General features: G+C 43.2%; 3 protein-coding genes and 2 long non-coding RNA genes across 7 annotated transcripts in view; 2 read left to right on the plus strand and 3 right to left on the minus strand.

Annotated features, from left to right (window-relative positions):
• Positions 1–12,790: 12,790 nt before the first annotated feature.
• Positions 12,791–24,131, minus strand: LOC132890947 (probable polypeptide N-acetylgalactosaminyltransferase 8). Of its 2 annotated transcripts, XR_009655248.1 has the most exons (5): positions 23,973–24,131; positions 23,030–23,142; positions 22,747–22,913; positions 18,830–18,953; positions 12,791–12,858 (listed from the first exon to the last, which is right to left on the minus strand). XR_009655248.1 is itself a non-coding variant. In XM_060928344.1 (4 exons), exons 1-4 carry the CDS (start codon positions 23,981–23,983, stop codon positions 20,521–20,523), a joined length of 378 nt encoding a protein of 125 aa, XP_060784327.1. In that variant the 5' UTR covers positions 23,984–24,131; the 3' UTR covers positions 20,399–20,520. The 2 variants fall into 2 exon arrangements, 1 of the variants encoding a protein (XP_060784327.1); XM_060928344.1 differs by lacking the exons at positions 12,791–12,858; positions 18,830–18,953 and adding an exon at positions 20,399–20,607.
• A 21,604-nt stretch (positions 24,132–45,735) lies between these two features.
• LOC132890946 (probable polypeptide N-acetylgalactosaminyltransferase 8) lies at positions 45,736–118,009 on the minus strand. 2 transcript variants are annotated; one of them, XM_060928343.1, is made up of 13 exons: positions 117,829–118,009; positions 116,809–116,918; positions 88,738–89,008; positions 85,317–85,483; positions 76,204–76,390; positions 68,182–68,379; positions 65,107–65,221; positions 64,838–65,023; positions 55,362–55,503; positions 50,252–50,272; positions 48,502–48,569; positions 48,220–48,387; positions 45,736–46,061 (listed from the first exon to the last, which is right to left on the minus strand). In XM_060928343.1, the coding sequence occupies exons 2-13, from the start codon at positions 116,876–116,878 to the stop codon at positions 45,942–45,944; spliced, it is 1,713 nt and encodes a 570-aa protein (XP_060784326.1). In that variant the 5' UTR covers positions 116,879–116,918; positions 117,829–118,009; the 3' UTR covers positions 45,736–45,941. The 2 variants fall into 2 exon arrangements, with proteins under 2 accessions (XP_060784326.1, XP_060784325.1); XM_060928342.1 differs by lacking the exons at positions 45,736–46,061; positions 50,252–50,272; positions 117,829–118,009 and having other exon boundaries at positions 48,263–48,387; positions 48,502–48,590; positions 55,366–55,503.
• On the plus strand, positions 110,475–111,354 carry LOC132890948 (uncharacterized). The gene is made up of 3 exons (XR_009655249.1): positions 110,475–110,905; positions 111,006–111,077; positions 111,208–111,354. It is a non-coding gene; the product is annotated as an uncharacterized LOC132890948 (long non-coding RNA).
• An 8,653-nt stretch (positions 118,010–126,662) lies between the features above and the next one.
• Positions 126,663–127,716, minus strand: LOC132890265 (uncharacterized). Its single transcript, XR_009655176.1, has 3 exons — positions 127,235–127,716; positions 127,072–127,132; positions 126,663–126,793 (listed from the first exon to the last, which is right to left on the minus strand). It is a non-coding gene; the product is annotated as an uncharacterized LOC132890265 (long non-coding RNA).
• A 15,795-nt stretch (positions 127,717–143,511) lies between these two features.
• LOC132889940 (general transcription factor II-I repeat domain-containing protein 2A-like) overlaps positions 143,512–144,179 on the plus strand; it is a 1,695-nt gene continuing 1,027 nt past the window's right edge. Inside the window, exon 1 of the mRNA XM_060926748.1 lies at positions 143,512–144,179. This exon is cut by the window's right edge and continues 1,027 nt beyond it. Within this exon, the coding sequence (XP_060782731.1) occupies positions 143,512–144,179 (668 nt within the window).

A 144,179-nucleotide genomic window follows, 5' to 3' on the forward strand; every position in this document is an offset into this window, starting at 1 on the left:
GAGAGGGTTTGGTATGAATATAAATTTGGGTGTCATCTGCATAACAGTGAAAGTTAAGCCCATAATGCTGTATTATGTGGCCAAGAGGAAGGATGTATATTACAAATAATAAGGGTCCCAAGACAGAGCCCTGAGGGACACCATGAAGGAGGGGTGATTTCGGGGATCTAAATTCTCCAATTGACACAAACTGTTCTCTCATGGTAAGATAAGATTTAAACCAGGCTAAAGAAGAACCAGTGATACCAAGCAGAGTTTCTAAGCGGCTCAATAAAAGATTGTGACATACAGTGTCAAAAGCTGCTGTAAGGTCGAGGAGAACAAGTATACTGACATGGCCAGTGTCAGCAGCTAACAGCAAATCATTGACAACCTTGACCAGGGCAGTCTCGGTGCTGTGCATGGCCCTAAACCCAGACTGAAACTTCTCCCAAAGATTATATTGAGTTAAATGCTCTTGGAGCTGATTGGCAACAATACGCTCAAGGACTTTTGCAATGAAGGGAAGATTGGAAATGGGGTGATAATTTTTAAAATCATCAATAGCTTCTCCAGGTTTTTTCAAGACAGGAGTGATAGCTGCTGTTTTGAGAGCCTGAGGGACTAATCCAGTTGAAAGGGACGAGTTTATTATCTTAACCAGCAGGGGACAGAGAACTGGCAGGCAAATCTTGACCAAAGAGGTGGGCATAGGGTCGGGGAGGCAGGTGGTAGGCTTGGATTTAGATACTAAGCCAAAGACATACTGCTCATCAACTAATGAAAAAACAGAGAAAGATCCAACTGGTGGTGGACAGGAAAAGGGGACATTAGAGGGAGTGATGGAAGTGGATTTGATCTGCTTGTACATAGAGTTGATTTTATTTTGGAAAAATTCAAGAAATTTACAGCAAAGATCAGTGGAAGGAGTAAGAGGAAAGTTTTTAGCAGGCAAAAGAAGTTTGTTTACAGTAGAAAAAAGCGCTCTGGGGTTTCCTTGGCCTCTAGAAATAATGGTGGTGTAATAGCTGGTCTTGGCATCAATTAGAGACTCTTTATAGGCAGAGACATGGTTACTATATGCTAGTGCATGAACTGTCAGGCCAGTTTTACGACTTAGTCTCTCCAGCTGCCGACCAGCAGCCTTCATTTTACGAAGCTCAGGTGTAAACCATGGAGCAGAGTGAGAGAAAGAGACAGTACGCGTCTTCAGGGGGGCAAGGTGATTGAGAGAGTCAGCAAGGTGAGAGTTATAGAGCATGACTAACTCCTCAGGGGATGAGTTTAATGATTTACTGGTCAGAATAGGATGTAGTGTGTCAAATAAATCAGCTGTAGCTATATTTTTTGTGTTCCTGTATGTGATGGTGCGAAATTCACACCTACGATGGAGAGGCTCAGGGACAGCAATATTAAAAAAAATAGCCAAGTGATCAGAAATCTCTGGAATATAAATTTGATGGTGTAATGCCAGAGGTACAAACAAGATCTAAGATATGACCCTTTGAATGGGTGGGAAAATCTACATGTTGGGTGAAATCAAAACAATCAAGGACAGCCGCAAAGTTTTAGCAAAATCACAGTTATCTGAGTCAACATGAATGTTCAAATCACCAAGCACCAGTACAGATGGACACAGAGCACTGAAAGATGAAAGCAGCTCAGACAATTCATTAATAAAAACAGAGGAAACTCTGGGAGGCCGGTAAATGAGCAAAAGCAGTAGAGGTAGACCACCAGTAAACTTCAGAGCAAGACATTCAAATGATGAAAAATCCAGAATCCAGAATTCATTGTTCCATCAATGATGGCAAGCCGTCCTAGCCCAGATGCAGCAAAACAGGCCCAAACCAGGATACTACCACCACCATGTTTCACAGATGGGATAAGGTTCTTATACTGGAATGCAGTGTTTTCCTTTCTCCAAACATAACACTTCTCATTTAAACCAAAAAGTTCTATTTTGGTCTCATCTGTCCACAAAACATTTTTCCAATAGCCTTCTGGCTTGTCTATGTGATCTTTAGCAAACTGCAGACAAACAGCAATGTTCTTTTTGGAGAGCAGTGGCTTTCTCCTTGCAACCCTGCCATGCACACCATTGTTGTTCAGTGTTCTCTTGATGGTGGACTCATGAACATTAACATTAGCCACTGTGAGAGAGGCCTTCAGTTGCTTAGAAGTTAGCCTGGGGTCCTTTGTGACCTCGCCGACTATTACACACTTTGCTCTTGGAGTGATCTTTGTTGGTCGACTACTCCTGGGGAAGGTAACAATGGTCTTGAATTTCCTCCATTTGTACACAATCTGTCTGACTGTGGATTGGTGGAGTCCAAACTCTTTAGAGATGGTTTTGTAACCTTTTCCAGCCTGATGAGCATCAACAATGCTTTTTCTGAGGTCCTCAGAAATCTCCTTTGTTCATGCCATGATACACTTCCACAAACGTGTTGTGAAGATCAGACTTTGATAGATCCCTGTTCTTTAAATAAAACAGGGTGCCCACTCACACCTGATTGTCATCCCATTGATTGAAAACACCTGACTCTAATTTCTCCTTCAAATTAACTGCTAATCCTAGAGGTTCACATACAGTTAGGTCCATGTATATTTGGACACTGACACAAATTTTGTTTTTTTACTTGTTTACTGAAACATATTCAGGTTATAGTTATATAATGTACATGGACATAAAGTCCAGACTTTCAGCTTTCATTCGAGGGTATCCACATTAAAATTGGATGAAGGGTTTAGGAGTTTCAGCTCCTTAACATGTGCCACCCTGTTTTTAAAGGGACCAAAAGTAATTGGACAATTGATTCAAAGGCTATTTCATGGGCAGTTGTGGGCAATTCCTTCGTTATGTCATTCTCAATTAAGCAGATAAAAGGCCTGGAGTTGATTTGAGGTGTGGTGCTTGCATTTGGAAGATTTTGCTGTGAAGAAAACATGCGGTCAAAGGAGTTCTCCATGCAGGTGAAACAAGCCATCCTTAAGCTGCGAAAACAGAAAAAACCCAGCCGAGAAATTGCTACTATATTAGGAGTGGCAAAATCTACAGTTTGGTACATCCTGAGAAAGAAAGAAAGCACTGGTGAACTCATCAGTGCAAAAAGACCTGGACGCCCATAGAAGACAACAGTGGTGGATGATCACAGAATAATTTCCATGGTGAAGAGAAACCCCTTCACAACAGCCAACCAAGTGAACAACACTTTCCAGGAGGTAGGCCTATCAATATCCAATTCAACCATAAAGAGAAGACTGCATGAAAGTAAATACAGAGGGTTAACTGCACGGTGCAAGCCACTCATAAGCCTCAAGAATAAAAAGGCTAGATTGGACTTTGCTAAAAAACATCTAAAAAAGCCAGCACAGTTCTGGAAGAACATTCTTTGGACAGATGAAACCAAGATCAACCTCTACCAGAATGATGGAAAGTAAGAAGTATGGTGAAGGCGTGGTACAGCTCATAATCCAAAGCATACCACATCATCTGTAAAACACGGCGGAGGCAGTGTGATGGCTTGGGCATGCATGGCTGCCGGTGGCACTGGGTCACTAGTGTTTACTGATGATGTGACACAGGACAGAAGCAGCCGGATGAATTCTGAGGTATTCAGAGACATACTGTGTGCTCAAATCCAGCCAAACTGATTGGTCGGTGTTTCATAATACAGATGGACAATGACCTAAAACATAAAGCCAAAGCAACCCAGGAGTTTATTAAAGCAAAGAAGTGGAATATTCTTGAATGGCCAAGTCAGTCACCTGATCTCAACCCAATTGAGCATGCATTTCACTTGTTAAAGACTAAACTTCAGACAGAAAGGCCCACAAACAAACAGCAACTGAAAACCGCTGCAGTAAAGGCCTGGCAGAGCATTAAAAAGGAGGAAACACAGTGTCTGGTGATGTCCATGAGTTCAAGACTTCAGGCAGTCATTGCCAACAAAGGGTTTTCAACCAAGTATTAGAAATGAACATTTTATTTACAATTATTTAATTTGTCCAATTACTTTTGAGCCCCTGAAATGAAGGGATTGTGTTTAAAAAATGCTTTAGTTCCTCACATTTTTATGCAATCATTTTGTTCAACCCACTGAATTAAAGCTGAGAGTCTGAACTTCAACTGCATCTGAATTGTTTTGTTCAAAATTCATTGTGGTAATGTACAGAACCAAAATTAGAAAAATGTTGTCTCTGTCCAAATATTTATGGACCTAACTGTACTTTTGCCACTCACAGATATGTAATATTGGATCATTTTCCTCAATAAATAAATGACCAAGTATAATATTTTTGTCACATTTGTTAAACTGGGTTCTCTTTATCTACTTTTAGTACTTGTGTGAAACTCTGATGTTTTAAATCATATTTATGCACAAATATAGAAAATTCTAAAGGGTTCACAAACTTTCAAGTACCACTGTATGAAAACAGTAATCTGTGATATCAAATGGACTTTTCATAATTTGAGTCAATTTTTAGGAATAGATTCCGCTCTTAGTCAGCAAAACGAGGGTTATGTATATAACCGCGGTTCTATGAGTTTCGGATGACCGCCAGAGGCGGTGCTTTCAGCACATGGATATCCATCACACGAACGTGCAGGTCGAGTAATAGTAACAACAAAGTCACGTGTGACCTGGGTGACGTCACCCCGTGACCCCGGCACAAAAGAACCCAGGAAGTGACCTCTTGGCAAATCTTCTCGTGTACACTCCGAGTGACTGCCAAGCTCTGGCGGTCATCCGAAACTCATAGAACCATGGTTATATACATAACCCTCATTCTATTTTGTTTCTCCTGACTGCCAGAGGCGGTGCTTTCAGCACATGGATGACTAATACCAACCAGGTCATGAGGAGTGCCTACCCATACTCAGTGCTGCTGCAACGGGCCTGGAATGACGGCCGTCGCCACAGGATTATGTGGGACGACATTAAGATGGTAAAACCTGGTGAAGGTGCAGCTGGACGCCCAGGAGACTGCGCTGCATATATCTGAAAGTGGTACGCCCTTCAGTGATGCCCATGAGGCTGCCACGCCCCGTGCAGAGTGTGCCCTGATAGCCGGAGGAATCGGGGAGCCACTGTGCCTGTAGGCATGTAATATGGCCTTGACTATCCACTTGGATAGCCTCTGTTTAGAGAGCGCCAGACCCCTCCTCGGCCCTGTGTGGCACAGAAACAGGGCGTCACTCCTACGGAAGCCCTCCGTACGGGACACGTACACCCTGAGGGCGCGAACTGGGCACAAAAGTTCCGACCTCTCACCATGGCCTGCCTTGAACGCCGCAACGTTAAGGGGCTGGTTGACGAAGGTAGCAGAGAGGGTCTTCGGGAGGAAAGAGGGGTTAGGCCACAGAGTGACCCCACTGTCGCCGGAGTGCCACTGCAGGCACTCCCCACTGACTGACAGTGCGTGTAATTCCCCGATGCGCCTCGTCGATGTAATGGCCAGAAGAAAAGCAGTCTTCAGGGAGAGCCATGAAATGTCTGCCGTGAGCAGGGGCTCAAACGGTGCGTCGCAGAGAGCCTGCAGCACCAAGTGAAGATCCCATGTGGGTACCCGGCTCCATCGGGGGAGTCTCAACTGGAGAGCACCCTTCAAGAAACATGCCACCAAGGGGTGGGACCCCACGGTCCTTCCCCCAACTCTGGCATGCTGAGCAGAGATGGCAGCTGCATAGACCTTGATGGTGGAAGGAGTAAGACCCTTGTCAAACAGAGACTGGAGGAACAGTAGAATGGTTGGCAGGGGGCAGCATGTAGGCTCCTCCCCCTGAGTCAAGCACCAGTTGGAGAAAAGCCTCCATCTGTTGGCGTAGAGGGCATTGGTGGAGGGTGCCTGAGAGCTTGCAATGGTGTTGACCACTGCCAGCTCACAAAGACCTAGCAGGGGGTCCGGCCCTTCAGTGGCCACACCCAGAGCTGCAGACAGGCTGGATCCGGGTGCCAGATCTGCCCTCCCAGCTGTGATAGCAGGTCCGTCCTCACTGGCAGGCACCAGGGGTCGCCGTTCAAAAGTTGCAGCAACTTGGGAAACCACACTCGGCCCGGCCACCGAGGGGCGACAAGCAGCAGCCCGTGGTGGTCCATCGCAATCCTGTGTAGGGTCGGCACGATCAGCGGCAGAGGGGGGAAGGCATACAGCAGTTGCCTCGGCCAAGCATGCGCCAGCGCGTCCTGGCCCAGGGAGCTGGGGCCGTGGAGGCTGAACCACAGAGGGCAGTGTGTTGACTCCTGGCAGGCAAAGAGGTCCACCTCTGCCCTGCCAAAATGTTCCCAGATGGTGAGAACCACCGCTGGGTTGAGTCTCCATTCCCCGGGATCGGGGTCCTGGTGGGACAGCAGATCCGCTGCCCTGTTGGCAGTGCCTGGCAAGTACATGGCACGCAGGCTCAAGAGATGTCGATGGGCCCACCGCAGAAGTTGGCTGGCCACTTCCAAGCACTGGAGGGACTTGGTGCCTCCCTGGTGGTTGATGTAGTACACTACCGTAGCGTTGTCCGTCCGCACCAGAACGTGTCTGCCGGCCAGGCCTGGGAGGAAGTGCTGTAGGCCGAGGAACACAGCCCGTAGCTCCAGCACATTGATGTGCTGCTGTTGCTGCCCTGGACTCCAGCAGCCTCTGACGGTCCGGCATTGCCAGACTGCACCCCAACCTCCCAGGGAAGCATCCGTGGTGATGACCTCCCTCCGGGAGGGGATAGCTGCCAGCAGAACACCCTGCAGAAGGTAAGCCCTCCTCCTCCATGGACGGAGGAGCCTGCAAAAAGTATCCGTCACCTTCACAAGCCTGTGCCCATGCAGCACCGGGTGGAGGTGGAGACCGTTGAGCCACCTCTGAAGCGGACGTAAGTCCAGGAGCCCCAGCGGGACCAGAGAGGAGGCTGCCGTAAGCATGCCCAGAAGGCGCTGAAAGGTCTTCAGGGCGAGTGACCTGCCCCGTCCGAAGCGGCCAAGCAGCAGGTGGATGTTGTGGATCCTGGTCTGGGAGGGGGTTGCCATCAATGACCTCGAATCCAGGTGCATGCCCAAGAAAATCGTCTCCTGGCTGGGCACCAGCGAGCTCTTCTTGTAATTCACCCTGAGCCCCAGCTCTGCGACATGTGAGAGCACAGTCGCGATGTCGGTGTGGGCCTGAGCTGCTGACCGTGAACAGACGAGCCAGTTGTCCAGGTAAAGCAGGACATGCAAACCCCGTGCCTGAAGTGGTGCCAATGCCGCTGCCACACACCTGGTGAACACATGGGGTGCCAGCAATATCCCAAAGGGCAGAACATTAAACTCAAAAGCCTGGCCCTCGAAGGCAAACCGCAGGAACTGTCTGTGGTGTGGCGTAATGGGAACATGGAAGTAGGCATCTTTCAGGTCAACGGTGGCAAACCAGTCGCCCGCCTGGATGTGGTGTAAGACATCCACTGTATGCAGCATGCGGAATCTCATGGTCTTCAAGTGGGAGTTGAGGGACCTCAGGTCGAGGATCGGGCGGATACTGCCGTCCTTCTTTGGAACCAGAAAATACCTGGAGTAGAACCCACCTTGCTGTCTCTGCCTGTCGACGGGAGAGATTGCTCCTTTCTCCAGGAGGGTGGCGATTTCCTGCCGGAGGACGAGGGACTTCCCCGGATGGCTCACGGTGGTGTGTTTGACCCCATGAAAACATGGCGGTCGGCGGCAGAACTGGATGCGGTAACCCTCGGTGAGGGTCACCAGCACCCAGGGGTCTGGGGTCAATGCTCTCCAGCGTTGGAGCTGTTCGCTGGAAAAGCGGCCGACTGCCGGTGCGCTGATGTCAGCGCCACCCAGACCACCCCCGTCGGTCACCAGGGGGGCGACGAGGAGCGGACTGGGTGTAGGGGGCGGCACCGCGGGTCTGGGAGGTGGTGGGGCGACGAAAGTCATCAACCCGTCTGGTCTCCTGGCAGGTGCGTGGCTGAGACGGAGTTGGTGTGGGCCCCCTGAAGGACTGGGCAGTGTTGCCGTGGTGGTAGACCTGGCGGAGGCCAGCGAACTGCTGTCGCGCCTGGACGACCTGGGCACTCCGGTCCAGGGCTTGTTGAGCGGCCTCGCCAAACAGCTCCCCGGGGACAACAGGGAGAGAGCGCAGCACACGCCGGTCAGGCTCGGCCAGAGGGGACTGCGCCAGCCATATCTGCCGGCGGGCGAGGGTGAGATACGACATCAGCTGGCCCAGTTCCCGCAACGAGTAGGCAAAGGCCTGGAGAGCCGCATCGCACCCTGGGAACCGGCCGGAGAGGTGGAGTCGTGACCGTCAGACCCACCGCAGTCAAAGCTCTCCGACGCCTGGATCGACAGCTCATCCAGGCCGTGTGCATCAACGGCCGGTGGCAGAAGCGGTGGTGATGGCGAACGGTCGGGCTGCCAGGCAGGTGGCTGCAGGAACACTGCTGCCCTGTGGCGGAGGCTGGAGATTCGCCAGCAGGGCCTTCATCTCCTTCAGCTCGGCGGACATCACCTCCACCTTCCGAGCCAAATCGCCCGAGCGCTTCTTTTTCGCCTTGGAAGCGGAGACGCGTGGGGGAGCCCCACGGTGCTTGCTGGGCCCCGCTGCTGCTGCCGGCACCATGTCCTGTCCCCCCAAGGCCCAGGGGATGTCAGACGGAGGATCCATCCGAGCCAGCCTGGCGGTCTGCGCAGCCACGCTCAGGCACATGCAGTCTGCGCAGGCCATGTCCGTCAGCCCCTGCCGCAGGTGATCAATACCCAGGCACGAGGGGCACTCGCGGTGGCCGTCCTCCGGCTTGAGGGGGGCCCGGCAGTTGGCGCAGCAAGAGAATAGGTCCATGACACCTGGCTGGCAGAAGGGAACTTAAAAAATAGGGCGAGAACACCCCAATAATTAGTAAGTAACACAAAATAAACAATCAGGCAGCAACAAAAAACGACCGGGAGAACACACCCGTGGTCGGAAGAAAATGGTGCGAGGGCCTAAGCGGGAGCACCCGGACCTCGCGAACCGCGAGCCTACTGCTGCGGGTTTAAAAGACTGCCGCAACTAAACAGTCACTCACTAGCATGAGAAGACATCATACACCGCTAAAACACACAAGACAGCCAGCCCATGAACAGGCCGGAGGCAAGGCTACACAAAACAAGGCGGTCGATAATACTAACAAAAATAGGCACTGTGCGCCACAGAACTGATAACAAAACAGCGGTGAGAAACACCGCTTTAATTCAAATGAAATGAAAACCACTTACCTGAACGAAAACAAGCTGGCCTCCCGTGGCGAGGACACCGCCTCGGAGGGCTAGTCAGCTAACTCCACCGAGCGAGAGCACTCAGCTAACGGAGTAACAAAACAAGACGAATACAACGACAAGAGAAAAAAAGAATTGATGGACTTAACGCAGTTTCTTGGGGGATGCGTAAGCACAGCCCCAACCCCACGGGTAATGAAACTAACATGGCGCTTTGTCCAAATTCCCAAATTCCAATCCAACTCGCAACCTGCAAAACGCGAGAAGATGCAAGAGGTCACTTCCTGGGTTCACCGGTCTTTTGTGCCGGGGTCACGGGGTGACGTCACCCAGGTCACACGTGACTTTGTTGTTACTATTACTCGACCTGCACGTTCGTGTGATGGATATCCATGTGCTGAAAGCACCGCCTCTGGCGGTCAGGAGAAACGAAATAGAACAAATGTTGTCAAACAGGGCAAGAGACATAATCCCCTGGTTAATTAATTCGGCAAACATGTAATTATTGAAAGTCACAAATTATTGAATTTGTGATATGATCAGAAGTGACTGAAGTTATCTGTGAAGGTGCAGACAATTCAAGGTTTGTTATGCCTTAACTCCAAATATCCAAAGACACCAAAGAATCAGATTTTCAGTCCACATTTCAGGGATCCACAACTAATCCTTAACATGAACAGCAGCAGAAATTCCAACTTCCAGTCCCTAAGGAATCATAATAAACCCCTTTCTATATCAAGATGAGTTTTTTTTCCAATTATTGTGACTATACTCCACAGTTGTGCTAAAGAACAGAGTTGTGCTAAAAGACTTTTGTGCTAAATACAGTGGTGTTTGAAAGTTTGTGAACCCTTTAGAATTTTCTATATTTTTGCATAAATATGACCTAAAACATCATCAGATTTTCACACAAGTCCTAAAAGTAGATAAAGAGAACCCAATTAAACAAATGAGATAAAAATATTATACTTGGTCATTTATTTATTGAGAAAAATGATCCAATATTACATATCTGTGAGTGGCAAAAGTATGTGAACCTCTAGGATTAGCAGTTAATTTGAAGGTGAAATTCAAGTCAGGTGTTTTCAATCAATGGGATGACAATCAGGTGTGAGTGGGCACCCTGTTTTATTTAAAGAACAGGGATCTATCAAAGTCTGATCTTCACAACACATGTTTGGGGAAGTGTATCATGGCACGAACAAAAGAGATTTCTGAGGACCTCAGAAAAAGCGTTGTTGATGCTCATCAGGCTGGAAAAGGTTACAAAACCATCTCTAAAGAGTTTGGACTCCGCCAATCCACAATCAGACAGATTGTGTACAAATGGAGGAAATTCAAGACCATTGTTACCCTCCCCAGGAGTGGTTGACCAACAAAGATCACTCCAAGAGCAAGGCGTGTAATAGTTGGCAAGGTCACAAAGGACCGCATGGTAACTTCTAAGCAACTGAAGGCCTCTCTCACATTGGCTAATGTTAATGTTCATGAGTCCACCATCAGGAAAACACTGAACAACAATGGTGTGCATAGCAGGGTTGCAAGGAGAAATCCAGTGCTCTCCAAAAAGAACATTGCTGCTCATCTGGTTTGCTAAAGATCACATGGACAAGCCAGAAGGCTATTGGAAAAATGTTTTGTGGATGGATGAGACCAAACTATAACTTTTTGGTTTAAATGAGAAACGTTCTGTTTGGAGAAAGGAAAACACTGCATTCCAGCATAAGAACCTTATCCCATCTGTGAAACATGGTGGTTGGAGTATCATGGTTTGGGCCTGTTTTGCTGCATCTGGGCCAGGGCGGCTTACCATCATTGATGGAACAATGAATTCTGAATTATACCAGCGAATTCTAAAGGAAAATGTCAGGACATCTGTCCATGTACTGAATCTCAAGAAAAGGTGGGTCATGCAGCAAGACAATGACCCTAAGCACACAAGTCATTCTACCAAAAATGGTTAAAGAAGAATAAAGGTAATGTTTTGGAATGGCCAAGTCAAAGTCCTGACCTTAATCCAATGGAAATGTTGTGGAAGGACCTGAAGCGAGCAGTTCATGTGAGGAAACCCACCAACATCCCAGAGTTGAAGCTGTTCTGTACGGAGGAATGGGCTAAAATTCCTCCAAGCCGGTGTGCAGGACTGATCAACAGTTACCAGAAATGTGTAGTTGCAATTATTGCTGTACAAGGGGGTCACACCAGATATTGAAAGCAAAGGTTCACATACTTTTGCCACTCACAGATCTGTAATATTGGATCATTTTCCTCAATAAATAAATGACCAAGTATAATATTTTTGTCTCATTTGTTTAACTGGGTTCTCTGTATCTACTTTTAGGACTTGTGTGAAAATCTGATGATGTTTTAGGTCATATTTATGCAGAAATATAGAAAATTCTAAAGGGTTCACAAACTTTCAAGCACCACTGTAACTGGATACCGACTGCAGCAGCGTGTATGTAGGCCTACTCAATAACAATTATAGATGTAGTTTAAAAAAAATCTGAATATATGATATCAAGTTTCACACAAAAACCCATACAAAAATACTTTTGCAAGGACTTATTTCAATTTTTGAACTCAAACAAAATAAGAAGCAGCCTTTATTTGTCACAGACTGTGTACATTACAGCACAGTGAAATCCTTTTCTTCTCAGGGAAATCACATTAATGAGTTCTAACATGATTGCTTCTGTAGTAACAGCTCATTCACTTGTATGACAGACGCTGTACATAATCTCTAAAATAAATATTAAAAACACTTATTTAACAAAGATGGATATAATAATCGATGTGATGACGTTTTCTCTGAAGAGACATTCAGGTAACATTTATGGAAGGAGTCTCCAGTATCAGCAGTTTCAGGAACAATCAGAGCTTTAACTTTAAAAGGTGCTGACTGCAAAGTCATCTGAAATTTAAAAAAAAAAAAATTATTGTACAAAACATTTTCCTCTGTCTCACAAGAACAGGATCATGTGGATGAGATGTAATCATTTTGATGTCCTGAAGGTCGCTTTTCTCCATTTTGGGACAGTTTTCCTACTTCCTGATGTAAATAGTATGGCCCTATGGAAACAGCCGAACACGAGGAGCTTGAACTAATTATCATAACTATGGAACTACACCACACCAAGATGGCGACGTGCAAAAAACATTGTGACTCTGCATCGACCTCGGAGAGTTTTGAGTCGCAGGGATGTAATTTGTGGTTGACATTTGTGAATTGATCCGTGAAATAAAAGATGAATATATCTTTCTCTGTGACTGCTTTTGTGTTATCGTTTCTTTCTTTGTAAGATCAAAACTTTGTGTATAACTCCAGATTCACTACCATGGAGTCGAGCCCATGCATTCTAAGGCTAAGATAGCTAAGCACTAGCGAGAATGATTTAGTTATTGGTCCAGAAAAATGGTAAGTCATCTAACCTTGCTCTATTTTGCAGTTGCACTCACTAAGCAGGCTTTCCTTTTCTTTTCTTCTGGCTTTTAGCTGGAGGGAGAGCGGAATCCACCACGTTTCCCCACGCCGACTTGTTTTGGTTACAAGTAGGTCAAACACGCCCCACAATGGTCACGTGATATTGTTGCTCGCTTGCTTCGGCAATCTCCAGAATCGTAAAATGCGGGACGCTTTTTATCTCTGCAAAACATTTAAACACAGGATACACAGTGTGCGTGTGCAGCAGCAAAACATCTCAAAATTCCAACAGCAACAGAAATAGAACATTTCGCCCAGAATTCAACTTTGCACTCAGAACCTTTCAGTAACTTTAGGTTTTTCTGCCACAGGAATGTCTTCATGATAGATGGCTTTGTGCTTAGCAATTTCTCAATAACATGAAAAACTGGGTTTGTTGTTGTTGTTTTAATCTTAATAATTTTATGTGAAAGAAAGAAAAAAGAGATACTAGTGAAGGAAGTAATGTTTATACTGTAGCTGCTTGAAGAACTGACCTGTTTTGTGGACATTTCAACATTAAATGTAAAATAAAAGGTGATGTTCATTAATAAATAAAAAATTACAATCATAGGCCAGTGTTCGAAATACCCGTCTGCAGTCTGCATTTTGCAGAATGATTTTCAAGATTGCAGAAGAAAAATTAAACAACCTGCAATTTTGCAGAATGAAAAAATCAGGCTCGGGATTCAATGGTTCTCAATTTACCAAACTAGCGGCGTTGTAAATAAACTGAAACCTGTGCCGCGCGAACCTGATGGCGTTTTCCATGTCAAAGTTTAGCAATATTTACGTAATACCGAAGAAAAGCGACAACAACCAAATAAGGGCAGTTGCCATTTTCCGATGTAAGATTTCGTCACTTTTAATATCCGCCGGGAGGACCCGACAAATACCTCGACAGTGTTCGGCAGTTTCCGCCATGCATTTCCCAGAATTCAATGCAGCACAACAAACATGGCTCTCAAGAAGAGGATTGTTTCTTCAGGGCAAGAGTCCGACAAAAACGCCAAGAAAACAAAGACGATTTTGTCGTATCTCGGCAAAACCGGCGGCCAGCGTGGCTCCAACAACAACAGCGACAGATCGCGCGTCCGCGAGGGTGACAAAAATGAAGATGGTCGCTGCTGACTAGTTCTTATCTTGCATATGTAACCGGTATCTTTCGGTAGGTTGTCCTCCTGCAGCCACTGTAGGTCTGCACCTAGTTGACACACTCCCAGGTAGCAGGTCAGTGGCTATTCATTTATGATTAGCATTACATCTATAAAACTGCACTCACCGGCAGGTCACACACAAGCCCTGGTTTTTCACATTTCTGCTTCGGTCCTCGCTGCTTTTATTGGAGGTGATCCGCAGTACACCATCTAACGCTTCCGGGTAGTGTTGAACTACCGAAGGTTTGGTCCAGAGGACGCTGGGAGCACTCTGCCGCTTGTGGTCTTGACAAAAGTTCCGGTAGCACACTGAACATTGTGACTGCTTGGGATGCCTGACGCTATTGTTTGTGTCTGAGTCTGATGCATGGAGGTAAATCAGAATGTTTGTTTACGTCTAGTTCATACCGGTATGTGCTAGGTGTGTGAACATTCTTATTGTTGTGTGACTACTTTTACCTGGGTGATATTAACATTGTGTGACTCTTAACTGTGATTTTTTTAAAATAACATTGTGTGAGCACTCCTAGAAATGTGAACCTTTTTAACTTGTAAGCACACTTGTGACCATGCATCTAACTGTTGCTTGTTCCATCAGAGTGATGCCACTGCTGCTTTGCCTAGCCCAGGGCTTTTCGAAGTGTGGGGCGCGCCTCCCCCGGGGGGCGCCAGAGTTCTTTGGGGGGGTGCAACGTGAGGAAAAATAAACCAGAATAATGGCCATTTTCCACTACCCTTTTTCAGCTCACTTCAGCTCACTTCAGCTCACTTCAGCCCGACACGGCTCGCGTTTCGACTACCTCAGAGCAGCACGACTCAGCTCGCTTCAGCCCTACTCAGCACCCAAAACTCGCACGGTTTTGGAGTGGGGCTGAAGCGAGCCAAACCGAGCCGAGTGGGGCTAGGGGCGTGAGGAGACACTCCCCTGTGCACTGATTGGTGAGGAGGAGTGTCCTCACATGCCCACACACGCCCTGCGAGCACGCTGGGATCTGTAAACACCGTAAACCCGGAAGAAGAAGAATTACGAATTACGAGAATTTCTGAAGCCTTATGTGCCTCGCCTCATCTATACGCTCTTGCCAGTATCTGTTGGCGTTGTTGGTGACAACAAGCCACAGCACCAAGACCAGCAACATTAACGACTCCATGTCCTCCATGTTTATTGTTTACTATCCGGGTCGTGAGACTACCGCTTAAAAGGTCACTGATGTTACTGTTTGCGCCGCCTAACGACATCACATGACGTCCACCCACTTTCGCTAACTCCACCCTATGTGTCCACCCACTTCCAGCCAGCACGGTTCAGCGCAGTTGTAGTCAAAATGCAACTCCAACAGCCCCGCTCAGCTCGACTCAGCACGGCACGGCTCAGCTCGACTCAGCACGGCATGGCTCAGCCCAACTCAGCCGCGTTGGTAGTGGAAAAGCGGCATAAGTTACTATTGCGGACATTTAGCGAACTTCAGCTAGCCTTTGCCAGAGACAAAATGGATCGATTTTTAGTACCTAAAGCTACAGTGAATGAGGAGGCAGAGTCTGGGCCAAGCAAAAAACCAGATCCTCCAGGATGTTGCGATTTGCAACTTCAACACAAATTCAACCAATCCCCGCAAATTCAGGGCGGTGTTGCAATTATATCCAATCACCACAACTTTCCCGCAAATTTGACCAATCGTTGGCGTCGTCTTGAGGTGACATCGACAAACTACCGTGTATATGTTCAAGAGAAGCAGCATGCGCGCAGTGTTGCCAGATTGGGCGGTTTCAAGTGCATTTTGGTGGGCTTTGAACATATTTTGGACTGGAAAATGTCAGCAGTATCTGGCAACATTGCATGATGTGCGAGTCAGTGTTTATATAGGCTTAAATTCTGTTACTGAAAGTGTGTTATGTTTACAGTGAAGGACTGTGTGCACTTTACATTATTTTTTTTACTTAATACAAGAAATTAATGGATGCCAACATTTTTGCCAAAATGGTATTTTATTTTCCATTGTTTAGGCAGCTTCAGCATCATGCTGTGAGATTTTGTTCAAATTGTTTTTTTTTCTTCTATGAAGCCTGAGCCATTTATTTTATTAGTTTATAATTATTGTTTAATTTAGTCTTCAGGAGAGACTGCCTGCACACAGTACTAGTATTAATCGTTTTTTTTTTACATGAAAGCTGAGGCATTTATATTATATTTTAAGGTAACTTCATGTTGTGCTGTGAGGTTCTATGTACTTTAACTTTTGAACCAGCAGGTGCATTTGGATAAGTAAAGCCTATTTTTCTGCATTTTTGTAGTCCTGGTAATCTTTTATATTGGTTAAGATATTTATAGGACCATTTCTCAGTGTCTTTGTTTTTTTTTATCAATAGTTTTTCAGTAATAACTTAATATAACATATCACTCAATTTTATCACAAAAAGAGAAAATCGCAACAATTTCTCGCAACTTTCACTTCCTCCTGCAATGTAATCGTAACAAAAACCTAAAAAACACCACAACTTTCATCGCAATTTTTTGGAACCCCCCCGCAACATCAGACATTTTAGCCTGCAACAATCACAAAAAAGGCCTGCAAAATCCTGGGGGGACTGAAAAAAGAAGGAAGTATGACCACGATTATTTAAAGTTTGGATTTTCATGGACTGGATCTGAAGATGCTCCACTGCCACAGTGTGTTGTCTGCCAAGAGGTGCTAGCTAACGATGCTATGATATGTTTAAAATGTGTAAAACAAGATGTTTTAAAAAGCACAGATGTTTAAAATGTGAAAAAGAAAAAAAGAAAAATGTGTACAACAACCCATTTTTTAAAAATACGAACGGAACATTAAGTATAGCAACAACAAAAATTGTAGGGGGGGTGCTGTTGTTTATTTGCTCTCTGAGGGGGGGCTGACTCTCCCACACTTTGAAAACCCCTGGCCTGGGCCCGCCCATCCTAAGCGTGACGCAACACGAGGGCCTGTTGCAAGCTTATGCCGCTTTTCCACTACCAACGCGGCTGAGTTGGGCTGAGCAGTGCCGTGCTGAGTTGGGCTGAGTCGAGCTGAGCGGGGCTGTTGGAGTTGCATTTCGACTACAACCGCGCTGAACCGTGCTGGCTGGAAGTGGGTGGACACATTGGGTGGAGTTAGCGAAAGTGGGCGGACGTCATGTGATGTCGTTAGGCGGCGCAAACAGTGACATCAGTGACCTTTTAAGCGGTAGTCTCACGACCCGGATAGTAAACAATAAACATGGAGGACATGGAGTCGTTAGTGTTGCTGGTCTTGGTGCTGTGGCTTGTTGTCACCAACAACGCCAACAGATACTGGCAAGAGCGTATAGATGAGGCGAGGTGCATAAGGCTTCAGAAATTCTCGTAATTCGTAATTCTTCTTCTTCCGGGTTTACGGTGTTTACAGATCCCAGCGTGCTCGCGGGGCGTATGTGGGCATGTGAGGACACTCCTCCTCACCAATCAGTGCACAGGGGAGTGTCTCCTCACGCCCCCAGCCCCACTCAGCTCGGTTTGGCTCGCTTCAGCTCCACTCCAAAACCGTGCAAGTTTTGGGGGATGAGCAGGGCTGAAGCGAGCTGAGTCGTGCTGCTCTGAGGTAGTCGACACGCGAGCCGTGTCGGGCTGAAGTGAGCTGAAGTGAGCTGAAAAAGGGTAGTGGAAAAGGGCCATTAGTCTGGCCAGGCAAGCTATCTACAGCTCTTCCAAGATCCCGAAAAATCGGGAATCAGTCAACTTTGAGCATCTCCAATGGCCCTGGGTAGAGGCGTGTTCAAGGCAGTGACGTAGTAGAACTGCGACCGGAAGCCATAGATTGTTTACAGAATCTATGCCGGAACCGCTTCATTCACATCACGAACATGGAGCAGCGGCAAGCCTTTAACACAGCAGTAGATGCTGTATTGAAAGTATTCAACGGGAAGTTCTCATTGAAAACGGAGCAAAGAGCAGCCCTGGAGGTATTTATTGAAAGGAAGGACGCTTTCGCCTTGCTCCCGACCGGCTTCGGTAAGAGTTTAATCTACCAGTTAGCCCCGCAGTTTCCGTCGCGTCACATACGTCAGAGGAAAGAGTGATGTGATTGGTTTAAGCTTCATCACAGCCTTTTCTGGCTTCGACCAGTAGCAAACTGAGGCATTTCAGGGAGGCGGGTCAACCACGGGCTCTGGGAAATGGTTGGGCTTAATATCTTGGCCAGACCAATAGCTCGTAGAGCTTTGAAGTCGCGTTAGCCAGACTAGAAAACCCCTGGCTTAGCCTAACTTTGTGCGTGTGTGAGTTCAGTTATTGCCCTTAGTATTTGACCTTTCTTGTATTACTTTGGATTTTTTTTTATTTTGTGTCTTTCTGACTCCACTCCAGCCTATGCTTAGGTGTGCCTTTTTTGTGTTTGCTGCTGCTGTAGACGTGTTGGTCTAACGCTGTTGGCTGTGGGGGAAGTACTGGCTGCCACCACTAGTAACTGGTCTGGCTATTTTCAGCTGCTGTTTGATTCGAACTGTTGGTTTTACCTTACCCTTCTTGATCTTTCTATAGCCTGGGCAGTTCCATGGGGCAGGTCGCCGGATCTGAGTCATCCTCTTCATGCACCTCACCTATTTGTAGTGGTAACGAGCACCTCACTGTTTGCTGTGATCACCTTTTTGCAGTATCTGTGCTGTGTGTGCGGTTGAGTATCTTCCCATGTGTGTGTAGGTAGGCACAGGAAACCCAGAGCATGTTTGGTGTGTCAGCCTCACCTTTCCAGGATGGGTAACCAACCTTTGAAGCTGCTCTAGTCTATATTGCTAATACATAGTATTGTTAATCCAGGTGGCAGCCCTTACTTTCCCCCTCGTGTGCCATATTTCTTTTCTTTTTTTTTTTACCGTCGTCATAACTTGCCTTGTCTGTTTTATCCAATAAATCAAAGTGCATTTTAATATTGTTTTACTGTTTATTTTTCAATAAATATTGACATTATTTAGACTGAAACCTCACGTCTCTGTATTCACTTACTTACCTGTGTGGGAGAGCCCTCTTGTCTAAAACCTGGTCTGGGGAAATACTGTGGTACAATTATCTCTTGTGGTGCAAGGCCACAGGTGGCGTAGTCAAACACTTTAGCCAAGACCCTTCAATTCACTCTGTGGGGTCACACATACATATATATTGGTAAATTGTATAGGTTTGTATATATTGTATTGTTGAATCATGCAAAATTATACTGATGATATATCCCTTTTGAAGACAGCAACAGTGTTTTACCTTTATTTATAGATACTTTTGAATATTTTGTTTTCTCATACCAAGCTACACTAATACATGTTTTGTGTACATGTTCTATTTTTTTTTATGAGTGCGGTCTTGCCTGTGGTGCAGACTAGCACAAAGTAAAACCGTTGCCCTGTAAGATGAAGCTCATAGGTTCAGTTCTGTAGCTCTCAGTAGTTCTGTAGCTCTCAGTTCTGCCATGATTAGTTTGTACCCAGTTCTCTGTTGTTAGTTTAGAGCAGTGAAGCCCCTGCAGTCATTCTCAGTTCAGTTCATGACCTTGCACTTTAGAAGCCAGGCAAACACCATGAACCCAAACGTCTTTCCATTTGCCAGTTGGGTTTTATTCCATAATGGCATCAATTCTTTGCATCATTGTAAAATGTAACAGAATGTAGAATTGAAACCTTGCTTTCAATTTAAAACTACAGGTTGCAGATGCAAACACTGTGAATGAAGTACATATTGGGTAACAATCTATTGTTCAAGCTAGAAACTTAATCTTGACAAAATGTAACATGAAAATGAATGTTTTGTTTCTTGAAGAATAGTTGTGTTCTATTTTTTATTGTGGTGATACCTTTATTAGTATGTTGTGTGGAAGGATAATGTGTGGGTGTGATAACTAATACATTTATGAATTAGTTGGTATACTTCAAGTTCTAGTAGCCCGTAGTGTCAGGGCGAGGGGGATGAAAGACCTGTGGAGGTATCATGGAATGATAACTTTGCTGCAGAGAAGGATCTGTGAAGACTGAACTTAAAAATAGAGTGAGAGAATAAAGAATTACAGTAATGCTATGAGTTGTAAAGCTAGATATGATGTAAATATAGGCATTATTAGGTTGAGAAGGATGTAGTATAGAGGCTTGTGCATTTGCAGAAAATATTTCCAAATTGCAGAACAAAATTTTGACATTCTGCAATATTGCAGAACACTGGAAAAAAGTATTTCGACCACTGTAGGCAAATTGTTGTTTTATAAAGAAAAATAAAACGCTCCAGGACGTTCTGTTCAAGGAATGTGTGTGTGTGAGTGTTTAGTCTATGTCTATTTCTTATCTAGAGTGTTTATACTGTTTATTTCAGTTATTCTATTTTTATTTATTGCATTGCCTGTTTGCACCGTGGGTCAGAGAGGACTAAAATTTCATCTGTGCTGTATGTTGAGCATGTATAGCATATTTGACAATAAAGTTGACTTGACTTGATAATTATTTATTGTAAATATAAAGGATTTCTTATAAATAATTCATAAAAACATGACAGTAGAATTGTTCATACTGAAGATCCTATGTTTAGAATTCTTGTACGCTTGTAGGGATTTACAGAATTACAACTGAGTTTTACATGAACATTGTGCAGGTAGAGAAACTGACTTGGAATGGAAATAAGATAGGAAAACCATCAAAAGGGTTTGACAATATATTTAATTTCCCATCATTGTCCTGAGCAGTTTTGAAGAACAAGAGCATGATGATCTATTTGCACACATCTGTTTGTGTTTCGGTTGTGCAGTTGACCACCCTGCAATCAACAGAGCAATGATGAGTATAGTCGAGAAAATGCTTACATTTGTAGGCAATTATTTTGTCTCGTTTAATGACCGTTAATTTACCTACAGTTCATTTTAATTTTTCTTTTCTAAAAGTTCTAACAATATGACACCACTAAATACATTAACAACAGACTCAGTAACTGTAATTATATTTTTAAATAGAATTTGGTAATGTTTATAGATATATATATGATACTCATTTACACTTAAATATTTTTAAAATGGTTTCTGTCTGTTTAAAGGTAGACTATTTTTCAAGTGTAAGTCATAAAAAGAATTTTCGCCGACACCCAATTATTTTTGTTTAGTGGACCGAAAGCTACTGAATTTGAATCACAGATTTCCAATGTTTAGGTTTTTAAAAAATAGAACAATTAATGAATTTAGAGCCATGTGGCCTTAAATTCTCCACTATTTTTTCCTGCTTCACCATGACCCAATTCAAGCTAGTACGTCATGCATCACATGGTGGGCTTTCCCCATTCGCACAAGGCATTGTGGGATACAAATTTGAGGCAGGAGAGAAAAATGGAGGACGCGAGTGTATGAATGAAACGTGAAAGACCGACTACAATAATGGAAAGTGAGAAGAAAAGACGTAATGTTATATACGAAGGAAAGGAAATACAGGACCAAACTAATAAATATCGGCGGTCAGCGAGCACCTCGGTGTGATCAGGGTTCGTTTAGTGACAGAATGATGGAACTGTCAGTGCACGGTCAAAGGTAAACATGAAGATGGCAGTAATGCAATGCCAGCTGCCGTAAAACCTAAAAGATGAAGATGATGACGACTAAGGTAAGCGTGCGCATGCGCACACAAACTTCCTCTGTCTGCTTGACTGCATGACGTGAGCGATTATTTGCTCAGGAATCCCCTCAAATTAAATAACTTCCCAGCCACAGAATGGCCTGTTTTTTTTTTTTTGAGATATTACAGAAATACACATCACAATGGCCAAATTTCAGAGGGAACTAAATTTCACCAATTTTATGAAATCGAAAGGCCGTCTACTTTTAACTTTGTATTTGTTACATGTATGATTTATATTACACAAAAGCTAATATTATTCTATCTACATTCACTGGATATGAGCAATCACGTGCTCTGATTGGCTACTCTACTACTAAGATATCAGTTCATATACCGTGAGTAGAGAAAAACAAAATGGTGGAGCACATCAAGTCAGATATATCACTTTATCAAGTATTTAAAAGAAGCAGAAACGGCGAAAGGAATATAGTCCCCCCAATATCTCCTGTTTCACACTCCAGCCAAGTTGGTTGTGGTAAGGCACCCTTAAGTTGGTTTACCAACCACCAAATAACCCTGAAGAAGAAGAAGAAAAAATGGTGGAGCATGTTACTGAACCAACTGAGGACAAAATAAAAACTCTACCTGAACCCCCCCCCCCCCAAAAAAGCAACAAAATATGGAATGAAAGTATTTGATGGTAAGAAGATATTTTTATTTTTCAATAATTATTATTATAGCATTTTTTCACAAATTACTCCCGTCATTTCACCGGTTTGTTTAAATTCTAAGCGGAAATGATTTTGTCAGACATTTCGTATAAAGTTTCTATTTATCGAATTTGCAAAAAAAAAAATGCTCAGTTTCTCAAAATCCAGTGAATGTGGATAGAATAAAACAGTTATTCCACTCAATCTCGTTGTACATGGCTTATAGCTAACTCAGTGCTATGCTCCTCGTCGGCTATCATCTCATATATGACTTGATTTCACGGAATAACTGAAATATTTCTATATTTATTACTGCTAACAAAGTAGGAACCCACATAAAATAATGATGATAAAATTATGATGATGATGAGCCACAAATACGCTTAAAATGACCATCTGCAAAATTTGAAACAAAATGTGTTCTTGTCCCTGGGTTGTTGCCCTTCATGGTACATTTTTTTGGAACTTTCATATGCATTTTTCAATATGAACTCGGGATTACAGTACCTTTAACACCTCTCTAGACTTACATACTAAGATACATGCTAAAGATTTTTTTAAAAAAGTGCATAAAATTCTTGCAGGGTTATTAAATTGCAAAAACATAAGAAGTAGCAAACACTCAGATTAATGATTTACAGCACCTGTTTAAAATCCCAGTAAATGCTCATATTCTTCATCAGTGCCTCTTTGCATGGGTATAAACCAGGCACATTTCCTGTTCCAGGATCCACCAGACACCTGTTGTCATTGTATTTATGAGACTTGATCCCACCTATGTACAATTCGCCGTTTCTCGGTAAAAGGTATTCTGTTAAAACAAACAGAGAGATCCGTGTTTGTATGCCAGTGGGTGTGTGTGTGCAGAGTGACAAATGATGGTTGTTGCACAGTTTGACAGGTGCAGCTATCATGACAGGTACTCACCTAAGGACCATAATAGTTGTAGCAACCCGTATAGATAAGTCGGAAGTCCACTGACGTTGAAGGTATTTTTATTTGTACGTTCGTTACACCTTCGCTTGTAAACGCCGTGAAAACTACAAATACAAAAAAAAGAAACTTAGTTAATCAATCCTTGTAAAGAATAAAATAAACTATCAAAAATACAAGGTAACCTGAGATTCAAAACTAGTCGAGTTGAAAGACTGTAGGTTATATAGTGTAAACAACCAATATAACATTAAAATATAATAGATTCAAAGACTAGTTAGACCATTAAAATGCTACAAGGTTTGAATTACAGACTCTTTTCCTTCTTGTTTTCTCGTATCAGTTGATATGTTTAACCTTGTTACTATCTATCTTTACTAGAACACACAATGTAAACAATAAAATCCTTCCAAATAACTTAGATTTATAGGCATCTATAACTGACTAAGTTATATCAATAAAGTAAAAGCTATGCACCATTTTGAACTATCTACAGTTTGCCTTCATAAACTTAAAATGATATTAAATTTAAATGAAATACAGCACCAAGCTTGTGACTCTGCCTTGTTACTGACAAAAAGGGGCTTGACTATGTATTAAATACAGCACCAAACTTATGACTCCTTGCTTTCGTATTGTCTTGAAATGGCTTGGATATTAACTGAACACAGTGTCAAACGCATAACTCTTTGGCAAGAAAACTGCACTAACTATGCAACCCTTTATACACAATAAATTTTCTGTATAAAACACAGTTTCTGTATCAAAACAACAGAGAGTAGTAGCAACCTATACAAGGACTCTTGGTTTAGATACAGTACACTGTCATAGATTGAGACACACATTGCCCATTTAAACACATAATTCAATGCAAATACACTGTTTTAAGACAATACACAATCTTGGACATATAATCTGCATTCTACTACACACTCACCTTGTGGGCATATCAATATACAGGTGCTAGATTCATCTTTAAGTTAGGAAAACATCTCAAGTTGTGTTCAGTTCTTCTGTTTTGGCGCCAGTTCTTACAGGAAGTGGTGCAAAGCATCATGGGAGAGAATTCAAAATGGCGGCACCGAGTGAGCGATAATGAGGGAAACAAACACTCGGCGACCGCTACAATAGTGGCATCCATAGGCGACAGGAACATGACCTGGTACAGGACCTTGATCCAAGCACAGCTGTGTATCTAAATTTGTCATATTTAGGGTGAAAAATATAAGGATGAATTTAATGAAAAATAGACTTGAAATATTTAAAATATTAAGACTTATTTTGGATGCATTTCGGCCACTGACACATAACTCTTTTAAGCTTAAAAGTGTCATAGTCTGATGCTTCCTCAAGGAAAAAAGCTCCAGTTGTAATTCCTTCCATTGAGTTTGAAATGTTTGTATGGAACTGTGGTGAGGCATCTAAGAGATGCAAGTACATAAGTAACAAGCAATCGGTGAAAATGTGAATTTAATTGCATTTAAAGTGCTGATGACACGAACATGACTCTATGCAATTTCTTAAATAAACTATACAACATGGCAAACATGTTAGATTTCTGTTATAATTACGTGAAAAGAAGCTGTTGTACGCGAATATCCAACTTTTAATTGCACAGCACAAGAAAACTGGGTCCGTGGCTCGCGGCCATGTTGTGACGTCAGCAGAAGAACACGCTGCGGTTCACTGGCTGTTCTACTCAATGGAAATGGCGCATGAAAACGCCGGTGAACTCTCTAGTGCTAGCTCTTCAACAACCAAATACTGGTACTTTAAGCAGTGATCATGATGGCATGATTTTATCTGATTTTAAATAAATGAGATTGATAATAATGTGAATGTTCACAACTAGTACATACAAACTCTGCAGCTTCTGATTCAGCAGCTGCGTCATACTCCGCAAAAACATCAGCAAGAACCTACAATATAAATGGAAATGCAATACACTAAGCTCAAATGACTTTTGGAAAGTATAATTTCTAAATTTTTTCTACATATTCTTGAAGTCGGTCATCGGGGTACTTGCTACCATTCCCTAACAACGCATGGCAAAGGGTAAAGTGTAGTGTTGCTACGAGTACTTGCTAAAGCCTCTGGTGGAAGATCATCGATGTGCTGATAAGACATACAGTTCTATATAACACACAAGTGTCATGATAATCACAAAACAGATGCAAATTGTTAAAATACCTAATTTTTAAGCAATCATGTATTGATCTCTTCCGAATAGAATCTATGATAGCCTACCCTCTTTACCCTTTGCCTCTCGTTGCTAGGCGGCAATTACATGAAAGCCGCAAGCTTTCACAAGCAAATACATGGCTGATATCATGCCGACTTTATGATTATATTTATGATTTTCATGAATGTGTACTCTATGATGTGTACCCTATGAGCGCTCTGGAGCGAGTCACTTCCAAGATGCCTGCGCAGACCACAGTGTTACTATTTTTAGCATCATGTCGGAGCACTCTATAGCTCTACGTACCTTTATCTTATGTCGTTTCTCAACACATGTTCTGACAGGAGGACTGTCTTTGGAGGAGTCGCCTTGTCCCAGGCGACTGCTGGATCCGGCATAGCTACTAGTAGACCCCCTCCGGAATACTGTAGGCACTGCTGATGGTAGCAACACACGTTTGTGCTGAACTGAACACCCAAGAGATTCTTTAAAGCTGGGAAGGGTGTCAAAACAATCCAAATCGAAGTGTTCAGAGCACAGGACGGATGGTGGTGAGGGCTCCCACTTGTCACGAGTGCGCATGACTTGCTTCACCCACTTCGCATGCAGCTCGGGATCTCTGGGAAACTTGAATAAACTTACCCCATCCTTGTGGGTTTTGGAGCAAAAGCCGGCAACACAACGCGAAGGCATAATAACTATATATATATATATATATATATATATATATATATATATATATATATAATGTCTAATAAAAAATACTAATAATGATAAACTGAACACCTGCCGCATCAACAACAAACTGGTAAGTTAGGAGGAAGGTTCTTTCGCTGATGTCATATAGCTCCTCCTCCTCTTTCGTCTCCTGGGTGCTGCAGCCCCGTCAAATTTGCCCAAATAGCCATGTTTTTTATCATAACTTGTAAAATAGGCGCCTTCGTGAATTAATATATGGATCATCGGGAATTACTTTTTATGTTATAAAACATCGCCAAAGATGTCAAAAACGTGTCATCAGCACTTTAATCTAAACCTTAAAGGACACTTAAGTTTAGTAGTGTCTTTAAGTTACCTTTAAAACCAGCTCTTAAATTTTGTAGTGTATTTACAGTTGTGCTCAGAAGTTTACATACAGTGACATAAATGTCATCTTGGATATAAATGTCATGGCAATATTTGGGCTTTTAGTAATTTCTTTGAACTGTTTTTTTTCTGTGGCAGAATGATTGTACAGCATACATCTTTAATGAAAAAAAAACCCACTAGAATTTGGTGCACAAGTTTTAATTTTCTTTGGGTTTTCTGAAATCAATACAGGGTCAAAATTATACATACAAGGTCAAACATTTACATACACTCACATTATTAATTCAGAGGTGCTGAAACTTCCGAAATGTCTCTTATCTTGCCAAGACTGAGGTCTCTTAACTTCCTGTTAGTGATCATGATTGACTACAGCTGGTAGCTTCTCTGTGCCTTCATAAAAAGGGTTTGTTTACAGTACTCATTGAATTGACGAACACACAGTAAAATGGGGAAGTCCAAGGAGCTCAGTGCAGATCTGAGAAAGAGGATCACAGATACACAACTCCGGAATGTCTCTTGGAGCCATGTCTAAACAACTGCAAATTCCAAGATCAGTTCAAACAATTGCATCCAAGTTATTGTGAAGTGCAGTCACTTTGCCAAGCCACTTTGCTTCAAGAAAACCTAAACTGTCACCCTCAGCTGAAAAGAAATTGGTTTGGATGGTCAGGAACAACCTGGAAACCACCATGGCACAGCCCTGCCATGAACTGGAAGATGATGGATCACTGTCTATAGTTCAGATCACCATGGACTAAGAAGCTGCGATCCAAGAAATAACCCCATGCTCCAAAATTGACACTTTCAAGCTTAACTAAAGTTTGAAGCTGACCACACAGACAAAGAAAATGCCTTCTGGAGGAAAGCTGTATGGTCAGATGAGACAAAGATTGAGTTATTTGGCCACAATGACCACCATGTACAGAGGAACACTGTACCAGCTGGTGGTATTGGTAGGATCATCATGCTCTGGGGCTGTTTTGCTGCCAGTGGAGCACAAAGTGGATGGAATAATGAAGAAGGAGGACTACCTCGGAATTTTTCAGCATAAACCATCAGAAACTTGAACATGACTTGGGACTTACAACAGGACAATGAACCCAAACATGTATCAGACCTGGTTGTGGAGGATAAAGCCGGCTAACATTAAACTCAAAACAAGTCCTGACTTCAACCTTATTGAAAATATATGGACCGTGCTTATAAATCGAGTCCATGCCAAGAAAAAAAAATGTAACTGAACTTTACCAATTCTACCATGAAGACTCGTGAAATATCCAACCAGAATTCTGTACAAGCTTGTTGATGGTAAACAAAAATGTTTGGTCAAGATGAATCTTGCGAAGAGACATTTTACCCAAATATTATGTGTGTGACCCTGTATGTATAATTTTGACCCTGTGTTGATTTCAGAAAACCCAAAGAAAATTAAAACTTGTGCACCAAATTCTAGTGTTTTTTTTAATTAAAGATGTATGCTGTACAATCATTCTGCCACAGAAAAAGAACAGTTCAAATAAATTACTGAAAGCCCAAATATTGCCATGACATTCATATCCAAGATGGCATTCATGTCACTGTATGTAAACTTCTGACCACAACTGTAAGTTACCTTTAAGACCAACCCTTAAATTTATTTTAAAGATATCTTTAAATCTGTCAATTATATGCAGATATTCTTAGATTTTAAAATGATTCATGGGAGAGTAAAATTGAAACAGGAAGTGCAGTATAACTTGATTAAAGACAATTAACATCAAAATGCTTTCAAAATTCTTCCAACCATAGGTCTGAGACTGTTAATAAGTATATATGAATGAAAAGCTTTTCAAATTGCGTAATTGTAATCAACATTCTTATGGTTAATGTTTAGTAAATAATATACAGTGGTGCTTGAAAGTTTGTGAACCCTTTAGAATTTTCTATATTTCTTCATAAATATGACCTAAAACATCATCAGAATTTCACACAAGTCCTAAAAGTAGATAAAGAGAACCCAGTTAAACAAATGAGACAAAAATATTATACTTGGTCATTTATTTATTGAGGAAAATGAGCCAATATTACATATCTGTGAGTGGCAAAAGTATGTGAACCTTTGCTTTCAGTATCTGGTGTGACCCCCTTGTGCAGCAATAACTGCAACTAAACATTTCCGGTAACTGTTGATCACTCCTGCACACCGGCTTGGAGGAATTTTAGCCCATTCCTCTGTACAGAACAGCTTCAGCTCTGGGATGTTGGAGGGTTTCCTCACATGAACTGCTTGCTTCAGGTCCTTCCACAACATTTCCATTGGATTAAGGTCAGGACTTTGACTTGGCCATTCCAAAACATTAACTTTATTCTTCTTTAACCATTCTTTGGTAGAACGACTTGTGTGCTTAGGGTCGTTGTCTTGCTGCATGACCCACCTTCTCTTGAGATTCAGTTCATGGACAGATGTCCTGACATTTTCCTTTAGAATTCGCTGGTATAATTCAGAATTCATTGTTCCATCAATGATGGCAAGCCGTCCTGGCCCGGATGCAGCAAAACAGGCCCAAACCAGGATACTACCACCAACATGTTTCACAGATGGGATAAGGTTCTTATGCTGGAATGCAGTGTTTTCCTTTCTCCAAACATAATGCTTCTCATTTAAACCAAAAAGTTCTGTTTTGGTCTCATCCGTCCACAAAACATTTTTCCAATAGCCTTCTGGCTTGTCCACGTGATCTTTAGCAAACTGCAGACGAGCAGCAATGTTGTTTTTGGAGAGCAGTTGCTTTCTCCTTGCAACCCTGCCATGCACACCATTGTTGTTCAGTGTTCTCCTGATGGTGAACTCATGAACATTAGCCACTGTGAGAGAGGCCTTCAGTTGCTTAGAAGTTACCCTGGGGTTATTTGTGACCTCACCAACTATTACACGCCTTGCTTTTGGAGTGATCTTTGTTGGTCGACCACTCCTGGGGAGGGTAACAATGGTCTTGAATTTCCTCCATTTGTACACAATCTGTCTGACTGTGGATTGGTGGAGTCCAAACTCTTTAGAGATGGTTTTGTAACCTTTTCCATCCTGATGAGCATCAACAACATTTTTTCTGAGGTCCTCAGAAATCTCCTTTGCTCATGCCATGATACACTTCCACAAACATGTGTTGTGAAGATCAGACTTTGATAGATCCCTGTTCTTTAAATAAAACAGGATGCCCACTCACACCTGATTTCAATCAATGGGATGACAAACACCTGACTCTAATTTCACCTTCAAATTAACTGCTAATTCTAGAGGCTCACATACTTTTGCCACTCACAGATATGTAATATTGGCTCATTTTCCTCAATAAATAAATGACCAAGTATAATGTTTTTGTCTCATTTGTTTAACTGGGTTCTCTTTATCTACTTTTAGGACTTGTGTGAAAATCTGATGATGTTTTAGGTCATATTTATGCAGAAATATAGAAAATTCTAAAGGGTTCACAAACTTTCAAGCACCACTGTAATTTGTTTTTCAATTGGCAAAAACATGCTTCTGCCAACTTAATGCCTGCTAATACTAATTTTCACACACTTCCTGTTCCAGAAATGACATTCAGGCTGCATTTCCCTTTGTGACTGCAAAATGAATTTATTGCATAAACACCATCTTGTATGTAGTGTTGTAGTCGAGTCACAAAACCTCGAGTCCAAGTCCAATCTCGAGTCTCCAGTGTTCAAGTCCGAGTCAAGTGCATCATGAAAAAAATTTGAGTCGAGTCCACTATTGATCTGAGTCAAGTCCAAGAACAAGACTCCAACTGCACCATCTGACGGTGTCTGTTTCAGCACCATTAACATTAGTTTGTTCCTGAACATGATGTATGAACAGGTGAATGTGCATTCTCTTTATCAGGGAATGTGAAGTATTCTTTCAGAGATGGTTGGGAGATGGATGTAAGTACAGAAAGTGTGTTTATTAATACAAGTGAAGACGCTTGTGGCAGTTCATAGGAGGGGGAGGAGCACAGAAAGACGGCAGGCCAGGATAAAGTTCCATAACTTATGGTTTATTTGTTCTTTTCAGACACAAAATGACTCTCCCAGTCATACACACACACACACACACACACACACACACACACACACACACACACAAGTCATCTGGTTCAGGAGAGAGCTCACTTCCTCTGCTCTCTCTCTCTTTATATAGGGCGCGGCCACTGGGAAGACACACAAACACAGGTTAATTGACATCAAGTGTAGTGATTCTGCCACTTACTGTACCTTCCCTGACTCCGCCCTCCTGTCACAGACCGGCGCTTGACCACGCCCCCACTGCCACATACCCCCACCGCCCGACTCAGGCCGGGCAGCCGTCCGGCCTGCAGCCGACTCCCCCCGACGGGAGAGAAAGTCTGCCACAACCATCTGCACCCCCGGCCTGTGGATCACCTTGAAGTTAAAGGGTTGGAGTGCCAGATACCAATGGGTGATCTGCGCGTTGGCATCCTTCATGCAGTGGAGCTACTGGACGGGTGCGTGGTCCGAACAGAGGGTGAAAGGGCGTCCCAGCAGGTAGTAGCAGAGGGCGAGGACCGCCCACTTGATCGCGAGGCACTCCTTTTCGATTGTGCTGTAGCGCCCCTCGCGTACTGACAGCTTTCTGCTGATGTACAGCACTGGACGGTCCTCCCCCTCCACCTCCTGGGACAACACCGCCCCCAGCCCTCTGTCTGATGCATCTGTCTGTAACATAAAAGGGAGAGAAAAGTCAGGGGAGTGTAACAGTGGCCCCCCGCACAGTGCAGCCTTTACCTCAGAGAAAGCCCGCTGGCATTGCTCCGTCCACTGGACCAGATCTGGTGCCCCCTTTTTAGTGAGATCAGTCAGCGGGCTGGTGACGTCCGAATAATTAGGTATAAACCTACGATAGTAGCCAGCCAGCCCCAGGAACTGTCTCACCCCCTTTTTGGTCTTGGGCCTCGGGCAGGCCACAATTGCTGCTGTCTTGTTAATATGGGGATGCACCTGCCCATTGCCCAAGTGGAAGCCCAGATACCGTACATCCACCCGCCCAATCACACACTTCTTTGGGTTGGCTGTGAGACCCGCTCGCCTCAGCGACCTAAGGACGGCCCTCAGGTGTTGTAAGTGCCGCTGCCAGTCATTACTATAAATAATGATATCGTCGAGGTATGCGGCCACATAGGTGGCATGGGGGCGGTGGACCCTGTCCATCAGCCGCTGAAACGTAGCAGGCGCCCCAAACAGTCCAAAAGGAAGTGTGACAAACTGGTGTAAGCCGAACGGTGTGGAAAAGGCCATTTTTTCTCGGGATAATGGAGTCAAGGGGATCTGCCAATAACCCTTTGTCAAATCCAGCGTCGAGTAAAAGCGAGCCGTGCCTAGCCGATCGAGCAACTCATCAATATGAGGCATTGGGTACACGTCGAATTTAGACACCGCGTTGACTTTTCTGTAGTCCACACAGAACCGGACCGACCTGTCGGCCTTGGGAACCAAGACCACTGGGCTGCTCCAGTCACTGTGGGACTCCTCGACGATGCCCATCTCGAGCATGGCCTCGAGTTCTTCCCAAACCACTTTTTTCTTGTGTTCGGGTAGCCTGTAAGGGCGGCTCAATGTGGTGCTCTATGAGGTGGGTGCGGCCGGGCAGGGGCGAGAACACGTCCGAAAACTCGGTCTGCAACTGGGCAACCTCCGTGAGTTGGGTCGGGGAGAGGTGGTCTCCACAGGGGACCGGAGAGGTATGCGATGCCAATGCTTCATTTTGAACCTCCCGCCCCAGCTCCGCCTTCTCCGTAACCACCGACACCAATGCTACGGGGACCTTCTCATTCCAGAGCTTGAGTAGATTGAGGTGGTAAATCTGTAGCACCCCACCCCTGTCCATTCGCCTCACCTCATAGTTGACGTCCCCGACTCGCCGTGTGACTTCAAAGGGTCCTTGCCACTTGGCGATCAATTTGGAACTCGATGTGGGCAACAGTACGAGTACTTTATCTCCCAGTGCAAACTCCCTAAGGCGCGTACCCCTATCGTACAGGCGGGTTTGCCGTTCTTGGGCCTGCCGCAAATTCTCCTGGGTTAGGTGTGTGAAGTTTTGCGCGCAGGTCAATAACGTATTGAATTTCATTTTTATTTGGTGAAGGTCCCTCCTCCCAATTTTCTCGCCGCACGTCTAAAATGCCGCGCGGCTTATGCCCATATAATAATTCAAACGGGGAGAACCCCGTGGAGGCTTGGGGGACCTCTCGCACTGCAAATAACAAGGGTTCGAGCCATTTATCCCAGTTACGTGCATCCTCACTTACGAATTTTTTTATTATATTCTTGAGGGTGCGATTGAACCGTTCAACTAAACCGTCCGTTTGTGGGTGATAAACGCTGGTGCGGATCGGCTTAATACCTAATAACCCATACAGTTTGTTCAGTGTTCATGACATAAACGAGGTGCCTTGATCAGTCAGAATCTCTTTCGGGATTCCAACTCCGGAGATGACGCGGAAGAGTGCCTCCGCAATACTGCGTGCTGAGATATTGCGGAGAGGCACTGCTTCCGGGTATCGCGTTGCATAGTCCACCAGAACTAATATAAAGCGGTACCCTCGTGTTGACCGATCTAATGGCCCGATGAGATCCATCCCAATTCTTTCGAACAGGGTCTCAATTAATGGTAGAGGGCGCAAAGGCGCTTTTGGAATGGCCGCTGGATTTACTAACTGGCATTCGCGGCATGCCATACACCACCTACGGACATCGCCGCGAATCCCCGGCCAATAGAATCGGGCCATTATTCGGGCTAGTGTCTTATCTTGCCCTAAGTGTCCAGCCATGGGATAAAAGTGAGCTGCCTGGAATACCAATTCCCGGCGGCTTTTTGGAATCAAAAGCTTTATGATTTGCTCTTTCGTCTGAGTGTCCTGCGTCACTCGGTATAATCTATCTTTCATAATAGAAAAATATGGGAAAGACGGGATGGCGTTCGGCGGGAGCGTTTGACCATCGATTACTCTCACTTGGTCAAACGCATGCCGCAGAGTCTCATCTCGCGACTGCTCTAATGGAAAATCCGCAAGGGATTCCGAGAGAGAGGGAGGAGGAGCCTGTGGCTCCTCGCTCTGACGCGGAGATGACGTAGACGGCTCTGTGACAGCTGCTCCCACCAAAGCGACACCGGGACCTCCCCCTGCTGAACTATGGCAGGACCCACTCTTCGCTAAATGACTCATCAACTCCCCGAATCCCGGCCAATCAGTCCCCAAAATTATCGAGTGGGTGAGGCGAGGATTAACCGCCGCTTTTACTATAAATTTTTCCCCTCGGAAAAAAATGTGGACCGACACCAAAGGGTAGCTGTGAACATCCCCGTGCACACACAACACCTTCACCCCCTGTGCTCCCCCCAATGCCTCATCTTGCACCAGGCTTTGGTGAATTGAGGTCTGATTACAACCAGAATCCACCAACGCCTGATATGTATCCCCTTGGATACTCACCAGTATGCGATACGCTCTGGCCCGATCGAGGGCAGCTCCTGGCGCGTCGGGGATCCGAACCACCGCGCCCACTTCCATTGCCAAACACTGATGTTGGAGGTGGCCCGGCTCCCCGCAGCACCAGCAAACCGGCCCAGGCTTCCTCTCTGCACCGGCGCCCTGGGGCTCACTCACCTGAGGGGGGGAAGAGACAGACACAGAAGGGAAAAACGGGAGGGCACCGCGGGTGCGACGGGCTGGCTGGGGTGGGGCCGGCCCCCGCCTCCGCGGTGGGGGAATGGGGCGAGGACAAGACACAGGAGGAGAGAGGGGGAGAGAGAGAGAGAGGAGAGAAGAGGATGTCCGCTGTCCTGCCATCGGAACAGCCGCCAAATGGTCCTCCGCCAACTCGATGGCCTGATCCAGCGACGCCGGGCGGTGGCACTGGACCCACTCCGCGGTTCCCTCTGGCAGGTGGCCAAAGAACTGCTCCAGCACCACCTGATTGAGGATTCCCTCGGCGTCGTGGTTGTTGGCCCTCGACCACCGCCAGCAGGCATCCCGGAGCTGCTGGCCAAACGTTAACGGCTGGCCGACTTCCTCCAGCCGCAGAGAGCGGAAGCGCTGTCGCTGTTGTTCAGGGGTGCGCCCCACCCGTTGGAGGATGGCCAGGCGAAGGTCCGCATAGGCCAGCCGGCGGTCGGCGGGGAGCTGTTGCGCGGCCAGCTGCACCTCACCTGTTAGTAGGGGGAGGAGGCGCGCCGCTCGCTGTTCCACTGGCCAGCCCGAGGCCTCTGCTGTCTGCTCGAAGAACGTGAGGAAGGCCTCGGTGTCATCCCGTGGGCCCATCTTAGCTAGGGTGAGGGAAGAAGGGCCCGCGGCGGTGGAGATGGTGGACCCTGCCGACACGAGGAGGTGCCGGAACACCGTTGATCTTCCTGCTGCGCCAGCACCAGGGCCTCGAACCGGCGCTCTTGCTCCTTCTGGAGGGTGACTAGCGCCTGGTGCTGGCTCTGCTGGGCCGTGGCGAGGGCATGGACCAGGTCTGCAAAGGGGGAGGACTCCATGGGGCTGTTCTTTTCCTGTGCTCCATTCCGGGTTTCAGCACCACTGTGGCAGTTTGTAGGAGGGGGAGGAGCACAGAAAGACGGCAGGCCAGAATAAAGTTCCATAACTTATGGTTTAATTGTTCTTTTCAGACACAAAATAACTCTCCCAGTCATACACACACACACACACACACACACACACACACACACACACACACACACAAACACAGGTTAATTGACATCAGGTGTAGTGATTCTGCCACTTACCTTCCCTGACTCCGCCCTCCTGTCACAGACCGGCGCTTGACCACACCCCCGCTGCCACAATGGTAAACAATCCAGAACAGCAGGCAAAATCATAAAACAGACAATAGGTCGAGCGAGACACAAACAGGCTATCGTAGACTCAACAGAATCAAAGACGGGAAACAGGAAATCAGGGATCAGGAAACCAAACAAGGAAATAAGGCTCAGTAATGTGTCAGCAACGCAACTCAATACTTTGCAAAGTAAGTGTGTGTAAGACTTTGAGTGGGTGGGTGGAGCACAGAAGTACGGCAGGCCAGAACTGAGTTTTCAAAACTCTTTATTTTCAGCTTTTCAGCCTTCACAATCTCCCAGAACCACAGACACGCGCGCACACACATCATTTGTCTGGTTGGGGAGAGAGCGCCCTTCCTCTGCTCTCTCTCTCTCCTTATATAGGGCACGGTCACTGGGGAAGACACACAAACACAGGTTAATTGACATCAGGTGCAGTGATTCTGCTACTTACCTTCCCTGAGTCTGCCCTCCGGTCACAGACTGATGCTTGACCACACCCCTGCTGCCACATACCCCCACCGCCCAACTCAGGCCGGGCAGCTGTCCAGCCTGCAGCCGACTACCCCCCCGATGGGAGAGGAAGTCCGCCATGACCATCTGCGCTCCCAGCCTGTGGATCACCTTGAAGTTAAAGGGCTGGAGTTCCAGATACCAACGGGTGATCTGCGCGTTGGCATCCTTCATGCGGTGGAGCCACTGGAGCGGCACGTGGTCCGAACAGAGGGTGAAAGGGTGTCCCAGCAGGTAGTAGCAGAGGGCGAGGACCGCCCACTTGATGGCTAGGCACTCCTTCTCTATCGTGCTGTAGTGCACATCACGCACTGACAGCTTCCTGCTGATGTACAGCACGGGGCGATCCTCCCCCTCCACATCCTGGGACAGAACAGCCCCCAGCCCCCTGTCCAACGCGTCCGTCTGCAACATAAAGGGGAGAGAAAAGTCAGGGGAGTGTAACAGTGGCCCCCCACACAGTGCAGCCTTCACCTCAGAGAAAGCCCGCTGGGACTGCTCCGTCCACTGGTAACATCCGAATAATTAGGTATAAACCTACGATAGTAGCCAGCCAGCCCCAGGAACTGTCTCGCCCCCTTTTTGGTCTTGGGCCTCCGGCAGGCTGCAATTGCTGCTGTCTTATTAATTTGTGGACGCACCTGCCCATTGCCCAAGTGGAAGCCCAGATACCGTACTTCCAATCACGCACTTCTTCGGGTTGGCTGTGAGACCCGCTCGCCTCAGCGACCCAAGGACGGCCCTCAGGTGTTGCAGATACTGCGGCCAGTCATTACTATAGATTATGATATCATCTAAGTATGCGGCCGCATAGGTGGCATGGGGGCAGAGGACCCTGTCCATAAGCCACTGGAACATAGCGGGCGCCCCAAACAGCCCAAAAGGAAGTGTGACAAATTGGTGTAAGCCAAATGGTGTGGAAAAGGCCGTTTTTTCTTGGGATAGTGGAGTCGAGGGGATCTGCCAATAACCCTTTGTTAAATCCAGTGTCGAATAAAGGTGAGCCGTGCCTAGTTGATCAAGCAACTCGTCAATACGAGGCATTGGGTACGCATTGAATTTAGACACGGCGTTGACTTTTCTGTAGTCCACACAGAACCGGACCAACCCGTCGGCCTTGTGAACCAAGACCACCGGGCTGCTCCAGTCACTGTGGGACTCCTCGACGATGCCCATTTCGAGCATGGCCTCGAGTTCTTCCCGAACCACCTTCTTCTTGTGTTTGGGTAGCCTGTAAGGGCGGCTGCGCACTACCACCCCCAGGGGCGTCCCAATGTGGTGTTCTATGAGGCGGGTGCGGCCGGGCAGGGGCGAGAACACGTCCAAAAATTCAGTCTGCAACTGGGCAACCTCCGTGAGTTGGGTCGGGGAGAGGTGGTTTCCACAGGGGACCGGAGAGGTAAGCGATGTCAATGTTCCCTTTTGAACCTCCTGCCCCAGCTCCGCCTTCTCCAGAACCAACGACACCAACGCCACGGGGACCTCCTCGTTCCAGAGTTTGAGCAGATTGAGGTGGTAAATCTGTTGCACCCCACCCCTGTCCGTTCGCCTCACCTCATAGTCAACGTCCCTGACTCGCCGTGCAACCTCCAAGGGTCCTTGCCACTTGACGATCAATTTGGAGCTCGACGTGGGCAACAGTACGAGTACTTTATCTCCCGGTGCAAACTCCCTAAGGTGCGTACCCCTGTCATACAGGCGGATTTTCCGTTCTTGGGCCTGCCGCAAATTCTGCTGGGTTAGGTGTGTGAGTGTGTGGAGTTTTGCGCGCAGGTCAATAATGTATTGGATTTCATTTTTGCTCGGTGATGGTCCCTCCTCCCAATTTTCCCGCAATACATCTAGGATGCCACGCGGCTTACGCCCATATAATAATTCGAATGGGGAGAACCCCGTGGAGGCTTGTGGGACCTCTCGCACTGCAAATAACAGGGGTTTGAGACATTTATCCCAATTGCCTGCATCCTCACGTACAAACTTTTTAATTATATTCTTTAGGGTGCAATTGAATCGTTCCACTAAACCGTCCGTTTGTGGGTGATAAACACTGGTGCGGATCGGCTTAATTCCCAATAACCCATACAGTTTGCGCAGTGTGCGTGACATAAACGAGGTGCCTTGATCAGTCAGAATCTCTTTGGGGATTCCGACTCGGGAGATGACGTGGAAGAGTGCTTCTGCATTACTGCGTGCTGAGATATTGCGAAGAGGCACTGCTTCCGGGTATCACGTTGCATAGTCCACCAGAACTAAAAAAAAAGCGATACCCTTGTATTGACCGATCTAATGGCCCGATGAGATCCATCCCAATTCTTTCGAACAGGGTCTCGATTAATGGTAGAGGGTGCAAAGGCGCTTTTGGAATGGCCGCTGGATTTACTAACTGGCATTCGCGGCATGCCATACACCACCTACGGACATCGCCGCAAATCCCTGGCCAGTAGAACCGGGCCATTATTCGGGCTAGTGTCTTATCCTGCCCCAAGTGTCCAGCCATGGGATTAAAGTGAGCCACCTGGAATACTAATTCCTGGCGGCTCTTTGGGATCAAAAATTGTGACATCGTCTCCTTAGTCTGAGTGTCCTGCGTTGTGTCACTTGGTATAATCTATCCCTCATAATGGAGAAATAGGAGAAGGACGGGGTGGCGTTTGGCTGGAGCATTTGACCATTGATTACTCTCACTTGGTCAAACGCATGCCGCAGAGTCTCATCTCGCGATTGCTTTAACGGGAAATCCACGAGGGATTCCCCGAGAGAGGGAGGAGGAGCCTGCTGCTCCTCACTCTGACGCGGTGATGACGTAGACGGCTCTGTGACAGCTGCTCCCGCCAATGCCACACCAGGACCTCCCCCTGCTGAACTACGGCAGGACCCATTCTTCACTAAATGAGTCATTAACTCCCGAAATCCCGGCCAATCAGTCCCCAAAATTATCGAGTGGGTAAGGTGAGGATTAACCGCTGCCTTTACACTAAATTTTTCCCCTCAAAAAAGAATGTGGACCAACACTAAAAGGTAGTTGTGAACATCCCCGTGCACACACAACACCTTCACCAATTGTGCTCCCCCCAGTGCCTCGTCTTGCACCAGGCTTTGGTGGATTTGAGGTCTGATTACAGCCAGAGTCCACCAAAGCCTAATACGTATCCCCTTGGACACTCACCGGTATGCGATACGCTCCGGCCCGATCGAGGGCGGTTCCTGGCCCGTTGGGAGTCCGGACTACCGCGCCCACCTCCATGGCCAAGCACTGATGCTGGAGGTGCCCCGGCTCCCCGCAGCGCCAGCAAACTGGCCTGGGCTTTCTCTCTGCACCGGCGCTCTGGGGCTCACTCACATGAGGGGGGAGAGAGACAGACACGGAAGCAGGAAATGGGAGGGCACTGTGGGTGTGGCGGGCCGGTTGGGGTGGAGCCGGCTCCCGCCTCCGCGGTGGTGGAACAGGGTGAGGACGAGACACAGAAGGGGAGGGGGAGAGAGGGGAAGTGGACATCTGTGATCCTGCCATGGGAACAGCCGCCAAATGATCCTCCGCCAACTCGATGGCCTGATCCAGTGATGCCTGGCGATGGCACTGGACCCACTCCGCGGTCCCTTCAGGAAGTCGGACGATGAACTGCTCCAGTGCCACCAGATCGACGATTCCCTCGGCGTCGCAGTTGTCAGCCCTCAGCCACCACCGGCAGGTGTCCCAGAGTTGCTGGCCAAACGCGAACGGCCGGCTGACCTCCTCTAGGCGTAGAGTGCGGAAGCACTGGCGTTGTTGTTCTGGGGTGCGCTCCACACGCTGGAGGACGGCCCGGTGCAGGTCCGCGTAGACCAGCCGGCTGTCGGCGGGGAGCTGTAGCGTGGCCAACTACGCCTCACCCGTTAGCAGGGGGAGAAGGCATGCTGCTCGCTGTTCCACCGGCCAGCCCCAGGCCTCTGCTGTTTGCTCGAAGAGCGCTAGGAAGGCCTCAGGGTCGTCGTGCGGGCCCATCTTTGTTAAGGTGAGGTGGGGAGGGCCCATGGAGGTGATGGACCCCGCCGACGCGAGGAGGTGCCGGAAGGCCTGACGAGCTTCTTGTTGCGCCAGCATCAGGGCCTCGAACCTTTGCGATTGCTCCTTTCGGAGGGTGACCAGCACCTGGTGCTGACTCTGTTGGGCCGTGGCGAGGGCGTGGATCAGGTCTGCGAAGGGGGAGGACTCCATGGGGCTGTTCTCCTCTGTGCTCCGTTCCTGGGTTTCGGCACCACTGTAAGACTTTGAGTGGGTGGGTGGAGCACAGAAGTACGGCAGGCCAGAACTGAGTTTTCAAAACTCTTTATTTTCAGCTTTTCAGCTTTCACAATCTCCCAGTACCACAGACATGCACACACACATCATTTGTCTGGTTGGGGAGAGAGCTCCCTTCCTCTGCTCTCTCTCTCCTTATATAGGGCGCGGTCACTGGGGAAGACACACAAACACAGGTTAATTGGCATCACGTGCAGTGACTCCGCCCTCCGGTCACAGACCGATGCTTGACCACGCCCCCGCTACCATAGTGTGTTTTCACATTTTTATATAGGCACGCTGATTGCGCCTTAATCTTGTATAGGTGCGAGTCGTTTATGGCGTGCATGCGAGAGTCTGTCTGATGCAAACACCAAGGCACACAGGTGTGACACTCTTACACAAAATTCGTACAAAAATTAATGTAGATATAAATATCTTATGCCAAATTATTATGGCACGTTACAAAAAATAAAGAAAAAAATCGGAGTCCTCGTCTCCAATTTATGAGTCCGAATACATTTAATGCATGAGTCCAAGTCCGAGTCATCAGTGCTCAAGTCCAAGTCATAAACTCATCACCTATCAGCCGGATGAGCTAATCATTAAAAGAAATAAAATTACAAAAATATATAAAATAAATAAAACTAATGAATAAATAACTGAATGAGCTGCTTTAAAAAACACGTGACAGAAACTCAAAGACTTTTGGTGATGGCACTTTCTTAAGAACATCATCCAAGGTATTTTGTGAGGTTAAAAAAAGTAAACAGTAATCTGTGATATCAAATGGACTTTTCATAATTTGAATAAGGTTTTAGGAATAGATGCCACTCTTAGTCAGCAAAACAGATGTTGTCAAACAGGGCAAGAGACATGATCCCCTGGTTAATTAATTCGGCAAACATGTAATTATTGAAAGTCAGTTGAATTTGTGATATGATCAGAAGTGACTGAAGTTATCTGTGAAGGTGCAGACAATTCAAGGTTTGTTATGGCTTAACTCCAAATATCCAAAGACACCAAAGAATCAGATTTTCAGTCCACATTTCAGGGATCCACAACTGATCCGTAACATGAACAGCAGCAGAAATTCCAACTTCCAGTCCCTAAGCAATCATAATAAACCCCTTTCTATATCAAGATGAGGTTTTTTTTTCCAATTACAGGTAGTCATCGACTTACGACCTATGCGACTTACGACTGTCTGGTTATGACTGGCAAGTGCTTCCCAGCTGAGCTAGCTGAGCGTACGACAGTTTCCGCCCCAGCTCCCGGCAGCGCCTCTCGCCGTGTACAACAGTTTCCGCTCCAGCTCCAGGCACATGCGCAGTCTCTCTCGTGCACTCCGTCATACAGTTTCCGCCCCAGCACCAGGCACATGTGCAGTCTCTCTCGCGCTCCCTCGTGCACTCCGTCATACAGTTTCCGCTCCAGCTCCTGGCTTATGAAACGAGCAAATGCTCCCGCCAGCCCGAGCGCTGCAACAGCTGTTGATGACGTAGACGACCCACAGCCAAGCACCAGTGATGCCAGCGGTCACTAAGTTTTTTATTTTGCTATGTTTTACATTTGTATTTTGGTATATCTCATCTCATCTCATTATCTCTAGCCGCTTTATCCTTCTACAGGGTCGCAGGCAAGCTGGAGCCTATCCCAGCTGACTACAGGCGAAAGGCGGGGTACACCCTGGACAAGTCGCCAGGTCATCACAGGGCTGACACATAGACACAGACAACCATTCACACTCACATTCACACCTACGGTCAATTTAGAGTCACCAGTTAACCTAACCTGCATGTCTTTGGACTGTGGGGGAAACCGGAGCACCCGGAGGAAACCCACGCGGACACGGGGAGAACATGCAAACTCCACACAGAAAGGCCCTCGCCGGCCCCGGGGCTCGAACCCAGGACCTTCTTGCTGTGAGGCGACAGCGCTAACCACTATACCACCGTGCTGCCCTATTTTGGTATGTTTCAAACTAAAATGTTTTCTATTTTTCACACCTGTATTTCGTATTTTTTGTTTTGCACATATTAAACGAATTGTACTGTACGCAGTGTAGTATGCAGTGTTTGACTTAATCCAAATAATGAGCCAAGATAATGAAATAAGAAAATGTTGATAAAATAAGACTTTAAGATTATTACAATATCATTACACATCACAATATACTTACGTTCATTTAACATAGGCTGACTTACGACCAGATCGGTTTACGACCGGTTAGTCGTAACCAAACGCAGTCGTAAGTTGACGACTACCTGTATTGTGACTATAATCCACAGTTGTGCTAAAGAACAGAGTTGTGCTAAAAGACTTTTGTGCTAAATAACTGGATACCGACTGCAGCAGCGTGCATGTAGGCCTACTCAGTAATAATTATAGATGTAGTTTAAAAAAATCTGAATATATGATAAAGTTTCACACAAAAACCCATACAAAAATACTTTTGCAAGGACTTATTTCAATTTTTGAACTCAAAATAAGAAGCAGCCTTTATTTGTCACAGACTGTATACATTACAGCACAGTGAAATCCTTTTCTTCTCAGGCAAATCACATTAATGAGTTCTAACATGATTGTTTCTGTAGTAACAGCTCATTCACTTGTATGACAGACACTGTACATAATTTCTAAAATAAATATTAAAAACACTGTTATTTAACAAAGATGGATATAATAATCGATGTGATGACGTTTTCTCTGAAGAGACATTCAGGTAACATTTATGGAAGGAGTCTCCAGTATCAGCAGTGTCAGGAACAATCAGAGCTTTAACTTTAAAAGGTGCTGACTGCAAAGTCATCTGAAATTTTCAAAAAAAAAAATTATTGTACAAAACATTTTCCTCTGTCTCACAAGAACAGGATCATGTGGACGAGATGTAATCATTTTGATGTCCTGAGGGTCGCTTTTCTCCATTTTGGGACAGTTTTCCTTCTTCCTGATGTAAATAGTATGGCCCTACGGAAACAGCCGAACACGAGGAGCTTGAACTAATTATCATAACTATGGAACTACATCACACCAAGATGGCGACGTGCAGAAAACATTGTGACTCTGCATCGACCTCGGAGAGTTTTGAGTCGCAGGGATGTAATTTGTGGTTGACATTTGTGAATTGATCCGTGAAATAAAAGATGAATATATCTTTTCTCTGTGACTGCTTTTGTGTTATCGTTTCTTTCTTTGTAAGATCAAAACTTTGTGTATAACTCCAGATTCACTACCATGGAGTCGAGCCCATGCATTTTAAGGCTAAGATAGCTAAGCACTAGCGAGAATGATTTAGTTATCGGTCCAGAAAAATGGTAAGTCATCTAACCTTGCTCTATTTTGCAGTTGCACTCACTAAGCAGGCTTTCCTTTTCTTCTGGCTTTTAGCTGGAGGGAGAGCGGAATCCACCATGTTTCCCCACGCCGACTTGTTTTGGTTACAAGTAGGTCAAACACGCCCCACAATGGTCACGTGATATTGTTGCTCGCTTGCTTCAGCAATCTCCGGAATCGTAAAATGCGGGATGCTTTTTATCTCGGCAAAACATTTAAACACAGGATACACAGTGTGAGTGTGCATCAGCAAAACATTTAAAAACTCCAACAGCAATAGAAATAGAACATTTCACCCAGAATTCAACTTTGCACTCAGAACCTTTCAGTAACTTTAGGTTTTTCTGCCACAGGAATGTCTTCATGATAGATGGCTTTGTGCTTAGCAATTTCTCAATAACATGAAAAACTGGGTTTTTTGTTGTTTTAATCTTAATAATTTTATGTGAAAGAAAGAAAAAAGAGATACTAGTGAAGGAAGTAATGTTTATACTGTAGCTGCTTGAAGAACTGACCTGTTTTGTGGACATTTCAAAATTAAATGTAAAATAAAAGGTGATATTCATTAATAAATAAAAAATTGCAATCATAGGCCAGTGTTCGAAATACCCGTCTGCATTTTGCAGAATGATTTTCAAGATTTGCAGAAGAAAAATGAAACAACCTGCAGTTTTGCAGAATGAAAAAATCAGGCTCGGGATTCAATGGTTCTCAATTTAGCAAACTAGCGGCGCTGTAAATAAACTGAAACCTGCGCCGCGCGAACCTGACAGCGTTTTCCAGGTCAAAGTTGAGCAATATTTACGTAATACCGAAGAAAGGCGACAACAACCAAATAAGGGCAGTTGCCATTTTCCGATGTAAGATTTTGTCACTTTTAATACCCGCCGGGAGGACCCGACAAATACCTCGGCAGTGTTCAGCAGTTTCCGCCATGCATCTCCCAGAATTCAATGTGGCACAACAAACATGGCTCCCAAGAAGAGGATTGTTTCTTCGGGGCAAGAGTCCGACAAAAACGCCAAGAAAACAAGGACGATTTTGTCGTATCTCGGCAAGACCGGCAGCCAGCGTGGCTCCAACAACAACAGCGACAGATCGCGCATCCGCGAGGGTGACAAAAATGAAGATGGTCGCTGCTGACTAGTTCTTATCTTGCATACATATATATTGGTAAATTGTATAGGTTTGTATATATTGTATTGTTGAATCATGCAAAATTATACTGATGATATATCCCTTTTGAAGACAGCAAAAGTATTTTACCTTTATTTATAGATACTTTTGAATATTTTGTTTTCTCATACCAAGCTACACTAATACATGTTTTGTGTACATGTTCTATTTTTTTTTTTACTAGTGCTGTCTTGCCTGTGGTGCAGACTAGCACAAAGTAAAACAGTTGCCCTGTAAGAGAAAGCTCATAGGTTCAGTTCTGTAGCTCTCAGTAGTTCTGTAGCTCTCAGTTCTGCCATGATTAGTTTGTACCCAGTTCTCTGTTGTTAGTTTAGAGCAGTGAAGCCCCTGCAGTCGTTCTCAGTTCAGTTCATGACCTTGCACTTTAGAAGCCAGGCAAACACAATGAACCCAAATGTCTTTCCATTTGCCAGTTGGGTTTTATTCCATAATGGCATCAATTCTTTGCATCATCGTAAGATGTAACAGAGTGTAGAATTGAAACCTTGCTTTCAATTTAAAACTACAGGTTGCAGATGCAAACACTGTGAATGAAGTACATTTTGGGTAACAATCTATTGTTCAAGTTAGAAACTTAATCTTGACAAAATGTAACATGACGTGTAACATGAAAATGAATGTTTTGTTCCTTGAAGAACAGTTGTGTTCTATTTTTTATTGTGGTGATGCCTTTATTAGTATGTTGTGTGGAAGGATAATGTGTGGGTGTGATAACTAGTACATTTATGAATTAGTTGGTATACTTCAAGTTGTAGTAGCCTGTAGTGTCAGGGCGAGGGGGATGAAAGACCTGTGGAGGTATCATGGAATGATAACTTTGCAGCAGAGAAGGATCTGTGAAGATTGAACTTAAAAATAGAGTGAGAGAATAAAGAATTACAGTAATGCTATGAGTTGTAAAGCTAGATATGATGTAAATATAGGCATTATTAGGTTGAGAAGGGTGTAGTATGGAGGCTTGTGCATTTGCAGAAAATATTTCCAAATTGCAGAACAAAATTGACATTCTGCAATATTGCTGAACACTGGAAAAAAGTATTTCGACCACTGTAGGCAAATTGTTGTTTTATAAAGAAAAATAAAACGCTCCAGGATGTTCTGTTCAAGGAATGTGTGTGTGTGAGTGTTTAGTCTATGTCTATTTCTTATCTAGAGTGTTTATACTGTTTATTTCAGTTATTCTATTTTTATTTATTGCATTGCCTGTTTGCACCGTGGGTCAGAGAGGACTAAAATTTCATCTGTGCTGTATGTTGAGCATGTATAGCATATTTGACAATAAAGTTGGCTTGACTTGATAATTATTTATTGTAAATATAAAGGATTTCTTATAAATAATTCATAAAAACATGACAGTAGAATTGTTCATACTGAAGATCCTATGTTTAGAATTCTTGTACGCTTGTAGGGATTTACAGAATTACAACTGAGTTTTACATTGAACATTGTGCAGGTAGAGAAACTGACTTGGAATGGAAATAAGATAGGAAAACCATCAAAAGGGTTTGACAATATATTTAATCTCCCATCGTTGTCCTGAGCAGTTTTGAAGAACAAGAGCATGATGATCTATTTGCACACATCTGTTTGTGTTTCGGTTGCGCAGTTGACCACCCTGCAATCAAAAGAGCAATGATGAGTATAGTCGAGAAAATGCTTACATTTGTAGGCAATTATTTTGTCTAGTTTAATGACCGTTAATTTACCTACAGTTCATTTTAATTTTTCTTTTCTAAAAGTTCTAACAATATGACACCACTAAATGCATTAAACAACAGCCTCAGTAAACTGTAATTATATTTTTTTAAATAGAATTTGGTAATGTTTATAGATATATATATGATACCCATTTAAATTTAAATATTTTTAAAATGGTTTCTATCTGTTTAAAGGTAGACTATTTTTCAAGTGTAAGTCATAAAAAGAATTTTCACCGACACCCAATTATTTTTGTTTAGTGGATCGAAAGCTACTGAATTTGAATCACAGATTTCCAATGTTTAGGTTTTTAAAAAATAGAACAATTAATGAATTTAGGGCCATGTGGCCTTAAATTCCCCACTATTTTTTCCTGCTTCACCATGACCCAATTCAAGCTAGTACGTCATGCATCACCTGGTGGGCTTTCCCTATTCACACAAGGCATTGTGGGATACAAATTTGAGGCAGGAGAGAAAAATGTAGGATGCGAGTGTATGAATGAAACGTGAAAGACCGACTACAATAACGGAAAGTGAGAAGAAAAGACGTAATGTTATATACGAAGGAAAGGAAACACAGGCCCAAACTAATAAATATCGGCGGTCAGCAAGCACCTCGGTGTGATCAGGGTTCGTTTAGTGACAGAATGATGGAACTGTCAGTGCATGATCAAAGGTAAACATGAAGATGGCAATAATGCAACACTGTGGATGCCAGCTGCCGTAAAACCTAAAAGATGAAGATGATGACGACTAAGGTAAGCATGCGCATGCGCACACAAACTTCCTCTGCCTGCTTGACTGCACGAAGCAAGCAATTTATTTGCTCAGGAATCCCCTCAAATTAAATAACTTCCCAGCCACAGAATGGCCTGGTTTTTTTGAGATATTACAGAAATACACATCACAATGGCCAAATTTCAGAGGGAACTAAATTTCACCGATTTTATGAAATCGAAAGGCCGTCTACTTTTAACTTTGTATTTGTTACATGTATGATTTATATTACACAAAAGCTAATATTATTCTATCTACATTCACTGGATATGAGCAATCACGTGCTCTGATTGGCTACTCTACTACTAAGATATCAGTTCATATACCGAGTAGAGAAAAACAAAATGGTGGAGCACATCAAGTCAGATATATCACTTTATCAAGTATTTAAAAGAAACAGAGACGGAGAAAGGAATATAGTCCCCCCCAATATCTCCTGTTCCACACTCCAGCCAAGTTGGTCGTGGTAATGCACCCTTAAGTTGGTTTACCAACCACCAAATAACCCTGAAGAAGAAGAAAAAACGGCGGAGCATGTTACTGAACCAACCGAGGACGAAATAAAAACTCTACCTGAACCCCCCCCCCCCCCCCCCCAAAAAAAAAAGCAACAAAATATGGAATGAAAGTATTTGATGGTAAGAAGATATTTTTATTTTTCAATAATTATTATTATAGCATTTTTTCACAAATTGCTCCGGTCATTTCACCGGTTTGTTTAAATTCTAAGTGGAGATGATTCTGTCGGACATTTAGTATAAACTTTCTATTTATCGAATTTGCAAAAAAATAAAAAATAAAAATGCTCAGTTTCTCAAAATCCAGTGAATGTGGATAGAATAAAACAGTTATTCCACTCAATCTCATTGTACATGGTTTATAGCTAACTCAGTGCTATGCTCCTCGTCAGCTGTCATCTCATATACGACTCGATTTCGCGGAATAACTGAAATATTTCTATATTTATTACTGCTAACAAAGTAAGAACCCACATAAAATAATGATAATAAAATTATGATGATGAGCCACAAATACACTTAAAATGACCATCTGCAAAATTTGAAACTAAATGTGTTCTTGTCCCTGGGTTGTTGCCCTTCATGGTACATTTTTTTGGAACTTTAATATGCATTTTTCAATATGAACTCGGGATTACAGTACCTTTAACACCTCTCTAGACTTACATACTAAGATACATGCTAAAGATTAAAAAAAAGGTGCATAAAATTCTTGCAGGGTTATTAAATTGCAAAAACATAAGAAGTAGCAAACACTCAGATTAATGATTTACAGCACCTGTTTAAAATCCCAGTAAAAGCTCATATTCTTCGTCAGTGCCTCTTTGCATGGGTATAAACCAGGCACATTTCCTGTTCCAGGATCCACCAGACACCTGTTGTCATTGTATTTATGAGACTTGATCCCACCTATGTACAATTCGCCGCTTTCTCGGTAAAAGGTATTCTGTTAAAACAGAGAGATCCGTGTTTGTACGCCAGTGGGGTGTGTGTGTGTGCAGAGTGACAAGTGATGATTGTTGTACAGATTGACAGGTGCAGCTATCTGACAGGTACTCACCTGAGGACCATAATAGTGGCATCCATAAGCGATAGGAATATGACCTGGTACAGCACCTTGATCCACAGCTGTGTATCTAAATTTGTCATCTTTAAGGTGAAAAATATAAGGATGAATTTAATGAAAAATAGACTTGAAATATTCAAAATATTAAGACTTATTTTGGATGCATTTTGGCCACTGACACATAACTCTTAAGCTTAAAAGTGTCATAGTCTCATGCTTCCTCAAGGAGTAAAGCTCCAGTTGTAATTCCTTCCATTGACTTTGAAATGTTTGTATGTAACTGTGGTGAGGCATTTAAGAGACACAAGTACACAAGTAACAAGCACTCGGTGAAAATGTGAATTTAATTGCATTTAATCTAAACCTTAAAGGAACCTTAAGTTTAGTAGTGTCTTTAAGTTACCTTTAAAACCAGCTCTTAAATTTCGTAGTGTATTTAGAGTTGTGCTCAGAAGTTTACATACAGTGACATGAATGTCATCTTGGATATAAATGTCATGGCAATATTTGGGCTTTTAGTAATTTCTTTGAACTGTTCTTTTTCTGTGGCAGAATGATTGTACAGCATACATCTTTAATGAAAAAAAAAACCCACTAGAATTTGGTGCACAAGTTTTAATTTTCTTTGGGTTTTCTGAAATCAACACAGGGTAAAAATTATACAACCCCGATTCCAAAAAAGTTGGGACAAAGTACAAATTGTAAATAAAAACGGAATGCAATGATGTGGAAGTTTCAAAATTCCATATTTTATTCAGAATAGAACATAGATGACATATCAAATGTTTAAACTGAGAAAATGTATCATTTAAAGAGAAAAATTAGGTGATTTTAAATTTCATGACAACAACACATCTCAAAAAAGTTGGGACAAGGCCATGTTTACCACTGTGAGACATCCCCTTTTCTCTTTACAACAGTCTGTAAACGTCTGGGGACTGAGGAGACAAGTTGCTCAAGTTTAGGGATAGGAATGTTAACCCATTCTTGTCTAATGTAGGATTCTAGTTGCTCAACTGTCTTAGGTCTTTTTTGTCGTATCTTCCGTTTTATGATGCGCCAAATGTTTTCTATGGGTGAAAGATCTGGACTGCAGGCTGGACAGTTCAGTACCTGGACCCTTCTTCTACGCAGCTATAATGCTGTAATTGATGCAGTATGTGGTTTGGCATTGTCATGTTGGAAAATGCAAGGTCTTCCCTGGAAGAGACGTCATCTGGATGGGAGCATATGTTGCTCTAGAACCTGGATATACCTTTCAGCATTGATGGTGTCTTTCCAGATGTGTAAGCTGCCCATGCCACACGCACTAATGCAACCCCATACCATCAGAGATGCAGGCTTCTGAACTGAGCGCTGATAACAACTTGGGTCGTCCTTCTCCTCTTTAGTCCGAATGACACGGCATCCCTGATTTCCATAAAGAACTTCAAATTTTGATTCGTCTGACCACAGAACAGTTTTCCACTTTGCCACATTCCATTTTAAATGAGCCTTGGCCCAGAGAAGACGTCTGCGCTTCTGGATCATGTTTAGATACGGCTTCTTCTTTGAACTATAGAGTTTTAGCTGGCAACGGCGGATGGCACGGTGAATTGTGTTCACAGGTAATGTTGTCTGGAAATATTCCTGAGCCCATTTTGTGATTTCCAATACAGAAGCATGCCTGCATGTGATGCAGTGCCGTCTAAGGGCCCGAAGATCACGGGCACCCAGTATGGTTTTCTGGCCTTGACCCTTACGCACAGAAATTCTTCCAGATTCTCTGAATCTTTTGATGATATTATGCACTGTAGTGATGATATGTTCAAACTCTTTGCAATTTTACACTGTCGAACTCCTTTCTGATATTGCTCCACTATTTGTCGGCGCAGAGTTAGGGGGATTGGTGATCCTCTTCCTATCTTTACTTCTGAGAGCTGCTGCCACTCCAAGATGCTCTTTTTATACCCAGTCATGTTAATGACCTATTGCCAATTGACCTAATGAGTTGCAATTTTGTCCTCCAGCTGTTTCTTTTTTGTACCTTTAACTTTTCCAGCCTCTTATTGCCCCTGTCCCAACTTTTTTGAGATGTGTTGCTGTCATGAAATTTCAAATGAGCCAATATTTGGCATGAAATTTCAAAAAGTCTCACTTTCGACATTTGATATGTTGTCTATGTTCTATTGTGAATACAATATCAGTTTTTGAGATTTGTAAATTATTGCATTCCGTTTTTATTTACAATTTGTACTTTCTCCCAACTTTTTTGGAATCGGGGTTGTACATGCAAGGTCAAACATTTACATACACTCACTCACATTATTAATTCAGAGGTGCTGAAACTTCTGAAATGTCTCTTATCTTGCCAAGACTGAGGTCTCTTAACTTCCTGTTAGTGATCATGATTGACTACAGCTGGTAGCTTCTCTGTGCCTTCATGAAAAGGGTTTGTTTACAGCACTCATTGAATTGACCAACACACAGTAAAATGGGAAAGTCCAAGGAGCTCAGTGCAGATCTGAGAAAGAGGATCACAGATATACACAACTCCAGAATGTCTCTTGGAGCCATGTCTAAACAACTGCAAATTCCAAGATCTGTCCAAACAATTGCATCCAAGTTATTTTGAGGTGCAGTCACTTTGCCAAGCCACTTTGCTTCAAGAAAACCCAAACTGTCACCCTCAGCTGAAAGGAAATTGGTTTGGATGGTCAGGAATAATCTGGGAACCACCATGGCACAGCCCTGCCATGAACTGGAAGCTGATGGATCACTGTCTACAGTTCAGATCACCATGGACTAAGAGGCTGCTATCCAAGAAATAACCCCCTGCTCCAAAATTGACACCTTCAAGCTTAACTAAAGTTTGAAGCTGACCACACAGACAAAGAAAAAGCCTTCTGGAGGAAAGCTGTATGGTCAGATGAGACAAAGATTGAGTTGTTTGGCCACAATGACCACCATGTACAGAGGAACACTGTACCAGCTGGTGTTGGTGTTGGTAGGATCATCATGCTCTGGGGCTGTTTTGCTGCTAGTGGAGCACAAAGTGGATGGAATAATGAAGGAGGAGGACTACCTCGGAATTTTTCAGCATAAACCATCAGAAATTTGAACATGACTTGGGAGTTACAACAGGACAATGAACCCAAACACGCATCAGAGCTGGTTGTGGAGGATAAAGCAGGCTAACATTAAACTTAAAACAAGTCCTGACTTCAGCCTTATTGAAAATATATGGACCATGCTTATAAGTCGAGTCCATGCCATGAAAAAAAAATGCAATTGAACTCTACCAATTCTACCATGAAGAGTTGTGAAATATCCAATCAGAATTCTGTACAAGCTTGTTGATGGTAAACAAAAATGTTTGGTCAAGATGAATCTTGCGAAGAGACATTTTACCCAAATATTACGTGTGTGACCCTGTATGTATAATTTTGACTGTGTTGATTTCAGAAAACGGCGGCACGGTGGTGTAGTGGTTAACGCTGTCGCCTCACAGCAAGAAGGTCCGGGATTGAGCCCCGTGGCCGGCGAGGGCCTTTCTGTGCGGAGTTTGCATGTTCTCCCCGTGTCCGCGTGGGTTTCCTCCGGGTGCTCCGGTGTCCTCCACAGTCCAAAGACATGCAGGTTAGGTTAACTGGTGACTCTAAATTGACCGTAGGTGTGAATGTGAGTGTGAATGGTTGTCTGTGTCTATGTGTCAGCCCTGTGATGACCTGGCGACTTGTCCAGGGTGTACCCCACCTTTTGCCCGTAGTCAGCAGGGATAGGCTCCAGCTTGCCTGCAACCCTGTAGAACAGGATAAAGCGGCTAGAGATAATGAGATGAGATGAGATTTCAGAAAACCCAAAGAAAATTAAAACTTGTGCACCAAATTCTAGTGTTTTTTTTAATTAAAGATGTATGCTGTACAATCATTCTGCCACAGAAAAAGAACAGTTCAAATAAATTACTGAAAGCCCAAATATTGCCATGACATTCATATCCAAGATGACATTCATGTCACTGTATGTAAACTTCTGACCACAACTGTAAGTTACCTTTAAGACCAACCCTTAAATTTATTTTAAAGATATCTTAAAGCTGTCAATTAGATGCAGATATTCTTAGATTTTTTTTATGACTCATGGGAGAGTAAAATTGAAACAGGAAGTGCAGTATAACTTGATTAAAGACAATTAACATCAAAATGCTTTCAAAATTCTTCCAACCAGTGGCAGCTGGTAGTCTTTCAAACAGGGGAGGCTGGTCGGTTATGATATTTCCAGATTTTAAAAGAGAAAAGAAAAAAACACATCAATTTTGCCCATACTCTTGCCTCTGATCTGGCTGATTGTTGGCAGGGTCACAAACTGTGAAATAACAGGTTCTTTTGGCCCATTAGCCTACTGTCCAATATACATGATGGTGGATGTTGGGGGGGGATATATTTTAACATTTTATATTTAAAAATTGTGGCATGTTGTTTAAAAATTGATCATTATTGAAAGCAGCTCTTTGTCAGGAACTTCAGCAGTAGAGCTGGGTGCCACACATTTCATTCAATGACACTTTCCCTATATTTTACTTATTTTGACTGAGAAATGTTTTATTGACAATTTTGATAACCCTTCACTTTTAATCCAGGTCTGTAATGTGAAATGTTTTCGGCTGTGTTTTTGTTTAAAAATGTTTTCCAAATTGTAGCTGTGTTTAATTCGTATCCAGAAAAATATATATTCCAATATAATATACTGAGCATAAACATTTTAAATAGATTCTATATTTTTGGTCCATCCATGACATATTACTAAAGTAGCCTATTTATTGTTGTTAATGTGGGTCACATGCTGTTAGCCAATTCACTTTCTTGTACCAGGAGAGCTGAAAGGAACGAGTATTATTCCCTACCTTTTTCACCAAGTCAATTTGAGGCGTTGGTCTACCCTGCTCTTTAATTTTAATTTTTTCCTCGAAAGGAAGACTGGCAAATGGCTTCGCCAAAATTAAATCAGCAATGCTTGGCATCCGTGCGCAGCTTTCTTGCTAGCTGACTAGCCCCCTCAAGTTCAAGTTCAGTCACTCAAATATACGAAATTTCTGGAACTAAGATAGCAAACTTGACAACACTATATTTACACTTTATTTACAATGAAAATATATACAAACTAAAAAAGCTGGTAGAAACCGTATGTAATGAATGAAATCGAAATGTAAGCTGATCTCTTACAATACACCTCAGCACTTGCGATTCCGCATGGGACTGAACTGAAATTCACCGCTGCCTGTCTATAGTTGAAACGAGCTGTCAATCAAAAAAAATATCCGGCCGCTTTCACCAATCACCAGTCTCCTCGCGGAAACTGCCATGTCCCTCCCACTGTGAGGCTGGGAGTCCGTGGGGTGGGCATTTTCGCAGTATTTGTCCAATAACCGTCTTGCCTTTTGAGATTGACAAGCGCATAGCTCCCAAATGCCATTGAAGTCCACTGAGGCTGGGAGTCCGTGGGGCGGGCATTTTCGCAGTATTTGTCCAATAACCGTCTTGCATTTTGAGATTGAAAAGCGCATAGCTCCCAAATGCCATTGAAGTCCACTGAGGCTGGGCTGCATCGCGCTGTCACGAGGGGGAAAAACTCATGCACACATTAGGCGAACTGGGGAAAGTTATAAGGGAATGATTTCGCACTGTAGTTGGGTTAAGCACATATATTTCTATGATTCTGGATCTGAAATAGCAATGTTATAAGGTCGGCTATAACATAAGCCTAGCGCAATTCATCCTACACGATGTTCGTCATTTTTAGAGGAGGCTGAGCCTCCCTCGTTGTCTTAGAGCAATCGCCCGTGCTTCCAACCATAGGTCTGAGACTGTTAATAAGTATATATGAATGAAAAGCTTTTCAAATTGCATAATTTTGATCAACATTCTTATGGTAAATGTTTAGTAAATAATATACAGTGGTGCTTGAAAGTTTGTGAACCTTTTAGAATTTTCTACATTTCTCACCCTGTCAGCTTTTAAAGGAAAACTCCGGCGTGAAATGCTTTTTAGGTCTATTTTCGCATTATTGGGAGTGCATAAGTTGGGTTGCTATCACAATCACGTCAATCGGATGTGTTTTGAGAAAATTCGTTTTTTTGTGATTTCAACTGGAAAGCGCTAACACGGCAGTGGCCGGGGCATGTCTTTTTGCCGATACAAAACGCTAGTTTTAAAACCATTGCAAAGCTCAAAACAACATGACAGTTCTGTGGAAGTGAGTGTACGGTTCCTACAAGCAAAACAAGTTGTCCCTGGCTCTGCATGTGCACGGATAGAGTGTGTTAGAAGAGTAAATAAAAATCCAGCGACCTCACCTGAAGTCGGTCTTCCTCAGGTGCCATCTTGAGTGGACAGTCCGTAAAAGTCGAGTGCTGAGTACAGAGCCCATGGTGCATTTCCAGTGGGAATTTTCTCAAAACACATCCGATTGACGTGATTGTGATAGCAACCCAATGTATGCACTCCCAATAATGCGAAAATAGACCTAAAAAGCATTTCACGCTGGAGTTTTCCTTTAAGGACCTAACTTAAATGTTATAATCATTTCAATCAAAGAGTATGCAGATTTTTTTTGCAATAAACTATACATCTGCAACTGGTAAACATTATGACATCATGCTAAATGGAGGAAGGGAAAGTTACAAAATTATTAACCCAATAGCAGAAATGGGGTCACTGGTTTGTGGTGCTATTACTCAACAAGATCTTTGTACTTGGTGATTTCTTTCTTCAAGCAATTTGTTTGTATCACAACTGATTAAGTAAATATGGTTTTAGAGGCTTTTTTAAAATTTTAAGCAGATATTATAATTTTAGAACTTTTCAGAAAGAGAAGACTTACTCCTCCGTAGCCCAAAATGTTGGTCCATGTGTCTAGTTGAGGATAAACGTTCTCCACATACCACTTGAATGGTTTACAGCCTAGTTTCTTTCGGAGTTTCTTTCTTTCTGATGTATCCCCAATATCAATACCATGATCCTGTACGGAGGGAAAAGGCATCACTGACCAGACATTTGTACTGGACAAATCTGACTTGCTAAACTCTCACATGAAAAAGTCTAGAGATAATAATGTTGGGGGATTTTACTTAACTATATGCAATTATACCACAGCGCTGTTGAATTCTCGATTCTGATTCATTTTCACTAACAGCTCGAATAATTGTTCCAGAGGTTTATAACTAGAAGGGCACTCGGTAGGAGTGCGGACCTCTGCCAAGCAACATATTATCAACATCAAAATCACATCACTTGAACTGAGGATAATACTAAAGCTGTCCACCAAATTTCATCCAAGTCTGTTCAGTACTTTTTGAGTTATGTTAGGAACAAGCACAAAAAAAAAAAAAAAAAAATAAATCCTGGATCCAGGGTTTGCATCAAAATCTAATCAATTGTTCCTTGGCCCATGGCTCACCTTTCCACCAAATTTCATCCAAATCCATTCACTACTTTTTGAGTTACATTGGGAACAGCATAAAAACAGAAGCAAAAACATAACCTCCTCAAATAAAGTTGGCAGAGAACATGTGCTCATTCTAAAGCTGTTATTTATGCAGCAAATAATGATTGTGATCAAATAATCATTTGTCCACACAAGGAGAACATTATTTAACATGTAGGACACCCATCAAGGCAGTGGCGGCTGGTAGTCTTTCAAACAGGGGAGGCTGGTTGGTTACGATATTTCCAGATTTTAAAAGAAAAAACATCAATTTTGCCCATACTCTTGCCTCTGATCTGGCTAATCGTTGGCAGCGTCACAAACTGTGAAATAACAGGTTCTTTTGGCCCATTAGCCTACTGTCCAATATACATGATGGTGGTGTTGGGGGGGGGTATATTTTAACATTTTATATTTAAAAATTGTGGCATGTTGTTTAAAAATTGATCATTATTGAAAGCAGCTCTTTGTCAGGAACTTCAGCAGTAGAGCTGGGTGCCACACATTTCATTCAATGACACTTTCCCTATATTTTACTTATTTTGACTGAGAAATGTTTTATTGACAATTTTGATAACCCTTCACTTTTAATCCAGGTCTGTAATGTGAAATGTTTTCGGCTGTGTTTTTGTTTAAAAATGTTTTCCAAATTGTAGCTGTGTTTAATTCGTATCCAGAAAAATATATATTCCAATATAATATACTGAGCATAAACATTTTAAATAGATTCTATATTTTTGGTCCATCCATGACATATTACTAAAGTAGCCTATTTATTGTTGTTAATGTGGGTCACATGCTGTTAGCCAATTCACTTTCTTGTACCAGGAGAGCTGAAAGGAACGAGTATTATTCCCTACCTTTTTCACCAAGTCAATTTGAGGCGTTGGTCTACCCTGCTCTTTAATTTTAATTTTTTCCTCGAAAGGAAGACTGGCAAATGGCTTCGCCAAAATTAAATCAGCAATGCTTGGCATCCGTGCGCAGCTTTCTTGCTAGCTGACTAGCCCCCTCAAGTTCAAGTTCAGTCACTCAAATATACGAAATTTCTGGAACTAAGATAGCAAACTTGACAACAGTATATTTACACTTTATTTACAATGAAAATATATACAAACTAAAAAAGCTGGTAGAAACCGTATGTAATAAATGAAATCGAAATGTAAGCTGATCTCTTACAATACACCACAGCACTTGCGAATCCACATGGGACTGAACTGAGATTCACCGCTGCCTGTCTATAGTTGAAACGAGCTGTCAATCAAAGAAAATATCCGGCCGCTTTCACCAATCACCAGTCTCCTCGCGGAAACTGCCATGTCCCTCCCACTGTGAGGCTGGGAGTCCGTGGGGCGGGTATTTTCGCAGTATTTGTCCAATAACCGTCTTGCATTTTGAGATTGAAAAGCGCAGAGCTCCCAAATGCCATTGAAGTCCACTAAGGCTGGGAGTCCGTGAGACTCCGTGGGCGGGCATTTTCACAGTATTTGTCCAATAATCGTCTTGCATTTTGAGATTGAAAAGCGCAGAGCTCCCAAATGCCATTGAAGTCCACTGAGGCTGGGCTGCATCGCGCTGTCACGAGGGGGAAAAACTCACGCACACATTAAAGTTATAAGGGAATGATTTCGCACTGTAGTTGGGTTGAGCAGATATATTTCTATGATTCTGGATCTTAAATTGCAATGTTATAAGGTTGGCTATAACATAAGCCTAGCGCAATTCATCCTACACAATGTTCGTCATTTTTAGAGGAGGCTGAGCCTCCCTCGTTGTCTTAGAGCAATCGCCCGTGCATCAAGGCCTCTTTGCATGTGTACAAACCAGAGAGACACTTCCTGTCCCAGGATCCACCAGAGTGAGTGAGTAACTGTTTTTAATGCCATGTCAACACCTGAGGCTATATCATGGCAAAAACATTTTTAACAGAAATTACAATTATTTTATAAATAAACGAGACCGTCAATGATGGCGTAGCTCACTCCGGCTCCATCTAGTCCAGAAGGAACGATCTAAAGTGGGCAATCTTGCACAATAAATGTTGCAAGTTACATACATTCTATACAAGCTATATATAGACGCTACAGTGGTGCTTGAAAGTTTGTGAACCCTTTAGAATTTTCTATATTCTGCATAAATATGACCTAAAACATAATCAGATTTTCACACAAGTCCTCAAAGTAGATAAAGAGAACCTAGTTAAACAAATGAGACAAAAATATTATACTTGGTCATTTATTTATTGAGGAAAATGAGCCAATATTACATATGTGTGAGTGGCAAAAGTATGTGAACCTTTGCTTTCAGTATCTGGTGTGTCCCCCTTGTGCAGCAATAACTGCAACTTAACGTTTCTGGTAACTGTTGATCAGTCCTGCACTTAGGAATTTTAGCCCATTCCTCTGTACAGAACAGCTTCAACTCTGGGATGTTGGTGGATTTCCTCACATGAACTGCTTGCTTCAGGTCCTTCCACAACATTTCGATTGGATTAAATTCAGGACTTTGACTTGGCCATTCCAAAACATTAACTTCATTCTTCTTTAACCATTCTTTGGTAGAACGACTTGTGTGCTTAGGGTCGTTGTCTTGCTGCATGACCCGCGTTCAGGGCCGCTGACAGCTTTGGCTGGGCCCGGGACAAAATGCTCTGAATGGGCCCCCCCCGGGCCAACCCCCACACACACCCACCTCTCTTATCCCAGTCTCTACTCACTCCAACCCTTAAATGACAGTTATTCAAAAACCATTCAACCAGTCAACAACCATTTCATTTTAGCATTTCAACATTTTTACAGTTTTAACATTTTAACATTTCCTTAGTCTGCAACTATTCAGGTGCGAAATGCAATGCGCCGGACTTTTGTTGTGGCAAAGTCGTCAATAAGGTCATTGAAGTCCAGCTTTTTCGCAAGTTCGTGCTCTATAGAGAGCATTGCCAGCCCATTGAGCTGAACATGGAAGAACATAGTATACTGTGCGTGCGTACTGTCCAGTGTGAAAAGTAGAGAAGAACACACCGCTCGAGAAACGGCGGGATATGATTGCGGGCTAATGTGAATATTCTTAGCTTCAATCAGATATATGAAACACAATGTTATTAAGCCATTGTGGTTATGAAATGATTCAATGCCCTGTGCGTTTGATATGGTGTTCAGTGTGACTTGCTCTCCCCTCGTTTGTAACATGAATTGCGTGCCGCGCGTTCCTTGGTTGGGGTTACTTTACGGGGCTGGAAAAAGTTGGCTGTGTCTTTAGGGTGACCACCAACATGAGTCTGTAAGTTGGGACACTTGTGTCCAAAAGTGAGGACAAAGGCCCTAAAGTTAGGACACCGTCGCGTTACGGGGGGGGGTAAGAAAAACTTATACAAAAACGTATGAAGTCAATATATATTTATTAACTTGGAACACCTATCAAAAAGAGAAATGTGGAAAATGATGGTCAAGACCATGTCAACAATAAACAAAACATCACTGTAAAGAGCTGTGTCCATCTATAGACACTGAAAAAACAGTCTTTGCCATGCCATAGGCCAACATATTTATTCACTTGAAAATGACCATCAAAAAGAAAAAAAAATGAAAAATCGAAAAATGAGTCAAGAAACATGTAGGCCTACTGTCATTTAGCCTACTATACTGGCCTTGGCTTATCCAGAGGAACTAAACTAAAAACAAAAAATCGTTGTGTTCATTTATGCTCATCCAAAAAATATCAAAAAGAAAAACATGAAAAATGACAGTCAACCATGTCATTTACATTTGGCCTATAACCTTACCTGTCAACGTTTGCAGAGCAGTCTAAACTCCTGTACGAGTGATGGTGTTTAATGGTGTGGAACAATTTAGTCAGCTCAGCAGCCGTGGTTTTGTCATCAATTGGGGTTGGTAGAGCTGGGGCAAAAAATGATGCTAAAGATGACTGTCCAGCACTGCTGGCATTCTCTCTGTGGCGGTCTGTGTCCGTGTGTCTGTCTATCGCACCTTTACCTCTGCTCCCCACATCAATGTCAATGCGACAGAGCTTGCAGAAGGCGAAGTGTTCTCCTTTTTGGCTCTTGCCGACAAAACGATGCTCTAAGCACCAAGCATTTTTAAAGGATGTCTTTCGTTTCGACATGAGTATTGCTCAACAGCATGCGTGCCAACATTCATAGGTTTTTCCGTACAAACATTCGCACTGCGCGCGCAGCTCGGAGGAGCAAAAATCAGTGAATCGCGTGAGCGCAGCTTTTGAGTGACGGCAGCTTCCAGACAATCAGAGGCTGCAGAGGCTCCATCAGCTGCGCGCGCAGCGCGAATGTTTGTATACGAGAAATCCCTGTATCTTTGCCTGTATGTCATCGCAGAATAGCAAGTGTAAATAATGGGCGGGGATTTGTGATGAATGATGCAACGGTGGCGGCTGAGGGTCTGAAATGAGGACAAAATGTAAAAAGTGAGGATACATGACAGACGTCCGGACAGACGGCTCTAGAACCGGACTGTCCGGATGAAATCCGGACGAATGGTCACCTGCTGCATCATCCGAATCTTTTTTAAAATATTTATGCGGTGAGCCCCTGAGTCTCTTGGTTTCTTCCTCTCTTTTTCTGTTTTATTTTCTGTGCTCCTGACTTGTGCATGTTGGCAAATGGCACGCACGCTGATTGTCGAAGCGCTATGATCGAACACTGTCGTTTTTTTCCCCTTAATCAAAGAGTCAGACCAAACCATTTTTGCATTAGGGGTGGTAGGGGGTTCTTGACGCCTTTTTCAAAGACAATCAAGGCAAAAGATCTAGAAATCATTTATTGAATGCAAATATAGTACATTTCTCCCCCAAATCAACACATTTTGAAATGAAATAAAATAATCGCAACTTCATGAGAGCCCAGTTCTGGGCCCGGGACAACATACCCGTTTGTCCCCCCCTGTTGGCGGGCCTGCCCACGTTCTCTTGAGATTCAGTTCATGGACAGATGTCCTGACATTTTCCTTTAGAATTTGCTGGTATCATTCAGAATTAATTGTTCCATCAATGATGGCAAGCCGTCCTGGCCCAGATGGAGCAAAACAAGCCCAAACCATGATACTACCACCACCACCATGTTTCACAGATGGGATAAGGTTCTTATGCTGGAATGCAGTGTTTTCCTTTCTCCAAACAGAACGCTTCTCATTTAAACCAAAAAGTTCTATTTTGGTCTCATCTTTCCACAAAACATTTTTCCAATAGCCTCCTGGCTTGTCCACATGATCTTTAGCAAACTGCAGACGAGCAGCAATGTTCTTTTTGGAGAGCAGTGGCTTTCTCCTTACAACCCTGCCATGCACACCATTGTTGTTCAGTGCTCTCCTGATGCTGGGCTCATGAACATTAACATTAGCCAATGTGAGAGAGGCCTTCAGTTGCTTAGAAGTTACCCTGGGGTCCTTTGTGACCTCGCCGACTATTACACGCCTTGTTCTTGGAGTGATCTTTGTTAGTCGACCACTCCTGGGGAGGGTAACAATGGTCTTGAATTTCCTCCATTTGTACACAATCTGTCTGACTGTGGATTGGTGGAGCCCAAACTCTTTAGAGATGGTTTTGTAACCTTTTCCATCCTGATGAGCATCAACAATGCTTTTTCTGAGGTCCTCAGAAATCTCCTTTGTTCATGCCATGATACACTTCCACAAACATGTGTTGTGAAGATCAGACTTTGATAGATCCATGTTCATTAAATAAAACAGGGTGACCACTCACATCCCATTGATTGAAAACACCTGACTCTAATTTCACCTTCGAATTAACAGCTAATCCTAGAGGTTCACATACTTTTGCCACTCACAGATATGTAATATTGGATCATTTTCCTCAATAAATAAATGACCAAGTATAATATGTTTGTCTCATTTGTTTAACTGGGTTCTCTTTATCTACTTTTAGGACTTGTGTGAAAATCTGATTATGTTTTAGGTCATATTTATACAGAAATATAGAAAATGCTAAAGCGTTCACAAACGTTCAAGGACCACTGTATATACACCCTAGGAATACCAATCTATTTGCCAGAAAGAATCCAAAACGACGAGGAATCGACTGAGAAGAAGCGATTTTTGTTGAACTGCTCATTAAGGCTTAATTAGTCCATAACGTCATTAATAATTGTAATTAAGCAAATCTGGGTAGAAGTTATATGCACCCTAGGTACCCCTACCTTCATGCCAGAAAGCATCAAAATTGCTGGAGAATTGAGAGAACTGATTTGTGTGGAAACTGCTCATTAGGGCTTAATTAGTCCATATCTTCATTATTAATTGCAATTATGTAAATTTGGGTAGAGGTTATATGCCCTCCAGGCAGACCTACCTTCCTGCCAAAAACAATAAAAAAAGGTGAAGAATTGAGAACGAAGAAGTGATTTTTGTGAAATGTGGACGATGCTGGACGGACGACGGTCAGCACATGATGGCATAAACTCATCACCTATCAGCCGGATGAGCTAATCATTAAAAGAAATAAAATTACAAAAATATATAAAATAAATAAAACTAATGAATAAATAACTGAATGAGCTGCTTTAAGAACACGTGAATAGAAACTCAAAGACTTTTGATGATGGCACTTTCTTAAGAACATCATCCAAGGTATTTTCTGAGTAAAAAAAAGTTCTCTTGTGCTGTTTAGCCCAGGGCAGCAGAGTTAAATATGCTTGATTGTCAAGAATGTCTTGCAAAGATGCCATGTTGGTGGCTCTTCACCTTTTAATAAAAAACTGTGGGTGAACCTTACATGCCCAATCCAACACCTGGCATATACCACTTGGTCATGTCGCTTTTGGAATGGGGATGAAAGTGTTTTTTAATAACAAATTTCCTTTCTGTACAGTGAAAGGGGACAGCTTAGAAAGGGGCATGTCTAGTGACATCATCTCCCTTGTCCAGCACTATCGCCAGGTCAGGGTACTGCCACATGGATCCTACAGAGCCATGTCATATTAACTGGAGCATAGTTTTACGCCGGATGCCCTTCCTGCAACAACCCTCCCATTTCTGGGCTTGGGAAACAACCACTCTGTGATGGAGTGCCCGTCACTGCAGTTGAGTATGTGCTCTGACTGCCATACCAATGAGCCTGGCTCTTTGGTGTTGTGGTCAAGGTGCAGGTTTGGCACCCTGTAGACCTGGATTCAAGGCAAGATAAGGTGACTGCTCTCTCAGTTTGCTACAGCTGGTGTCAGAAGTGGGATGGCTTGCTGTGAGGCCATTGGAGGTGTGCCCTGTGTTTGAGCTGTATGAGGGACCCCCAGGATAGGTGGCCCCAGAAATGGATGAAGCACGAGTGTGTGGGGCACCCTGGTATGGGAGAAGTACAGCTGGCAGATGCGTGAGGGACACCTGTATGTGTGAAGCGCATGGGTGCACCTCCCAAAGAAGAGGGCAGTGTGATGGAGTGCCCATCACTACAGTTGAGTATGTGCTCTGACTGCCATACCAACGAGCCTGGCTCTTTGGTGTTGTGATCAGGGTACAGGTTTGGCAACCTGTAGACCTGGGTTCAAGGCAGGATAAGGTGACTGTTCTCTTGCTTTGCTACACACACATTCACACCTATGGGCAATTTAGAGTAGCCAATTAACCTAGCTGCATGCATTTGGACTGTGAGGGAAACCAGAGCACTCAGAGGAAACCCACATAGGCAGAACATGCAAACTCCACACAGAGAAGGCCCCCGTCAGCCACTGGGCTCAAACCCAGAATCTTCTTGCTGTGAGGTTACAGTGCTAACCACTGCACCATCATGTCACCTCTGGGCATGTCTACTGACAGAGACTCTAAAATTATGAACCTCTCTGAGTTGTCATATTTTGGAGGAGACTTCCAGATAGCTTCTAGCTCATCCAAATCGTGTTCCAATATTCGTTTTTTGGGGGTTTGTTTGTTAGCCATATTTGTGACTTTTTGATTCATCATCCCTGCTCCTCACCCACCTTGGAGCCCAACAAGGGGATGCACAGAGCTATGGTTTTCCTCCAGATGTGCACCAAGGATACAGGAATGGTATACTTGAGCAAACAAACAAGTCTGTTCATATTACTCAATTGACCCTCAGTCAAAGCCTTCTGGGAAGTGAAAAAGTACTGTTACAAAGTAAACCTTGACAAGCTGATTGATTAGATCGGACCCCTCGAACCTCTGGTCTACATGAAGTAGGAGCCAAAGGATGGTGCTGAACCTGTGGTAGCCGCAGCAAAGCACATTCCTCAAGGGCCAGGACCTCTTCCTCCACTGACATGCGTTGCAACTCACAGCAAACAAGTTGCCCCATTTGTCACCTCTCACGATCAGCAAGGGGGTGCTGGGGACCTATTCTACCCTGGGTCCCCATGGGGGCCCAGAATCTGCCAGCAAAATATTTGACAAAACAATGATCAAGTTTTGTGCGGAGTGATGAGTTCTTTCAAACAAAACAATTGGAACAGAAATCCGTGGAGAACTGATGGAGGAGATACGATTTAACTGAATCATGGATGACAGACAGACGGTGGACGCCACGCCATGGCAACAGATCATCGCCCTTATGACCAGATGAGCTAATAAAACCCTATGGAGCACACTGTTTTAGGAAAAGAATCAACTTTTTTGGTATTCATGTTTACTCTGCTTCATCATGCCACATTGTCATTGGTTATTTTTCTATAACATCACAACACGGAATGGTTTATTCTTTATAAATAATACGATGAGATAACTGGTGACCAAAATATGTACTAACAATACTGTATTTAAATAAAAACTAATTTGCATTATATGACACTGTAAAGTATCAATAATAAATATCACAGCAGCGTACTCAAGTGTTTTTCAACTGTCATTTGTAGCGTATTGTCTGCACTCACTTTAAGGGGAAGATTCCAGGCCATGTTAACATGATACTTGTACTCATCCATCCAAATGTCAGCCACACGCAGTGCGTTTCTCTTCATGGCTTGGCTCAGATCAGGCATATACGGCTTGTGGGCTCTCTCTATGTGGGCGATCCTGGAGCACGGAACTATCTCAATGCTCCCACCACACGTCCATACCTGAACATCATCAGATCAGCTTTTGCTTTACAGGTGAATTAAAGCCACATACTAACAACAACACAAAACTTATTAGATCTCACCCGAATACCAAGCTCGACATTTTCTCCTCCGTAAACCTCCATTCCTCCGTCCAGGCTGCCGATTTCTCCCAGAAAAGTTCTGTCTGCAACCAGAATTCCCATAACAGAAGGAGACCTGATGGGGGGAATAAAGACATTTTGCACAGTTTTCACGAGTGTCATGACACGCTGTTCATTATACCAAAGTATTGATGAATTCTTCATTCTGATTGGTCAAAGGGTGTTGAATTATTTTCTCTAACAGCAACACTGATAGAATTCTGCAGCTGCAAATCTATTGGCTATTAAAGCGACCTTTTTAATCTAATATGACATCATTTCTACACAAACAGCTCATTCACAAGGACATGGCATAACGCTTCAGTTAATCTAAGACTAATAATAAATGGAATAAAATCTACTCTGTTATTTAATTAAAAAATTGTTCAATTGTAATTGTTGATGTGTGGAGTTTTGTTTTGTTAGAAGACATTTGACTAGTCAGTTTGTGTTGTAGTAGTTAGCTATTATCATGCAAGCTAGTTGCCATTGTAGGAGTTATTAGCATGCTAGCAAACATTTGAGCAGTTGTTTAGTAGCTTTTCTAATGATCTTCATGTAAGTGTTACAGTGGTGCTTGAAAGTTAGTGAACCCTTTAGAATTTTCTATATTTCTGCATAAATATGACCTAAAACATCATCAGAATTTCACACAAGTCCTAAAAGTAGATAAAGAGAACCCAGTTAAACAAATGAGACAAAAATATTATACTTGGTCATTTATTTATTGAGGAAAATGATCCAATATTACATATCTGTGAGTGGCAAAAGTATGTGAGCCTCTAGGATTAGCAGTTAATTTGAAGGTGAAATTAGAGTCAGGTGTTTTCAATCAATGGGATGAAAATCAGGTGAGAGTAGGCACCCTGTTTGATTTCAAGAACAGGGATCTATCAAAGTCTGATCTTCACAACACATGTTTATTGAAGTGTATCATAGCACGAGCAAAGGAGTTTTCTGAGGACCTCAGAAAAAGTGTTGTTGATGCTCATCAGGATGGAAAAGGTTACAAAACCATCTCTGAAGAGTTTGGGCTCCACCAATCCACAGTCAGACAGATTGTGTACAAATGGAGGAAATTCAAGACCATTGTTACCCTCCCCAGGAGTGGTCGACCAACAAAGATCACTCCAAGAGCAAGGCGTGTAAAAGTCAGTGAGGTCACAAATAACCTCAGGGTAACTTCTAAGCAACTGAAGGCCTCTCTCACATTGGCTAATGTTAATGTTCATGAGTCCACCATCAGGAGAACACTGAACAACAATGGTGTGCATGGCAGGGTTGCAAGGAGAAAGCCACTGCTCTCCAAAAAGAGCATTGCTGCTTGTCTGCAGTTTGCTAGAGATCATGTGGACAAGCCAGAAGGCTATTGGAAAAATGTTTTGTGGAAAGATGAGACCAAAATAGAACTTTTTGGTTTAAATGAGAAGCATTATATTTGGAAAAAGGAAAACACTGCATTCCAGCATAAGAACCTTATCCCATCTGTGAAACATGGTGGTGGTAGTATCATGGTTTGGGCTTGTTTTGCTGCATCTGAGCCAGGATGGCTTGCCATTATTGATGGAACAATAAATTCTTAATTATACCAGTGAATTCTAAAGGAAAATGTCAGGACATCTGTCCATGAACTGAATCTCAAGAGAAGGTGGGTCATGCAGCAAGACAACGACCCTAAGCACACAAGTCATTCTACCAAAGAATGGTTAAAGAAGAATAAAGTTAATGTTTTGGAATGGCCAAGTCAAAGTCTTGACCTTAATACAATTGAAATGTTGTGGAAGGATCTGAAGCAAGCAGTTCATGTGAGGAAACCCACCAACATCCCAGAGTTGAAGCTGTTCTGTTTGGAGGAATGGACTAAAATTTCTCCAAGCCGGCGTGCAGGACTGATCAACAGTTACCGGAAATGTTTAGTTGCAGTTATTGCTGCATAAGGGGGTCACACCATATACTGAAAACAAAGGTTCACATACTTTTGCCACTCACAGATACAGTATGTAATACTGGATCATTTTCCTCAATAAACAAATGACCAAGTATAATGTTTTTGTCTCATTTGTTTAACTGGGTTCTCTTTATCTACTTTTAGGACTTGTGTGGAAATCTGATGATGTTTTAGGTCATATTTATGCAGAAATATAGAAAATTCTAAAGGGTTCACAAACTTTCAAGCACCACTGTAATTTCTTGACAAAGACACGGTTTATAATTTGAGATTTTGATTTGAGAGAAGTTCTTTTCTCTCTTTACATCATCCTTTAACTAACTGAAGACTTTGCACTTTTCTACTTTGATTAGAAAACAACATTTAGATTAAACTATTGATTATTATCCATACAGGACACTTTTTCGATGGAATAAAAACATGTTCTATTCCCTTCTAGCGTGTTTAATTCATTTGGTTTAATAGCATGCAATATTGTTAGCATATTGCTCATTCTAGGTGTATTACGTCACTCTACCCAATAGAGAATGAGTGTTGAATATGGTTTATGATATTGCTTGGTTGTCAAGACAGCATTACATCACACGTCGGAGATGTAAAACTTCTGTGCTAGCGAGCGACTGTGACAATTTGTAAACAAACATGGCCGCCAGGTTTGCTTCGTTAAATAGGGAAGATTTTGAGAGAATTTTGAAAGAGAAAGATGCATTGAACACCCAAAAGGAATGTATAATAATAATAATAATAATAATAATTTTGGCTGGCATTTTTTCATGGTATATCAGATATATTCCATTCAGCTACTCGTCTTCGACTTGTTCACTATCATGCTAGCTGAATGGAATATATCTGATATACTACGAAAAAAAAGCCAGCCAATTAAATATACAGCATTTACTTTTATTTCTGATAATTTCCACTGTTTTTTTTTCTTCAGCATATAGCTGGTACTTAAGCCAAAGTATTCAGTACTTTCATCACTGCTGTAATTCGTATTACTAAATGTTTGTGATATAATAATTTCACACATCCCAAAAAAAATTATATATGTTAACCATTTCACACAATCACAGTGCCAATCTACTCACTTTCCAGGACTTGAGGCATCATTTTTTCTGTACCATTCGGGCATGAAACTCTCGTACATACACCACAGCGCCCAATCAAAGGCATGAGCAGCAGTTTCATACTGAACAACTTCAAGGTTGTCATAATTGACTCGGTCAAACACCGGAGGCACGATGACTGTTCTGTCTGCCTTGATCTGCGCAAGCAGTGGCTCTGCCCTGGTGACATTAAAAAGAGCATATTATGAAAAACCCCCAACAACACTACTTTTTCAGTGCTTGTGTACACGTTTGGGTATCTGGAGCCTACCTACATGCTCTGGAGAAAAAAAAAAAAGAAAAAAAACCCCACGACCCAGTCAGTTTCTTTTGTTCTGCCTATTTTAGGAAACGTAAGCATCAACAAGACGTTCAGATTTGGTTCCACATTCTATGTCACTAAAAGGAGGAGCTCGTTAGAATTATACATCCCCCTCATCTGAGTATCTCCACTCATGTAGATTCAAGATTTTTTTATTCGTCATATACACAATAACAGACACAGCAGTTTATTATTGGGTAATGAAATTCTTATTTTGCAACTGCCCGACCAAACTACGCTTACCAAAATAAAAATAAAAATAAATAAATAAATAAATAAATAAATATATATATATATATATATAGTACAGTGGTAATGCTCACTGATTACGACGCGGGAGATCGGGGTTTGAATCCCGGTCGGGGCAAAACATCATCCAGTAAGGGTCCTTAGGCAAGACCTCTCATGATATATCAGCCTACCTCAGGAATGAGTGAAGACATAACTGATAGAGTCATACCGGCTCAGATGTCGCCCGGGTCAACAAGGCAAAACATCATCCAGTAAGGGTCCTTAGGCAAGACCCCTCATGATATATCAGCCTACCTCAGGAATGAGTGAAGACATAACTGATAGAGTCATACCGGCTCAGACGTCGCCCGGGTCAACAAGGTCTGCGTCAGTTGCTAGGGAACCAGGGCAAACTGATGAGAAATGGACTACTGGAACAAGACATGGACGAGGACAGAAAATACGGATTTGCTGGAATGCTACTATACAAGCAATCCCTGAGAGAGGGGATACATGCAGTGAATGTGGGACCATTGGATACTTCGAAACTCACAATCAAGGCTAACAAAGAAACAGCTATTAGCCCAGTGTTCCAACATCCGTAATCGAAATCTACTATCAATGATTAATGAAATACAACAACGATGCTACAGCAAGGGGGAGCCAGGAAGACAGGTCAGCGGGGAGATGTCATCATCATCCCCACAACCAGAGATTGGGTACTAGGCCCCAACAGCTAACAGCCTCAACACAAGAGCTGCTGACCTGAGAAGGAAGATCGTGACCCAACTGGAAACCTGGAGCCCCCGACGAATACCGAAGCTGAGTTGCCAAGTACCTTCAGAAGATCTACTAGTAGATGTGAATGCTGCTCTGAAGACAATCTCCACAAGAACCATCACTGAGACCAACAAGCTGATACACAGTACAGCAACAGTAATCATGGAGATGCTTGGACACAAGGTGGGCTCGGGACATAAACAGTATCCACCATGGAAGAGACGATTAGAGGCCAAGATAAAGGCAGCACGGAGAGAAGCTAGCCAGCTAGCTGAACTACAGAAAGGGAACATGGTGAATAAAGGGGCACCCAGGAAGTACAACTCACTCGAAACTGCCAAACAGCGACTAACAGCTCTGGCCACCCGGTTGAAGAGATACACCAAGGAGGGAGAGGCCAGGAGAATAAACAAGCTGTTCTCCACTGAACCAGCCAAGGTGTACTCTCAGTGGCAGGGGAACAACAACCGGTCAGACCCACCAAGAGCTGAGGTGGAAAAATACTGGAAAGACATATGGGAAAGAAAGGCATCACACAACACCGATGCCCAATGGTTAGTGGACCTAAGAGCTGATCACAGCAACAAGAACAAGAACCAGTAACCATCTCAATGGCAGACGTCCAAGAAAGAGCGTCAAAGATGAAGAGCTGGACAGCACCAGGCCCCGATATGATCTATACATACTGGCTGAAGAAGCTAACTGCACTCCATGAACGCCTAGCAGCACAGATGAACCAGCTGCTGAGGGATGGGACCCACCCAGAATGGCTAACCCAAGGCAGGACAGTCCTAATCATGAAGGACCCCCAGAAGGGACCCATCCCATCCAACTACCGGCCAATTACCTGTCTCTGCACAACATGGAAGGCCCTGTCAGGCATCATTGCGGCAAAAATGAGTAAGCATGTGGCTCAATACATGAGCGAGGCACAGAAAGGAATTGGCAGTAACACCAGAGGAGCCAAGCACCAGCTACTGGTCGATAGAACAGTCGCCCGAGACTGTAAGAAGAGACAGACCAACCTGTGCACTGCCTGGATTGACTACAAGAAAGCCTACGACTCAATGCCACACACATGGATACTGGAATGTCTGGAACTGTATAAGATCAACAGGAACCTAAGGACCTTCATCCAGAACTCAATGGAAATGTGGAAGACAACCCTAGAGGCCAACTCAAAACCCATTGCCCAAGTCAACATCAAGTGTGGCATATACCAAGGAGATGCACTATCACCACTGCTGTTCTGCATAGGCCTGAACCCCCTCAGTCGGATCATCACGAAGAGCAGCTACAGGTACCGATTCCGTAGTGGGGCAACAATCAGCCACCTGCTCTACATGGATGACATCAAGTTGTATGCCAGGAATGAGCGAGAAATAGACTCGCTGATCCACACCACCCGGATCTACAGCGATGACATAGGGATGTCATTCGGATTGGACAAGTGTGGCCGGATGGTCTCAAAGAGAGGCAAGATGATCTGGACTGAGGGGATTGACCTACCAGAGGGCAACATAGGTGATATCCAAGACAGCTACAAGTACCTTGGCATCCCACAGGCTAATGGAAACCATGAAGAGGCCACAAGGAAGTCAACCACAGCCAAATACATCCAGAGAGTAAGGCAGGTCCTGAAAAGTCAGCTGAATGGTAAGAACAAGGTCCGAGCAATCAACATGTATGCACTACCAGTCATCAGATACCCCGCTGGTATCATAAACTGGCCAAAGGAGGAGATAGAAGCCACAGATATCAAGACTAGAAAGCTCCTCACCATGCATGGAGGGTTCCACCCCAAGTCCAGCACCCTGAGACTATACACTAAGCGGAAAGAGGGAGGCCAAGGGCTAGTGAGCATCAAGACCACGGTCCAGGATGAAACATCGAAAATCCGAGAATACATCAGAAAGATGGCCCCAAAGGATGAACTGCTAAGTGAATGTCTCAGGCAGCAGAACCCTGATGAGAGAGCAGAGGAGGAGGAACAGACAACCTGGAGGGACAAACCCCTACATGGCATGTACCACCGTCAGATAGAGGAAGTGGCTGATATCAAGAAATCCTACCAGTGGCTGGATAATGCAGGACTGACAGACAGCACAGAGGCACTAATCATGGCAGCACAAGAACAGGCCATAAGCACAAGAGCCATAGAGGCCAGGATCTACCAGAGTAGATCAGACCCAAGATGCAGACTGTGCAAAGAAGCCCCTGAAATAGTCCAGCACATAGTAGCAGGGTGTAAGATGCTAGCTGGATCAGCGTACATGGAAAGGCACAACCAAGTGGCTGGGATAGTATACAGGAACATCTGCAACCAGTATGGAATAGAAGTACCCAAGTCCCAATGGGCCATACCACAGAAGGTGGCTGAGAACAACAGGGCCATGGTTCTGTGGGACTTCAGCTTCCAGACTGACAAACAGATCCTGGCTAACCAACCAGACATAGTGGTGGTGGACAAAGAGCAGAAGAGGGTGGTGGTGATAGATGTGGCAATCCCAGCTGACGCCAACATCAGGAAGAAGGAACATGAGAAACTTGAGAAGTATTAAGGGTTGAAAGAGCAGCTGGAACGGATGTGGAAGGTCAAGGGTTGCGTGGTCCCCGTGATAGTGGGGGCACTTGGGGCAGTAACCCCCAAACTGGGAGAGTGGCTCCAGCAAATCCCAGGAACAACATCTGAAGCCTCAGTCCAGAAGAGCACAGTCCTAGGAACATCGAAGATACTGGGCAGAACCCTCAAACTCCCAGGCCTCTGGTAGAGGACCCGAGCTTGAGGATGACATGGATACCACCCCCCCTGCCGGGGGTGAGAAGGAGATTTTTTTTTTTGAAATATAAAAATATAAAGTGCATATGGAATGCAAAATATAAAGGGAGAGTGAAAAATGAAGATAACATTTAAAAAAAAAGGGGGGGAAGTGGCAAACAAACAATGTGCAAATTGTGACAATGTGTACAGTGTATTTCATTGTGTCCAAAATCACTCACTACTCACTATACAGGGGCATAGCTGGGGGGGGGTCCTGGGGTGCCCGTGACCCCCCCCCCTTTGTCGGACCGTATGTTTTTTCAATAGCCGCATAAGAATATTAGAAAAGTGCCCACTGTAATTTTTCTAACTTTTTTTTTTAAACTAGATTGTCACCTGAGCCTCATTAGGGTTTCTATAACCTTGTATGGACTTCCTGTGGTTTGGGCGCGAAAACCCAGTTTGTCAGAGTGTGTGCGGGAGAAGCGGATGCAAGTGCAGATATGTTAAATAATACACAGTGCGATATGAGCATAAAGTGCGTGAAGCACACACAACAGGCAAACAGTCCAAAACAGCAGGCAAAGTCGTCATCGAGGAAACAGGCAGGAGGTCAATCAAGGCGCAGACAGAATATCAGAGGCAAAACTATACAAGATCAAGGGACGTGAAACAGGAGTTGAAAAACTAGGAGGTCAACAAGAATAGGGAGCGGAAACAAGGCTCTGTAAGGCACACTGGATGCAGCGTAATACTTCGCATGGTCCTTGCATGGTCGCAGTCCTTAAATAGTCCAAACATAGTTCATTGATTAAAGACAGGTGTTCTTTGTTAATGGCGCGCGTGCCGGAGCTCATTAGGGGTGCATGCAGCCCAAGGTGCGCCTTCAGGTGCACAAGCCAAGGCACGCAGGACTGACAGTCCTGCACAAGCGCAACATGATCGCACTAGAAAGCGTGGTCAAGCTGCCAGTGTAGCTGCAGTCTTTTTAGTTGCGAATTACAAGTATTTCCTCTTATGTTAATAATTTGTCATGTCAAAACAAGCAAAACTTTCCTCCTTCTTTTGACGTGAAGAGAGAGAGGTAAGCAATTTATCTCATCTCATTATCTCTAGCCGCTTTATCCTGTTCTACAGGGTCGCAGGCAAGCTGGAGCCTATCCCAGCTGACTATGGGCGAAAGGCGGGGTACACCCTGGACAAGTCGCCAGGTCATCACAGGGCTGACACATAGACACAGACAACCATTCACACTCACATTCACACCTACGCTCAATTTAGAGTCACCAGTTAACCTAAACTGCATGTCTTTGGATTGTGGGGGAAACCGGAGCACCCGGAGGAAACCCACGTGGACACGGGGAGAACATGCAAACTCCACACAGAAAGGCTCTTGCCGGCCACGGGGCTCGAACCCGGACCTTCTTGCTGTGAGGCGACAGCGCTAACCACTACACCACCGTGCCGCCCCGTAAGCAATTTATTATATATATTTTTCCATCAAAGTTGCATTTTGTGGCTTCGAAGCTAAGTTTTAGTGCGCCGTTTCTAGAACACAACATCAAGAAAATGTGGAAGAAACAGCAATAATGGAAGAGCTGGTTTCTAATGCCGCTTTTCCACTACAAACGCGGCTGAGTCGGGCTGAGCCGTGCCGTGCTGAGTCGGGCTGAGCGGGGCTGTTGGAGTTGCATTTCGACTACAACCGCGCTGAACCGTGCTGGCTGGAAGTGGGTGGACGTCACGTGATGTCGTTAAGCAGCGCAAACAGTGACATCAGTGAGCTTTTAAGCGGTAGTCTCACGACCCGAATAGTAAACAATAAACATGGAGGACATGGAGTCGTTAGTGTTGCTGGTCTTGGTGCTGTGGCTTGTTGTCACCGACAACGCGGACAGATACTGGCAAGAGCGTATAGATGAGGCGAGGCGCATAAGGCTTCAGAAATTCTCGCAATTCGTAATTCTTCTCCTTCTGGGTTTGCGGTGTTTACAGATCCCAGCGTGCTCGCGGGGCGTGTGTGGGCATGTGAGGACACTCCTCCTCACCAATCAGTGCACAGGGGAGTGTCTGCTCACGCCCCTAGCCTCACTCGGCTCGCTTTGGCTCGCTTCAGCCCCACTCCAAAACGGTGCGAGTTTTAGGGGCTAAGCAGGGCTGAAACGAGCTGAGTCGTGCTGGTTTTTGGTAGTCGAAACGCGAGCCGTGTCGGGCTGAAGTGAGCTGAAGCGAGCTGAAGTGAGCTGAAAAAGGGTAGTGGAAAAGGGCCATAAGGTACCTAAAACTAGAATCATGAAAAGCAGTGAACAACCGATGGTCACTAACCAAGCAATATCATGCATTGCGGTCGTGCTGGGGAAAAAAAAGTATGTTGGGTGAGTGGACGGAGGAAGAAACACATTATAAACGGATATTCAAGTACAATTAAAATCGTAAGAGAATAAAAAATAAGCTAAAATAGAAGACGACAGATAAAATACAAGAATAAAAGTTAGAGTGCAGAGTGAGGAATTAATCAAAAGCCTCAAATTTGACTTAATAAAAGGTAGCAGCAAAGAAGAAAGTATTCAGCCTTGATTTAAATGAACTGAAAGATGCAGCAGACACAAAGTACTTTATATTTATTAATGTGGGAAATACGCTCAGCATAATATGTACGTATTTATCACAAAAAAAATACATGCATGTATTTATTATTTTGAAAACCCACCAGCCGACTGATCTGGCACGTTTTAATTGTACGACAGTAATGACGTAAGTAACAGCGTGACGGAGTAGTGTCTGAAAGTGTTTTTTCATTTTACCAATGAGCTCACTATATAGTCCTCAATATAGTAATTCCCTATATAGAGTAGTGAACAAGTGAGTGATTTCAGATACAGGGTTTGGCAATAATATTCATGAGGAAAGTGCTACCTGATTGGAGGGGGGGAGGGGGGAGCACTGGCTTATTATTATTTAAAGGAACAGGCCTGGGCGGCACGGTGGCGTAGTGGTTAGTGCTGTCGCCTCACAGCAAGAAGGTCCAGGTTCGAGCCCCATGGCCGGCGAGGGCCTTTCTGTGTGGAGTTTGCATGTTCTCCCCGTGTCCGCGTGGGTTTCCTCCAGGTGCTCCGGTTTCCCCCACAGTCCAAAGACATGCAGGTTAGGTTAACTGGTGACTCTAAATTGACCGTAGGTGTGAGTGTGAATGGTTGTCTGTGTCTATGTGTCAGCCCTGTGATGACCTGGCGACTTGTCCAGGGTGTACCCCGCCTTTTGCCCATAGTCAGCTGGGATAGGCTCCAGCTTGCCAGCGACCCTGTAGAACAGGATAAAGCAGCTAGAGATAATGAGATGAGGTGAGTCCAAATAAAATAATGACAATTGTCAAGTTGCTGCAGATACTATTCTGTTTTTTCTTATAGTTATGTTATAAATCTTGAATGTGGACAGATCTCTTTTCATTATCCTTTTTTTTTTAAATCTACTATATTGGCACACATAAAAGGAGAATATAATAAAACATCAAAGCGAATCCGCTTTGTAAAGATATCCAGATAGTACTAGGTACTTGCTACATTCAGGAGAAGCACAACAGTTCCTTCTTTTCAAGCTTTCTTTTACTTCCTTGTGTCTCTATACTCATTTAATAAAAGACCTTAGGATGACACTGTGGTTATAAGTTTGTTCTACATTTTTTTTGTGTGTGAGTAAATAGAAACTGCTGTACATGCAGGTATGAGTTAATGTTGTGAGCAAGGAACTGAGAAAAGATTTGTCCAAGAAATCATTTGGGATCGAACCCAAAACCCTGTAGTTACGAGACACAATCTGATACTACCTGTTAAACCACAGTCCCACCCAAATGTATAACTTTGGGTTTGCGTTACTTAATATTTTGCATTATTTCAGTTGATTTCATACTCACCACCGCACATGGACCTCTATATGTGCATCCAAAATGGCCACAACGTCAGCACTAGCGGCTGTCCAACCAGAGACGCGAGCTTGTGCGAGGCCCATCTGCCGATCGTGTCTCACTCTGAGGAATTTCAGCTGAGGATGCTGCTTCTCTGTGACAGCAATGTAGAAATCAAGACGCTCTCTCAGGTCCTCTGTGCAAAAGCAGTAGTGTGATGTTAGCAAAATGTGATTAACATTCATGAACTGGTCTTATCCACAAGTTTTTGGTATTCTTACAAAGGTATGGAGGATATTTTGTGACCCAACTTTAATTATATGTGTCAATCTATCAATCAATAAATCCAGAAATATAATGTCCAATAAATACATCAAGGGCAGCACAGTGGTGTAGTGGTTAGCACTGTCGCCTCACAGCAAGAAGGTCAGGGTTCGAGCCCCGTGGCCGGCGAGGGCCTTTCTGTGCAGACTTTGCATGTTCTCCCCGTGTCCACGTGGGTTTCCTCCGGGTGCTCCGGTTTCCCCCACAGTCCAAAGACATGCAGGTTAGGTTAACTGGTGACTCTAAATTGACCGTAGGTGTGAATGTGAGTGTGAATGGTTGTCTGTGTCTATGTGTCAGCCCTGTGATGACCTGGCGACTTGTCCAGGGTGTACCCTGCCTTTCGCCCGTAGTCAGCTGGGATAGGCTCCAGCTTGTCTGCGACCCTGTAGAACAGGATAAAGCGGCTATGGGTGGTAAAAGGGAGCAACTGGACTTGCTTGAAGATTCTTGAAGACGTTTCACCTCTCATCCGAAAGGCTTCTTCAGTTCTGTCTGACTGGTAGGGAGTATCAGGTATTTATCCCCTCATGGATGAAAAGCTCATCTAAGGTGTCGTTGAGTCATCCTGTTGGTGTGGGTCACTGGGGGCTGAATGTGAATGGCCTCGAGAGTCGTTAGGGTGATCAATGGATTGCCCGTTAAGGTGATCAATGGAATGCTGATTCTCTCTGTCCTCCTGTGAGCCACTGAAAACAGCTGGGTTTTGGGCCCTGTCCACACGGCAACGGATTCAGGTGACTCCGATACAATTGCTTATCATTTAGGCCTGGCGTCCACATGGCACCGGTGTTTTGGGTGCCCAAAACGCAATCTTTTTGAGAACGGGTTCCAGAGTGGAAAGATCTGGCAACGTTGCCGTTGTGAAGTCATCTGAATGAGTAGAACGGATTTGTTTACGATGACGTCACAACCACATGACTGTGAGTGCTTCATGCCATGTAGAAGTGTAACGAACTCGATGCGAGTTGTCAACAAATCCTATAACTTGGTTCATGAAACGCGCTTACAAAATATTTTCACTGTGAATATTTATTGTGTAATGGTGCAAAGTGAGAGAGAGAGAGAGAGAGAGAGAGAGAGAGAGAGAGAGACTCTGCCCTTAGGGCAGAGTCAATCCTGCCAGCAAAAATAGGGAAAAAAAGGAGCGATCTCACCTCTTCAGATGTTGGTTTAAGTCCGACAATACATTCCTCAAAAAGGGCGTAGAAGAGCAAATTAATCCATCAACGTGTAGCATTCAATTTATTCTGGACCATTAAAGACGCCGCCTTCTGCGTAGAATCATACGTCATCCTCGCCGCCATACTGGATAGGTCAAAGCGGAGAATAAAGATTCATGTGCTGCGTTTAACTGTACCAACAGGTTTACCGTCCAAACGAGATCACATGGGATTACCTTTCACAGGTGAGAAACAACAAATTAATCCATCAACGTGTAGCATTCAATTTATTCCGGACCATTAAAGACTCCGCCTTCCGCGTAGAATCATACGTCATCCTCGCCGCCATATTGGATAGGTCAAAGCGGAGAATAAAGATTAGCTGCGTTTAACTGTACCAACAGGTTTGCCGTCCAAACGAGATCACATGGGATTACCTTTCACAGGTGAGACTGGAAAAATACTTTTCATTGTATTTGGTCATTATAATGTAATTTTACGAACAGATTTTCCTGACTTTGTGGCTAATATGAAGTCTCGCACATAATAGTTTATGCGCATGCGTCCTTACTTCTTCTATTGTTCTGGTGTCTCCGAAGGGACCGTCTTACAGTGCCCCTAGAGGTGTGGCATGTGTATTGCATCGTTTTCAGCAAGCGTTGCGTTGCCATATGGACCTGATATTTTACTGATTGTTGCCCATTTGGACGCAATATATTTTTAAATAACATCTCGTTGCCGTTATCGTGTGGATGTAGCCTTGGTGTGCATTCAGTTGTCTGGGAAGTGTGCCAAGGACTGCATTGTAGGTGGCTGATAAATTATGTCTTAGACCCCCACCTCTGTTCAGTGATGGCCATTCCAGGTTGACAAAAATGGCTTCTTTAACTTCTCGCTCATACCAACAATCCTCTCTGGCTAAAATGCGTACGTTGCAATCCTGAAATGAGTGTCCTTTGTTGTTAAGATGAAGGTAGACAGCAGAGTCCTGGCCCGAGGAACTGGCTCTCCTGTGTTGAGCCATACGCCTGTGAAGCGGTTGTTCTCTTTTCCCTCTACCGTTGTAGGGATGTTCTGAGCCCTGTGTTGCAAGGTCCTAATGACTCCCAATTTGTGTTCCAGTGGGTGGTGAGAGTCGAAGAGTAGGTACTGGTCCGTGTGTGGGGGTTTCCGGTAGACCTCGATGCTAAGGCTTCTGTCTTGTCTAATGTGTACATCACAATCCAAGAAGGCTAGATTATTCCCACTTACGTCCTCCCGAGTGAAATTGATGTTGATATCAGGAGGACGTAAGTGGAAATAATCTAGCCTTCTTGGATTGTGATGTACACATTAGACAAGACAGAAGCCTTAGCATCGAGGTCTACCGGAAACCCACACACACGGACCAGTACCTACTCTTCGACTCTCACCACCCACTGGAACACAAATTGGGAGTCATTAGGACCTTGCAACACAGGGCTCAGAACATCCCTACAACGGTAGAGGGAAAAGAGAAGGAGCAGAATCACATCAGGAAAGCACTTCAGAACTGTGGGTATCCCAACTGGTCTTTCTTCAAGAGCAGAAAAAGGAACATAACAGACAAGGAGGATAACAGGAACAAACGCAAGAACATTGTCATTCCCTACATTTCTGGTCTATCTGAGAAACTCAGGAGGATCTTCTACAAACACAACATTCTGGTACGTTTCAGACCCAGTAACACCCTGAAGCAGAAACTGGTCCACCCTAATGACAGAATACCCAGACACAAACAGGACAACGTAGTGTATGCCATTCAGTGCAGTGAGGAATGCACGGACTCATATTGGTGAAACCAAACAACCACTTCACAGGCGTATGGCTCAACACAGGAGAGCCAGTTCCTCGGGCCAGGACTCTGCTGTCTACCTTCATCTTAACAACAAAGGACACTCATTTCAGGATTGCAGTGTATGCATTTTAGCCAGAGAGGATCGTTGGTATGAGCGAGGAGTTAAAGAAGCCATTTTTGTCAACCTGGAACGGCCATCACTGAACAGAGGTGGGGGTCTAAGACATAATTTATCAGCCACCTACAATGCAGTCCTTGGCACACTTCCCAGACAACTGAATGCACACCAAAACCCAGCTGTTTTCAGTGGCTCACAGGAGGACAGAGAGAATCAGCATTCCATTGATCACCTTAACGGGCAATCCTTTGATCACCCTAACGACTCTCGAGGCCATTCACATTCAGCCCCCAGTGACCCACACCAACAGGATGACTCAACGACACCTTAGATGAGCTTTTCATCCATGAGAGGATAAATACCTGATACTCCCTACCAGTCAGACAGAACTGAAGAAGCCTTTCGGACGAAAGGTGAAACGTCTTCAAGAATCTTCAAGCAAGTCCAGTTGCTCTTTTTTACCACCCACAGTTACTATGACCTGGATGACTGAGAATCTTCACAGACAGATAAAGCGGCTAGAGATAATGAGATGAGATGAGATAAATACATCAATAAATCTTTCAATTTATTATTATAAAATGTATTTCAATTTATATTTCATGATTTATTGACACATTGAATAAAGGATGGATTAAAGGATAGATTGAAGGTTTGAAGGATTTTAATATGCAAATTAGAGCTGTTTTGATTGGTCTGTAAAAGCTCAATGAAGTGGCCAAACTGTGGACCTGCAATCACAGACTAAGTGGAGAACAGTATTGCTGATATGCTACATGAAGCAGTAGATAGACTTGATAGAGGAGCAGAAAACTGTTAATATATGAATTAACATTACTACTAAAATCTGTATCTCACTGTGTTATGCACTGTTTTGATAATTTGAATGATGCGATTAACTTTGTTCCTTTTTCTGGTAGTACATGGTCATGCTGCCAACGATCACCGCAATGTTAGCAGAGTGGGGTAGAGATATGTTGTTCCTGGATGATTCATTCATTTTGAACTAATCTTTTGCATTACTCGGGAGTAACGAGTTGTCCAAGTGAGTGATCTGGTCATTTTTTCCTGGGGGGGATGTGCATCAAGTAGGCTCAGGTTCGTTCATGAATGGGACTTTCGGGTATGAGTCTTTTGTTCACTTGTCATGTGACTGCTGTGGAGTTTTATTCCTATCTCTAATTAAGAGAGTGTGGTCTTTCAATTTGAGAGCAGTATTTTTGCTTTTCTTCCCCCCCCCCCCCCCCCCATTTTAAATTTGGTCTGCTTCTGCTCAAAAAAAAAAAAAAACTGCTTATATGCACATTTGCTCTGTTCCTGCTCAAAAAAATACACACAGAAACCCTTGATACCCTTCCCTCTGGCAGGCTTAGGGTCATACAGCAAGGCACCAAAATAGCTTCTTCCCCAGGGCTGTAAAGGCTCTGCTGGAGGCCTGATCCGGACTTGGACTCATACTCTGCACCTTACTGTGTTTGGTTACATTGTATAATTACATACTGCAATTTATACTGCTGCTTATATGCCAATATGCTGCTTTTTAAAAGGCTATGTATTTTATTTATTTATTTTATTAATCCAGCCACTGGGGTGCATAAGCATACTCTTGGTGCCGGTCCCAAGCCCGGATAAACTGGAGAGGGTTGTGTCAGGAAGGGCATCCGGCGTAAAACTGTGCCAAATCTAGCATGCGGATTGAAAAGAGAAATACCATACCGGATCAGTTGGGGCCTGGGTTAACAATGGGTGCCTCTGGTACTGTTAGTCAACAGGGAGCTGGTGGAAAGTATGCTACTGTTGCGCCAAAACGGAGAAGGAAAAAAGGTGGGGGGAAGGCGTGTTAGGAGAGAGCATGAAAGATGGAAGGGAAGGAGCTTAGAATTGAGGGTAGGAACACAATGTGGGAACACTAACTGGCAGAGCGAGAGAGTTAGCAGGTATGATGGAAAGAAGGAAGCTAGACATTGTATGTGTGCAGGAAACGAGGTGGAAAGGAAGCAAGGACAAGAACATTGGAGGTGGATGCAAGTTGTTTTATTATGGAGTCGATGGAAAGAGAAATGGTGTTGGTATTGTTTTGAGGGGAGAGTTGGTCAACAGTGTGATTGATGTGAGGGTGTCAGAGTGATAGGCATGAAGTTGGAGATTCAAGGAGTGGTAATCAATGCTGTGTGTGTGTATGCCCCACAGGTTGGATGTGAGAATGAAGAGAAAGAGTCTTTCTGGGAAAAGATGGATGAAGTGGTAGAAAGTATACTGAGGGAGGAGCGCATGTTGATAGGAGCATATTTCAATGGACATGTTGGCGAGGGAAACAAAGGAGATGAGGACATGATGGGCAGGTATGGTGTAAGAGAGAGAAATGTGGAAGGGCAAATGGTGGTTGATTTTTCAAAGAGAATGAATTTGGCAATAGTCAATACATACTTAGAGAAGAAAGAGCAGCACAGGGTGATGTTTAAGAATGGAGGATGATCTACACAGGTGGACTACATACTCTGCAGAAGGGGTAACCTGAAGGAGATTGGAGACTGTAAAGTGATGGCAGACGAGAGTGTAGCTAGACAACATTGGGTGGTTGTGTGCAGGATGAGCTTGAAAGTGAAAAAGAGGAAGCGTGAAATAGTGGAGCCAAAGATTAAGTGGTGGAAACTAAAAGAGGTTGAACATCAGAAGGAGTTTAGGGAAGAAATGAGATGAGCATTAAGTGGTAATGGAAGTCTGCCAGAAGATTGGGATACGACTGCTATACTAGTAAGAGAGGCAGCAAGGAAGGTGCTAGGGTGGTCATCGGGAAAGAGGAAGGAAGACAAGGAGACATGGTGGTGGAACAAAGAAGTGCAGGAAATTATAAAAGAAGGAGAGAAAGACCTGTACAGACTAGCTAGGCAGAGAAACAGGGAAGTGAGGGATGTATAGCAAGTAAGAGTGATGAAAGATGTAAATGAAAATGTGCTGACAAACAAAGAGAGTGTATTAAGAAGGTGGAAAGAGTACTTTGAGGACTTATTACATGAGGAAAATCCAAGAGAGAAAAGGTCAGATTCGTTGGCGACAGCAAATCAGGAAGCAGAGTTGGTTAGTAAGGATGAGGTGAGGGCAGCCATGAAAAGAATGAAGACTGGGAAAGCAGTTGGACCAGATGGTATCCCGATTGAGGCTTGGAGATGTTTGGGTGAGATGGATGTGGAGTTCCTAACAAGATTGTTTAATAAGATCCCAGAGAATGAGAAAATGCCAAATGAATGGACAAAGAGTGTGCTACTCCCAATATACAAGAATAAGGGAGATGTACAGAGCTGCAGTAATTACAGAGGGATAAAATTGATGAGTCACACCATGAAGTTATGGGAAAGGGTATTGGAGGCAAGACTGAGAAGAGAGGTAGCAATGTGTGAACAGCAGTACGGGTTTATGCCAAGGAAGAGCATTTCAGATGCAATTTTTCCTTTAAGAATGTTAATGGAGAAGTACAGGGAAGGCCAGAGAAAGCTACATTGTGTGTTTGTAGACCTGGAGAAGGCATCCGATAGAGTCCCGAGAGATGAGTTATGGTATTGTATGAGAAAGTGTGGCATGAATGAGAAGTATATTATAGTGGTGCAAGACATGTATGAGAACAGTGAAACAGCAGTGAAGTGTGCATTTGGAACAACTGAATGGTTCAAGGTGAAGGTGGGACTTCATCAAGGATCTGCTTTAAATCCTTTCTTGTTTGCCATAGTGATGGATAGCTTGACGGATGAAGTGAGGCAAGAGTCACCATGGAACATGATGTTTGCGGATGATATTGTGATATATGGTGAAAGTAGAAAGGAGGGTGAGTTGGGTTTGGAGAGATGGAGGTATGTGGAACAAAGAGGAATGAAGGTGAGCAGTAGCAAAACAGAATACATGTGCATCAATGAGCATGGGGATGAGAGTGTAGTGAAGATGCAAGGAGTAGACAAAAAGAAAGTTGGTGAATTCAAGTACCTGGGGTTAACTGTGCAGGAAAATGGGGGCTGCAATAGTGAGGTGAGAAAGAGAGTGCAGGCAGGGTGGAGCAGTTGGAGAAGGATTTCGGGAGTCATTTGTGATAGGAAAGTCCCAGCAAAAGTGAAAGGTAAGATGTATAAGACAGTAGTGAGACCAGCTACGATGTATGGATTGGAGACCGTACCCTTAACGAAGAGACAGGAGGCAAAGTTGGAGGTGGAGGAGTTGAGGATGTTAAGGTTTGCGATAGGAGTAACAAGGTTGGACAGGATAAGGAACGAGCACATCAGAGGGACAGCACATGTGGAGAGCTTGGGAATTAAGCTAAGAGAGATGAGACTGAGATGTTATGGGCACATCCTGAGAACAGATGCAGAGCATGATGGAAGGAGAATTTTGAGGATGGAGCTGCCAGGCACACGAAAATGAGGAAGGCCAAAGAGGAGATACATGGATGTGGTGAGAGAGGACATGAAAGTGGCAGGTGTGGTAGAGAAGGATGCGGAAGACAGGGAGCAATGGAGATGAAAGATCCGCTGTGGCGACCCCTAATCGGGAGCAGCCAAAAGAAGAAGAAGAAGAAGAATATTTAGTTTTATTTTATTGATATGCTGCTGTGATCTGAGCCCTCAAACAGTGTTTCGTTGTATAGTAATGTACAATGACAATAAAGAATGAATCTATCTATCTATCTATCTATCTATCTATCTATCTATCTATCTATCTATCTATCTATCTATCTATCTATCTATCTATCTATCTATCTCTATTAGCTGGTGCGCGTGCCCAAGACTGGCACTACAAAGCCACCCCAGCCTCCGTAGTTCGGGTCCTTTGACCCAGGAACCCGGAAGTCCTGCAGTAAACAAACACAGTAAAGCAACGGGAAAATGCAGCTCTTGCATACACAATCACAGATATGTAAAATAAAAGACCTGAACTTAACTAATGTATGTGTGCTGTTATATGATTACTGCAACTGTGTATGGTCAGAAAAGACGATAGATAAGTGTAACTGTTGCACAATAACTCTACAAACAACCTGCGTGTGTACCCGCAAAGTTATTTAGCTGCTGGCTAGCCACAGCTTGTAGCTTCCAATGTTACTATGTGTCAGTATAGTGTAATATGGTGTGGTGTAGTGTAATGCAGAGATAGACCTCAATCTGCAGAGCTCTGTGTCACAGGTTGGTTCAGCAACACGCTCCGCCATTTTGTTTTTCTCTACTCACAGTATATGAGCTGACAGCCTAGTAGAAGAGTAGCCAATCAGAGCACGTGATTGCTCATATCCAGTGAATATGGATAGAATAAATACTATGTACTATGATTATTTCATCATAGCTTGCATTCTACTGGTTGGTGAATCAATGCGCAAACTCTACCATCACAAAGCATAACACTGACAACTCCTTCCATAAATGTTAAATAAACATCTCCTCACATTTTTATTTGTTAGATTTCAACACAATGTCTCATCAGTTCATTAGTGGTAGATTATGTAGAATGTGGACTTGCAACTGGAACTACCACTGTGAGAGAACACTGCTGTTCAAGAAAATTAATCAACACCTCCTTACCAGTCAGAATTGAGAATTCAGCTGCGTTGTGGAATAATTGCATGTAAATTGTTTTAACTCACCAATTAATCCTGATTAACATCAAATACAAACATAAACTTGTGGCAAATGGAACTGATAAACAGTTTTAATTTTTAACGAACCATTAGAGCTGTGATCGTCCACCAGTATGATCTCCTTGAGCAGGTGAGCGGGCGTTCTGTGGACGATGCTGTGTATGGCTCTCTTTAAGATTGACAGAGCTTCATTCAGGTAGATCAGAACCACACTGAGTGTCGGGAGCTGCTCTGGATACACCTTCTTAGCGCACCTGAATAAGAAAATTAACAGAAACACAATTAAGGTGGGTTTTTTTAGTTATTTTTCTGGATTTTTAAAAGAATTCTCTCTTTTCTAAATGTAAAACGTTAAAATAAATTGACCCACACTGGGGAGGTGGTGGTTGATGTCATGTTGCCTGCACTGCGAAGGCCACCGTTGCCTTTATCCACTGGCAAAAATAAGTGAGTTAATTGAACACAGGTTGCTGCATCTGCCTCAAGTTTCTTTCATTTTTTCCCACCACTCCTTTCCTTTAATTTTATATTACATTAATGGCATTTAGCAGACACTCTTATCCAGAGCGACATACAACATATCCAGAGCAGCCTGGGGAGCAGTTGGGGGTTAGGTGCCTTGCCGAAGGGGACTTCAGCCATTCCTGCTGGTCCTGGGAATCAAACTGGCAACCTTTTAGTCCCAAAGTTGCTTCTCTAACCTTTAGGCCATGGCTTCCCCTTCATTTTCCTTGTTCGTTCTCACAGAATTTGAATAATTTTCTGATAACATCTCGTCCACTATTGGGCTCATCCTCTTTATAAGCTAATTTAGACGACGCAGCTCAATACGTTCTATAAGCCAACCCCCTTCTCCTATACAATCGGACTAGCCAGTTGCCTGATTATCAGTCTACTACTGCACACACATACTATATGACCAACAGTATGTGGACACCTGACCATCACACTCATATGTGGTTCTTTCTCAAACAGTTGCCACAAAGTTTAAAGCACACTATTGTACAGAGTGTCTTTATACGCTGTAGCATTACAATTTTCCTTCAGTTAAACTAAGAGACCCAAACCTGTTCCAGCATGATGATGATGACGATGCCAAGGTGTCCACTGAACACCTTTGGGATGAGCTGGAAGGCCGACTACACCCCAGGCTTCCTCACGTGACATCACTGTCTGTTCTCACTAATCCTCTTGTAGCTAAATGAACACAAATCCCCATAACCACACCCCAAAATCTAGTGGAAAGCTTTCCCAGAAAGTGGAGGTTATAATAATAATAATAATAATAATAATAATAATAATAAAGGGAATAAATCTGGTAATGGGATGTTCAGCAAGCAAATATAGGTGTGATGGTCAGGTGTCCACAAACTTTTGGCCATACAGTGCATAGTTTATTAAGAATCAGTAAGTGAAATGCCAATGAAATACAGACAGCCAAAATCATTACACATGAATGTACTCAGTGTTTGCAAATCTCACATCAGCCGACACCTAATAATGATCAAATATGCCTGGCTCTTACATTTCTTTCTGTGAAACATGATTGGATGGTGTTTCTGTGATACAGTGACCTTCAGTTTGGTTCCTGATGTTTGAGACCTAATGGAAGTTGGTGGTCTGACATTTCATCAGTTCCCCTCTCATAATTTTACTTTGTGTTATTATTTCCCATTTAAGAGGCCGCTGGATGCCAACAAGAGACAAACTACAGGGAACACAAGTGACTTGTAACTTAGGGTTAGATCCATGTGGACCACCTGCCATGTCCTTCCATGTTTTATTATTATTATTATTATTATTATTATTATTATTATTATTATTAATAATTTATGTATTCATTTATTTTCCCTGTTTTGCATTGTTTTTTTTTTTAATTGTTTACAACCCCGATTCCAAAAAAGTTGGGACAAAGTACAAATTGTAAATAAAAACGGAATGCAACAATTTACAAATCTCAAAAACTGATATTGTATTAACAATAGAACATAGACAACATATCAAATGTCGAAAGTGAGACATTTTGAAATTTCATGCCAAATATTGGCTCATTTGAAATTTCATGACAGCAACACATCTCAAAAAAGTTGGGACAGGGGCAATAAGAGGCTGGAAAAGTTAAAGGTACAAAAAAAGGAACAGCTGGAGGACCAAATTGCAACTCATTAGGTCAATTGGCAATAGGTCTTTAACATGACTGGGTATAAAAAGAGCATCTTGGAGTGGCAGCGGCTCTCAGAAGTAAAGATGGGAAGAGGATCACCAATCCCCCTAATTCTGCACCGACAAATAGTGGAGCAATATCAGAAAGGAGTTCGACAGTGTAAAATTGCAAAGAGTTTGAACATATCATCATCTATAGTGCATAATATCATCAAAAGATTCAGAGAATCTGGAAGAATCTCTGTGCGTAAGGGTCAAGGCCGGAAAACCATACTGGGTGCCCGTGATCTTTGGGCCTTTAGACGGCACTGCATCACATACAGGCATGCTTCTGTATTGGAAATCCCAAAATGGGCTCAGGAATATTTCCAGAGAACATTATCTGTGAGCACAATTCACTGTGCCATCCGCCGTTGCCAGCTAAAACTCTATAGTTCAAAGAAGAAGCCGTATCTAAACATGATCCAGAAGCGCAGACGTCTTCTCTGGGCCAAGGCTCATTTAAAATGGACTGTGGCAAAGTGGAAAACTGCTCTGTGGTCAGAGGAATCATAATTTGAAGTTCTTTATGGAAATCAGGGACGCCGTGTCATTCGGACTAAAGAGGAGAAGGACAACCCAAGTTGTTATCAGCGCTCAGTTCAGAAGCCTGCATCTCTGATGGAATGGGGTTGCATTAGTGCATGTGGCACAGGCAGCTTACACATCTGGAAAGACACCATCAATGCTGAAAGGTATATCCAGGTTCTAGAGCAACATATGCTCCCATCCAGACGACGTCTCTTTCAGGGAAGACCTTGCATTTTCCAACATGACAATGCCAAACCACACACTGCATCAATTACAGCATCATGGCTTCGTAGAAGAAGGGTCCGGGTACTGAACTGGCCAGCCTGCAGTCCAGATCTTTCATCCATAGAAAACATTTGGTGCATCATAAAATGGAAGATACGACAAAAAAGACCTCAGACATTTGAGCAACTACAATCCTACATTAGACAAGAATGGGTTAACATTCCTATCCCTAAACTTGAGCAACTTGTCTCCTCAGTCCCCAGACATTTACAGACTGTTGTAAAGAGAAAAGGGGATGTCTCACAGTGGTAAACATGGCCTTGTCCCAACTTTTTTGAGATGTGTTGTTGTCATGAAATTTAAAATCACCTAATTTTTCTCTTTAAATTATACATTTTCTCAGTTTAAACATTTGATATGTCATCTATGTTTTATTCTGAATAAAATATGGAATTTTGAAACTTCCACATCATTGCATTCTGTTTTTATTTACAATTTGTACTTTGTCCCAACTTTTTTGGAATCGGGGTTGTAATAAAAAAAGGGTCACCTAGGATCACAGGTGTCTGGAAGCACTCGGTCAATTGGTAGCCGGTCACTCAGGTAGACATTGTATCCATATTTCTGAAAGCCTGCCTCTGCCTCACGTTGATCGTCATTGGAAAGATTTCTTCCCCATGTTCGAAACAGTGCAGATTGTGGGAACAGCAGAGAATTATGAAGTCTTGCACTTTTCTTTTCTTCTCTGGCTTTTTTTTGCATCTCCTCCAGCATCTTCTGCATTCGATTTTGTTTTTCTTCAAAGGATATCAACAGGTCATCTAGAAATAAGCAACTGAGGTCAGTAAAACAAGATATTACATGACATTACAGGAATTTAGCAGACGCTCTTATCCAGAGTGACGTATAACATACCCAGAGCAGCCTGGGCACTTCAGCCATTAGACCATGGCTTCCCCATATCATTGATATTAAGAAAGACAACCCAAAAGGCACATGTTATTCAATTTTATAGTCCCATGGAAGAACTCCTGTAGCACAAACTGCTGAAAAAGTTAATGAGGACAGCTTTCTGATTTAGCTTTTATTAATGTTTTTTTCAGCAGTTTCTGCTACAGGAGCTCTTCTGTGAGATTGGAACTTTGGAACATATGAGCTAGCCTTCGTGCCCCATGCGAATCAATGAGCCTTTGACACCTATAACCCTGTCGCCGGTTCACTGGTTGTCCTTTGGATCCTTGAACCACTTTTGGTAGGTACTAACCACTGCATACCGGGAACACCCCACAAGATGCGCCATTTTGGAGCTGTTCAGACCCAGTCATCTCACCATTACCATTTGGCCCTTGTCAAAGTTGCTCAAAACAAAAAACAAAAGTAATGAAGGTGTCGAGACACAGTGGTGGCACACTGAACATCTACATAGAGAGAGAAAATGGAACAAGTAAGTAAGTTCAAATACTAGGGAGCACTAATCACAGATGATGGAAAATGTCTCATCTCATCTCATCTTCTCTAGCCGCTTTATCGTGTTCTATAGGGTCACAGGCAAGCTGGAGCCTATCTCAGCTGACTACGGGCAAAAGGCGGGGCACACCCTGGACAAGTCGCCAGGTCATCACAGGGCTGACACATAGACACAGACAACCATTCACACTCACACCTATGGTCAATTTAGAGTCACCAGTTAACCTAACCTGCATGTCTTTGGACTGTGGGGGAAACCGGAGCACCCGGAGGAAACCCATGCGGTCACGGGGAGAACATGCAAACTCCACACAGACAGGCCCTCACTGGCCACAGGGCTCGAACCCGGACCTTCTTGCTGTGAGGCGACAGCACTAACCACTACACCACCATGCCGCCCCTGATGGAAAATGTGAAGAAGAAATAAGAGCAAAAATCGCCATGGTAAAGAATGCATTTGGGTTCGTCTCAGAAACTGGTCTCTCATTTGGGACATTATGGTCAAAAAATAAATTTTCTAATTTTACTTTTTTTTTTTTGCATTTACCTAACACTCAATGTTTCTTTTGTCATGTTTAATAAGAATAAAGATAGTATATTGCTTTATCTGGCCTTCACGGTGGAATTTTTTTAAATTACAATTCAAATGCTTTTGTAAAATTGATTTACATATAAAATAACTACATCATGAAGAATTAAAGCCCCTCCTTCAAAGATGAGTGAAAATATTGAATAAATTTCCTCTTTTTGATTGCTTGGGTTAAAAATACCAAATTATGATGACTGAATTGATTATTCACTTAAATATCAATAATATGATACCTTTTGGGTATTTGATATGGTGAAATAGGACAATAGGACGCAATGGAAAAATCAAGAACACACCGGAAAGATGAGTCACTCAGATCCTTACACTTCCCCATTTTTCCTGCTTCCAACACATCAACTTCAAGAACTGACTGTTCTCCTTCTTGCTGCCTAATACAGGGTTAGTCAAAATTATGTTAACACTTAAATGGTAGAAACCATTTATTCACAAAACATACATCATATGTGCAAGATGATTTACAGGATGGGCTCAACCTGTTCGCCATCGCGTTCAACACACAAAAACCAGCGAGCAACAGTACCATTTAAAGCCCGGACACACATTTTGCGGAGAATAGATGATACCACAGTCCTTATTCTGTCCTTGAGGTCATTGATATCACAAACTTTCCTGCTATACATGCGCTCCTTCACCATAGCCCATAACCAGAAATCACAGGGCGTCAAATCAGGAGAGTGTGGAGGCCACGGCAATGGTCCACCGCGACCTATCCATCGACCTGGAAATGCATGTTTGAGATAAGCACAAACAGTATGGCCAAAATGTGGCGGTGCGCCATCCTGTTGGAAATACCCCACCAATCAGATCTGTAGTGGAAGTTAATCAGTGGCGTACTGCTGCACCATCTGTAAGTAGACGTCTGACGTCAGTGTTGGGGTGTCAAAAAAGTAGGGCACAATTACGCCAGCAGTGGTCACAGTGCACCACACATTCAGGAGAAAAATAATCCATGAGTGTTAACATAATTGACTAACCCTGTATATCCCACCCCTTTAACAGGTGCCATTGTAATGAGATACTCTGTGTTATTCACTTCTTCACCTGTCAGTGGTTTTAATGTTATGGCTGATTGGTGTACTGCTAACTGGACATACAACCTTATATCCTCTCTCATCCTGTTACCGTGCCCTCTGTAAATATAAATTTAAAGATGTACAGACAATATTTATATATTGTAGCCTGACTCTCCACTGTCCATCACTGTGTATAATGTAACATATATCATCACTATGCTGCAGTACATACTTCTGGCACTTATCTGTAAATAATCTGTATTTTGCACTTCTGGTTAGATGCTAACTGAATTTCATTGGTTTTGTACCACTATTCTGCACAATGACTATGTTGAATTTACAACCCCGATTCCAAAAAAAGTTGGGACAAAGTACAAATTGTAAATAAAAATGGAATGCAATAATTTACAAATCTCAAAAACTGATATTGTATTCACAATAGAACATAGACAACATATCAAATGTCGAAAGTGAGACATTTTGAAATTTCATGCCAAATATTGGCTCATTTGAAATTTCATGACAGCAACACATCTCAAAAAAGTTGGGACAGGGGCAATAAGAGGCTGGAAAAGTTAAAGGTACAAAAAAAGGAACAGCTGGAGGACCAAATTGCAACTCATTAGGTCAGTTGGCAATAGGTCATTAACATGACTGGGTATAAAAAGAGCATCTTGAAGTGGCAGCGGCTCCCAGAAGTAAAGATGGGAAGAGGATGACCAATCCCCCTAATTCTGTGCCGACAAATAGTGGAGCAATATCAGAAAGGAGTTCGACAGTGTAAAATTGCAAAGAGTTTGAACATATCATCATCATCATCATCATCATCATCTACAGTGCATAATATCATCAAAGGATATAGAGAATCTGGAAGAATCTCTGTGCATAAGGGTCAAGGCCAGAAAACCATACTGGGTGCCCGTGATCTTCGGGCCCTTAGACGGCACTGCATCACATACAGGCATGCTTCTGTATTGGAAATCACAAAATGGACTCAGGAATATTTCCAGAGAACATTATCTGTGAACACAATTCACCGTGCCATCCACCGTTGCCAGCTAAAACTCTATAGTTCAAAGAAGAAGCCGTATCTAAACATGATCCAGAAGCGCAGACGTCTTCTCTGGGCCAAGGCTCATTTAAAATGGACTGTGGCAAAGTGGAAAACTGTTCTGTGGTCAGACGAATCAAAATTTGAAGTTCTTTATGGAAATCAGGGACGCCGTGTCATTCGGACTAAAGAGGAGAAGGGCGACCCAAGTTGTTATCAGCGCTCAGTTCAGAAACCTGCATCTCTGATGGTATGGGGTTGCATTAGTGCGTGTGGCATGGGCAGCTTACACATCTGGAAAGACACCATCAATGCTGAAAGGTATATCCAGGTTCTAGAGCAATATGCTCCCATCCAGACGACGTCTCTTTCAGGGAAGACCTTGCATTTTCCAACATGACAATGCCAAACCACATACTGCATCAATTACAGCATCATGGCTGCATAGAAGAAGGGTCCAGGTACTGAACTGGCCAGCCTGCAGTCCAGATCTTTCACCCATAGAAAACATTTGGCGCATCATAAAAAGGAAGATACAACAAAAAAGACCTAAGACAGTTGAGCAACTAGAATCCTACATTAGACAAGAATGGGTTAACATTCCTATCCCTAAACTTGAGCAAGTTGTCTCCTCAGTCCCCAGACGTTTACAGACTGTTGAAAAGAGAAAAGGGGATGTCTCACAGTGGTAAACATGGCCTTGTCCCAACTTTTTTGAGATGTGTTGTTGTCATGAAATTTAAAATCACCTAATTTTTCTCTTTAAATGATACATTTTCTCAGTTTAAACATTTGATATGTCATCTATGTTCTATTCTGAATAAAATATGGAATTTTGAAACTTCCACATCATTGCATTCCATTTTTATTTACAATTTGTACTTTGTCCCAACTTTCTTGGAATCGGGGTTGTACTCTAAATCAAACAATGTTTAAAGGCTTTTTATTTTACAGCACATTATGTTTGTCTGTGACATATGAACAGTCAGGCTGGTGAATAGCAATCTCACTTTTATTACCAGGAAATGTAATTATATTTAAAGGACACAATGCTTATTCAAGCCAGTAGCCTGTGCTGTAAAACACCCCCAGGGCTGTGATGCAAAAGGTCCAACCCTGTGAGCCTTGTTCTTTACCATCATAATAAGTGTTAATACTGTTCTTTTTCTGTGGCAGAATGATTGTACAGCATACATCTTTAATTAAAAAAACACTAGAATTTGGTGCACAAGTTTTAATTTTCTTTGGCCTTTCTGAAATCAACACAAGGTCAAAATTATACATACAGGGTCACTTTGCTTCAAGAAAACCCAAACTGTCACCCTCAGCTGAAAGGAAATTGGTTTGGATGGTCAGGAACAACCTGGGAACCACCATGGCACAGCCCTGCCATGAACTGGAAGCTGATGGATCGCTGTCTACAGTTCAGATCACCATGGACTAATGCCGCTTTTCCACTACAAACGCGGCTGAGCCGTGCCGTGCTGAGTCGAGCTGAGTCGAGCTGAGCGGGGCTGTTGGAGTTGCATTTCGACTACAACCGCGCTGAACCGTGCTGGCTGGAAGTGGGTGGACACATTGGGTGGAGTTAGCGAAAGTGGGTGGATGTCAGGTGATGTCGTTAAGCAGCGCAAACAGTGACATCAGTGAGCTTTTAAGCGGTAGTCTCACGACCCGAATAGTAAACAATAAACATGAAGTCGTTAGTGTTGCTGGTCTTGGTGCTGTGGCTTGTTGTCACCAACAACGCGAACAGATACTGGCAAGAGCGTATAGATGAGGCAAGGCGCATAAGGCTTCAGAAATTCTCGTAATTCGTAATTATTCTCCTTCCGGGTTTGCAGTGTTTACAGATCCCAGCGTGCTCGCGGGGCGTGTGTGGGCATGTGAGGACACTCCTCCTCACCAATCAGTGCACAGGGGAGTGTCTGCTCACGCCCCCAGCCTCACTCGGCTCGCTTTGGCTCGCTTCAGCCCCACTCCAAAACGGTGCGAGTTTTAGGGGCTAAGCAGGGCTGAAGCGAGCTGAGTCGTGCTGTTTTTTGGTAGTCGAAACGCGAGCCGTGTCGGGCTGAGGTGAGCTGAAGCGAGCTGAAGTGAGCTGAAAAAGGGTAGTGGAAAAGGGCCATAAGAGGCTGCTATCCAAGAAATAACCCCCTGCTCCAAAATTGACACCTTCAAGCTTAACTAAAGTTTGAAGCTGACCACACGGACAAAGAAAAAGCCTTCTGGAGGAAAGCTGTATGGTCAGATGAGACAAAGATTGAGTTGTTTGGCCACAATGACCACCATGTACAGAGGAACACTGTACCAGCTGGTGGTGGTGGTAGGATCATCATGCTCTGGGGCTGTTTTGCTGCCAGTGGAGCACAAAGTGGATGGAATAATGAAGGAGGACTACCTCGGAATTTTTCAGCATAAACTATCAGAAACTTGAACACGACTTGGGACTTGCAACAGGACAATGAACCCAAAGACGTATCAGAGCTGGTTGTGGAGGATAAAGCAGGCTAACATTAAGCTGAAAACAAGTCCTGAGTTCAACCCTATTGAAAATATATGGATTGTGCTTATAAGTCGAGTCCATGCCAAGAAAAAAGCAAATTTAATTGAACTCTACCAATTCTACCATGAAGAGTCATGAAATATCCAACCAGAATTCTGCCAGAAGCTTCTTCATGGTAAACAAAAATGTCAAGGTGAGTCTTGGAACAGATATTTTACCCAAATATCAGGTGTGCTGTATGTATATTTTTGACCCTGTATGTATAATTTTGACCCTGTGTTGATTTCAGAAAATGCAAAGAAAATTAAAATTTGTACACCAAATTTTAGTGTTTTTTTTAATTAAAGATGTATGCTGTACAATCATTCTGCCACAGAAAAAGAACAGTTCAAAGAAATTACCGAAAGCCCAAATATTGCCATGACATTCATATCCAAAATGACGTCACTGTACGTAAACCTCTGACCACAACTGTATTAACACAGCATGCATTAAAATCATATCTTTACATCAAACTTTTTTTTTTCATCCAAGAGTTTTTTTTCCTCTCTAGTTCAGCTGTTTATGAGAAACTAATTGGTGTTTTAAAACCTTGATCCATGTTCCAGTTTTGAGAATGAGGGTTAAAAAAATCTGATTAATGTGAGCAGAGAAACAGAATGGTTTACTCTACTTTTTCTGATATATTTAAATCAGCTTTGTGAATTGTTTAGTGAGTCATTTTTAGAGACAGAATTAATAAATTGTATTGTGGAAAACCCACCCACAATTTTTTTTCTTTTTTAAAACAATGATCTAAAGATGGGCGGCACGGTGGTGTAGTGGTTAGCGCTGTCGCCTCACAGCAAGAAGGTCCTGGGTTCGAGCCCCGGGGCCGGCGAGGGCCTTTCTGTGTGGAGTTTGCATGTTCTCCCCGTGTCCGCGTGGGTTTCCTCCGGGTGCTCCGGTTTCCCCCACAGTCCAAAGACATGCAGGTTAGGTTAACTGGTGACTCTAAATTGACCATAGGTGTGAATGTGAGTGTGAATGGTTGTCTGTGTCTATGTGTCAGCCCTGTGATGACCTGGCGACTTGTCCAGGGTGTACCCCGCCTTTCGCCCGTAGTCAGCTGGGATAGGCTCCAGCTTGCCTGCGACCCTGTAGAAGGATAAAGCAGCTAGAGATAATGAGATGATGAGATGATCTAAAGATTTTTTTCTGTAGTATTTTCACTGGAGAGGAAAAAAAAACCTTAACATCTTATTAACTGAAAACATCTGTTACATTTAACAGTTATTCCATGAAATCGAGTCGTACCGGTACATGAGCTGATAGCTGATGAGTCACGTAGCACCGAGTTGGCTATAAGCCATGTACGACAAGCTTGAGTGGAATAACTGTTTGATTCTATCCACATTCACTGGATTTTGAGAAATAGAGCATTTTTATTTTTTGCAATTTCGATAAATAAATACTTTACAAAACATCTGACAAAATCATTTCTGCTTATCAGACATGTGACAAATTGCATACATGCATAATAATTTTAATGCTTAAATATGAAGAATGTAAACAAACCGGCAAAATGATGGTAGCAGTTTGTGAAAAATGCTATAATAATCATTCTTGAAAAATTTAAAAAAAGACACATTCTTACCATCAAATACTTTTTATTCCATATTTTGTTGCTTTTTTGTATTTTTTTTTGGGGGGGGGTTGTTTTCAAGTAGAGTTTTTATTTCGTCCTCGGTTGGTTCAGCAACATGCACTGCCATTTTGTTTTTCTCTACTCATGGTATACAGTTAGGTCCATAAATATTTGGACAGAGGCAACATTTTTCTAATTTTGGTTCTGTACATTACCACAATGAATTATGGACAAAACAATTCAGATGCAGTTGAAGTTCAGACTTTCAGCTTTAATTCAGTGGGTTGAACAAAATGATTGCATAAAAATGTGAGGAACTAAAGCATTTTTTAAATACAATCCCTTCATTTCAGGGGCTCAAAAGGAATTGGACAAATTAAATAATTGTTAATAAAATGTTCATTTCTAATACTTGGTTGAAAACCCTTTGTTGGCAATGACTGCCTGAAGTCTTGAACTCATGGAAATCACCAGACACTGTGTTTCCTCCTTTTTAATGCTCTGCCAGGCCTTTACTGCAGCGGTTTTCAGTTGCTGTTTGTTTGTGGGCCTTTCTGTCTGAAGTTTAGTCTTTAACAAGTGAAATGCATGCTCAATTGGGTTGAGATCAAGTGACTGACTTGGCCATTCAAGAATATTCCACTTCTTTGCTTTAATAAACTCCTGGGTTGCTTTGGCTTTATGTTTTGGGTCATTGTCCATCTGTATTATGAAACGCCGACCAATCAGTTTGGCTGGATTTGAGCACACAGTATGTCTCTGAATACCTCAGCATTCATCCGGCTGCTTCTGTCCTGTGTCACATCATCAATAAACACTAGTGACCCAGTGCCACTGGCAGCCATGCATGCCCAAGCCATCACGCTGCCTCCGCCGTGTTTTACAGATGATGTGGTATGCTTTGGATCATGAGCTGTACCACGCCTTTGCCATACTTTTTTCTTTCCATCATTCTGGTAGAGGTTGATCTTGGTTTCATCTGTCCAAAGAATGTTCTTCCAGAACTGTGCTGGCTTTTTTAGATGTTTTTTTTAGCAAAGTCCAATCTAGCCTTTTTATTCTTGAGGCTTACGAGTGGCTTGCACCATGCAGTAAACCCTCTGTATTTACTTTCATGCAGTCTTCTCTTTATGATAGATTTGGATATTGATACGCCTACCTCCTGGAGAGTGTTGCTCACTTGGTTGGCTGTTGTGAAGGGGTTTTTCTTCACCATGGAAATTATTCTGCGATCATCCACTACTGTTGTCTTCTGTGAGTGTCCAGGTCTTTTTGCATTGATGAGTTCACCAGTGCTTTCTTTCTTTCTCAGGATGTACCAAACTGTAGATTTTGCCACTCCTAATATTGTAGCAATTTCTCGGATGGTTTTTTTTCTGTTTTCGCAGCTTAAGGATGGCTTGTTTCACCTGCATGGAGAGCTCCTTTGACCGCATGTTTTCTTCACAGCAAAATCTTCCAAATGCAAGCACCACACCTCAAATCAACTCCAGGCCTTTTATCTGCTTAATTGAGAATGACATAACGAAGGAATTTCCCACACCTGCCCATGAAATAGCCTTTGAGTCAATTGTCCAATTACTTTTGGTCCCTTTAAAAACAGGGTGGCACATGTTAAGGAGCTGAAACTCCTAAACCCTTCATCCAATTTTAATGTGGATACCCTCGAATGAAAGCTGAAAGTCTGGACTTTATGTCCATATCCGTTATATAACTATAACTTGAATATGTTTCAGTAAACAGGTAAAAAAACCAAAATTTGTGTCAGTGTCCAAATATATATGGACCTAACTGTATGTGCTGATATCCTAGTAGTAGAGTAGCCAATCAGAGTATGCGGTTGCTCATATCCAGTGAACGTTGATAGAATAAAGTCAGATGTAGCTACTATTTCCTGTTATAAGATTACAGAAAACAAAATACAAGATTATTAAACCTATTTTTGGACATTTCCCCCATAATTGTACTAATTCCTAATTTTCAAAATGTATTAATTTATTTCTTGAATGAAGGAATAGAAAACAGAATAGAAAAGAAAATTTAAAGCTTAGAATGAGTAAAGCATCTAAAACAATAGAATAATCATGTTTTCAATTTATAATAATTAAAAAAAAATCAGAAATATTAGATAGTTTTGCTCATATTCAAGATATTTTCCCATATAATTTTTTTGCAGCGTTAACTCCTTTACATCCTACACTATATGGCCAAACATATGTGAACACCTGACCATCACACCCATATATGGTTCTTCCCCAAAATGTTTCTACAAAGCTGGAAGCACACAAGAACATCTTTATATGCTGTAGCATTACAATTTCCCTTCAGTGGAACTAAGAAGCCTGAACCTGTTCCAGCACGACAATGCCTCTGTGCACAAAGCACTCCATGAAGACATGATGTGTTAAGGTTGGAGTGGAAGAACTCAAGTGTCCTGCACAGAGCCCTGACTGAACTCAACCTCAGTGAACACCTTTGGAATGAACTGGAATGCCGACTGCACCCCAGACATTACTCCTCACTCAACATCAGTGCCTGATTTCACTGATGCTCTTGTAGCCGAATGATCACAAATCCCCACAGCTACGCCCCAAAATTCAGTGGAAAGACTTCCCAGAAGAGTCGAGGTTATTATAACAGGAAAGAAAGGACTACACCTGGAATCAGATTTTCAATAAGGACAAATGGGTATGGCGATCAGGTGTCCACAAAATTTTGACCATATATTTGACATGATTAGAATATACAAATACGTTAAATGTAATCGCATTTCTGGTACACTTTTCTGATCACATTTATCTCTCATCTTTTCTATTGCCTTTTACAGCTCTCTTTCATGCAGAAGAAATAAATTTATACAAATAAACAAAGCTACTTTATCTTATTTATTTACTTTTTACAATGAAAGATATAGCAGATATAGCAGCGAATCCATATTTTGGGTACTCACAGACTTTTTCACCAATTTGTTCCTTGTTTTGTCCTCTTTCCACTGTGTCGCTTTTATCCATCTTGTCATGATTTAATATTCTCCATCTCGTCACATAATTGATCAGAAAAAAAGCCACGCAGACACAGATGACAAATCTAGCTAAAGTCAACTTTAGGAGCCTCATCCTTAAAGCTGTGTGAGAACTTTCTGGAAACAGCACATTGCCTAATACTAATGGGTGTTGCTTGTCTGATCAAATACAGCTTCTGACTACAGGTGTTTCTTAAAGCCATTTGACTGTAACTGGATCAATTTGATGTAAATTCTGTTTGTTAATCAGACAGGATTTTGCTCATGGAGGATGCCAGGAAATAAGTGTTTCTTGTGTGGTGGAAAGTATGTACCTGTAAGTGATAATATGTAAGTGATAAATATATATATACAACCCCGATTCCAAAAAAGTTGGGACAAAGTACAAATTGTAAATAAAAACGGAATGCAATGATGTGGAAGTTTCAAAATTCCATATTTTATTCAGAATAGAACATAGATGACATATCAAATGTTTAAACTGAGAAAATGTATCATTTAAATAGAAAAATTAGGTGATTTTAAATTTCATGACAACAACACATCTCAAAAAAGTTGGGACAAGGCCATGTTTACCACTGTGAGACATCCCCTTTTCTCTTTACAACAGTCTGTAAACGTCTGGGGGCTGAGGAGACAAGTTGCTCAAGTTTAGGGATAGGAATGTTAACCCATTCTTGTCTAATGTAGGATTCTAGTTGCTCAACTGTCTTAGGTCTTTTTTGTCGTATCTTCCGTTTTATGATGCGCCAAATGCTTTCTATGGGTGAAAGATCTGGACTGCAGGCTGGCCAGTTCAGTGCCCGGACCCTTCTTCTACACAGCCATGATGCTGTAATTGATGCAGTATGTGGTTTGGCATTGTCATGTTGGAAAATGCAAGGTCTTACCTGAAAGAGACGTTGTCTGGATGGGAGCATATGTTGCTCTAGAACCTGGATATACCTTTCAGCACTGATGGTGTCTTTCCAGATGTGTAAGCTGCCCATGCCACACGCACTAATGCAACCCCATACCATCAGAGATGCAGGCTTCTGAACTGAGCACTGATAACTCGGGTCATCCTTCTCCTCTTTAGTCCGAATGACACGGCGTCCCTGATTTCCCTAAAGAACTTCAAATTTTGATTCGTCTGACCACAGAACAGTTTTCCACTTTGCCATAGTCCATTTTAAAACCCTTTGGTGACTGACCCCTTGAAAATGGTTCCTCCAGGAACGATGACTTTTCAGTTGTCAAGACAACGGAAAAACTAAAATACAAAAACAGAAAGATACGTCACAATGCTCTTGTGCACAAAACAAAATGCTCTTGTATTTTAGTTTTTCCGTTGTCTTGACAACTGAAACGTCATCGTTCCTGGAGGAACCATTTTCAAGGGGTCAGTCACCAAAGGGTTAAATGAGCCTTGGCCCAGAGAAGACGTCTGCACTTCTGGATCATGTTTAGATACGGCTTCTTCTTTGAGCTCGCAACAGCAGATGGCACAGTAAATTGTGTTCACAGATAATGTTCTCTGGAAATATTCCTGAGCCCATTTTGTGATTTCCAGTACAGAAGCATGCCTGTATGGTATGTGATGCAGTGCCGTCTAAGGGCCCGAAAATCACGGGCGCCGCAGTATGGTTTTCCGGCCTTGACCCTTATGCACAGAGATTCTTCCAGATTCTCTAAATCTTTTGATGATATTATGCACTGTAGATGATGATATGTTCAAACTCTTTGCAATTTTACACTGTCGAACTCCTTTCTGATATTGCTCCACTATTTGTCAGCGCAGAATTAGGGGGATTGGTGATCCTCTTCCCATCTTTACTTCTGAGAGCCGCTGCCACTCCACGATGCTCTTTTTATACCCAGTCATGTTAATAACCTATTGCCAATTGACCTAATGAGTTGTAATTTGGTCCTCCAGCTGTTCCTTTTTTGTACCTTTAACTTTTCCAGCCTCTTATTGCCCCGTCCCAACTTTTTTGAGATGTGTTGCTGTCATGAAATTTCAAATGAGCCAATATTTGGCATGAAATTTCAAAATGTCTCACTTTTGACATTTGATATGTTGTCTATGTTCTATTGTGAATACAATATCAGTTTTTGAGATTTGTAAATTATTGCATTACGTTTTTATTTACAATTTGTACTTTGTCCCAACTTTTTTGGAATTGGGGTTGTATTTATCATTCAATGAATGGATAATGAGAATGATATGCAGAGCAACTCAGTGGCCTCATTGTAAATAAGCAAGTAAAAAGTGGAAATGATATGATATCGGATCATTTTAGAGAAACAGCTCAACTAGCAAAGTGATTATACATATGAATCGGTTATTTTAACTGTGACTCAGCTATCTGATTGGGAGTGTGAAACAAGTTCAATGTACATTCTAAAGACTGGGTAATATGATAAAAAGTATAATAAAAGATACGGATAAACCTCTGAGATCTTAAAATGGCTCCTGTCAGGCAAATAATATACAGAATATAGTGATAAACATTTCTGGCATTATCTCAGCTCCAGGTAGGTTTAACACAAATTTACACTAAAAAGGTATTTTTTTAAATATATATTAAAGCGAGACAGCCTTTTGATTTCATAAAATCGGTGAAATTTAGTTTCCTCTGAAATTTGGTCATTGTGATATATATGTTTATTTCTGTAATATCTCACAAAATATCAGGCCGTTCTGTGGCTGGGGATTAAAGCAAATAATGTGCATGAAATTGCTCGCTTCACGCAGTCAAGCAGACAGAGGAAGTCCGTGTGTGTGTGTGTGTGTGTGTGTGTGTGTGTGTGTGTGTGTGTACGGTATGCGCAGGTTTAGTCAAGTCAAGTTTGTTTGTATAGCGCTTTTAACAATAGACATTGTCCCAAAGCAGCTTTACAGAATCTGAATGACCCAAGACATGAGCCAATTTTATCCCTCATCTATCCCCAATGAGCAAGCCTGTGGCGACGGTGGCAAGGAAAAACTCGACACGAGGAAGAAACCTTGAGAGGAACCAGACCCAAAAGGGAACCCATCCTCACCTGGACAACAACAGACAACATGACTATAACATTAACAGTTTTAACATGAAGTCAGTTTTGTTGATGTTATAACTCTTCATTGATGGAAACTTGAGTGCAAAACTGTTCATGACAACTGCACTCCTAAAGTTAGCAAGTCAACTGTAGTCCTCAGCCATAAAAGCGTTACTGTAAGTGTCCAGAGCGTCCTCCAGGTGTGACTTTCAACTGTCCATATGGGGCCGTCCTCCACAGGAGCGATGTGATGAGACTCCAAGCAGACACAGGGCATCAGGATGGATCAGGCAGGTCTGAGGAGCAGAAGAGGTCAGCACCTCGTTCCCAGGATTGACATGTAACTCAGAGGGACAGATTTTTGGGGGGGCGGGGGGGAGAAAACACAGGTTTTAGGTATGCCCAATGTCACCTGAATAAGTAGGTACAGCATACATTTTGTGCTGAGTACAAGCAGGGTGTGGTATATTGAGCTTATGGGCTTACCATAGTTTGTGTGTTCATGTGATATGCGCATGCTTAGACAGATGAGCCAGAGAGCGCGAGCCATTACCAGCATGTTATGTTGTATCAGTTATGCAAGTTATCAGTAAAGGTGTTAAACGCGTGCAACCATCTCATCATTAATACACCACAAAATTGGTGACAAGGTAAAAAAACAGTAGCCTAATGGTAGTGAGCAGTGAAGATGGCAAGCTTCCCTAAACCGGATGAGTTCAATCCTGGAAATGAACAGTGGTCGGCCTATGTCGAGCGAATGGAACTTTTTTCGAAGCGCACGATGTTGCGGATGAAAAACAGGTAGCTAATCTGCTAAGCTCTGTTGGTGCTTCTACATACGGACTGCTACGAAATTTAGTTCAGCCTCTGAAACCTAAAGACAAGACTTTTGATGAGATCATGGAAATTCTGTCGGATTACTATGAACCTAAGTCACTGGTCATAGCTGAGCGATTCAGGTTCCCCCAATGTGTTCAGAAAGATGGTGCACCGGTAGCTCAATTTGCTGCTGAACTGAAACAGCTAGCTGCAAGATGTGATTTTGGGGATAGACTGGACAAGGCTCTACGAGACGGCTTTGTCAGTGGAATTCATGATGAAGCATGCCAACGCAAGTTGCTTTCCACGGATGGGCTTACGTTTGCCAGAGCCCAGGAGATCGCTCTCAACATGGAAGCAGCCCACCGAGACACACGACAGCTGAGGCAAAGCGAGCCACCGTCTACATCATCTGTTCACAAGGTAACTGAAAAACAAAAGCCTTCTCAGTCAGCGTGCTATAGATGCAAAGGGAAGAATCATAGCGCAAGTGACTGCTACTTTAAAAGCGCTAAATGCCATAAATGTGGCAAAGTTGGCCATATCCAGAAAGCATGCAGAGGGGGGCAGCCTGCCGCGAGGGAGAAGAAAGGGAAGCAAAATAAAAATCAGCAAAGAGTGGCAAGTTATGTGCAAGCAGAAGAAGAGGAAGTGTTCTGTGTAAATGAAACAGAAAAACAGGTATTCAAAGCGAACTTTGCCGTAAACCAGAGAAATGTTCGAATGGAAATTGACACTGGAGCCGCAGTTAGCATAATATCTGAGGCAATGTACAAAGAGTCGTTCGCGGATGTGCCGCTAGGGGGCAGCAACGTCACACTGAAGACCTACACTGGCCAGGCCATTCCAGTCAGAGGGCAGTTCGTGGCAAAAGTTGCTTATGGAGATCAGACTGCTGACTTACCATTAATCGTAGTGAAAGGCAATGGACCTGCACTCTGTGGTAGGAACTGGCTTGAAAGCATTAAGCTGGACTGGAAAACAATTAAAATGGTCAGTGAAAATGCAAAACAGCCCCCAGCGACCAAGTCAATGCCAGAGGTGCTAGAAAAATACAGTCGAGTCTTCAAAGAGGAATTGGGAACATTAAAAGGAATTAAAGCAACAATTTCTGTCAAACCTGACGCCACGCCCAAGTTCCACAAAAGCCAGCCCTTGCCGTTTGCAATGAAAGCAAGAGTCGAAGAGGAACTACAGCGACTGGAAAAAGAAAACATCATCAGTCCAGTGAAGCACAGTCAGTGGGCCGCTCCTGTCATTCCTGTGGTCAAGCGAGATGGCAGCATTTGTTTGTGCAGTGACTACAAGGTGACAGTGAACCAGGCAACCAACACAGACATATACCCACTACCGCGCATTGAAGAAGTGCTGGCAACTCTGAGTGGTGGAAAGTTGTTTTCAAAAATAGACTTAGCCTCAGCTTACCAACAAGTGCTCCTTGATGAAGAATCAAATAAATGCACAACAATCAACACTCACAAGGGCTTGTTTGTGTATAATCGTCTTTGCTTTGGCATTAACTCTGCCATCAGCATTTTCCAGAGAGTGATGGAGAGTCTGATGAAGGACCTGAATGTGGTCATTTACCTCGATGACCTGCTCATAATGGGAAGAGATGAGGCAGAACATCTGAAGAACCTCGACAGAGTCCTGCAACGCTTGCAAGAGAACGGACTCAGAGTGAAAAGGTCAAAGTGCGAGTTCGGAAAGACCCAAATTGAATACCTGGGCCATGTCCTGGATGAAAAGGGGGTGTACCCATCTGTAGATAAGGTGAGAGCAATACACGATGTGCCCACACCCACAAACGTCAAAGACCTACGGGCTTTCCCAGGCCTAGTGAACCACTATGGCCGTTTTGTGCCACAGCAAAGCACTGTGTTAGCGCCACTTTACAGACTGCTGAAAGAACAAGTCACATGGAAATGGAAGAAAGACGAGCAAGACGCGTTCAACAAATGTAAAGAGCTCCTGACAAGTGACAAAATGTTAGTACACTATGATCAGAGTCTGCCATTGACCCTTGCCTGTGACGCTTCAGCTTATGGTATTGGAGCTGTAATCCAAGACACAACACCAGATGGAGAAGAGCATCCAATAGCTTACGCTTCACGTACACTCTCTCCAGCAGAGAAGAAGTATTTGCAAATTGAGAAAGAGGCCTTAAGCCTTGTGTATGGTGTTAAGAAGTTTCACCAATACCTCTGGGGACGTAAATTCAACCTGGTCACAGACCATAGGCCATTATTGACTTTGTTCGGAGAACGCAAAGGGCTCCCCACAATGACAGCAGCCCGGATCCAGAGGTGGGCCATCGTACTGTTGGCATACAACTACCACATTGTTTAGCGTCAGTCAGAGAAGCATGGCAATGCTGATGGGTTGTCTCGTGTGCCGCTGTCAGAGACCAAGGATGTGGGAACAGAGACAATCTCCGCCTATGTCGACGCACTGATATGTGAACACCTAGAGGGCGTGCCACTGACTGCAAAGCAGATTGCCAAGGTAACGAGAACTGACACAGAGCTGTCAAGGCTGCACAGATTCATCATGGAAGGGTGGCCAAAGGAAATTCCTGAAGAACTGAAAGCATACCACAAAAAGCATGATGAACTCTCTGTGGAGCAGGGGTGTGTGCTGTGGGGCATGAGAGTGATTGCACCAACTAAGCTCCGAGCTGCCGTGCTTAAAGAAATCCACAGTGGGCACCCTGGCATTGTGAAAATGAAGGCAATCGCATGGCAATATGTCTGGTGGCCACATATTGATATGGACATTGAGAAAGTGTGCAAAGGATGTGAAACGTGGCAGCTAGAGCAAAGCATGCCGCGCCATGTGCTGCTACATCCCTGGGAATTTCCAGGAGGTGTTTGGAAGAGGCTTCACATTGACTTTGCAGGGCCTTTCATGGGCCACATGTTCATGATTGTAGTTGACGCATTCTCAAAATGGCTGGAGGTTTACAAAATGACACAAATAACCTCCACTGCAACCATCACCAGACTAAAGAGACTGTTCACATCATATGGAGTCCCTGAACAGATTGTCACAGACAATGCAACAACCTTTATGTCTGATGAGTTCCAGCAGTTCGTGAGGAGAAATGGAATCCTCCACACGACCGGTGCCCCAAGGCACCCAGCCACAAACAGCCTAGCCGAGTGATACGTCTCAACGTTCAAGGCTGGCATGAAAAAGCTGGCGAGAGAAGATTTGAGCATTGAAGACAAAGTCTCTCACTTCCTGCTATGGTATCACACCACTCCCAACAGCACAACAGGCAAAACGCCTGCAGATGTGTTTTTGAAAAGACATGTCAGAACCAGACTGGACTTTTTGAAACCAAACATCCAAGAAATGGTGAGGAGAAAGCAGTATCTACAGAAGGAAGGACATGACAGAAATGCGTTGGACAGACAGTTCGATGTCGAGGAGCAAGTCTACCTGCGAAACACTGCTGGCGAAATCCCAAGGTGGATCCTAGGAGTCATCACCCAGCAGTCAGGGCCTGTGTCATTCAAGGTCCGCGGTGAAGTGACGGATCAAGAATACCGACGCCATGGAGACCAGCTGAGACCTCGCCATTCTACGGGGCTTCCAGATCAGCAACCTGAGGAAGTAGCTGAGGAGACCGGGCCGATGGAGAGCAGTTTTGGAGCATCCCCAGCACCTGAACTGTCAGAGCCAGCTGAGCCGCCTGATCCTGTAGCGGTGCCCCTGAAGCGCTCCCAGCGTACCCCAAAAGTGCCTCAACATTACCGGGACTGAGTGAGGTGATACGAGACTGAGTGCTGATATTTAGTAAAAGTTATAGTTAAAGCATTCAGTTTATTCAGTTAAGCATTCAGTTAACTTTATTATGCAGTATGGGTAATGTGGACATTTCTAATCTTAATGCGCATAGTAATGATATATTTTATGTTACGGTGTTTGGTTAGAATAATACGTTAGGCTAACCTTAAAGTAAATGGGGAGATACATTTTATATGATTGGGATGTCTTTTCTAAGTTACCTTTAAAGTAAGGGGGGAGGTGATGTGGTATATTGAGCTTATGGGCTTACCATAGTTTGTGTGTTCATGTGATATGCGCATGCTTAGACAGATGAGCCAGAGAGCATGAGCCATTACCAGCATGTTATGTTGTATCAGTTATGCAAGTTATCAGTAAAGGTGTTAAACGCGTGCAACCGTCTCGTCATTAATACACCACACAGGGACTCCGGCAAAACTAACTATGACAGCATAACTAAAAGGGGAGAGCCAGAAGGTAACACAGGCATGAGGGAGCCCCGGGGCATAAAGCAGCAGCCACTACACCGTCAATAAATTAGAGTGAGCAAGCGAGTGGGGGATGGACAGCATCCATACATCCCAGTTTACCAAAACACTATGTCTGAGGACTCTCCAGATCTACTCCTTTACCTCATAAACACCATTAACAAAGGTTTACCTTTGACCGTGCACTGACAGTTCCATCATTCTGTCTCTAAACGAACAGCTGATCACACCGAGGTACTCGCCGAATGCCAATATTTATTAGTTTGGTCCTGCGTTTCCTTTCCTTCATATATAACATAACGTCTTTTCATCTCGCTTTCCGTTACTGTAGTCGGTCTTTCACGTTTCATTTGCACACTCACGGCCTCCATTTTTCTCTCCTGTTTCAAATTTGTATCCCACAATGCCTTACGCGAACGGGGAAAGCCCTCCCCGTGATGCATGACATAGTATCTTGAATTGGGTCATGGTGAAGCAGGAAAAAATAGTGCAGAATTTAGGGCCACATGGCTCTAAATTAATTAATTGTTCTATTAAAAAAAAAACTAATAAAATTGGAAATCTGTGATTCGAATTCAATAGTTTTCGGTCCACTGAACAAAAATAATTGGGTTTCAGGGAAAATTCTTTTCATGACCTAAACTTGAAAAATCTGAAAGGCAGTCTACCTTTAAAATGAGCAGTATTTAATCGACAGCAGAAGAGTCAAAGTAGGCTCCTGCAAAGTAGACCTGCTGACAAGAAGGTTCTGATCCTTGGTGACTTCAATGCCAGAGTAGGCAGAGACTCAGATGCCTGGAAAAGAGTTCTTGGGAGACATGGCGTTGGAAACTGCAATGACAATGGGCGTCTGTTGCTAGAATTCTGCACCGAGCAGCAACTCGTCATCACAAACACCATCTTTCACCAAAGGAACAGTCTTAAAACAACTTGGATGCATCCTCGGTCAAAACAATGGCACCTTTTCGATTACGTTCTAGTGCGCCAATGAGACCAGAAAGATGTCTTACACACCAGAGTGATGCCCAGCACTGAGTGTCATACAGACCATCATCTCATCTGATGCAAACTCAAACTCCACTTCAAACCCAAGTCAAAGAAAAGAAGTCCCAGGATGAAAAAACTCAATGTCAGCAACCTTCACATAGCCGAAGTGAAAGCTGAATTCGAGGCAAACTTACAGCAGAAACTTGAGGAACAAACCTACTCCCGTGAACCCTCCCCTGAGACCATGTGGGACCAACTGAAAACAGCCATCTTGAAGTCATCCGAAGAGGTTCTCGGCTACACCACAAAGAAAAACAAGGACTGGTTTGATGACAATGACAAGGAGATCCAGGCATTGTTAGCAAAGAAAAGATCTGCTCACCAGGCCCACCTACAGCAGCCATCCTGCCCAGTAAAGAAAGCCTCCTTCCGGCATGCTTGCTGCCTCCTTCAGAGAAGGCTTAGAGAGATCAAGAATGAATGGTGGAACCACCTCGCACAACGTATCCAGCTCCTTGTGGACAGTGGCAACTTTGGGGGGAGTTCTACTAAGCTCTGAAAGCAGTGTATGGCCCTACTTATCAGGTCCAAAGCCCCTTGCATAGCTCTGATAACCAGGAGCTTCTCACTGACAAGACATCAATCCTCAAATGCTGGACGGAGCATTTCCAGTCCCTCGTCAGTGCAACTCGCACAGTCCAGGATTCAGTAATCCTGCGCATTCCCCAGCTTCCAATCCGAACAGAACTCGATGAACCACCTACCCTCGAGAAAGTAATTAAAGCTGCAGGCCAACTCAAAAGCGGTAAGGCAGCAGGAGTAGATGGCATTTCTCCAGAGATCTGGAAGCACAGAGGTCTTATGCTGCACAGCAAGCTCCTCGATCTCCTACTCTGTTGCTGGGAGCAGGGAAAGTTACCACACGATCTGTGAGATGCTGTCCTAATCACAATTTATAAGAAGGGAGAAAAGTCTGATTGTTCCAACTACCGGGGGATTACCCTTCTGGCCACTGCCGGGTGTTCTGAAATTTCATCCTACCCATGAAAACGTCCTACCCGAGTTAACTGCGCATGCGTACAACGGCGAATTCACAGGGCCATAATTTTCTGCTACTGTATTACACAAGGTTAGTTTATTGTATTTTTAATACCTTCTATGACCAGTATTCAATGCATATGTTTGACAGTCAAATAGTTCAACTTGCCACGTGCATGATGTGTGTTTGAATGCAGTTTGAATAGCTAATACTGCGAAGCATTGTCATTTTCATGTAGTCATAAAACTTGCTCATGCGCCTACGAAATTAGCCCAGACTTTGCAGTTTGCGAGACGAAATACATCTTTACAATACATTATCTCACTGTGTAGCCTAAGCTAGTTTATAAGACAATGTACGTTTTTATGATACATGATATGATTGTTTCTGAGAGCGTGCAGTTCGATGTGTAATAGCTCTGTTTATCAGCTGTTTCGAAACTTACTCAGTAGCCTACCTTTACATTAGCGCAGGGTTTGCATGTCTCTGGTATTACATAGGCTCGTTTGCAAGTCTCTATGATACACTCTCAAAAGAGATGTGTTAAAAACAACACATATTTAACACATCAGCGTGTTTATATAAGGACAACACAGTTTGTGTTAATAAATGTGTTGAACTCTATAACACAGTAACTGTGTTGAACTATTTAACACACTAGTGTGTTAAAACAGTTTGTGTTTTATTTATTTAATAAAACACAAACTGTGTTGTTTTAACACACTAGTGTGTTAAATAGTTCAACACAGTTACTGTGTTATAGAGTTCAACACATTTATTAACACAAACTGTGTTGTCCTTATATAAACACGCTGATGTGTTAAATGTGTGTTGTTTTTAACACATCTCTTTTGAGAGTGTATTGACCTACAGTCATTTTAACATTACTGTACAGACATGGAAAGTAAATGGGATCAGGTGCATGCCCTCCTGACAGAAGGCACATACCCCTCGGGGTATGGAAAAAGTCAGAGGCAAAATCTGAGGAGATATGCCTCCAAATTCAGAGTAAGGGGTTAGTATCACAAGTCTATGATGCATGTTATTTAGAATACTGTATGTGGCGATAACGCATTATTAAAGTAATGTATCATTAACAGAAAAAGATCTCTGGTTTGGTAATAAGAAGGTGGTGAAAAAGAGGGAGGAAGCCAGGAGACTTTTCATGGAGTTCCATTCCTCCCCCATGGGAGGTCATACTGGCATCCTTAAAACATGGGCAGCAATCTCTTCCAGGTTCTACTGGACCGGGATGTCTGTAGACATAAAAAATTGGGTATGTTTTTTTTTTAATTTTTTTTGTTTGTTTGTTTGTTTAATATAAACTGACTGTCACACACAAATAATGTTAATAATGTAGTTTATATATTTTCAAGATCTTAGAATGTGACAGATGCCAAAAGGTTGGAAAACCATTGACTGCAGTGGGGGAGTTGCAGCCGATAAAGGTAAATACATATTAATACTCGTGCAAAACTATACAGTAGGTAACAATAGTGTGAAATCACATTCTCCCTATGTCCTTATGGGAGGTGAACAGTTTAGTGTTATGGTTATCTTTATATTACTTTTTTTTAGGTCTCTGGCGTGTGGGATTTGATTGGGATCGACCTTACTGGACCACTTCCCAAAACTGTCAATGGCTTTCAATACATTTTGACAGCTACTGATTTTTTTTCCAAGTGGGTGGAAGCTTTTCCACTCAAGTCCAAATCAGCTGCAGAAGTTGCAAGATGTATTTGCAGTATTATATACAGGCATGGCTGCCCAAAGCGCATTCTCTCTGACCAGGGAAGAGAGTTTGTGAATGACGTATGTACATTTAAATAACAAGCATTCAAAACATCTGCACAGTTGTCTATCAACAGTTGACAATTGCCTTGTTAAATGTGAATCAACCAATAATGTCAGGTAATTAGTTTAGTCTTCACTTTTATTTTTTCTTTTTATTTTTTAAAGCTTAACAACAGACTTTGTGAGTTGCTCTGCATAGAGAGAAGCGTGGCCGCAGCCTACCATCCACAAACAAATGGTCTGGATGAAAAGACAAATGACAACATCAAACGGTACTTTTATAGTATGTGCAAGTCATCATATTTATTATTGCAATAATATTGTATTATTGCTGTTTTTCATGATAATTATTTTATTTTAGAGCCCTCAAGAAACTGGTTAATGACCAACAAAATGACTGGGAGATTTATCTTGAGGCAACTTTGTTTTCTCTGCGGTCCAAAATTCACACTACCACAAAGTACTCTCCATTTTTTTTATGTATGGACGAGAAGCAGTATTTCCGTCAGAGGTACCTGCTGAAATGCCGGTAAGTATTATGATATGGCCACTCAGTGCTTTGACTTTATGTTTACAAAAACTGTTTTTTTTCTGTTTAAAACTGTTATTTTGTCACTGCCATTACGGGGTTGCTTCTATGTTTTCTTTTCTGTGGGTTTGCTTTTGGTAGTCAAAGTGGAAACTGCAAACAAGAACACATTCAGGGGTAATGCTTGGTCTCTTAAGTGTGGCAACAGGGTTCTTAAATGGTGGTATGAACAGGTGCTGAACTATAAACTATAAAACACAGCTGTTAAGTTTAATTTTCTTTTGTGCCAGTAATTAATTACATTGTATGAAATTGTTTTAATTATAGCTTTTAGATATTGTCCCAGCAGAAGAAAAGTACAGTGAAGTAGTGGAGCAAAAAGCAAAAGAAATGACAGCAGTTAAAGAACAGGCTGAGGAAAACATTAGAAAGTCCCAAGAGAAACAGAAGGAGGCATATTCAAGAAAAGTAATGAAGAAGTTCAAAAACCTTAAGTACAGCATTGGTGATGAGGTACTTCTGTGTAACATGAGGAAGCATGGAAGGAAGGGAGGCAGGATTGAAGCGGATTTCTCTGGACCTTATATGATACAAGCAATTAGCGGTAGGCTTGTCACGCTAAGTACATCTCAAGGAGCTACTCTGAAAAACAAATACAACATCAACCACATAAAACCCTATAGAAGAAGCGCATCTACAGATGTACGAGACCAGACTGGCCCTGTGCCTAGTAAGGTTGACATCACGAAGACATCTGATGTGTTCCCTGAAATCTGCCCTCTGCCTTCAACAAATCAACAGTCTGAATGGCCTTCTGTTATTCAGTTTTGTGGCAAAATGCCAGCAGAACACACTGATACAGATAAACAGGTAGACAATACAGTAGCTGAAGTGCAGGAAATGGACCATATTCCGCCAAAGATTAACCTCAGCATCCAGCAAGAAGGTTTGATTGGTGCCTTAACTTTTTGGGTTTTTGGTTCTGACCCGTTGGTCAAACCTTCTCCACCGGTTTGTTCTCTACCTGGTGGAGATGTTGGAGCTTTTCTTCTTCAGGTTAGCCTGTTGGCTATTTTCATATTTCTAACAAGATGTTTCATCTGTCCTGTTTCATCTAACAAGTCATTTTTCGGCTTTTACTAACAATGACATTTTACTAACAATTCATTATTATACTTTTATTAACACTACCCCACCCTCACCCACTAACTTGATGTTATACCAGAGGTGGGAAAACTACAGCCTGGGGGCCACATGCAGCCTGCTGGGCCATTTCATCCAAGCCCTCCTATCAATTAGCCTACCTGCAACATTTGGCCCTTCAGACGATATTTAAAACCCAATGTGGCCCTTGGGTCAAAACAGTTTTCCACCTCTGTGTTATGTTTGAGTAATGTATACGCCTCCTTGTCTGTGCTAGTTCATTATGTTTTTATTAACAGTTTCTTTGGCCTATTTATTCACGTTTTCATAAAGTTAATAAATATATTTTGCCACACTTTTTCTTTGTATTTGTTTTAGTGAAGGAACTCTGGGCGGCTAAAGACCGCGGCAAAGTTGAAGTAGTTGTTGGATCATATTCACTGTACCAATCCTCTTTCCGTACGCTGCAAGGATCAGGATGGCTTTCAGATGAAGTAATAGATGACTACTGTAATTGAATACAAAACTGTTTTACTTTTTTTTGTTATTTCATTGTTGTTTTCTCTTTTATGCTAGGTTATTGATGCGTACATTCACCACTTGCTACAACAACACAAGGTATGTGTTACTTTTGAATGGAAATTACTTGACATGGTCTGTGAATGTACTTTTGCACTAACAAATATGTTGATAATTTTATCAGGAAGCCATATTTCATCTCAGTGCCGTTGTGGCAAGCGCCCTCTTCTTTAATGGACAGTTTAGATGTCTCCATAAGGTAATGTACCTATTAAGAAAGTAAGTAATTTCTTTTGACGTAGGGTTCTACTCATCCTTATTAATCATATTATTTCTATATTATTTGTTACAGATGAAATTCCCAGCTGAGGATGTTTGGCTGTGTCCTGTGAATGTTACAGCACATTGGATTCTTGTGGTCTGTTTCCTAAATGTTTGTTTTTGATAACACAGTACTTTGAAAGATTTTCTGTCTTTTGTTATGTGGACAGATTTGAACAAATTCTCGGTTTGAACAAATTAAGCAGGCTGTGCAAGACTCTGTAGAATAATCATTTAGCTTTGTAAAGAAAGTCCTTATACAGCTTGTTTGTTGATATGAAATATGAAATTACTTTACTTTAGGTTGTGAACATGGCAGAGAAGTCACTTGCTGTAATTGACCCAATGGGAAATGAGGATGCCTACAACAGGAAGATTCTGAGGAACTGGCGGTAATATATAGAATAATTTGCTTAATTTGAATATTTTTTTCTTTTTTCGAGATAATTTTTTCTAAAAATGAAGTTTTAAAACAATAATTTTAATGCTCTAATAGAAACTTTCTGAGGAATAGGACAAGCGAGGAGTCCAAATATGCGTGGACGGTGAAAACCATGAACCACAACAACCAGATGGATGGCAGCAGTTGTGGGGTTCTAGTGTTGAAGGTACTATTTTCCTACGTTTATGTTTATGTCCTTTGAAGATTTAGCTAATAGTATTTCATTGCATAGATTATGTATCTAGAAGCCTATGTGGTATTATGTAGATAATGTACCAAAATCAATCCCATAATTACATTCATAATTAATTTACAGTACACCGAAGAATTGCTTCAGAGTGGACACATTTATGATGTGCAAACAACTGCAGAAGCCGTCAGTGGGCACAGGATGAGCATAGCCTGTTCACTGCTAAAACACACACACGCACACACACAGACACACACAAGGGAGGGTGTTCTGAAACATGACATGGTCCACATGCAGCCTGCTGGGCCATTTCATCCAAGCCCTCCTATCAATTAGCCTACCTGCAACATTTGGCCCTTCAGACGATATTTAAAACCCAATGTGGCCCTTGGGTCAAAACAGTTTTCCACCTCTGTGTTATGTTTGAGTAATGTATACGCCTCCTTGTCTGTGCTAGTTCATTATGTTTTTATTAAAGGCGTCGTGCGGTAATTTCAGCAATCAGGCTATATCGTGTCAAAATGTCGGGTTTGGCGGGTTATTCAAGCCCCTCTGTTTCCCGCGATCTCAGTGTCACGATGCGCCCGCTACAAGCATTTAAAGTTGACGCGCACAGCCAAATTTAGGCAGCCAGCCGTTAACTAGGTCAACTTGTGTGTGACGTCATACCAGTAACCTCCCTTGGGTGATGCTGGCCTGTCACCGTGTTTTCTCTATAGCGTGCGTTTACCAGAGTTGTTTACATTGCGGATTTTGTGGATTTATTCAGTTTGTGGATAGTTTTGAACACTCAAAACACTATGAAATGATGTATTAATATTCTGTGATACAAAATGCCTAATCGGTGTATTGTGTTTGGCTGTAACAACGAACACTGAACACTATTTGTGACTTTTGTTATCAATGGATCTGATTTCAAGGTCATGGCTAGGTATTGATAGAAAAAAAATTATTTCCGCGGAGGACGGCCCGGTGAAGGTCCGCGTAGGCCAGCCGGCGGTTGGCGGGGAGTTATAGCGCGGCCAGCTGCGCCTCTCCCCTCAGGAGGGGGAGGAGGCGCGCCGCGCGCTGCTCCATCGGCCACCCCGAGGCTTCGGCGACCTGCTCGAACAATGTGAGAAACGCCTCGGGGTCGTCCTGCGGGCCCATCTTGGTCACAGTGAGGGGAGACGGGCCCGCGGCCGGGGCGCTGGTGGACCCCGCCGACGCGAGGAGATGCCGGAGCGCCTCGCGATCTTCCTGCTGGGCCAGCACCAGGGCTTCGAAGCGCCGCTCTTGCTCCTTTCGGAGCATGACGAGCGCCTGGTGCTGGCTTTGCTGAGCCGTGGCGAGGGCGTGGACCAGGTCCACGAACGGGGAGGATTCCATGGGGCTGCGAGGTTGGTGCTCCACCTTGTCCCGGGTTTTGGCACCACTGTAGAGCTCTCTGAAGTGTGGGTGGAGCACAGAGGACGGCAGGACAACGCTTCAGATGCAAATAGGCTTTTTATTGCCAGACTTTTCAGTATAACCGCCAGTTTTAATCTGACAGCGAAACACACACTGTGTTCTTGTCCCGGGATGAGCTCTGCCTCCTTAAATAGGGCGCGGTGACTGGGAAAACACACAAAACACAGGTTAATTACCGTCAGGTGTAGTGATTTCTGCCACTCGCCTTCCCTGGCTCCGCCCTCCTGTCACAGACCGGCGCTTGACCACGCCCCCGCTGCCACACACATGTTTTAAGTGTTTCTATGTATCAATCATTAATTGTACAAAATGATTTTCATACATTTATGTATTTGTCATATCTTTCTTTGTCACATGAAGTGTTGTCTTGATAACATATGTGGCACATAATTTTAGCAAATGGATGACAGAAGATTAATTGAAAGATTTATGCCACAGAGCTGCCTTTAACTAATAATTATCACTTATTACTGACGATTGTACGTTTACTATACAATACAAAGCTCAATACTCCCAGCCTATAACATACTGAATATCAAGTTAAAATCAACCGCAATAAAAGGAAAATGATGAAAACTGGAATATCAAGGGGTCGACTGTATCAGAAGGCCCACTGCATTTCGCGAGATCGCAAGCTGTCAAGTTGCTAGAATTCAATCTTTCTAGCTATACTTTCACCCCCTACAGCTATCAGTATTACACATAATCATAGATTAATCACACAGCATTCTAATTCAAGTGAAATGGTCTTTAAAAATACACACAAGTAGTGATTTAGTCAGAGAAACCAACCAAAACAAGTCTTCAAGTCGCCGGTTTTCATTCTCGTCTTCGTTTCTGTCGTCGTCAGAACTGTCCTCATTTTCTTCTGAAGATGAGCGCTCAGGTTCAAATCTGTAAGGCTGGATACCACCAGGACATTCAGCTGTCAAAATCTCTACTTGTGGGCCATTTTCTTCTTCTGTATCGGTAAAATCAAAGCTAATTTCCTCAGCATCGTTCCTATTTTCTGGTGTGTCCGTCATTGCAACTGCACCGAGTGGTTACTGGTATGACGTCACGCAGCTGTTCCATTGACCGAGAGGGGGCGCTGCGAACGCGGAAAATTTCAAGTGATGGGCATGATCAAATAAGGACCGATTACAACCGTGGGAAGCTTTTGAAAAATCGACGGTCAATTTATTTCGAATCTCGAAAGCATTCTGGTGCAGAATAATGCAACTTTTATTGCCACTGCGTGACGCCTTTAACAGTTTCTTTGGCCTATTTATTCACGTTTTCATAAAGTTAATAAATATATTTTGCCACACTTTTTCTTTGTATTTGTTTTAGTGAAGGAACTCTGGGCGGCTAAAGACCGCGGCAAAGTTGAAGTAGTTGTTGGACCATATTCACTGTACTGTAATAATTTGTTACCACCCTGAACACAGAGGAAGCAGATATTTATGGGGATTTGATATCTATAATAATGTGCTACCACCTAAAAGATGGAGGGAAGCAGATATTTATAGGGGTTATATGTCTATAATAATTTGCTACCACCCTGAACACAGAGGAAGCAGATATTTATGGGGATTTGATATCTATAATAATGTGCTATCACCTAAAACATGGAGGGAAGCAGATATTTATAGGGGTTATATGTCTATAATAATTTGCTACCACCCTGAACACAGAGGGAAGAAGATATATGTGCTGGTAGGATATTTTCACAAGGTAGGACAAAATATCAGATACAGCTATAAATTTCTGCTACGGGTAGGAAGAAATTATAGGTAGGAAGAAATTTCAGAACACCGGTAAAATACTCACGAGAATCCTGCTTAACAGGTTTGTTCCTTCCATCGCTGAAGACCAACTCCCAGAAAGCCAGTGCGGTTTCAGAGCCAACAGAGGTACAACAGACATGGTGTTCATCCTCCGGCAGCTGCAGGAGAAGTGCCTTGAGCAAAACAAAGGACTCTATGCAACCTTTGTTGACTTGACAAAAGCCTTTGATCCTGTGAGCAGGAGGGGACTATGGCAGAGCTTGAATCTCCTTGGCTGTCCCCCAAAGTTTCTCGAGATGATGATCCAACTACATGAAGATCAAAGTGGCCAGATCAGACTTGGCGGTGACCTTTCTGACCCCTTCCCTATCTCCAATGGCGTGAAGCAGGGCTGTGTCCTGGCACCCATGCTTTTCAGCATTTTCTTTAGCATGCTGATCAAACAGGCCACTGAGGACCTTGACGATGAGGATGAAGTCTATGTAAGGCAAGGCAAGGCAAGGCAAGGCAAGTTTATTTATATAGCACATTTCATACACAATGGCAGTTCAATGTGCTTTACAGAAGTAAAAACAAAAACAGTAAACAATAGAGAAATAAAATTACATAAAATAATTTTATCTTTATTCTAAAATAATTAATTAAAAGAATTAAAAGAAAATAATAAGAATTAAACAATAGTAGAAATAAAATATTAAAATGCAAAAAGAAAAAGGAGAAAGAGAAAGAGAAAAAAAAACCTAGCAGAATAAAATAGAATAAAGTTAAAATAAATTTAAAACATGCAGAGAAAAAGATTATAAAAAATGTAAAATATTAATTATTTAACAGAAAGCATCTGAAAACAGCTTGGTCTTTAACCTAGATTTGAAGCTGCCAACAGCAGGAGCATTTTTAATGTCCTCTGGCAGTTGGTTCCATAGCTGTACTGCATAGTAGCTAAAAGCTGCTTCACCATACTTTGTTTTAACAACTGGTTTTAATAGTAAATTTTTCTGTTTTGATCTGGTAGATCTGATTGGGTTAGGCCGCTGCAACATATCAGAGAGGTAATTGGGCCCTGTACCATTTAGAGATTTGTACACCAGCAGCAATGCTTTAAAGTCAATTCTGTAGCTTACTGGAAGCCAGTGAAGGGACCTTAGAATTGGAGTAATGTGCTCTGTTCTTTTTGTTCGTGTGAGAACCCTAGCCGCTGCATTTTGAACCAGCTGAAGTCGTTTAATGGTCTTTTTTTGGCAGGCCTGTGAAAAGGCCATTGCAGTAATCAACCCTACTAGAGATGAAGGCATGTATTAGTTTTTCCAGATCATGTTTTGACATAAGTCCTCTTAGTTTGGAAATGTTTTTTAGGTGATAAAATGCCGTTTTAGTGATTGCTTTCATGTGACTGTCAAAGTTTAGCTCGCTGTCAATGAAAACACCAAGATTTTTAACCATTTCTTTAGTTTTAATCCCTTTTGTGTCAAGAATAGTGGTAATCCTGAGTCTTTCATCTTTTTTTCCAAATAGAATTATTTCTGTTTTATCTGTGTTCAGCTGAAGAAAATTTTGTGACATCCAGCTATTGATGTAAGGTATCGACTGGACGGCAGTCTGTTCAATCTTCGGTGGCTTCAGTCCCATACAAAGACCCATGAAAGACTTGTCCGCGACCTACTCTTTGCAGATGATGCTGCCCTTGTCGCCCACACGGAACAAGCTCTCCAACGCATCACCACCTGCTTTGCAGAAGCTGCTCAACTCTTTGGCCTTGAAGTCAATCTGAAGAAGGCCGAGGTTCTCTATCAGCCTGCCCCCCTTAAAGTATACCACCTACCTCACATCTTCATTGGTGACACTGAACTGAATCCAGTACAGCAGTTCACCTACTTAGGATGTACCATATCTTCTGATGCCAGGATTGATAAGGAAATCAACAACAGACTCGCAAAAGCCAATAGTTCTTTTGGCAGACTCTATAAATGAGTCTGGGATAATAAGAACCTGAAAAGCAAAACTAAGATCAATGTATACCGTGCTGTGGTCCTCACCACCCTTCTCTACGGCTCCGAGATCTGGGTCACTTATCGCTGCCACCTCCGAATCCTTGAGCGTTTCCATCAGCGCTGTCTCTGTACCATCTTCAACATCCACTGGAGCGACTTCATAACCAACACTGAGGTCCTTGAACAAGCCGAGATCCTAAGTATCGAAGCCATGCTGCTGAAGTCCCAGCTCCGTTGGGCTGGTCATGTTTCTAGAATCCAAGTCCGGGCAACATAAAACTGTCTTTACGGAGATATGTCCCGGGTTACACCAGCAGTTGTTAACATAAATGAGGAGTCCCCCACCTTTGCTTTTCCCGCATGTGTTAGTGTCTCTGTCAGCTCTCACAGCAGTGAATCCCCGCAGGTCCACGTTATTATCATGCAAGCTAGTTTCCATTGTAGGAGTTATTAGCATGCTAGCAAACATTTGAGCCGTTGTTTGGTAGCTTTTCTAATGATCTTCATGCAAGTGTTAGTTTCTGGACAAAAGACACGGTGTATTATTTGAGATTTAGGTTTGAGAGAAGTTCCTTTCTCTCTTTACATCATCCTTTAACTCAGTGAAGACTTTGCACTTTTCTACTTTGATTAGAAAACATTTAGATTAGACTATTTTTCTCTAATTACGTAGTAATGTTTTATGTTCAGTTAATAATGAATATACAGTATTTACTTTTACTTCTGATGAATCAGAAAATACAGAGAGGGAGGGAGAGAGAATAAATTTGCCACCCAGAAAGCAAATGTTTGCAGTGTGTACACACATGGCATTTGAAAGAACACCAAATCGCTTCACAAAGAGAGACACACCCATACAAATCTCTCTATTGTTCATCTCATCTCATTATCTCTAGCCGCTTTATCCTGTTCTACAGGGTCGCAGGCAAGCTGGAGCCTATCCCAGCTGACTACAGGCAAAAGGCGGGGTACACCCTGGACAAGTCGCCAGGTCATCACAGGGCTGACACATAGACACAGACAACCATTCACACTCACACCTACGGTCAATTTAGAGTCACCAGTTAACCTAACCTGCATGTCTTTGTACTGTGGGGGAAACCGGAGCACCCGGAGGAAACCCACGCGGACACGGGGAGAACATGCAAACTCCACACAGAAAGGCCCTCGCCGGCCACGGGGCTCGAACCCGGACCTTCTTGCTGTGAGGTGACAGCGCTAACCACTACACCACCGTGCTGCCCTCTCTATTGTTAATTTGTTTTAATAATGGTAATGCGTTCCTGGGTGGCACAGCATTAACCACTGTGCCACCCAGGAGCACATTACCATTTTTATTTTTGATATCAGCCTTCCTACTAGTATAACTACATCACACAAACCTAGCTTCATTTGACCATACTGTCCAAAAACATTTTCTTGGCAAGTGAAAATATCTTGAATACAGGAAAGTTTATGTAATATTTTTATTATTAGGTCTTATTATTCAGCCTAATTTTGGACACTTGTCATTTCGAGCTTAAAATATTATTATTTTATTGGTAGATCATTTTGTTTCTTTCTAGAAGTAAATGCTTGAAATTAGGAAATATGTCACATTTCATTACAGGCATTTAGCAGACACTCTTTCTTATCCAGAGCGACATACAACATACCCAGAGCAGCCTGGGGAGCAGTAGGGGGTTAGGTGCCTTGCTCAAGGGCACTTCAGCCATTCATTGAATGGTTCCCTTATATGGTTCAGGGAATCAAATCGGCAACCTTTTGGTCCGAAAGCTGCCTCTTTAAACATTAGTCCATGGCTTTCCCAAATATTTGGCTTATCGTAATCTACAATAGGAAATACTAGAGACCTATGACAGTATTCAAGATGTTCTTGTTAAAGTGTATATAATGTGTTATTGTAATGCTTTCAAATGAATATATATCATTAGTAACGACCAAAATGAATTAAAGCAGGAGGAAAATTATTAATAATTTGTTATTTTATTATCAAGCACAAAACTATCGATAAATTGCAGCGTCCGGATCCCGGTAAAAGGCAGCCTTGCCCCAGGGCTAATCTCGTATGGCGTCACACATGGAACTCTAGTTATCTGGGTCATTTCCATTCATCTAACTCTGTGCTTGCATACTCGCTGAAATTGGATATTGTTAATGGAATCTTACAAAAATAATGATGTGAAAGCGCTGCATTGTGTTTGGATGTTCAAATCCATATACAACAGGACATTCAGTTCACGAATTTCTGAGAAATGACACTAATCTAAAGCGACAGTGGGTGAAATTTGTGCAAACAAAGCAGGCAGATTTCGTGTCACTGACTAATAATAAATCTGATTCATCAAGTGTTCATCTCCCACTGGATCATCACCTTGTCGTGGTATGGGGGCTTGTGCGTCTCAATGATCTTAAGAGCTATGCTGTAGATTCAATCATATTGGACAGGTCAAGGGGTAGAGATCAGACTAGGGTCCCTGGTCCTCTATGTTGGGGGTTGGGCATAGGGCTAACAACCCCATCCCATAAAAACCCAAACGTTACAGAAACAGCAACAAATAGACCTACTACTACTGGGTGCGATGGGTTTATAGCCCAAAGCAGGCAGGAGTGGAGGGCTTTTGTTGCTGCCCTACATGCCAGTCAGGCATAATGGGCAGAAGTAAGTATCAATTGTTCATCACCAGAACGATCACATGGGAATTACTGAAGCAAAAAAGAAACCCATTTATTTAATAAATGACATTTGATCTGATGTTTGGACAATTCATCCATTCCCCCATTATCTCTCTGTCACACACACACACACACACACACACACACACACACACACACACACTTATAAGCAACATTTACATGCTTGCGACATCCAATCTTATATCTGGTGCACTTTAACAGGAAGAAAAACGTGTGCACAATCATCATTAATTATTAAGTGAAACGTGTTAAATGCTCTCAGATTGCAATATTGCAAGAATCGATTTACAACCCCAATTCCAAAAAAGTTGGGACAAAGTACAAAATTGTAAATAAAAACGGAATGCAATAATTTACAAATCTCAAAAACTGGTATTGTATTAGCAATAGAACATAGACAGCATATCAAATGTTGAAAGTGAGACATTTTGAAATTTCATGCAAAATATTGGCTCATTTGAAATTTCATGACAGCAACACATCTCAAAAAAGTTGGGACAGGGGCAATAAGAGGCTGGAAAAGTTAAAGGTACAAAAAAGGAACAGCTGGAGGACCAAATTGCAACTCGTTAGGTCAATTGGCAATAGGTCATTAACATGACTGGGTATAAAAAGAGCATCTTGGAGTGGCAGCGGCTCTCAGAAGTAAAGATGGGAAGAGGATCACCAATCCCCCTAATTCTGCGCCGACAAATAGTGGAGCAATATCAGACAGGAGTTCGACAGTGTAAAATTGCAAAGAGTTTGAACATCTCATCATCTACAGTGCATAATATCATCAAAAGGTTCAGAGAATCTGGAAGAATCTCTGTGCGTAAGGGTCAAGGCCGGAAAACCATACTGGGTGCCCGTGATCTTCGGGCGCTTAGACGGCACTGCATCACATACAGGCATGACACTACACCGTCAACAAATTCGAGTGAGCAAGCGAGTGGGGGACGGACAGCATCCATGCATCCCAGTTTACCAAAACACTATGTCTGAGGACCCTCCAGATCTACTCCTTTACCTCAAACACCATTAACAAAGGTTTACCTTTGACCATGCACTGACAGTTCCATCATTCTGTCTCTAAACGAACAGCTGATCACACCGAGGTGCTTGCTGAGTGCCGATATTTATTAGTTTGGTCCTGTGTTTCCTTTCCTTCGTATATAACATAACGTCTTTTCATCTCGCTTTCCGTTACTGTAGTCGGTCTTTCACGTTTCATTCGCACACTCACGGCCTCCATTTTTCTCTCCTGTTTCAAATTTGTATCCCACAATGCCTTACGCGAACAGGGAAAGCCCTCCCCGTGATGCATGACATAGTATCTTGAATTGGGTCATGGTGAAGCAGGAAAAAATAGTGCAGAATTTAGGGCCACATGGCTCTAAATTAATTAATTGTTCTATTTAAAAAAAAACTAATAAAATTGGAAGTCTGTGATTCGAATTCAATAGTTTTCAGTCCACTGAACAAAAATAATTGGGTTTCAGGGAAAATTCTTTTTATGACTTAAACTTGAAAAATCTGAAAGGCAGTCTACGTTTAAAATGAGCAGTTACAGTATTTAATGGACAGCAGAAGAGTCATTAATGAGCTGTTAATTTATTACGAATCTCATAAGATTAAGGACATTCAACTATGCTCAATAAAACAATAAATGTAGTTGTTATCGGAGGGACATCCAATCATGAAACAAGACCAAGGGCATCACAGAGCTTGGGTATTTTTGGACAGATATACAATTGTGGTCAGAAGTTTACATACAGTGACATGAATGTCATGGCAATAGGCTTTCAGTAATTTCTTTGAACTGTTCTTCTTCTGTGGTAGAATGATTGTACAGCATCCATCCATCCATTATCTGTAGCCGCTTATCCTGTGCAGACAGCCTATCCCAGCTGACTATGGGCGAGAGGCGGGGTACACCCTGGACAAGTCGCCAGATCATCGCAGGGCTGACACAGAGAGACAAACAACCATTCACACCTACGGTCAATTTAGAGCCACCAATTAGTCTAACCGTGGGGGAAACCAGAGCACCCAGAGGAAACCCACGCAGGCACAGGGAGAACATGCAAACTCTACACAGAAAGGCCCCTGTCGGCCACTGGGCTCGAACCTAGAACCTTTTTGCTGTGAGGCGACAATGCTAACCACTACACCACCGTGCCGCTGAGTGTCATGACACACTGTTCATTATACAGGTACCAAAGCATTGTTGAATTCTTCATTCTGATTGGTCAAAGGGTGTTGAATTATTTTTTCTAACAGCAACACTGATAGAATTGTGCAGCTGCAGATCTATTGGCTATTAAAGCGACCTTTTTAATCTAATATGACTTTGTTTCTATACCAACAGTTCATTCACAAGGACATGGCATGACGCTTCAGTTAATCTAAGACTAATAATAAATGGAATAAAATCTACTCTGTTATTTAATTTTAAAAAACCTGTTCAATTGTAACTGTTGATGTGCGAAGGTTTTTTTTTTGAAAGAAGACATTTACTAGTCAGTTTGTGTTGTAGCAGTTAGCTATTTTTCTGATTACACAGTAACTCTGGATGGCCTTTCTGTTTCTTCACGTGCAGCAGTAAAAGACCTCGGAGTGATTATTGACCCCAGTCTTTCATTTGAAACTCTGAATGATAACACTACGCGGCTAGCTTTCTTTCATCTCAGAAATATTGCTAGGTGATGCGGAAAAACTAGTTCATGCTTTCGTTACCTCCAGGTTGGATTATTGTAATGCCTTACTGTCTGGATGTTCCAATAAGTGCATAAACAAGCTCCAGTTAGTTCAAACTGCAGCAGCAAGAGTCCTTACTAGAACTAGAAAATATGACCACATCACCCCTGTCTTATCCACACTGCATTGGGAGCCAATCAAATTTCGTATTGATTATAAAGTATGACTATTGACCTTTAAAGCACTGAATGGTCTCGCACCACAGTACCTAAGTGAACATCTGGTCCTCTATGACCCGCCACACCTACAACCCCAATTCCAAAAAAGTTGGGACAAAGTACAAATTGTAAATAAAAATGGAATGCAATAATTTACAAATCTCAAAAACTGATATTGTATTCACAATAGAACATAGACAACATATCAAATGTCGAAAGTGAGACATTTTGAAATTTCATGCCAAATATTGGCTCATTTGAAATTTCATGACAGCAACACATCTCAAAAAAGTTGGGACGGGGCAATAAGAGGCTGGAAAAGTTAAAGGTACAAAAAAGGAACAGCTGGAGGACCAAATTACAACTCATTAGGTCAATTGGCAATAGGTTATTAACATGACTGGGTATAAAAAGAGCATCGTGGAGTGGCAGCGGCTCTCAGAAGTAAAGATGGGAAGAGGATCACCAATCCCCCTAATTCTGCGCCGACAAATAGCAGAGCAATATCAGACAGGAGTTTGACAGTGTAAAATTGCAAAGAGCTTGAACATATCATCTACAGTGCATAATATCATCAAAAGATTCAGAGAATCTGGAAGAATCTCTGTGCGTAAGGGTCAAGGCCGGAAAATCATACTGGGTGCCCGTGATCTTCAGGCCCTTAGACGGCACGGCATCACATACACAGGGGCGGTTCTAGCCATTTTGGGGCCCTAGGCGAAATACAGACATGGGGCCCTCAAAAGTCAGTCTTGAAACACACATACAGAATAATGGTCATCCCTACTTGGCACATGCCATATCTCCTTGCTGTAAATTCAGAAAAAAAGATAGCAAACTGCCACTAACAATGTGCCCCAAATAAGCTCCACAGTGAAACAGGTTTGAGATTACTCCAGCATTTGCCAAAATTCTGACAGTGTTTATTGCTCAGATCAAACCAGAAAGAGAGAGAGAGCGACAAGGCAAACAACAGAAGAAGAGACAGTAGAGAGAGATAGCCAATTTTAAGAGTCAATCTCCATATTTTAATAAAACAAGGATATCTGAAATCCAATTATTATTTTTACTCCACAGATACATATTACCAGATATAAAATGATCTTATTCTTATCAGAAGTAGAACACAAATGGATACATGTTACCAGATACACATTACCAGAGATACAAAATGATCTTACTGTTATCAGAAATACAACACAAATGGATATTACTCTATCAAAACCTCTACATTTCAATAGGATAAGACTGATGCCAAGATAAATGCACGAGAGAGAGAGTTTGTGTGTGTGAGAGAGAGTGAGGGAGGGAGGGAGTGAGAGAGAGAGCCATTTAGTGACAGGCAATACAGTGGTTGAGAGACAGATACAGAGGGATTGTGAGTTTGTAAAGGATGCAGCCAGTACATTATTGAAATGTCCTTAATCTTCAAAATTCCATTGTTCATGTATTCCATCACCATTCCATAATGGGGTGTGTGTGTGTGTGTGTGTGTGTGTATGTGTGTGTGTGTGTGTGTGTGTGTGTGAGAGAGAGAGAGAGAGAGAGAGAGATAGTGTTTGTGTGTGTGCGAGAGAGGGGGGGGGGGGGTAGAGAAAGAGAGAGGTATGAGTTTTTAAAGGTTGCAGCCAGTACATTACTGAAAAGTCCTTAATCTCCAAATGTCCATTGTTCATCATAATCATATGAGAAAGAAAGTCCTACTTGTTGCTGGCTTCTCCAAAGTCTTCATAGAAAGGTGGTGTGCAGAGGTATGGAATCCAAACTACAATAAACAACACAGCATTATAACAAAACAACTCAATACACTTTTTTTCTTTGATGATATGATCTATGAACACAAGTAATCCTTTGTCAAATCACATACCTTGTTCAGCAAGGGCTCACTGGCAGAAGTTGGTGTTGTCCATCCGTCTTGTCTCTTATTACAGTATCTTTCACTACTGTGACACAAGACAACAGCAAATCAATCATGGAACAGTAGTAATAAATACCCAAAATGTATTGTTAAAATGAATACCTTCTCTTTGTCCCTGTCTTCCATTTGTTTGTCTGTACCCCTGTTTTTCTTCATCTGTGTGTCTGTTTTGCCTTTATGTTTCAGGTCTCCCTCTCTCCTTTGTGCCTTTCTTGCTTGTCTCTTCTCCATGTACTTCTCCTGGCCTTCATCATCTATATAATCCTATTGTTATTGTCTTTCTGGTCTCCAGAAAAGAGTGTAAAAGTGGTAGAAAGTCAACTGCTGCCACGATGCCGCTGCAACTAAAACCGTCAAACTATGACTGATACCTTTCCCCCCCAGTCACAATTTGAATCAATATCCACTTATGCTCTAAATTGCAACAATAAAAAGATTGCTTTAAAGTTGCTTCTCGAAAAAGGTTGCATATTTGACCGACAGCTATAATAATTAGATTGATTTGAATAAATAAATAAATAAACAGGCTACTTCAGCTACTACTCTAGATATTCCAGATTATACATTAAAAAAAATGTAATTTGAAAAATGTAGTTAGTTTCAGAAGTGCAGCTGCATTCTTTTTGCTTTGTGCCATTTTTTTTCCGTTTAGCGCAACCACTCTCATAACTGCGCTTCATCTTGTTTACAGTTCCCTCTGCTTTGGTTTGAATTTCCATCACGCACCTGTCTACGTCATCAGATCATGGACTAGTCCAATGTAAAACAACCAGGGTGTGTGTGTGTGCTGGGACAAATACTATATACACATGAATTTGATATTCTGATGCTATTTTGGTGTGTTTTTCCATTTATATCGTTGACTACTTAATATCAGAGACAAGTTAAGATTACATATATATTGTTTGGTGTTTACCGTGAGGGGGCTGACTGTGAGGGGCCCCCAAATTTTGGGGGCCCTAGGCAACCGCCTTGGTTTGCCTAATGGTAAGTCCGCCCCTGCACATACAGGCATGCTTCTGTATTGGAAATCACAAAACAGGCTCAGGAATATTTCCAGAGAACATTATCTGTGAACACAATTCATTGTGTCATCCGCCATTGCCAGCTGAAACTCTATAGTTCAAAGAAGAAGCCGTATCTAAACATGATCCAGAAGCGCAGACGTCTTCTCTGGGCCAAGGCTCATTTAAAATGGACTGTGGCAAAGTGGAAAACTGTTCTGTGGTCAGACGAATCAAAATTTGAAGTTCTTTATGGAAATTAGGGATGCCGTGTCATTCGGACTAAAGACGAGAAGGATGACCCGAGTTGTTATCAGCGCTCAGTTCAGAAGCCTGCATCTCTGATGGTATGGGGTTGCATTAGTGCGTGTGGCATGGGCAGCTTACACATCTGGAAAGACACCATCAATGCTGAAAGGTATATCCAGGTTCTAGAGCAACATATGCTCCCATCCAGACGTCATCTCTTTCAGGGAAGACCTTGCATTTTCCAACATGACAATGCCAAACCACATACTGCATCAATTACAGCATCATGGCTGCATAGAAGAAGGGTCCAGGTACTGAACTGGCCAGCCTGCAGTCCAGATCTTTCACCCATAGAAAACATTTGGTGCATCATAAAACGGAAGATATGACAAAAAAGACCTAAGACAGTTGAGCAACTAGAATCCTACATTAGACAAGAATGGTTAACATTCCTATCCCTAAACTTAAGCAACTTGTCTCCTCAGTCCCCAGACGCTTACAGACTGTTGTAAAGAGAAAAGGGGATGTCTCACAGTGGTAAACATGGCCTTGTCCCAACTTTTTTGAGATGTGTTGTTATGAAATTTAAAAATCACCTAATTTTTCTCTTTAAATGATACATTTTCTCAGTTTAAACATTTGATATGTCATCTATGTTCTGTTCTGAATAAAATATGGAAATTTGAAACTTCCACATTGCATTCCGTTTTTATTTACAATTTGTACTTTTTCCCAACTTTTTTGGAATCGGGGTTGTATTTTTACTTTTGTTCAGGAAAACATGAAAGGTAACCAACGCGTTCTGCACATCCATCCATCCATCTCTCACGCGCTACAGAGGAAGACCGTTGTTAACTGAGTGAACTGGCATCTGTTTCTTGTCTTGGGGGCTGGAAAAGATAACCATTTACTCTGGAATATCCTTGATAATCATCTGCCTCTTCATCCGACATAAGAATCCCAATCACTATCAGAATTCTCTCCAAAATGTGATCCCATATCGAGACTGGTCTAACCAGTGCTGCCAACAAAATTGATATCTGGATCTTTGTTACACGTGTGACGTCACGCACCCCTTCAGGATCTTCCGGTTCAGTCTTGGCAGATTCCCTGAAAATCGGCCGATCTCATTGATTTTCCATTAATTTATGGCCTTTTGGATCAGCTATGATTCGAAAACACATGGTCAATTAACAGAATGATTGTTGCTTTGTACAAGGCAAAAAGTGGGGTTTAGAGGCATTACATTCACTTTAAGATGCCAATTTTTGGAGTTTAAGACCCTTTTCTTGAATCAATTTGCTTTTCTAATGCAATTTATTTATATTTACTTCCAATCAAGAAATATTCTCAGTGATGATGAGCTGAAATAATTTAACCAATTACAAAATGTTCATTTTTTTCCCCTTTAGATGGTCCTTTGTGTACGTGTTTAAGGGTTTATTGAAACTGTTTGACTACTTAATATTAAATTTAAAGATTCAATCTTTATTATGTGCTGCAAATATTAACAGGAAAACGGACCTCAGTTTTTGAGCTTGGATGTTAAATTGTCCTGTATTATGAATAAACCAGCATAATTTCTGGAGCTCCTTGGCAAAATGAGAGTGATAAGTAGGTAGTAGTTGTTAGATTAGAAATGTGTACTGTAACAGGAAGTGTCTTCTTACAGGGCAATGTTCACCACCAGAATGATCACATGGGGTTGTACTTAGATCAAAAGGTGCAGGCTATCTGTTGGTACCTCTTATAGTGAAATCTACATCAGGGGGCAGAGCCTTTTCTTACAAAGCCCCACAGTTATGGACCAGCCTTCCAAGTAGTGTTCGGGAATCAGACACAGTCTCAGTGTTTAAGTCTAGGCTGAAAACATATCTGTTTAGTCAAGCCTTTTGTTAATGGTGTTTATGAGGTTTATGCCCTTCACATCCAGCAGTATGTGAAGCGCAATATAAGGCCAATTCATTACCAGCGAGTGGCCATAACACCTAGCCTCTCACATACTGAAGACCGCCAGTGTGCCTCCAAGTGGCGCCCCTGGTATTGCAGAACATGGTGGATCTAGGGGAGACAACCCCGATATAAAACCCACCACGTTGGTGGTTATCATCAGGGCAGGTGGGGCTCTGTAGCCATGGTAGGCTACCCACCTAGGAGAAGGAAACTCTGATGTAAAACCTACGGCCCGAGATCCTCGCTGTCACCGTCCCAGCTTGCTAGGCCATGGCAGATGAGCCTTGTGCTTAAAGGGTGAGGATGGTTTGCGCATACTATACCACACCTAAAAACTCTTCAGCGCAGGCTGAAGGACTAATCACTCTGTTCACGACCACTTTGCAAGTCCTGCAGCAATGGGAATGAGGCGAAAACGACAGGTGGAAGATGTCACTGGAAGTCGCAGTCTCAAACCTGCATGCAGGCGGCTCAGGACTCTGGTCACCTGGTGCCGACCAGGAGATGACGGTACCACTCGGCAGCATCCTGAACGATCAAGCAGCCTTCTTTAGGGACAGCACTGCTTGCTCCACATGGAGAGGGGCCTAGAAAAGGTGGCCCAAACAAATCTCGTCTCCTCTACACCCGGTTGGCTAGCCGCGGTCAATGGGCATCTCTCTTTATGCAGTCAAACACAAGCAAGTTTAGAAACAAAATCAAAGACAAAGGTACGAATAAAATCTCTCCCAAAGGGCAAGGGTTTAAAAATTGCATGCTGGAACAGTCGCACCGTGCTTGATCTAGCTGACAACAACCGTCCAGTACGCCGATCTGCTCTTATTGCACACGAACTGTCTCGCCTCGATGTTGACGTCGCAGCTCTAAGCGAAGTTCGCTTTCCGGAAGAAGGTAGCCTCAAAGAACATGGTGCTGGCTATACCCTTTACTGGTCGGGCAAACCATCAACAGAGAGACACCTTTCAGGCGTAGGCTTCATGGTGAGAAACTCATTGGTATCCAAACTTGAAGCTTTGCCAATAGGTCACTCTGACCGTATTATATCCATGCGTCTTTCTCTGGACAACAACCAACATGTTACGCTCTTCAGCGCGTACGCACTGACCCTTCAGGCCGAGCCCAAAGAAAAAGCTAAATTCTACTCCGATCTACGCAGGCTCCTGCAAAGTAGACCTGCTGATGAGAAGGTTCTGATCCTTGGTGACTTCAATGCCAGAGTAGGCAGAGACTCAGATGAAAAAGAAAAGAGTTCTGGAAAAAGAGTTCTTGGGAGACATGGCGTTGGAAACTGCAATGACAATGGGCGTCTGTTGCTAGAATTCTGCAGCGAGCAGCAACTCGTCATCACAAACACCATCTTTCACCAAAGGAACAGTCTTAAAACAACTTGGATGCATCCTCGGTCAAAACAATGGCACCTTCTCGATTACGTTCTAGTGCGCCAATGAGACCAGAAAGATGTCTTACACACCAGAGTGATGCCCAGCACCGAGTGTCATACAGACCATCATCTCGTCTGATGCAAACTCAAACTCCACTTCAAACCCAAGTCAAAGAAAAGAAGTCCCAGGATGAAAAAACTCAATGTCAGCAACCTTCACATAGCCAAAGTGAAAGCTGAATTCAAGGCAAACTTACAGCAGAAACTTGAGGAACAAACCTACTCCCGTGAACCCTCCCCTGAGACCATGTGGGACCAACTGAAAACAGCCATCTTGAAGTCATCCAAAGAGGTTCTTGGCTACACCACAAAGAAAAACAAGGACTGGTTTGATGACAATGAAAAGGAGATCCAGGCATTGTTAGCAAAGAAAAGATCTGCTCACCAGGCCCACCTACAGCAGCCATCCTGCCCAGTAAAGAAAGCCTCCTTCCGGCGTGCTTGCAGCCTCCTTCAGAGCAGGCTTAGAGAGATCAAGAATGAATGGTGGAACCACCTCGCACAACGTATCCAGCTCCTTGTGGACAGTGGCAACTACGGGGGGGGGGGAGGTTATACTAAGCTCTGAAAGCAGTATACGGCCCTACTTATCAGGTCCAAAGCCCCTTGCATAGCTCTGATAACCAGGAGCTTCTCACTGACAAGACATCAATCATCAAATGCTGGACGGAGCATTTCCAGTCCCTCTTCAGTGCAACTTGCACAGTCCAGGACTCAGTAATCCTGTGCATTCCCCAGCTTCCAATCCGAACAGAACTCGATGAACCACCTACCCTCAAGAAAGTAATTAAAGCTGTAGACCAACTCAAAAGCGGTAAGGCAGCAGGAGTAGATGGCATTCCTCCAGAGATCTGGAAGCACGGAGGTCTTATGCTGTACAGCAAGCTCCTCGATCTCCTACTCTGTTGCTGGGAGCAGGGAAAGTTACCACATGATCTGTGAGATGCTGTCCTAATCACAATTTATAAGAAGAAGGGAGAAAAGTCTGATTGTTCCAACTACCGGGGGATTACCCTTCTGGCTACTGCCGGTAAAATACTCGCGAGAATCCTGCTTAACAGGTTTGTTCCTTCCATTGCCGAAGACCAACTCCCAGAAAGCCAGTGCAGTTTCAGAGCCAACAGAGGTACAACGGACATGGTGTTCGTCCTCCAGCAGCTGCAAGAGATGTGCCGCGAGCAAAACAAAGGACTCTATTCAACCTTTGTTGACCTGACAAAAGCCTTCGATACTGTGAGCAGGAGGGGACTATGGCAGAGCTTGAATCGCCTTGGCTGTCCCCCAAAGTTTCTCGAGATGATGACCCAACTACATGAAGATCAACGTGGCCAGATCAGACTTGGCGGTGACCTTTCTGACCCCTTCCCTATCTCCAACGGTGTGAAGCAGGGCTGTGTCCTGGCACCCATGCTTTTCAGCATTTTCTTTAGCATGCTGATCAAACAGGCCACTGAGGACCTTGACGATGAGGATGGAGTCTATGTAAGGTATCGACTGGACGGCAGTCTGTTCAATCTTCGGTGGCTTCAGTCCCATCCAAAGACCCATGAAAGACTTGTCCGTGACCTACTCTTTGCAGATGATGCTGCCCTTGTCGCCCACACGGAACAAGCTCTCCAACACATCACCACCTGCTTTGCAGAAGCTGCTCAGCTCTTCGGCCTTGAAGTCAATCTGAAGAAGACTGAGGTTCTCCATCAGCCTGCCCCCCTTAAAGTATACCACCTACCTCACATCTTAATTGGTGACACTGAACTGAAACAGTACAGCAGTTCACCTACTTAGGATGTACCATATCTTCTGATGCCAGGATTGATAAGGAAATCAACAACAGACTCGCAAAAGCCAATAGTTCTTTTGGCAGACTCTATAAATGAGTCTGGGATAATAAGAACCTGAAAAGCAAAACTAAGATCAATGTCCCAACGTGCTGTGGTCCTCACCACCCTTCTCTACGGCTCCGAGACCTGGGTCACTTATCGCTGCCACCTCCGAATCCTTGAGCGTTTCCATCAGCGCTGCCTCTGTACCATCTTCAACATCCACTGGAGCGACTTCATAACCAACACTGAGGTCCTTGAACAAGCCGAGATCCTAAGTATCGAAGCCATGCTGCTGAAGTCCCAGCTCCATTGGGCCGGTCATGTTTCTAGAATGCAGGGGTGATAGCGTTCCGGCGCCGCGCCGGATTTCCGGCGTACCGTGGCTGGGGAAAAAAAAAAAAATCTAGTTCGCCCATTGTCCTGTGTCATTCTGAGATGCGCAGATAGACAGTAAAGGGAATTCCGAATTCCCTTTACTGTCTATCTGCGCATCTCAGAATGACACAGGACAATGGGCGAACTAGATTTTTTTTTTTTCCCCAGCCACGGTACCCTTTACTGTCTATCTGCGCATCTCAGAATGACACAGGACAATGGGCGAACTAGATTTTTTTTTTTTTTCCCCAGCCACGGTACGCCGGAAATCCGGCGCGGCGCCGGAACGCTATCACCCCTGAGAATGGAGGACCATCGCCTCCCCAAGATCGTCATGTTTGGAGAACTTTCGTCTGGTCAGAGAGACTGAGGTGCTCCAAAGAAGAGATACAAGGACAGCCTCAAGAAGTCTCTCAAGTCCTGTCACATTGATCCCAAACAGTGATCCTGCATGACTGCCAAGCGTGATGGATGGCATCATTCCGTTAACGAAGCCATTAACCTGTTTGAACGCACCCGACGAGGAGCCTTGGAAGAAAAGTGCCAGAAGAGAAAAAAACCGTGCTGCTGCCGCCACCATCTCAAACCCAAAGCCTGACCAGTCCTTCAACTGCTGCCACTGCACCAGGACTTGCCTGTCCCGGATTGGCCTCGTCAGCCATGAGAGGGCTTGCAGTTGGCACAGACGTGGACGTCCTTCTTAGAATCTTTGTTCGCGAAGTCAAGCCATGTGCATTATGAGGTAAAGGTGTAGATCTGGAGGGTCCTCAGACATAGAGTGTTTTGGTAAACTGGGATGTATGGATGCTGTCAGTCCCCCACTTGCTTGCTCACTCGAGTTTGTTGACAGTGTAGTGGCTGCTGCTTTATGTCCCAGGGCTCCCTCATGCCTGTGTTACCTTCTGGCTCTCCCCTTTTAGTTATGCTGCCATAGTTAGTTGCCAGAGTCCCTGCTTGTACTCAGTGCAATATGTATACTGTTCCTACTTATTCAGGTGACATTGGGCATACCTAACAACCTGTATTTTCTCTCTCTCTCTCTCTCTCCCCCTCCCCCCAAATCTGTCCCTCTGAGTTACATGTTGGTCCTGGGATCAAGATGCTGACCTCTTTTGCTCCTCAGACCTGTTTGAGCCATCCTGGTGCCCTGTGTCTGGTTGGAGTCTCATCGCATAACTCCTGTGGAGGACGGCCCCATGAGGACAGTTGAAAGTCACACCTGGAGGACGCTCTGGACTCTTACAGTAATACTTTTATGGCTGAGGACTACAGTTGACTTGCTAATTTTAGGACTGCAGTTGTCATGAACAGTTTTGCACGCAAGTTTCCATCAATGAAGAGTTTATAACATCAACGAAACTGACTTCATGTTAAAACTGTTAATATTATAGTCATGCTGTCTGTTGTTGCCCAAATGAGGATGGGTTCCCTTTTGAGTCTGGTTCCTCTCGAGGTTTCTTCCTCATGTCGTCTGAGGGAGTTTTTCCTTGCCACCGTCGCCACAGGCTTGCTCACTGGGGATAGATTAGGGATAAAATTAGCTCATGTTTTAAGTCGTTCAAATTCTGTAAAGCTGCTTTGCGACAATGTTTATTGTTAAAAGCGCTATACAAATAAACTTGACTATTAGATTAGATTAGATTAAACTTTATTGATCCCTTTGGGTGGGTTCCCTCAGGGAAATTAAGATTCCAGCAGCATCATTAGAGATAAACAGAGAAAATAAATAGAGAAAACTTCTAGATAAATTAAAATAATTTATTTACATATACAAATATAAAAGATATGGGGAAGGGGGGTGGCAGGAGAGATATTGCACTTTATATTGCACATTGTCCGGTATTGCTTATTGTTAGGCTAGGCTACTGCTCCTTCCCATCCTCTGTCCTCCTGTTACCACCCCCCCCCCAGAGAGGAGTTGTATAGTCTGATGGCGTGAGGGACAAAGGAGTTTTTTAATCTGTTCATCCTGCACTTTGGAAGGAGCATTCTGTCACTGAACAGGCTCCTCTGGTTGCTGATGATGGTGCGCAGAGGGTGACTGGCATCATCCATGATTTTCAATAGTTTGCCCATAGATCTCTTCTCTGCCACCGTCATCAGAGAATCCAGCTTCATGCCAACCACATAGCCAGCCCGTCTGATCAGTTTGTCCAGCCTGGATGTGTCCTTCTTGGATGTGCTGCCCCCCCCCAGCACACCATGGTGTAAAAACAGGACACTGGTGACCACAGACTGATAGAACATCCACAGGAGTTTCCTGCAGATGTTAAAGGACTGCAGCCTCCTCAGGAAGTATAGCCTGCTCTGTCCCTTCCTGTATAAGTGATTGGTGTTGCAAGTCCAGTCCAGCTTGCTGTCCAGCCACAGCCCGAGGTACTTGTAGGAATCCACAGCCTCCAGCTCGACTCCCTCGATCAGAACTGGTCGTGACCTTGGTCTGGACCTCCCAAAGTCAATGACCAGCTCCTTGGTCTTCAAGGTGTTGAGCTGCAGATGGTTCCCGTTGCACCACACAGCAAAGTCCCTCACCAGGCTCCTATACTCCTCCTCTCTGTCATCACTGATACACCCAACGATGGCTGTGTCATCGGCAAACTTCTGAATGTGACACAGCTCCGAGTTGTAGCAGAAGTCCGCGGTGTACAGGGTGAAGAGAAGAGGGGCCAACACCATGCCCTGGGGTGCTCCAGTGCTGCTACTCACAGTGTCAGACGTGATGTCCTTCAGCCTGATGTACTGCGGCCTGTCAGTGAGGTAGCTGGAGATCCAGGTGACCAGACAAGGGTCCACTCGCATCCTGTTCAGTTTGTCCTGAAGCAATAGGGGCTGGATGGTGTTGAAGGCACTCGAGAAGTCCAAGAAGAGGCTTCTCACTGTGCCATTTCCCTTATCCAGATGCGAGTGGACTCGGTGTAGCAGGTAGAGGATGGTGTCTTCCACACTGACACGTGCCCAGTATGCAAACTGCAGACAGTCCTGGGCATGTTGTACCTGGGGTCTGAGGAGGCTGAGGAAGAGCCGCTCCAACGTCTTCATCAGATGTGAAGTGAGTGCCACTGGTCGGAAGTCATTCAGCTCGCTGGGCCGATTCTTTTTGGGAACTGGAACGATACATGTCTTCCAGAGGGTTGGCACTCTCCCCAGCTGCAGGCTGAGGTTGAAGATGCATTGGAGTGGTTCACCCAGTTCAGCAGCACAGGTCTTCAGTAGTCAGGGACACACCTTGTCCGGGCCTGCTGCTTTCCTGGGGTGAAGCTTCCTCAGTTGACCTCTGACCTGGTCTGCATTAATGCATGGAGGAGTCTGTGTTGAGGTGGGGGAGGAGGGGGCTGCTGTGATGACTGGGGGGAGGTGTGTTGAGGGAAGAAGGAGAGATGGCTGCAGTGAGGGAGAGGGCGGGGGGACGTGGGGTGGTTGAACCGATTGAAAAAGTCATTCAACTCATTCGCCCTCTCCACTGTCTCTTCAATGACTCTGGTCTTTGTATTGTGGCCTGTGATGGTTTTCACACCTTCCCAGACCTCCCTCATGCTGTTCTCCTTCAGCTTCTGCTCCACCTTTCTCCTGTAGCTGTCCTTAGCTTCCCTCATGCAGCGTTTTACCTCCTGCTGTGCTGCTTTCATTGCCCTCCTATCCCTGCTCCTGAAGGTGCTCTTCTTCCTGTTGAGGACAGCTTTGACTTCTTGTGTTACCCATGGCTTGTTATTAGGGTAACACCGTACAGTCTTAGCGGGGGAGACCACGTCTGCACAGAAGTTAAGGTAATCCATCAGACAGTGTGCCAGCCCCTCTATGTCCTCACAGTGTGGGCTAAGCAGCACATCCCAGTCTGTGATGTCATAACAGTCCCTGAGGGCATCTTCCATTTCAGGGGACCAAATTCTGATGGAGCTAGTTGTTGCAGGCTGCCTTTGAACCAGGGGGGTGTACTTCGGCTGTAGAAGAACCAGGTTGTGGCCAGACTTCCCTAGTGGGGGGAGGGGTGTGACTCTGTATGCATCCCTCACATTAGCATACAGCAAGTCAATTGTCCTGTTGTTCCTTGTTGGACAATCCACAGCCTGGTAAAAAGCAGCCAAAGTAGAGTCCAAAGTAGCATGATTAAAGTCCCCAGAAATTATGATAAATGCCTCAGGGTGCTGTGTCTGCAGCCTTGCTGTGACAGAGTGAATCCTCTCACATGCAGCAGCTGCATCTGCCCTCGGAGGGATGTAAACACAGATGGTGATCATGTGACTGAACTCCCTCGGCAGATAATATGGCCGCAGGCTAATGGCTAGCAGCTCCAAGTCCGGGCAACATAAAACTGTCTTTACAGAGATATGTCCCGGGTTACACCAGCGGTTGTTAACATAAATGAGGAGTCCCCCACCTTTGCTTTTCCCGCATGTGTTAGTGTCTCTGTCAGCTCTCACAGCAGTGAATCCCCGCAGGTCCACGTTATTATCATGCAAGCTAGTTTCCGTTGTAGGAGTTATTAGCATGCTAGCAAACATTTGAGCTGTTGTTTGGTAGCTTTTCTAATGATCTTCATGCAAGTGTTAGTTTCTGGACAAAAGACACGGTGTATTATTTGAGATTTAGGTATGAGAGAAGCTCCTTTCTCTCTTTACATCATCCTTTAACTCAATGAAGACTTTGTACTTTTCTACTTTGATTAGAAAACATTTAGATTAGACTATTTTTCTCTAATTACGTAGTAATGTTTTATGTTCAGTTAATAATGAATATACAGTATTTACTTTTACTTCTGATGAATCAGAAAATACAGAGAGGGAGGGAGAGAGAATACATTTGCCACCCAGAAAGCAAATGTTTGCACTGTGTACACACATAGCATTTGAAAGAACACCATATCGCTTCACAAAGAGAGACACACCCATACAAATCTCTGTTGTTCATCTCATCTCATTATCTCTAGCCACTTTATCCTGTTCTACAGGGTCGCAGGCAAGTTGGAGCCTATCCCAGCTGACTATGGGCAAAAGGCGGGGTACACCCTGGACAAGTCGCCAGGTCATCACAGGGCTGACACAGACACAGACAACCATTCACACTCACATTCACACCTACGGTCAATTTAGAGTCACCAGTTAACCTAACCTGCATGTCTTTGGACTGTGGGGGAAACCGGAGCACCCGGAGGAAACCCACGCGGACACGGGGAGAGCATGCAAACTCCGCACAGAAAGGCCCTCGCCAGCCATGGGGCTCAAACCCGGACCTTCTTGCTGTGAGGCGACAGCGCTAACCACAACACCACTGTGCTGCCCTCTCTATTGTTAATTTGTTTTAATAATGGTAATGCATTCCTGGGTGGCACAGCATTAACCACTGTGCCACCCAGGAGCGCATTACCATTTTTATTTTTGATATCAGCCTTCCTACTAGTACAGGGGTTTTCAAAGTGTGGGAGAGTCAGCCCCCCCTCAGAGGGCAAATAAACAACAGCGCCCCCCCCCCTACAATTTTTGTTGTTGCTATACTTAATGTTCCATTTGTATTTTTAAAAAATGGTTGCTGTACACATTTTTATTTTTTTCTTTTTCACATTTTAAACATCTGTGCTTTTTAAAACATCTTGTTTTACACATTTTAAACATCTCATAGCATCGTTAGCTAGCACCTCTTGGCAGACAACACACTGTGGCAGTGGAGCATCTTCAGATCCAGTCCATGAAAATCCAAACTTTAAATAATCGTGGTCATACTTCCTTCTTTTTTCAGTCCCCCCAGGATTTCGTGGGCCTTTTTTGTGATTGTTGTGGGCTAAAATGTCTGATGTTGCAGGGGTTTCCAAAAAATTGCGATGAAAGTTGTGGTGTTTAAGTTTTTGTTGTGATTACATTGCGGGAGGAAGTGAAAGTTGTGAGAAATTGTTGCGATTTTCTCTTTTTGTGATTAAAATTGAATGATATGTTAAATATTAAGTTATTACTGAAAAACTATTGATTAAAAAAACAAAGACACTGAGAAATGGTCCTCTAAACATCTTTACCAATATAAAAGATTACCAGGACTACAAAAATGCAGAAAAATAGGCTTTACTTATCCAAATGCACCTGTTGGTTCAAAAGTTAAAGTGCATAGAACCTCACAGCACGACATGAAGTTACCTTAAAATATAATATAAATGCCTCAGCTTTCATGTAAGAAAAAAAAACTATTAATACTAGTACTGTGTGCAGGCAGTCTCTCCTGAAGACTAAATTAAACAATAATTATAAACTAATAAAATAAATGGCTCAGGCTTCATAGAAGAAAAAAAAAACAATTTGAACAGAATCTCACAGTATGATGCTGAAGCTGCCTAAACAATGGAAAATAAAATACCATTTTGGCAAAAATGTTGGCATCCATTAATTTCTTGTATTAAGTAAAAAAAATAATGTAAAGTGCACACAGTCCTTCACTGTAAACATAACACACTTCCAGTAACAGAATTTAAGCCTATATAAACACTGACTCGCACATCATGCAATGTTGCCAGATACTGCTGACGTTTTCCAGTCCAAAATATGTTCAAACCCCGCCAAAATGCACTTGAAACCGCCCAATCTGGCAACACTGCGCGCATGCTGCTTCTCTTGAACGTATACACGGAAGTAAGGCGGAAGGTAGTTTGTTGACATTACCTCAAGACGACGCCAACGATTGGTCAAATTTGCTGGAAAGTTGCGGTGATTGGATATAATTGCAACACCGCCCTGAATTCGCGGGGATTGGTTGAATTTGCATTGAAGTTGCAAACCGCAACATCCTGGAGGCTCTGTTTTTTTGCTTGGCCCAGACTCTGTCTCCTCACTCACTGTAGCTTTAGGTACTAAAAATCGATCCATTTTGTCTCTGGCAAAGGCTAGCTGAAGTTCGCTAAATGTCCGCAATAGTAACTTATTCTGCTTTATTTTTCCTCACGTTGCGCCCCCCCTGAAGAACTCTGGCTCCCCCCAGGGGAGGCGCGCCCCACACTTTGAAAAGCCCTGTACTAGTATAACTACATCACACAAACCTAGCTTCATTTGACCATACTGTCCAAAAACATTTTCTTGGCAAGTGAAAATATCTTGAATACAGGAAAGTTTATGTAATATTTTTATTATTAGGTCTTATTATTCAGCCTAATTTTGGACACTTGTCATTTCGAGCTTAAAATATTATTTTATTGGTAGATCATTTCGTTTCTTTCTAGAAGTAAATGCTTGAAATTAGGACATATGTCACATTTCATTACAGGCATTTAGCAGATGCTCTTTCTTATCCAGAGCGACATACAACATACCCAGAGCAGCCTGGGGAGCAGTAGGGGGTTAGGTGCCTTGCTCAAGGGCACTTCAGCCATTCATTGAATGGTTCCCTGATATGGTTCAGGGAATCAAACCGGCAACCTTTTGGTCCGAAAGCTGCCTCTTTAAACATTAGTCCATGGCTTTCCCAAATATTTGGTTTATCGTAATCTACAATAGGAAATACTAGAGACCTATGACAGTATTCAAGATGTTCTTGTTAAAAAGTGTATATAATGAGTTATTGTAATGCTTTCAAATGAATATATATCATTAGTAACAACGAAAATGAATTAAAGCAGGAGGAAAATTATTAATAATTTGTTATTTTATTATCAAGCACAAAACTATCGATAAATCGCAGCGTCCGGATCCCGGTAAAAGGCAGCCTTGCCCCAGGGCTAATCTCGTATGGCGTCACACATGGAACTCTAGTTATCTGGGTCATTTCCATTCATCTAACTCTGTGCTTGCATACTCGCTGAAATTGGATATTGTTAATGGAATCTTACAAAAATAATGATGTGAAAGCGCTGCATTGTGTTTGGATGTTCAAATCCATATACAACAGGACATTCAGTTCACGAATTTCTGAGAAAGGACACTAATCTAAAGCGACAGTGGGTGAAGTTTGTGCAAACAAAGCGGGCAGATTTTGTGTCACTGACGAATAATAAATCTGATTCATCAAGTGTTCATCTCCCACTGGATCATCACCTTGTCGTGGTATGGGGGCTTGTGCGTCTCAATGATCTTAAGAGCTATGCTGTAGATTCAATCATATTGGACAGGTCAAGGGGTAGAGATCAGACTAAGGTCCCTGATCCTCTAGGTTGGGGATTGGGCATAGGGCTAACAACCCCATCCCATAAAAACCCAAATGTTACAGAAACAGCAACAAATAGACCTACTACTACTGGGTGAGATGGGTTTATAGCCCAAAGCAGGCAGGAGTGGAGGGCTTTTGTTGCTGCCCTACATGCCAGTCAGGCATAATGGGCAGAAGTAAGTACCAAGTGTTCACCACCAGAGCGATCACATGGGAATTACTGGAGCAAAAAAGAAACCCATTTATTTAATAAATGACATTTGATCTGACGTTTGGACAATTCACCCATTCCCCTATTATCTCACACACACACAATTATAAGCAACATTTACATGCTTGCGACATCCAATCTTATATCTGGTGCACTTTAACAGGAAGAAAAATGTGTGCACAATCATCATTAATTATTCAGTGAAACATGTTAAATGCTCTCAGATTGCAATATTGCAAAAATCGATTTACAACCCCGATTCCAAAAAAGTTGGGACAAAGTACAAAATTGTAAATAAAAACAGAATGCAATAATTTACAAATCTCAAAAACTGATATTGTATTCACAATAGAACACAGACAACATATCAAATGTCGAAAGTGAGACATTTTGAAATTTCATGCCAAATATTGGCTCATTTGAAATTTCATGACAGCAACACATCTCAAAAAAGTTGGGACAGGGGCAATAAGAGGCTGGAAAAGTTAAAAAGGTACAAGAAAGGAATAGCTGGAGGACCAAATTGCAACTCATTAGGTCAGGGGTGCCCAATACGTCGATCGCGATCGACTGGTCGATCGCAGGGCCAATGAGAGTAGCTCACAGAACTCCGCAAGAAAAAAAACGGAAAAAAAAAACCGCGCGTTTTCAGAAAAGCAATTCATCCTATCACATAATGATATTATAACGTGCCCGCTGATTGACGTGTAGACAGGCCAGTCTGCTGGCTGCTACAAAGTTTGTTACACCATTACCATAACAACCATAACATATCTCATAGCCTACTACAGACAAGCGCCAGTTGTTGCTTGCTTTCCTTTTACCACTGCATTTTCGTTTTCGCTGTAGCTCGATTCGCTGTGTAGTAGCCTACAAAAAATGATTCGGAAATGAATGAGGGAGGTAAACAAATAAAAAAATCGAAGACTTACCATTTCCATCAAGAATGGGAAGAGGACTTCTTGTTCACGATGTCACACTCGAAGTGTGTCTGTCTGATCTGTCAATCCAGCATTGCACTTCCAAAGAAAGGGAACGTAGAGAGACATTTTCGAATGGTTCATCGAACCTTTGATACTGACTTTCCTCCAAGCACTGAATTGAGAAAGAGAAAGGTGAGGGAGTTGAAGTCTCAGCTTCTTGGACAGCAGTCTCTTTTCACTCGGCCAACGTCGAAAGCCAAGGCCGCCACAGAGGCATCGTTCCGGGTGAGTCGCACGATCATTAGGCACAAAAAGTGTTTCCAGGATGGAGTTATGGTGAAGGAAGCCTTCATCGAGGCATCAGATGCGTTGTTTAAAGACTTTAAAAACAAAACGGAAATAATGTCTGCAGTCAAAGCTGTTCAATTGACAGGAAATACAGTGACCAGGCGATGCGAAATGATGGGCGACAACTTAGTACAGCAGCTTGCTAAGGACATTGACTGTTGCGAGTGCTTCTCGTTACAGATGGACGAATCTACCGACATCACAGACAAAGCCCAGTTGTGCATTTTTATTCGGATGGTTCATGATATGACTGCAAAAGAGGAACTTTTAGCAGTTCTGCATATGAACGCACACACACGGGGGGAGGACATTTTTCAGATATTCAAAAACTTTATCGACAAGACTAAGATTCCAGTGTGCAAGTTGGTGTCTATCACCACGGACGGGGCGCCAGCCATGACAGGCAGGCGTAATGGATTTGTTGCCAAATGCCGAGAGGATGAAGCGTTTCC

The sequence above is a fragment of the Neoarius graeffei genome, chromosome 8 (genome assembly GCF_027579695.1).
Source record: "Neoarius graeffei isolate fNeoGra1 chromosome 8, fNeoGra1.pri, whole genome shotgun sequence".
NCBI classification, from domain to species: domain Eukaryota; kingdom Metazoa; phylum Chordata; class Actinopteri; order Siluriformes; family Ariidae; genus Neoarius; species Neoarius graeffei.

Excerpts from the sequence above, each read along its gene's own strand:
- LOC132890947 (XM_060928344.1), bottom strand. Across the intron at positions 22,914-23,029 it reads ACAACTATTATGGTCCTTAG|AATACCTTTTACCGAGAAAC; the intron begins GTGAGTACCTGT and ends TTGTTTTAACAG. Across the intron at positions 20,608-22,746 it reads TTTACTGGGATTTTAAACAG|GGTGGTCAACTGCACAACCG; the intron begins GTGCTGTAAATC and ends TGTTGATTGCAG.
- LOC132890946 (XM_060928343.1), bottom strand. The coding sequence starts at position 116,878 with ATGAGGACAGTTCTGACGACGACAGAAACGAAGACGAGAATGAAAACC. Across the intron at positions 55,504-64,837 it reads CCTGGAATCTTCCCCTTAAA|GATCATGGTATTGATATTGG; the intron begins GTGAGTGCAGAC and ends CCCTCCGTACAG. Across the intron at positions 46,062-48,219 it reads TTTACTGGGATTTTAAACAG|GGTGGTCAACTGCGCAACCG; the intron begins GTGCTGTAAATC and ends TTTTGATTGCAG.